The sequence below is a fragment of the Pongo abelii genome, chromosome 4, assembly GCF_028885655.2.
Source record: "Pongo abelii isolate AG06213 chromosome 4, NHGRI_mPonAbe1-v2.0_pri, whole genome shotgun sequence".
NCBI lineage: Eukaryota > Metazoa > Chordata > Mammalia > Primates > Hominidae > Pongo > Pongo abelii.
In genome coordinates, this window is record NC_071989.2 from 28258409 (window position 1) to 28402587 (window position 144179).

General features: G+C 34.3%; 1 pseudogene; it reads left to right on the forward strand.

The window, feature by feature from the left end:
- Positions 1 to 13688: 13688 nt before the first annotated feature.
- LOC129059655 (uncharacterized) lies at positions 13689 to 101697 on the forward strand (annotated as a pseudogene).
- Positions 101698 to 144179: the final 42482 nt, after the last annotated feature.

The window sequence follows — 144179 nt, forward strand, 5'->3', positions numbered from 1 at the left end:
TAAGACCCAATCATAGAATTATAGAAGGCTTCTTTCTGCCAACACCTTCCCATCACATCCATAGTGTTCCTTATAATTACGAGTTATTACATTTAAAACATCTACAAGCCTCAGAATCTATTTAACGAGTCTCTAGGAAGACCCAAAAACAACAGGGGAGACAACAACAAGCATACTAGAGGAAATTTTAGCCTCGACGCTAAAGCTACAGCAGAATGCAAACAAAGCTGAACTCTTAGCCACATAAATATAAAATTAAAGGCCAACATACCTCACTGCCTTTCACCCAATACATCGTATCCAACCTTCATCAGAAGAAGGTAAGCCATTCTCTTTTGTGTAGTTAAAATAAGGTGATCAAAGTATGACTTCACCAATCAAATGTTTTATTTCCATACAAAGATATTTCTAGAATTATTTTTCACAATACTTAAAGACAAGGAGAAAATGATAAAACGATAACAAATCTCAGGGAATACACTTGACAGACAGGGTACATTAAACACATAGTGAATGAGTTCCAATTTTGCTTACAGTCCAGTATTAAAGACTAGTTTCTAAATTACAATGGAAGCAGACCTCTGTGCACATGTAGTATAATAGAAGTTTGAGGCATACCAGGGTCTCGTTCTGTTGCTCAGGCTGGAGTGCAGTGGTGCAATCACAGCTCGCTGCAGCCTTGACCTCCTGGGCTCAAGTGATCTTCCCATCTCAGCTTCCTTAGTGTCTGGGACCACAGGCACATGCCACCACACTCAGCTATTTTTTTTGTATGTTTTGTAGAGACAGGGTTTCCCCATGTTTCCCAGGCTGGTCTCAAACTCCTGGGCTCAAGTGATTCTCCCACCTTGGTCTTTCAAAGTGCTGGACTTATTGGTGTGAGTCACCACACCCAGCCAAGACACACCTTTCTATGTGATGGGTTAACCATCACAGTGGAGATTCACAACAAAGCCCAAGGTCCCTAATGCTAGGGAGCAGCGCCATGGGACATGGGCAAGGCTTTGGAGAAAAGCTTACAGGCAGGCAGAGTAGTCCTGCCACAGTCTACATTGTCAAATTGTATGTCAAAATATTGGTTTTATATGTGTTTGAAAGTTCAGTAGTTGAAGCCAATGGCTCACACACGTGCTCTGATAAGGTGTGATGTAACATTTTCGTGGGGAGAGAGATTACAACTATTTTTTTTATCACACAAGGTCATGTGGTCTCTCATTTAGCAAACTCTGTAACTGTTTGGAATCACTTCAGTGTTACATGACACATGCTAAAAGGCATGTAATCTAAATTTGGTAATGAAATACATTATTAAACAATGAAATGTTATTAGCAAATTCCAAGAAGATCTAAAAATCTGAAATCATTAGTCTAAGGCATACTGAGAGGAATGGCTGAAGTTGAAACTAAAGATAGAGGATTAATCTAGGTTGTCAAAGAACCTACCCTATTGAGTATGAATTTTATTCTATAGTTAAGGGTATGTGTTTTTTAAAAAATATATTTTTAAGTATGCATTTTACATGCTAACACTGTAGTGTCAGAAAGAGCAATTATTACTCTCAGTTGGCACATATCTATTATATATTTCTTTTAACATGCTGAATTTATATTTTTCTATAGATATAAAATCTTCCAATTCTTTTTCTCTGTAATCTATGAGATGTGAGAATAAAAGGAACTAGCATTGGTAAGCTCACAAATAAGCTTCTAAGGATATTTGCAATACGCTTTGCATATTTCTCACTTTAAAGCAATATTCTAGTTAAGAATTAAGAGGAATATGATTTATTCCCTGCAAAATAACCTACATATTCTGTAATATAAAATATAAAGATAAATGTGTTTCTTCTATCTAAAGTTTTTGTAAATATGACATTGACAAAGAATAGTAAGCTGTAAAGTGCTAATATAAATTCAAACACATGCACACACATTACCACTTCCTACATACCTTGTGATCTGAGATATGTGGTCTTCAAATTTTAACTTTATTATTGTTATTTTTATTTTATTAACAATGAAATTATATTAATAGCAATCTTATTAATCATAACATTAGAAATTATATGGTTTGAACATAAACAAAATAATTTCAATAATTTCATGGATTCTTACAAATAGATCAGTGAGATGCAGACACCACTGACAAAGAAGGATTAGTACATTATTTTATTGGCAGTCAGACAAGCACCAACTAACTTTCCTTTTTCATCTGCAAATGTAAGGCTACTAGGAGTTTGTGGCAGAAAGAATAATTATACAGTTTCCTGTATGGAAGCGGCAGACAGAAAGAGAATGAAAGCTCTCTTTTCTGTTGGTTCACTTCTTGGAAACAACCAATATAATAAAAAACTAGAGTGGGTCATTTTTTTTCCTCTTTTAAAGAATTACACATGTACACGTTAAGTCCTACAAGCAAGAGCTTGCATTGTACAAGAACAGTGACCATTAGAATTTTTTTTTTAGGTTTTAATTTATATTTTACTGACGGGGAGAAAAGAGCTCCAAATGCTTTCTATAACTCTTTTGCGTACTGATAGAATTTTCTATTCTATTTTCAACGATGACAGAGAAATGTTTTCTTTCAAATATTTCTCATTTATTTTGTTCTTACTAAAAATGCTCAGTCTATTTAGCAGTATGTCTATTTTGTTTATGAGAATGCGATGTGACTTGTTCAAAGTTATCATTATAGTCAAGGTTGGAATAAGATTTTGTAATGCCAAAGTTTGCAACATATAATGCCTTCACGTTAACATCTTATTTCATACTGTTGTCAATGTAAATAATACTTTATCCATTTAGAATTAATTCTGCTTTTCATAGTCTTTCAATGCTGAAAAAAGAAAAACAACTCATTATTTTTACTACATTAAAATTTGACTCTGGAAACATTTATGTTCCCAAAAAATATTTTCTTTAAATATATCTCTTTTTTGTTTCATAATGTAAGGGTATAGTTCATGATGATAAAGAAAATGAAGACAATTTAAAACATAACTGTAGAATCCAAATGAATAGTAACCTCTGTGGGTCAAGTTTTCAATAGAATAGATGGATGAATAAGTAGATATAGATAGAATTTGATTAAGTAGGGATTTGGTGTTTTTTGTTTGTATGAGGGAATGTTGGAAAACATGGGAGATTGGCAGAAATGAAAGTACAAGAATCTGTCCAAGAATTTTATGGAATTCCACGTAAGATATTACAGTGGCTTGCCTAGAAAAGTGGTTCTGGAGGTAAAAATAATTATAGAGGTCTTTAATTTGTATATTAAAGAGTGAAATGACAGGACTTACTGATTGATTAGGTGTGCTTCACAGAGTGAGAGAAAGAGGAGATATCAAGGAGTATTCAAAAAATTTAACATAAGCCACACAATAAATGAGTGGAGGATAAGTGACATGGAGAGCATAAGTAGATTAGTTTGTTTTTTGAGAGATGTATTTATTTTTGAGCATTTTGTGCCTTCATGACAAAAGTTGGAATGTCTTGTGTGTAAATATATATACCTATATGTTTGATTGTTTTATAGATAATTCTAGAGTAGGAAAAAAGGACAGAGTTAGAAATTTAACTTGAAACCACTGGAGTGCATGAGTTTACTGAGGGAAAGTGTGTTGAATAAGAATTTGGGAAAAACAGACAAAAAACAACTATGAAAACTTAGGGATCAGGTATAGCAAGAAGAATCTGCACAGTTAATTGAGAGACAGAGTTTTAAAATAAGTAGAGCATGGAAACATAAAACCTAAATAAAGTGTGTGCTCTAAAATAAAGGAGAAATTAACAGTGTTAAATGATTCTTAAAATATATGCAAGGTAAGGATTAAAAATGCTATATTTTATTGAGAGACTTTTGAGACCTTGCCATGGAAAGATTTATTGGAGTGCTGGCTTAAATTTCAGTTCTTAATGTGCAAAGAAATGAATGGGAAATGATGTAATGTGAATGAATAAAGATACTTATTTTTAAATGAGACATAAAAGCAGCTGGAGTGTGATATTTCATTAACTCATGCATGCGCTTGTGTTTGTGTGTGTGTGTTTGTGTGTGTGTGTGTATGCTTCATGCTTGTTTGCTTTACAGTATGGGGCATATTAACAGTGATAAGATCTAAGAAACAAAAGACTGAGAAAGCACAAATAATCAATGAAATAAGATTCCCGAGAAAGTCAGATGAAATACAAATCAGGTCCATGTCAGCCAAGATATTTTCCTCCTCAGATTTCCACACTGCAGAAAATTTTAGTCTTTAATATTTTAATGTGCATTTTGAAACACCAAGAAGAGAAAGCACTGAGGTCATATCTGAGTCAGAACTTCCTTTCCAAAAGCTGTTTCCCTCTTACCCAACAGTATTATTAAACCAACATAGAATAAGAAATGGAAGGCTATTTATTTTGCCAAATAGCAAAAGTACATTGCCTGTGTTTTACTAAGAAAAATTACAGTATGTTTTCACTTCCAGGTTTATACTTAGCTTGGAAATATACGTCTTCTATAAAGGAAATTGATAATTGAATAAAAAGTCTACATTAACATTCCCATCTCATAACCATACAATGTGCTCATTGAGTCAAATGGCAGCATGACCTACTTAATTTACATGGGTTTCTCTCTTTTTCATAGTAAATATAATAAGAAAAATTTGAATAAGAATAATACCATATGATTCTACTGTACTGTAGTATAATATGCAACATTCTCCAAATTACTTATTTAGTACGTAACACATTTTACATATTATAGAACTGCATTTTACCTAAGGCAGGGCATACACATTCTCATTCAAAATGGAACAAAGTACACAATATATTCTCTTGAACACTGTACAGAATGTGAAGGACATTCTAGAATTAGGGCTACCTTAGTCACTGCAGAAACTGTTAGAAACAAGTGAGTGATTTGTTTTTCTCACTCTTACAGACAGCAAAAGTAAATAGAGCCAGGCACAGTGGCTCATGCCTGTAATCCCAGCACTTTGGGAGGACGAGGTGGGCCGATAACCTTAGGTCAGGAGTTCAAGGCCAGCCTGGCTAAGATGGCGAAACCTTGTCTCTACTAAAAATAAAAAAATTAGCCAAGCATGGTGGCGGGCACCTGTAATCCCAGCTATTCGGGAGGCTGAGATAGGAGAATCACTTGAACCATGAGGCAGATGTGGCAGTGAGCCTAGATCGTGCCACTGCACTCCAGCATGAGTGACAAAGTGAGAATCCATCTAAATAAATAAATAAATAAATAAATAAAGTAGCAATGCCATTTTCAACACAGGTACTGAAAAACTGTTAGAAAGCATTGGACATACAAAACATAGGTATCTAAAAACATAATTTTCATATTGAGTGCTCTGATTTTGCTTCTGTTAATCTCTGCCAGTGATGATTGGAAGTGATTCACCAGGGTGAATCTTTTTTTCCACTAATGCACATAAGTCTAGTATGATACTATCAGCATGGATAACAAGCCTACATACAATGGATGTGTCTGTGAGAGCTGATTCCCATTGAGATAAGCACTTTGAAGTTAGCTCAATATGAGTTTTCTTTGTTCTCTTTGATAGAATTATAAACTAAAGGATCACATAAGATTATCATTCCTAACGATCTATATTCTAAGACGCAAATTGAATAGTGTATTCAAGAATTCTAACCACACACAAAATGCCAAAAAAAGGAGATACTAGAATAAATGTGAAACCATTATTTTAGGAGAATAAACTATTCATCACTATTCTTTATAATAAGCTCACCGAATTTTGTGCCTTTGAAATAGCTATAGTAAATTTTTTTGTGAACATAAGTATTTTTTTAATAATAAAAGCATACTCCATAGCAGTAATAGCCAAAAGGACAGCATAGATTAGAAAGCAGACATCATTCTTACTCCTGTAGAGCAATTCTACAAAATTACACACTATGCAAGTTGGTAAAATGCATAAGGGAACTCAAGAGAAATACAGTAATAATTTAACTTGCGTTATGAATCTCTGGATGCAGATTTCCCATGAAAGCATTGGTTACATCTAGAGTTTTAAAAAATATAAGGGCTTCCATAATGCTTCCCTTAGTCTGGCATAGCATGTAGGCTTTGTGTGGCATGGAAAGGTTCTTATACTGAGTGCCTGTGCACCATGTAAGACAAATCACGTTTAGAACAGAGATAATGCCTTTCTTTTTTGTAAAGGTACATATCCGTCTACTGGTTCAAAGGTAAGTATTAAAATAATGTCTAAAATAGGAAATGGTAATAGAAAATGTGGATAAAGAACAAAACAGATACTTAACAACAATTCACATGGTAAATAAAGCTAATGTCTTCAGCATCTTCAAGGAGTAGACGTCTTAGAAATCAACTTGATGAAGAAAAAAGTTATTTATCTCAGAATAGAACTTTATGCAACCAAAATGTCACAATGGTGAGTAGGCATAAGCTACTTCTGATTGTCAAAGTAACTATAGTTTTTGTTTCTCTACTAAGCAAGCTTTCTCCATTATCTTTAGTTGCACCATGGGTGTGATCCAGAGTGCCTTGTTCTCCTGCAAAGAGTTTCAGGATGCTTTTCCCACGAGGACTTAATCAATATAAAAAATTCCCCATGAAGATAAACCAGACAAAAACAACGTGAACTAATTTTCCTTTCATCTATCCAGTAAATCTACTGTGATAACAAGAACTGACCCATGTGTTTGTGGGTTATAAGTAATTACAACTGACCTAATCAAGATTAAGAATATCTAATGAAGAATATATGCCAAATCAGGAAGAAATTAATAATTTATTATGGAACTTTAGCTGAATTTTTATTTGTTATAGATGAATAAGGATTTTGAGGGTGAGGGGGACTCTTGATATACACTACTTCTTTGCAGAGCTCTGGCACAGGTTAGAATTGTATTAGAACACCAAGGCAATGGTAATATAAATTTAGCAGGCTCTATCAATATTTACAAGTCTAATAATTTATCTAACATCTTTAATTATGCTATGGCAATGTCTTATACTCTTTCTCTTTTGATATCCTTAAATAATAACCCAAATTATTTTGAGATTCTACTATATTCTAGACACTTTACTATGTGAATAAATCTCAATACTTCTTTAGTAGTCGGAGAAGTATAAAGTAAAAAGATTATTATCACGTACAAACACTTACAAATAACAAAAACACATGGAATGAAGCATGAACACTAGAGTATTCGGTATTTGAAATTTATCTTCAAAGGGGGATTTCTAATTTAACCCATATTACAGAGTGAACATATGAATGAATAAGATAGTTAAAACAGCACAGCATTTATATAGAGTAAATAACAGTTTTTCTTTATATTTTTCCTGTTTATATTTTAGTGATTCATGTAAAAGTAAGTTGAATGGAAGCTGGGTTCTTCCAGTATACTGTTTTTTAGGAAGTGACTCTGGATTGAGACTTTTTAAAGGTTATAGACTGTGGATAACTTAGGCATCTGTTGAGGGCTGTTATTAATGTGAGTGAAGATGGGAATAAGTATAATTTAATTAAGCAGAATGACAAAAAAAGCATAATGGACATTAAAGGAGAATGTATTAATTCATCAATGATTTTGTGGCATAATAAATAGACATACGGAGATACAAAGGATCACACAGTGTTTTTCCAAATCAGATTTAAACTTCCAGTAAAAAATGAAGCTGCCTTTCTAGTTTGTAGTGATTTGTAGTTTCTATATGGAATTCAAATTATTTATTTTGAATTTATAAATTTGTGTCTCCATACATAAGGTGCAAGAAGAATACAAAACCATTACTTAGAAGATAGTGTGGATAAATAAAGTTAAAACACTTTCATGAACATTTAAATAAGTAAATGACATTTTCTTCATCAAAGTTCACAAGAATGTGTAACATAATTCTATGTCAAGTCCTTAGATTATTTGAAGGAATTAGAAATAATGTAGGTGCTAAAATATAAAGTGTTATACAAGCCAATGATTTTGCAAAGGGGAAAGCGGGACTGCTGAGGCACAGACACACGTGGGAAGATATCTTCCCAGAGGCAGGCTAAGGGCAGGAGAAAACATTGTCCCTATTAATAGAAATTCATAGTTGTCACTCAAGGAGCAATTATATGTACATGGAAATGTTCCTCTAGGTGAGAGAATGGTGCTGTCAGAAACAATTTTTCTATGATCATGCAGCATATTTGCATTATTGACTCATCCATGTGAAATTCAAATGAAAGACTGCATTAAAGGATGTGAATTCATAAATGTGCTTCTCATTTAAGTTTAAATATTTCAGAGAGTGTGTTTACTTGCATATTTGGGCATTGTATTTCTTGCAGATGACATGAAATAATTTGTCTAAAACAAGAAATTAGTAAAAATAAGGATTGGATATAAGAACATCCTTAGAGAGAATTGTTGGAGCTGGAAATATCACAGATATTTATCTTAAGATTTGTATAACCTCCTCTTACTTAGAAATAATGTTTCAATTTAAAAGAAGAACAAAGGTAATATAGGGTTTTCTTATATCCTTTACCTAGCTTTCATTACTGTCAAAATCTATGCTTTGGAATATATTTCTTTGGATTTGTTCTATTCGAGGTTTACTTAGCTTCTTAATTTTGTAGGTTTATATGTTTTGCCAATTATCAAAACTTAGTAATTATGTTTTGTGCAATTACAAACTCTATTTAGATTTTCCCGATTTTCCCACTAATGTCCTTTCTTCTCTCTGGGATACAATGCAGGATATTGCATTGCATTTAGATAACATGTTTCCTTAGCTTCCTTTACTCTATGACAGTTTGTTTATTGTTTTTTCTCCATGACATTTTGAAGAGTACTGGACAGGTAATTTACAGAACATTGTTCTACTTAAATATGTGTGAATACCACAAAGTGGAATGCCTTCTTATCCCATTATATCAGGAGGTACTAGATATCATGTGCAAATCACTAATTTCAGCTACACTCCAGAGGGGAAAAAAAATTATGCCTCATTTCTGAACATGTGTTAAAAATACCATAGCAATACAATATTTTGAGGTAAATACTTTAGAGCTCTGAAACTTCTGATTCTCTTTAAAGTTTTTGAATATGAATTTTAACATTGATCAGCCTGCAATACTGTAGTGCTTTCATGATGATTTTCTTTTTAACTTTTTTTTTTTTTTATGAATCAGAATTATCTTATAAGGAAGGTTTTTACCTTCTCTTCAATTTATTTATGAAATTCTCTATTATATCAGTTTGAAATCTTTGATGTTTATTTTTGTGTAACTCACATGGCCACAAATTATCTTAGTTTACATTCTTTTGAGGTTGTCTTCAATTCTCCTTTATTCGTGAAGGTGTGTTTTTTTGTTTTGTTTTGTTTTTGTTTTTTGGTTTTTTTTTTTGCCTGATGTAAAATTCTGAATTGGCAGTGTTATTCCTTTAGGATTTGAATAGTACTGTGTCCTTTAATTCTTATCTCCCTGGTTTTTAATAATATATCTAAGATCATTTCTATCGTTTCTCTCTTGTAGGTATTGTGCCTTTTTTGTCTCTCTGGTTTCAAGATTTTTTTCTGTGTTTTCATTTTTCAGCAGTTTGTTACTGGTGGATCTTTGTTCTTAGAGCTCCCAAGATGGTGGCAGGCCTCTCCCAAGATGGCAGTAAGCCTTTTGTTCTATGAACAGGGGTTCTTGGCCTCACAGATTCTGAGGAGTGGAACCTTGGGCCACGCGATGAGTGTTATAGCTCTATTAGAAGCCGAGGGTCACGGAAGAGAATCATGGAACCCAGCAACTAGTGTTCAGCTCGATTAAGATGAACCCAGGCACTTAGCTATGCAGGAACAATGGCAAGCTTTTAGCCTGATTGGGAGTGGCAATGCGCGCCACCTCGCTGGATCAGAAATGCAGTGGACACCCTGCTGGATCCAGAGGGGTGGAAGTCAATGGCTGGTCTGGGATGGTGGCAAACAGCAGTGGCGGACAGCGAGTGAAAGCTCAGCTCAAGCCATAACAAACACGGACCAGAAAAGTGTGCAGTTGCAAGATTTAATAGAGTGAAACCAGAGCTCCCATATAAGGGTTGCCCCTCCCTGCTCAAATGCCTGGGTTTATATCCCAATCATTTTCAACACCCCCCCACTTCCCCCTCCGAACCCCCATGCTCTCAGGTGATATATGATTTGACTATTTCTTTACCTCCTGCTTTTAGCCTAATTTGTATTTTAGCGAGCCCTCTTTACTACCCGATTGGTTGGGTGTGAGCTGAGTTACCAGGCCTGTGTTTAAGGGTGGGTGCCTTCACCTTCCCCAGCTAGGCTTAGGAATTCTTAGTATTCCTAAGGAATACTAGGAAATCCAGCTAGTCCTGTCTCTCCGTTTGATTATAATGTCTCTTGTCCTATACTTCTTTGGACTTATCCAGTTTGAGATTTACTCAACTTGATTTTTTTATTATGCAGGTTTGTGTATTTTTGTAAGTTTTTAGATATTTTCAGCCATTATGTATTTATACACTTTTTCAGCCTCATTCTCCTCCTTTTCTTCTAGGATTTCAGTGACAAAAATGTTTTATTTTTTGCTATATTCCCACAGGCCCCTGAGGCTTTTAGACTGTTTTTATTCTATTTTCTCTTTGTTGTTTAGATTGGTTGATTTCTAAAATTCTATCTCTGTATTTACAGATTCATTCTTCTATCTTACCCATTCATCCCATACAGTGATTGTTTCTGCCACCTCTATATCTACCCTCAGGGTAGATTTTTTTCTTTTTTTCTATTTCTTTCCACCTACTTTCTCTGCAGTGAGTTTCCACCAATGCCTGAAGAATACATTTGTTATTGTTGTTATTCCAGTATATTAAGACTTTCGTTCCATATGGGAAAGATGGGAGATAGATGTGGAAGGATTTCTGCAGTGCTGGTGCCTCCTACCTGAGACTACACCACACGGGAATGGTTTCTAAGGATTCTCCCTGATCTTCCATGTGAGCACCTGGCGGGGTTCCAGGAGGAACAGCCTGAAAGTGCAAGCCTAAGAAATTCCTTTTGGTCTCTGGTCAGCTGGAGCTTCACACTCTCATGCTAGCTCATACTTAGCATTTTGCAACTTATTTATACTTTCCAGTTGAATCTACTAACTAGGTGTTATGACACTGAAAGGTGTCTATCCAAGATAAGAAAAGGTCTAGATTCTATCTCCCTCCTCAAGGACATACATTTTCTCAGATTTTAGGTTAAGTTGCTTGACCTTCAGTTCTCTGATGGTTTCAAGAAAAGTCATTAATTTGTAGTTGTATAGCTTTTTTATCTTGCTCTAAGGGTGGGAGCAACACTCCAGCTCTTTCCAAATCTGGTTGGAAAGCTGAAAAGTGGTTCTGTTAGAGGCATTTAAACCAGAGCAACTCCATCTTAAACAGGAGCTGGGTAAAATGAGGCTGAAACCTACTGGGCTGCATTCCCAGATGGTTAAGGCATTCTAAGTCACAGGATGAGATCACAGGATGAGGTCAGCACAAAATACAGGGCACAAAGACCTTGCTGATAAAACAGATTGCAGTAAAGGAGCCTGTCAAAACCCAACAAAACCAAAATGGCCATGAGAGTGACCTCTGGTCATCCTCATTGCTACACTCCCCGCAGCACCATGACAGTTTACAAATGCCATGGCAATGCCAGGAAGTTACTCTAGATGGTCTAAAAAGGGGAAGCATGAATAATCCACCCCTTGTTTAGCATATCATCAAAAAATAACCATAAACATGGGCAACCAGCAGCCCTCAGGGCTGCTCGGTCTACAGAGTAGCCATTCTTTTTTTCCTTTACTTTCTAAATAAACTTGCTTTCACTTTGCACTGCAGACTTGCCCTGAATTCTTTCTTGCGCGAAATCCAAGAACCCTCTCTTGGGGTCGGGATAGGGACCCCTTTCTGGTAACAGTTCCACTTTCAGATCAGCATTTTAAAAGGCTATAATGATGGATGTTCTTATCCTTAGAAAAAGATTTTTAAAAAGCTATAGGAACTATACAAAGGATTATAAAGCAAAAATATAAAAACATGTAATCTGTCTGCTATCTCTTCCCAAAGACATCTCCTTAATACTTTGCAAGTTAAATAAAATAATCAGAAGAGTTATTCTTTTTGTTTTACATAAAATTCTAAAATTTAAATGACCAACTTGAAGAAAATGTTATGGGAAATTCTATTAAATTGGTTTAAGCAGAATAATAGTGCATTGGATTCAATTATTTTCCACCTAGAGCAAGCATTTTTTGACAGATTGATCAAAACAGTAGGATAGAAATTGATAGTGCTTTTTTCACGAATTGAAAAAAGTAAAATGCACATTAAGGTGACTGGGTAATTTCTATATGAATAATACTATTATTATATACATACAAAATTGAACAGGATCATTCAATTGGATGAATCAGAATTAATTATACCATGTCTTATTTAATTATAATTTAGCATTTCAGCATGCTTTATAACATAATGTTCCTTAGATCTGATGAAATATAAACCAGTAGATGAAACATTGATTTAGTTAACTTAACCAATGTTATCTCCCTAAGCAACTGCAGAGTTGTTTTCACTCTTTATCAAACACATTTTTCCTCAAATACAATATTGCAATTACAGGCCACGCATGAAAATGTCTGTGCATTGTACTAGTGCCAATGAGTAATCTCCTGTTTGGGGCTATAAACATTTCAGTTCAGCTGTTCAATGCATGTTTACATAAGCTCACATCTTCCCACTCAACAAAATTTCTAAAAGAGCACAGCTCAGTGAAAAATTGAAGAGAGAATGATGAGTGGAAAACAAGTCTATTCTTAACAAGCTATAATCAAATCATTACATGAAGTTCTATTCTTTATTCTGCATTTGGTATGATAGTCCTTCAAGTGAAAGAAAAAGAATAGGGAAAAAAGTTGAAATATAATGTTACAATTCAAATTTAAATTCTATGTATCTTAAAAAATAGATGCTGAGTCACAAAAAGGAAAGTTATTAACAACATTTTCAAATGGCTCTGTAAGATGTTTTGTTTCCAGATACGAGTTACACAGGGATTATTGCCAGCAAACATTTGTTAGGTGCCATACCTTGAAAATCACGATAATTTATTTAGTAGGTATCATGTTACATAGATTTCTAAATCCAATATTAAGAACACAAATGTTAAGCTGGATATTAAAAACAAACACTGTCAAGAAAAGTATAGACAGCTTCCACCAAATCACTTATTTTGATGAATTAAATTTGAGCTCTTTTGGTCACCAAATTCTGTTTTTGTGTATTTATTAGAAATTAGTGGATGTTGAGAAGGATTATGGGGCAGAATGTGGGACAGGAAGGAGAGAGGCTTTTGATCAATGATTAGAAACTGCCACACTAAAGGATAGGAGGTGACAGGAGTTGTCTTATATACTTAAAGATGACCACATATTCTGTTGGCAACAAACTTAGATTATACCTGTTGTCTTAAATTCCCATTCCGATTTTTTCAGGTTTTTTTTTTTTTAATAACAAGATACTCTTTCTTTTCTTCCTTAACACTTTCCATATGCAAAAGAGTGTACACTTCCTTTCCATGAACAAATTGTGCATTTAATGAAAACTTAAGTATTATATTTAAATTTCTCAAGATATAAGATGAATAGATAACATGAATAAAATGTTTGTCTACATTCACAACCATGACGGAAGCTGTAGGAATGGCCTTGACCACAGGAAAACCAGATGACATAAATCTGTTGAGGAAACGGTAATAGTTATTTTAAGAAGATTATCTCCAAGGAAGAGAAATTATCACAGTGCTTGTCAAAGAATTCTTTGCATATCACTTTTTGAAGTCTGTCCTCCCTTTTAGATGAAATGACTACTATTTTAAAGGGATTTTACTCATATATGAAGTTTTCTTCTGTACATATGCAGAGTGGAAAATGGGTATCAGCGTGTTATCTCCATAAGCTAAAATTTAGATTTGTTTTTAAATCTTGGTTTCAACTGTAATTGTTTTTTCTCCTTTTACTGCCAGTTATTGATCAGATTTAGAAGTGTTTGACTGCTGGATTTTGGTTGTATTTGGTACAATGCCAATTGAAAATATTTAGTAAAATATTCTATTATTAAAACAGCAACAACAGCTTTTGAAGCTTTTTGTAAATTGCAGTTATTGAAAACAAATATTTCAAAAGGAAGCTACTTACAATTTTTCTTCCAGAAGCAAAAAAGAACCTGAAAACATTAAATGAAGTGAACTGAAATATTGTGCATGGTTTAATTTTGAAGTTTGAATATATTTTATTTTATTTTTTGTCACCCAGGTTGGAGTGCAGTGGCATCGTCTCTGCTCAGTGCAACTGCTGCTTCCCAGGTTCAAGCAATTCTCCTGCCTCAGCCTCCCAAGTAGCTGGGATTACAGGCACCTGCCACCATGCCTGGCTAATTTTTGTATATTTTAGTAGAGACAAGAGTTTTGCCATGTTGGCCAGGCTCGTCTTGAACTCCTGACCTCAGGTGATCCACTCACCTTGGCCTCTCAAAGTGTTGGGATTACAGGCATGAGCCACCGTGCCTGGCCTGAAGTTTGAATATCTTAAATTGTTGGAAGCATACTTTTATAGAACACACATTTTTAAATTGGGTCAATGAATATTCTTGAAACTAAATGGAGTAAATCTGAAAAGGCCTTTCACTTTTAAGTCTACAAACTCTGGAAAAAGTATTGTTAATAATCATAAGTAAAGGGAGCTTATAAAACAAGTTGAGTTTCATAAAATGTTTATCAAAAAAGATACTGTAAATGAAAGAAAAAATGCACCATCTGTGAAAATGCTAGAGCTTAAGTATTTACACATTAAAATGCAAAAAGAAAGCTTTAAGAAAATACTTCATTAGTAGAATTTGTTTTCAGTTCAACATTTTAAGATAAATTACTTTTTCAATAAAAAACATAGATTAAATAAAAGACTATCTCAGTTTCAAATTTTGCAATAATAAAATACAATTTTGAAGAGGTTACTGGCACTTTTATAAAAAATAAACTAATACAATCATATTGAAAATAAATGTATAAAAATGTAATTATTAGAAACAATTAGAAGTTAAGAAACTAATCCGTGTGATAATATGTAGATTACTTTCTCTGTTCATTTTATTTGTAATTTGTTGCTCACAAAATAAAAATAAAAATTTAAAAAAATCTTGTTTTACTATACTGATAAGGTTATATTTGTTTTAGAAACAATTTTATTTTTGAAAATATAGTAATATAAATTCTACACCCTCCAAAGTAATAATAATGGTAAAAACGAAATGTTTCAACATTAGATCATTTTATTTACTTTTGTTTTCCCTCTCACTCTCAAAAGTGTCTCTGTTTAGATGATGAGCTATGTAATCAATCACATATCAGTTAACCTTCCTTTAGACTTTTTCTTTCACCATCAGGATGGGAACGGAAAGAGAAATTGCAGGAGTTCACCACGTTTCTATTTTAATTGCCTGAGTCATCTGGGATGCTCCTGTGCATTCTGAATGCTTTGTGGAAAGTACACTTGAGTAACAGAAGTTAAGGGTCATGAGTGAGAATCAACACGATATAGATGGAAAATGCTGTGATGAAGCTACTCCATCACACCATGGCTGCTTTAGTACCGCATTGGCTGTAGCCTAAGTCAAACATTTAAAGGTTCATTTGTTGTTGGAGGAGTAACTCATTTCAAAGTAAGAAGACAGTGGACTTTTCTGCAAGTTAAGGACCAAAATATGTTCCGATGGTACTATGTAAAGATGTGTGAATTGAAAAACAAGAGTAACTGCAGGTCAGGTGGAGAGAAATAATCAAAAAATGTCCTTCTTTTTATGATAAAATTGAGCACCCATTGTGTGCCAGGTAGCAGATAAAAGTTGTGAAGTAATTACAGTCTCTATTACATTGAGTATATTTTAGAGACAGATATTGAAATGATAGTAAGATATTTATAAGTAAACAAGAATTTATGATACATCATAAATGACAAATAAGTGGAAATAAAACTATTTATGAACACCGTAATCTTATTACAGTGGGATTTACTTAAAAACAAAAGAAAATAAAAACTTATCATAGAAAAATATAAGTAAGAAACTGGATTCTCAATAACCCAGGTTTTGAGTTATAGTGATACATTTTCTGCTAAAGTTGGCTACAGATCTGAGATTTTCATGGGAGCCTGAAAGACTTTATAAGAGTCTTCAATCAGAACAGCATGCGCCTATGTTCCCAAGGACCTGATAATCATCAGCAATATTTCAGGGCTTAGATCTATCACACTAGCATTAAAGAATTTACATACTTACCTCTCAGATTCCATCTCTGAGAGGAATATCTAAGCTTTGGTATTCCTGGCTAAGTCCAGACATACAAATCAAGAAGGAGATTCTTGATAAATTGGTAATAGAGCAGAGTATGATCTCCATGCATAAGTGTCTTTCAGATCTTACAAATGGAAGTAGATTTATAGACTTGCAAATATGTGGGAGGCACAATAGAAAAATATGCTCACAGATAACAAGAAATCAAATACATTGTTCATAAGCTGCTTGGAAGAACAGAGTTTTTCTTTGCAAAATCCTGAAAAGAGCTGAATCAGAGATAATAACATGTTCATCTGAGAATACGGCTTAGAGAGCTTCATGTCCCTGTAATGAGACATATCCTGTAAGGAAGCAGAAAATCAGCAAGGGACGACAGCAACTGCTGAGAGGTAATGAAATGTACAGAGGATAGGGGCAAGAAGATTTCCAGCTAAAGCCCTCTTTCTCTGAAACTTGAGCTGGAAGTTCTGACTCCTTACCAAATCAGGGAACGATCAAACAGAAGAGAGCACATGGACCCTATTGCATCCGGTTTAGGGTATCAGTGAGAGAACAACCCAATTCTGCAAAGGTAAATTAATGAGCAAAGAATTCTAAGGCATGAACAAAGTTTAAACAAAGAGAATTTGCAGAAGAACCAGATTAATTCCAAAGAATGAAAGGCAGATACTCATTTTGTTACACAAAGTAGGTCTCAAGAGAGCCAATCAGACAAATTTCCTTCCTGAAAGAAATCCTCAAATAATATGTGTTCATCACAGTTTTTCGTTTGAACATCATGGAGTTAGCTGGCCACTCTGCTGGTTAAAATTAGGAGCCTGTGGAACTGAGTATGTGAGAGAAGTTATTTTCAAAATTTTCAGGTTGATATGTAACAGGGAATAGACACACAAAGAAGAGAAATATTTTAAATGCAATTCCTGGTCAAGGGGCTTCATGCAGCACTCAGTTTTTAATGCATGATCTACAGGGAAAAAACATTCATATGTCCTATCTACTTAAACAATTCACTCATGAATTTCACTGCAAGGCTGCAAGAAGATCCATCCAAAAAACAATCACACATTTGAAAATACTTAGGAAAAATGCTTGACCATAAGATAAATCTTATATTTCCCAGATAATGCCTGGGTACTAAACAATTATCTTTCAAAAATGTAAAAATGTAAACACAATTGAGTAATTACAACTTCCATTCATTGCAAAGAAGGGGAAGGTCACAGTGCATGAAATAATAAAAGAATGTAAGTGTGGATGATAAAATGTTCTAGGTTGATAGCTCAAGAAAGTTCTCTCTAAGATAGAAGCATTTAAGCAGAAATCCGAGCAATAAGTAGAACTTAATTTTAAGAAGTATAGTAGAAGCGTGATTCTTCTGCCTAACAGAATAAAGGAAGAGATTGGGTTAAGAAATTACCTAATCTAATCTAAGAAATGATCAAGGCCAACATGGCAGTTACCTAGACTCCAAGGAATAAAGCCCTGTCAGAAGCTAGAGACCTGGTAGGTTCTAAGATTCAGTCATACAGGCCTTTCAGGCGATGTGGTTAGTTAACTATTTGTTTTTTTGTTTGTAATATAGTTAAAGTTTTTATTTTTTTTATTTTTTATTTTTATTTTTATTTTTTGCCACTCAGAATTTGAGCTAATCTTTATTGAATACTTACTCTGTGGGAAGGCACAGTTCTAAACTCTTTACATGTATCAGCAACCTTAATTCAACAACTTTATAGGGTAGATATTATTATTAGCATTATTTTATAAATAATAAAGTGGAGACATGCAAGGTTATGTAATTGTCCTTGGCAGTAGACTTTGAATCAAATTGACAAATTTTTTTGGGGGGGGTTTTCTTTTTTATTTTATTTTATTATACTTTAAGTTTTCGGGTACATATGCACAATGTGCAGGTTAGTTACATATGTATACATGTTTTTTAAAAGACATAGTGTCTTACAGTTTTACTACAGTGTGTCTAGATGTGTGGATTTATTTGAGTTAAGTGCCTTTGGCTTTCACTGGACTTTTAAAATGAAAGAGAGATGCTAATCTTAAAGCCAGGACAATTCTCAGCAATTACCCTCAATAATAGCTTCTCTGCCATTGTCTCTATGCTCTTTCTCAAAAACACCTATTGATTGTTTGACGGAGTTTCTCAATCGCCCATCCAGGGATTTATACTTAGCTTTTATTCTATTCTTTTATTGTTTCTCTTTGCTAACTTAGAGTGAATTCTTGAGTATAACTAATTGATCAATTTTCTTTGACAATGACTAGATCAGAGCATATCTAATTTAGGAAGTCTGAGTTTTCACTTTTGTTTTCTTTCCTGTGGCAATCATAGTATCTTCCTTTACAAGGAATTTAATTTATGAAAACAATAATTTTCTCAATTGACATTATTACTCAGTCATTTAGACTTTTCAAGACAATGAAGATATTGAAAATGTCCAAAATTAAAGAGAAATAAGAGGAGCCTGAAAAAACTGGCATACACACTTTTCAGGAAAACATCCTGCAAGCATAATCTAGATCTCACTGCCACGTTCATGGTTATTTAACGAGTGTCACTACATATAAAAAGCACTGGAATAGTACAGCACAATAAACATCTCACAGGTCATCAGAGTAACCTTAATAAATTTACCAAAGAAAGTAGCTTTTCAATGAAGAGTTTTTAAGACATTTAAAAATTCCTAGCTGAAAAATCAATATTACTTTTTATGATTGTTCTGTGAGGTGGTTAAAATTATAATTATTCTGGACATGCAATACTAACTACAAACTATCTAAATGCCATGTCACCTCTGTGAAAAAAATTTTTGAATTATATTTCATTTAGAGATAGAAATATTTACTCAAATATTTTAAAGTCTACAGCTATCTCAAAATTTACAAAATTGTAAGTTAATTTGTAATTGACTCTCCTCCTGTTCCCCTCTCCATTTCACCTTGCATTTCGACATCTTTTTCAATACGGTCATTTTCGTTGGGACAAAGAGACAGAAATTTATACTCTCTTTACGGTAACAACTTTGCTTGTTACTCTGACCTCCTACCTTCTTGTTGGCATTTGCCAAGGCTTAACACAGAGATTTTCTATTTGCACATCTGCCCTTCACAGAACATAAACCATGTGTGGCAATCTCAGATCAAAAGCCTACTGCTGGTAGTGGAAAACTTTGCTGATTGTAATTGAACTCCCTTCTTCCCAGGAACTGTACAACCCTCCCCCCACAACCAAGCTCAGGAGGAACTTTAAATTTCAAAGTTAAGGGAGAAGTTTCTGTGTGTACATGGCTATGCTGAATATATCTGAAATTCTTGCTATCTTGTCAAGTTATGTTCCTGTAGTTCTTTTTTTTATTTGAATGATAATTTATAATTTCTGTAATGGCATATCATTTATTCTTTTCTGACAAATGGGCTTTATTCTTAATAATTACTGTACATTTCATAATTCTTTTATTTTTCTCCTACTCATTTTTTCCCCTTTTAAAACTGCACTTAAATTTACAGGTGTTACGTTTAAAAGAAAGATAAGTTATTTATTCCTTTTTTATAGAGAACTAGTTTTTTATAGTTTATAGAGAACTAGTTCTCTATAATTATTTCACTTCATTCACATTTATTTACATGTGATGTATTTTTATTTCCACTAATTAAAATGCAGGAAATTACAAAGATTAATATCAGAGCGTGAATGCACCACTGGAATTGACCAATAATTTTGTGATGTTTATTACAGCTATATTTTAAAAATAAACATAGGATTGCAAATACAGATCAAGTGCTCTAGAAATCTGTCCGGAGAGAGACAATAAATATTACAAGTTGTTTACATTAGGCAATAATTTTCTACATATTGTGATAAGTAGAATAATGTTCCCACCCCAAAATGTCAGACCCAAACCCGTAGAATCTATGGATAGATCCTGTTACATGGTAAAAGTGAATTAAAGATGTAGATGGAAATAAGTTTTCTAATTAGATGATCAGCTTAAAATAGGAAGATTATCTTTGGGTTATCCTAGTGGGCCCACTGCAACCACACATGTCCTTTAAAGTAAGAGTGAGGCAGAAGAGGAGTTAGACAGAGATTTTTTTGAAGATGCTATGCTGCAGGCTTTAAAGATGGAGGAAAAGACCATAAGCCAAGAATATTGGCAGCCTTTAGAAGTTTGAAAAGGCAAGGAACTGAATTCTCTCTTAGGGCTTCCAGCAAGGAATGCAGCTTTGCCAACACTGATTTAAGGACAATGAGATTTCTAACCTATAGAACTATTATAGTGTATTTGTGTTGTTTTAATCCACTAAGTTTGTGCTAATGTTTTATAGCAGCACCACTAGGAAGCTAAAACAAATACACATCCACTATAAATGTATGTTTTCAAAAACCATTAATTGTATTTTTATATAATTAGATTTTACAGTTTATCTATTTCCTTTACCTACAAATCATACCACCTGATTATATTCACAAGTCTTGTCTTTAGCTGCTTTCATGAGACTGAGTATGACCAATATGATGTGAGTAAAAGCAACCTACACCACCTAAGATGAAGCCTATTGAAAAGATCACAGAAAATCCTCTAAACTCTCTATCCAACATTTACTGACTGAATACAGAGGAGTAGGAGATCCTAAAAGCTGGAGAACCCCATGATCAAAGGAGGCTTGATACCTGAATGACTGTATGGAACACAGCCCCTACTCTTTTTTTTTTTTTACTGCCCACATGTAACAGTCAGCTGTGACATGACCAAAATTCTATAAGTTGCTGACATTTCACATTGTTTAATCCTTGTTACTCTTTCTCCTACCTTCTCAAAGGCAGTTCCCTAGTCAGCATGACTTGAAAAGTACAATATCTAATTCTAACTAAACTTTTGAGATTTTTCTTTCCACACAATACCATATTTGGTACTTATTGATGAGGTTATATAAAAATTTAATTACTTATTTCAATTACTAGCAAGACATCATTGTAATAATAAACTATGATGTAATATATTTATCCATTTTAGTAGTAGTTTTGGGAAGATATACACACAAACACACATATATGATATATAGATATATAGTAACTGTAGTTTGGAAATACATATACACACACAAAAAAGAGAGATAGACATGTATGAAATAGTTTGGGATTATATATATATACATATATATGTATATATATAGAACAACTTTGCAAATTCTGAAACAACCACACTATAACCAACAATATATCCCAGAACTAATAATATGGATAAATAATTTTTAAAAGTTGGTAAGAATACAGCTTTTTGGAGATTTTGCAAAATTGCTCTCTGGTTTTTTCTTAAATACTATCAAAACTGAAATCACTACCAACAATGTAAAGGAGCTCAAGTTGTACCTATCCTTGTAATTATAAGGTACTGTCAAAAAAAATAACATACATATAAAATATAAAGTTTCATCCCCAGTTTGTTTTTAATTGCCATGACTATTAGATTAGCAGGATGGGGTTATTTTGGCATTGTATTGCCTTTGTAGATCTCATTGCTCTCGATTGCCTGTTAGAATTTTGTGAAAACATATTTAAAATCTCAGTTTAATTGTTACTCATTGTTCTGAACTTAGTCATATGGCTACACTTGATTCAAAGTGGGAAATTGGCATTTAACTTGTATTTTTCTCCCCCAAATAAAAACTAAGCTATATTACAGTGAGAAAAGGATAAGGGGAGATTGGATGAATAGTAGTGGTCTCTATCTTCACCCATTTTTATAATTTTAAGTTGTCTATAAGCTTTAAAAGTAGATGCAGATATATGGGAGAGTTGCCTCCAAATTTATGTTTTAGCTCATTAAAAAAAACTGCTTTATTCTATCCTATTTTAAGATACTTGCTCTAACATTTTTATAAATGTATTGTATTTTTTTAATTTAAAAGTAACATTTATTCTTCTGATTCAGAAATTTACTCTACTTGGGGTTTTTGTTCATGATGGATATGAAGGAAAAATCTATCTTTTAAAATATGGACAGCATGTTGTTTAATCACCATTTATTAGTTCTTTCCTTCTCAGTTTTATTTTTTAAAATTTATCTAACAAATACTGTATTAATTTGCATTTGATTTAAAAAATAATGATTTTATATAACCTATTAGGGTTTACATGAGTGTTAGAAGACTTGGGGAGTGAAGTTTGGGGAGACTCAAAGAAGTCAGGGAAGCTATATCTGGCAAGTTAAAGGAACAGATACTACACATTTTTATTAAAAGATTCTCAGTTGTAGTTCTCCTAATGCCAGTAGGAACCTGCAAGCAATTCTTAGGATTCTTTGTTTCCATCAACTATCTCAAGCTACAGCTTAAAAGTTATTTGCAAATCACTGTCAAGAAGCTACTATGAATCACAAGTCTGCACATTCCAGATATCTCTAGCCTCATCTGCTTGGTATGGAATCTGAATCTCATCCCAGAATAGCAGAAGGAAGGGAATTCTAGGAAATACTTCTAGGAAATACGGTATCAGCTTTTTCTCTTTTCTGCAGTTCAGAAGGAGGACAATAGAAGTAAGAAGAGGGTTGTTTAAAGCCGAAAATTCAACATAGATGCCATGTTTCCACTTCTGATATATACAGATGTTGTGAATCTTTATATATTATATATTTGTATATATATAATATGTAATTGTATATATAATTATATATTTGTATATATATAATATGTAATTATATATATAATTATATATTTGTATATATGTAATTATATATAATTATATATTTGTATATATGTAATTATATATAATTATATATTTGTATATATGTAATTATATATAATTATATATTTGTATATATGTAATTATATATAATTATATATTTGTATATATGTAATTATATATAATTGTATATTTGTATATATGTAATTATATGTATAATTGTATATTTGTATATATAATATGTAATTATATATAATTATATATTTGTGTATATAATATGTAATTATATATAATTATATATTTGTATATATAATATGTAATTATATATATATTTGTATATATAATATGTAATTATATATATATTTGTATATATAATATGTAATTATATATATATTTGTATATATAATATGTAATTATATATATAATTATATATTTGTATATATAATATGTAATTATATATAAAATTATATTATATAAATAAATATATAAATAAATATATATATACTTATATATAATTACATATTATATATATTTATATATATAAAATATGTAATTATACATATAATATTATATATATAATATTAACCTTTAGACTTTGACTTGGGCAAGGCTTCTTGAACTATGAAATCTTTCTAGTTACCTCTGGAGAACAGCCCCAGGTTGTGGGGCTCAGAGTTGAGGGAAGACAGCTACATGTAAAAAAATGTGAATATTTTCTTGATGGTATTGAGATAGAGTTGTGAATCCAGAAGAACTGTCATAGAAAAGGCTACATTTAAATGTTGCTGGTTTTAAAGACGGAGGGAGTGGGCAATGGGTCAAGGTATGTGGGAGAAAATGTTCAAGAAATAGAAAAGAATAAAAAAATGGATTTTCCCATAGAGATCCAGAAAGAAACATGGTGATTTTGACACTTTCCTTTTTGGCCAAAGATACCGTTGCTGTTTTTATAACCCATAGAATTGTAAGATAATAAATTTGTATTGTTAAAGCCACGAAGTTTATGGTAATCAATTACAGAAGCAATGAAGATGATTTAATATTTTTATGACTCCATTTTTGAAAAATGGATAATTTATATGGTTATTCATATATTTTATATTTCTGGCATCAGTACTTTTTTTTTCTACAAAAAGAGTTTAGCTCATCTTTTGAAAATATTTATTCTCAGATAATTTTTTTTTTTTTTTGAGACAGAGTTTTGCTCTTGTTGCCCAGGCTGGAATGCAATGGCCCGATCTCAGCTCACCACAACCTCCGCCTCCTGGGTTCAAGCGATTCTCCTGCCTCAGCCTCCCAAGTAGCTGCGATTGCAGGCATGTGCAATCATGCCTGGCTAATTTTGTATTTTTAGTAGGGACAGGGTTTCTCCATGTTGGTCAGGCTGGTCTCAAACTCCCGACCTTAGGTGATCTGCCCGCCTCGGCCTCCCAAAGTTCTGGGATTACAGGCATGACCCACCGCGTCCAACCTATTCTCAGATAATTTAATATTTTGTTACTACTCCTGACTTGCTATTGGTGACAGATATACAGACTATTGCATTTAAATGCACATTATTTTTTTATTCAGACACATTGCTGAGCTTCCATAATGGTTCTAACAGTGAATAAATTATGAAAGACACTTTGTCTAGACCAATAGTTCCTCACCTACTTACAATATTTTGTTTTTTAAATTTCAGACTCTGTATAGACAAAAAAGATTCTCTAGAATTCCTGATGAAATAAAAATGGGACCACTAACTAGTGTATATTAATAGTACAAGCCTTCATTGGAAGATCCTTATGTGGTTAAAGATTCTTCCTTAAATTCTTAGTTTGTATATATATATATATATATATACACATATATATCCTTAAGTTTTGTTAATTTTAGTTAAATTATTACTTATATTAGTTCACAAAATAATATTTTGTGATTTTCTTTCTTAAACTTTCAGTGTAGTGAGTAACATATAGAATTTTTATACTTGAAGTCTTGGTGAAAAAAATAATAGTTATTGTTTATTATTTTGCACCTGTTTCTTAATTTAAGCTACTTATATTTATGTGAGAAGTTTGCATACTTGTGCATGAGATAGATGTATGCATTATACTTTTGTGTACCAGAACATATGGATATGATAAATTTTGAGTTTTGTAAAACAACTGTTACAAGCATATTGCTGACATTTAATGAAACTATTTTTAAAAATTTTAATGTTGTTTAGAACAAAATGTATAAAGCTAAAAAAAACAGTTATTTAGTTTTATTTTCCTCCTCTTCTGCTCTTCTTGCATGTACTCTCATACCCATTCAGTATGAATTGAATGGAGCTAGATTATCACATAGCATGCACTTACTGAGGATTCGCAGTCTTCCTTTCCTTGCAAAGAGTCATGCAAAACAGATACACAATCAGTGTACCTGTATTTCTTCAATATTTCAGAAAACCTTGAACTCAAAATGTTAACAGTGACAAATCTTAGAGAGTTGCTTATATTCACATCTCACTATTATACATAAAGAAAGCTAGCTCTCCAAGGAACATACTTGTTTGAATTCTGTAATGTAAGATCTGACAACACAGATTTGCTGCTTGGCTTATAGATGCTATTAAACACTCCAATCTGGCAAATGTATACTCAGAAAGATTATTTTCAGAGCAGTGCAGATAGTGTCATAATGGCTATTTTTTAAGACAAATCCAACAGCCTAGATAGAGGGAAATGTGTAAAAATATTTTCAACATCAATCTCAATTCAAAACTCACTTCAAAACTTAGTGAACGGAAGTTCAATGGAAATTACATTAATGGGATGACAAACAGAACTTTTTTTTGTGTTATCTTTTTGCCTAATTTATCACATCTTTTGACTTGACATATATAATGCTTTCAATGCTACCACATTGAAATAGCTGCACAGAGGATCATCAGAGCATATTAGTATCAATTTTATTATTTGAAATTAGTGTCGATGAAGAGTCAAACACTGTAAAATATTTTAAGAGATTTACTCTAAGCCAAATGTGAGTGACCATGGCTCATCACACAGCCCTCAGGAGGTCCTGAGAACATGTGCCCAAGGTGGTTGGGGTGCAGCTTGGTTTTATAGATTTTTAAGGAGGCATGTGACAATGAAACATCAATCAAATACATTTAAGGAATACATTGGTTTGTTTCAGAAAGGCAGGACAACTTGAAAGTGGGTAGGCTCCCAGGCTATAGGTAAATTTACACAGTTTGTGGTTGAAAACTGGTTGGGTTTTTGTCTGAGAACCTGGGATCAATAGAAAGAAAATGTTCAGGTTAAGATAAAAATTGTGGAGACCAAGGCTCTTTTGAAGTCTCATAATGACTGCCCTTAGAAACAAGAGATCACAAATGTTTCCTATTCAGACCCTGTCAAAGGTGCTAGACTCTCAGTTAATCTATTCAGAACTGGAGGGGCCTGGAAGGAAAAGATCTGGCTACGTTAGTAGGGATTCTTTACAGATGTGAATTTTCCCCCACAAAGGATGGCTTGCAGGACCATTTCAAAATATGACCAAAAAAACACATGTTTTGGGGGTGAAATATTTTCACTTTATTCCTCATCTTGTAATGTTATGCCAGAGTCAGGTTGGGAAATAAGTCACGATATATAGGGTTAAATAAAACCTATCTGATGAAAATTTATGGTTTGTAGGGCATGACGCCCAAGACCTCTTGGACGGGAATTTGGGCGAGATAAAAAAAAAAAAATCGGAGTTTAGGCTTCATTAGGAATAGAAAGAATGGATTACCTTGACTACTTAGTATATCTAACTTTTTTTTTTGTAACCTGGACTATGGATCACATAGCAATTTTCGATTTAATATAAAGTCAATTAAAATCAAGACAATCTTCCATTTGATTGAAGTAATTTGGCAGCAGATTCAAAGTTAGAGTAGCCATTTTCTATGTTGCTTTGCATACCAAGTAAGAAATATTAATTGTTACCAATGGTATTTTATTTCTTTTGAATATTTCTGATGGCTGATACCAATCCATATTTTGCAAATATATGTATCTACAAGACCTTAATAATGAAATTTAAGCTATTCAATTTTTTCTTCTCTTTTGTTTTGTGTAAATAATTATCATTATCTGTTCCATTGAGTCAGAAAATAAATCCGAAAGGTCACGTGGTATTGCATACGGGACAAGTAAGCAAGCAGAAAAACAGACTAATACGTAAAATGGAAAGGTCAGGTGCTTAATTGCCTCAAGTGGCTTCTTTTTCTATTTATTTCAAATAAATGTACGAGAAAGTGTGTGTCTGTGTTTGCAAAGAAATATGTTATAAATGGATATTTAAATTTTAATTTCTAAATTTAAATTAACAGAGCAAAGGAAATTGTTCATGTTTATTCTAACCTTAATCATGTTATTCTTTTCTTGCTCTAGGTCTGTTTAAAATTATTCATTTAACAACATTTTTTAAGTGACAAGTACTAGCCCAGCACTTGGGAGAGATACATCAGTGAACAAAACAGACAAGATCCATGTCTGCAGAGAGATTTTATTATATAATAGTATGTGGGGCCGGGCACGGTGGCTCACGCCTGTAATCCCAGCACTTTGGGAGGCTGAGGCGGGCAGTTCACTTGAGGTCAGGAGTTTGAGACCAGCCTGGCCAACATGGTGAAACCCCGTCTCTACTAAAAATACAAAAATTAGCCGCGCCTAGTGGCGCATGCCTGTAGTCCCAGTTACTCCGGAGGCTGAGGCAGAAGAATCGCTTGAACCCAGGAGGCGGAAGTTGCAGTGAGCCGCGATGGCGCCACTGCACTCCAGCCTGGGCAACAGAGTGAATCTCTGTCTCAAAAAAAAAAAAAAAAAAAGTATGTGGGAAAAATAAAGACAAGCAAACATGGTAAGTAATTAAGTTATGTATACATTATAAAATAAACATTTTTAAAAACGCAAAAGGGGCTGCAGGAAATTGGGAGGGGAGGGATTGGTTTGTTGTGTTAGCTGGGTTGTTCACGATAACATTAAGAAGTTGACAAAGATTCAAAAGGATGAAGGTATTAATCAAGGAGATGTTTCAAAAAACATTCCAGGCAGATGGAATATCTTGTGCAAAATCACTGAGAGAAACATACCTGGCCACTTCACAGAACAGCAAGTGGGCCAAGGTCGTTGGTGAAGGTGGGCAAAATCAAGATGGCTCATGCCTGTAATCCTGGCACTTTGGGAGGATCACCTGAGGTCAGGAGTTCCAGACCAGCCTGACCAACATGGCGAAACCTCATCTCTACTAATAATACAAAATTAGCCAAGTGTGGTAGCACATACCTGTAATCCCAGCTACCTGGGAGCCTGAGGCAGGAGAATTGCTTGAACCTGGGAGGAGGAGGTTGCAGTGAGCCAAGATCGCCCCATTGCACTCCAGCCTGGGTAACAAAAGCGAAACAAATAAAAAAAAGAGAAGAAAATGAGGTTAACTGGTAAACAGAGCGCAGAATATGGGGTCTTTACAGATAAGTGTAAGAACTTTAAGTTTTATGAAATTAAATGGGAAGTCTTCGCAAGGTACTAAGCAGAGAATATCATTAACAGAATGCTGCACTAATCTAGGGGAAATGTGATGAGGTGTAGCATTGGGGAGAATGAGAATTCTTCAGTATCTGGATAAATTTTGAAGAAAATATTTCTGGGGATTGAAGTGTGAAGTGGCAGAGAAGAAGAAGAGTAAAGAATTATTTCAAATTTTTGTCCTGAGCAACTGGGAAGACGGATTTGCCAGAAATTTAATGGGGAATAAATAGATGGTAATTGAGATCATGAGACCACAGCCCTGAGGACATGAGATGACACAGGAGTGACTGTAGAAGAGAAAAGTAGATTAACGCTTCATCTTGGATCTTTCCAACATTGTAGAAGAGAAAAGTAGATTAACGCTTCATCTTGGATCTTTCCAACATTAAAAACATTAAAGAGAAGCAAAGACACCTGCAAAGGAGACAAAAAAGGACAAGGCAGTGACATAAGAGGAAAGCCAAAATATGTTGCTGTCCTAAAAGCCAATGAAAGTGTTTTAGGAAGGAGGGAGTGATCGCTTGTGCTCAAATCAGCAAATAGGTTACCTAAGACGAGACTGAGAAATCAGTGAATTCAGCAGTTGGAGGTTATTAGTGATGCAGTGAGGGAAAAACATCTGTTGGATATAAAAGAAATAAGTAGAGTGAACAAATACGACCTTTTCTTTTTGGCAGTTTGGTACAAAGAAATAGGAGAGTAGCTAGAAAAGAAAAGTTGATCAAAATTATATATATATAGGCCAGGCGCAGTGGCTCACACTTGTAATCCCAGCACTTTGGGAGGCCGAGGCAGGCGGATCACGAGGTCAAGAGATCGAGATCAACCTGGCCAACATGGTGAAAACCTGTCTCTACTAAAAATACAAAAAAATTAGCCAGACGTGGTGGCGGCCACCTGTAGTCCCAGTGCGGCTGGGGAGGCTGAGGCAGGAGAATGGCGTGAACCTGGGAGGCAGAGCTTGCAGTGAGCCGAGATCGCGCCACTACACTCCAGCCTGGGTGACAGAGCAAGACTCCGTCTCAAAAAAAAAAAAAAAAAAAAAAGAAGATTTTATATATATATAAAAAATATGGGACAAATAAAAGCATGTTTTTATGCTAACAAGCTTGATTTCGTACAGAGCAAAATATTGATAGTTAATCTGTGGGTATATTTGGTAACTGAATTTTTGTTCTAACTCAGGCAGTTTCGTAGGTGAAGTAGCAAATGCCATTCGTTAAGAAAAGGAAGAGGAGGTTCAGGGGATTGATAAGGGAGAAGTTGTGAAATAGACATCCGGGAGCATCAGGGAGTATTTGTGTTGAAGCAAGTCAGTAGGATTGACTGGTAGCCTTAAGGGCCCACTTGAGGTTTGTGGTCCTCTGTTTAATGTGGGACCAGCCATAAATGCAAAGTAGATTGTGTCTGTATTCAGCCTTACCTGCTGCATAGATATGGGCACGGAGTAGGCAGATAATTGTATTTAACTAGGGTTGAAGTTTTGCACAGTAGAAATAAGGAAGTAAACAGGGGTTGAGTGAACAAGTGTGCAGTCAGGACAGTAATTATACTGACTGACAATGACATTTAATCTGGGAAAGAAGAGGAATGAGGATATCAGTGAAGCTGGAAATGCAGAAAGGAGGTAGGAAGGATGAAGAACAGAAAGGGTCAGCAAGCTATGGCTTGCAGATACATTCAGCCTATCATCCAATTTAGTAAATAATGCATAATTGACACAGTCATGCTCTTTTGTTTAAGCATTGTGTGTAATTATTCTTACTCTGCAATGGCAAAGGCCATATTACCCAAAGATACTGAAATGTTTGCTACCTGGACCCAGGTCCCACATTATGATTTTTGTGAACCCCAGGACTTTTAAATTTCTTAGCCCTTCTCTCCCTCTCTCTCCCTAATGATTTATAGATATACAGATATAGCTATATATCTACAGGTATATATAGAGATAGATATCGGTCTATATAGATAGATGATTTTTAGCTCTCTCTGCTCTCTGTTTCCATAGAATAGCTCTCTGTCTCAGTAAAATACATTATTTATGAGTATGTATTTATAATATCTATCTATCTATCATCTATCTATCTATCTACCTATCTATGTTTCTGAGAGCCTTTGCTTACTGGGCCTCATGGATAAGTCTAGTCATTTATAGAAAACGTTTGCCAACCCAAAACCCTAGAAGAGATGTTCAATTATATACATATATATGTGTTAAATATACACATATATATATATTTAACACATATATATGTGCATATTTAACACATATATATGTATATAATTGGAACCAGGGTTCTAGAGAAAATAGGCAGGAAACATAGAAATTGATAGAGGAGCATGAATGAAATAAAAATTTTTAAGGTTTAAAAGAATGATTTTCTACCTATAGCACTATTTGCTTGAACTATATCAAAACGGAATTATGCATTTTACTACAACTGGCTTTGACCCACTGTGATGCTAAAGAGCTATGAACTTCCATCACATCTGCTCCGTTCTGTTTGCCAAAATGGGTCACAAATCCAGCCGTGATTCAAGACCTAGAGAAGCAGACTCCATGTCTTTAGGGAGAAGAACTGAAGAATCGCATTGCTCAGAATGCAGAGAGCTGTGACTATTGAGGGATTTTGTTTTGCCCCATATTTCTTCTCCAGCTTGACTTTCAAGCAAGGTTGCTCTAGGAATTCTGGTAATTATCCCAAAATTATTATTTCTTGAGAATTCCTTAGGGAAAACAACCAAGCCAGATAATTCTGCAGTTAGGATCACTATTGACAATTCTCAACTGCATATGATATGGCCAACCAATTTTTAACACCCTATTTTAAATATGAACACATAGCTAAGAATTGCCAGACATCTAAATCTAAGAAATGTCCACAGAAAAATAACAACAACAAAAAAAACAGAAACAAGCAATTTTGATAAAAATTATTATGCAGGGAAAAGAAACCTTTAAAAATGCCAACAACTTTATATATATTACTAATGAAGTATGCATATTTATATATAATCACATATATTTAATATCCATAATATACCATTGTGTACACATATACACATAAAATAGTGTCACAGTAAATGCAATTCTTAGAATATATCTGTTTCAAAATTAACCCTAATTACCTCCTCAGAACTTCAGTATCATGATTTTTAAGTTGAATTCCCCACAAATGCTTTGTTAGGCATTGAGGGGGTGATCTTAGTCTTTTTAGCTTGATATACTGTGCTTCCCACACTTATCCTTCCCCTTGATAAATTATGAGAAATTTACATTAAATTCAATGGAACTATTAATATTTTAGGGGAAAGAATTCATGGCCTAGACCTAATCACATAGTGAGTGCGGTTGAGAAAACTAACAGATCTTAGAAAGTTTCTCCCTGTGGAATCCAACATGAGTCTACTCACCCAGTAACTGGAGTAGAAGAAAAATATTAAACATGTGCTGAATTTTCGAGAGGACAAAATAAATGAAACATACGAAAACTGCAGATTTGAAACTTGGAGTACACAAATATAATTCACTGTTTTCTCAAAACCATAATAGGCAAAACTATGGTTGCCCAAAGCACTGCTGGCCAGAAATTCTTATGCATGTAAATTAGAATTGATTGTTCTTTCCGATAAGTGAGTGGAAGGCTTGTGGGCCTGGGTTAATGAGGGATGTTCTCTGAATAAGTAAAATTTCGGCTGAGTGCTTACAGAAGACAGGAATGTGGAATGGAAAAGATGCACAGATTATTTTCTTCCAAATGTCAAGGACAATTTAAGTAAAGGAATGGAGGTGGGAGAAGGCACAATATGTGAAATGAATGAAAACTAGATTTGTCTAGGTATAATATAAGGTGTAGGCAGGAAAGTTTTAGAATCCAGCTTATAGTGGTTAGATGAGTGAGCAGAAAATAATGCTGCAAAGATTTGTTCTTGACGTTCATGAAGGCATATGGCAGCTACCTGCATATATTTTAGGAAATAATGAACTGATATTCACGACTATAATGATATTTTATATTGTACAGTGCTTCTAAATATATGTGAAAATATGGACCTTTAGTTGACTATGACCCTTATAGCAATCCCGTAGTATACAAAAGTCAGATGTTTTTAAATTCACTTGCATACTCATTTAATTAGTTCTCCTAACATTTACTAAGCATCTTGTATGTACCATGCCCCATTTTATGCTCTGGAAAAAAGAGCATGAATGAGACACCTCTCTTATTTAAAAGAACAGTAGATTGAAAAGAAAAACAATCTCTGGTGAGAGGCAAACATACAAACAATTTTCTGTGTTCTAGGAGCCCAACATATTTTGATGAATGCATGGGTAAGCATATAAGCTAAAATTTTAATTTTCACCATTTTAAACTGACATTCTATAATTCAAAGCACACTATATACATAATATCCAAAAATCTCCACGTTATCCCAGTAAATGATGGGAAGATTACAACATAGATAGCACAACCTATCTGAAGGAATAATTTCTTATTTTAACTGTGTATATAGTCATAGCCTTCCTCTCAATTATCTTATAAGATGCTTAAAAGAGGGGCTTAATGTTTGAGTATTATTAATTATTACTTCTGGAGGGGATGATAATATCTTGCAGAAGACAAGACTTAATAAACTTAAAATGTCATTGAATTTAGCAGATGGCTTTGCTAGTGATATATTAAAAGTTACTGTTTAAATGACAATATTTAACATTTTATTTGTATTCAAGATTTAAAAAATAAGGCAATACACACATAGAAAATTAACCAGACAAAAATAAACTAATTTGAATCAGATAATTGTTCATTTGAAAATGGAAAAGTAGAGAATATTCAAGCTGCAACATATAAACTATACAGACAGGTTTATATTTAGACTGCCATGTTTAGAAATGCTGTTAATTTTATTTATACTTTTATTCGATTTCAGAATTTGTAAAAGAGGTTTTCACATTACATTTAGTTCTCAAATGTATTGTCTCTGTAGAGCAGGGGAGTAAATTAGGAACAGGATTCACTGAATTAAAAATGAGTAGAGTTCTGTAGATTTGGAGATTTACTATAATGTAAAATGTTAGATATGGACACTCTGAGCAACAAAAGTCTTCTTGACTTCAAAGGTAAGTACTTACAAAATCTTAATCATTTTGTTCTTATTGGCTCTGTACGTACTGAAACATGGAGATTTTGGCACAGTACTAAGTAACTCAGACGTTTCAGTGTTAGGATACCTTCTCTGAAGATAAAGACCTGACCATGAGAACAGTTCTCTATGATACACTTCACTGAATTAACTTTAACAAATGCAAGTTTCCAGATCATTCCTAGAATCAATCTCCAAGTAGTGCATGCATATGCCAGGGAAATCATTGTGTAGTTCTAGATCTTCGTCTGGGCTGTGGATATGGTGAATTAATCAAAGCTATTCCAATAATGCTTAGATTTATCTTCCTTAATCCTGGAAAGCCTACGAAGCCTGTGCCGTGCTCATGTACCCAGGCATTCTTCTATTGTTTTCTGAATGCCGTGTAACTAACAAAATGAGGAGGATGTCTCCAGGCCCTACCCTCTCGTAAAATGAATGAAAGAAGGGTATCACAAAACAGTCTGAAAACAGCATAGTACTGTCAGAGGCGTTTGAACCAGAGCAATTCCATGTTGAATGAGGGCTGGGTGAAATAAGGCTGAGACCTACTGGGCTGCATTCCCAGGTTAGGCATTCTTAGTGACAGGATGAGACGGGAGGTCGGTACAGGTCATAGAGACCTTGATGATAAAACAAATTGCAATAAAGAAGCCGGTGAAAAACCACCAAAACCAAGATGGCGACGAGAGTGTCCTCCTCACTGACCCCAAGAGTGGGTCGTCCTCACTGCTTATTATGCGCTAATTATAATGCGTTCGCATTAGAAGACACTCCCACAAGCACCATGACAGGTTACAGATCCCATTGCAATGTCCAGAAGTTACCCTATATGGTCTAAACTGGGAAGGAATCCTCATTCGGGGAATTGCCTACCTCTTTCCTAGAAAACTGGTGAATAATCCACCCCTTGTTTAGCATATAATCAAGAAATAGCTGTAAGTATCACGCAGCCAGCAGCTCAAGCCACTGCTCTGTCTATGAAGTAGTCATTTTTTTAGCCTTCTACTTTCTTATAAACTTGTTTTCACTCTACTGTATGAATTAACCCCAAGTTCTTTCTTGCTCAAGATCCAAGGACCCTCTCTTCGGGTCTGGATCAAGACCTCTTTCCAGTAACAATACTAGAAACAACTCAAATCCCCGAGAACACAAACACATTGAAAATCCTTATTATATGCCTGTCGTGTTATATTTTTTACATACATCTTATCATTTTATGCTCACAACTCTGTATAAACAGGCCTTCTTATTATCTCACTTTTAAAGATGAGAAAACCCAAGTTTACAAAGCTCAAGTACAGTCCAAAATCACACTTAGAGTAAATGACAAAGAATTAAACACAGACTTGCTGAAGTTCAAAATACACTGTAATAGGGAAAATAGAACACAATATCCATTTTACGTATACTCAAAGAAAACTACATAATAAATTATTATCTAACAGTTATACTTTGCGCTTTTTGAAAGCTGCGCCTTATCACTTTTGTTCACCTGGTGCTTTTGATAAATATCAGAATTTCTCCATCCTGGATATAGTGACATTAGGGATTATATTTATTTTTAAGCGTTAAGAAATACTTCATAAACATTTTAGAAAGGGTCAAAAATTGCCTTGTGAAAATTATAAGAAACTTATAAAATATGTAAACAGAATTCTTCCCTAAAACACATATATTTCTATATGCATAAAACCTTGAAAATATATATGTATATATATAGAGAGAGAGAGGGAGAGAGAGAGACTCCTATATTTCAGTGTGTATGTGTGTGTGTGTATATATATATCAATATCACAAATTTATGACAAATTCTTGAATCCTATATATATGTGTATGTAGGTAGATACAATGAAACGTTGAATCATATATATATAAAATATGTATTGAATCATATATATATATGATTTTTAGGAACAACAGCTTACAGGGAGCCATGGCATGCAATTTTTTAAAAATTACTTTTTTTTTAGAAAAATTACTTTTGCTTTTTAGATCCCCTATGTAAGCCATATAAGAAATAAATAGCAGATAATTGTTTTTTCATCTTTTTAATAAAAATTATGTTCTCATTGTTTATTGCCAATATGTCATTACATGTGTTTTTACTATATAGTCTATATGCAAAGACCACTAATTAAGTATATTAACAATGCATTAAAAAGTAAAAATGCAAAACAAGATTATAAGATTGATAACATTTTGAACATAGGTCTCAGAACTGTGTCTTCAATGGTGTTCTAGTAAACATTTTAATCAGTAACTTGGATGAGCATATAGAGAACAAGCTCCTATGTTCATTAGATTTGTGGGTCACTGGATTCTTGAAGGGTTGGTGAATGCATTGCAGAATAATTATAATACAGAAATGATCTTTATAACCTGTAATGATGGGCTGAATTGAACAAATTAAATGTAGTAGAGAGGCACACATGGAAGATACCATACTTGGATCCAAATTGCAAATGATGTAGGTACTGAATTAGCATCAGCATGTGACAAAAATGTTTAAGTGATTTACAGGACAGTAAATTCAATGTGAGCTAGCCTGTGATGTGGCTTTCAAGAACACTAATCAGGCAAGCTCAAAATAAAAGAAAGCGGGACTCAACTGAGTGTGTATTATTTCTGTTCAGATATTTCTGTTCAGATAATATGTGAGTATTGTTAATTCTGACTACTACATTTTCAACATGATAATAAGAAATTCTGGGGTATTCTATTTAGGACAGTCTTCACTAAATAATTGAAATATCTTACAAAGAACATTTAAAGGAGTGTTATATTCTCAAAGGATATAACCTTTGAGGAAGAATAATTTTCTTTGAGAAGAGAATGGAAAGCATGAATGTGTTAATTAGACAGGCAGCTTAAGGTAGGGAGATGATGTTTACCAAACTTTAAAAAAAATCATTTAGAAAAGAAAATGCATTTGATATTCAGAGTTTGAATTGTTTGAATGAGAACCAGTGGGTGAAAATGACCAAGGAACCTATTGGGCACATATTTGTTTGCTTAACACCTGCAATGCCTTATATAACACAACTATTCTTCCAGGGCCTGAGTGTACATATGAAGACATTACCCTGGCCAGGAGATATCACATAGTTTAGGGTCTCAAAATAAGAATTTTGTTTTTAAAATACCACTTAAGTATTCCTTCTAATTTTGACATTTTATGACTCTTTTACTTATGATTTCATCTTATCTTAGCAATAATAATTATTTTTACAATCCTAATGACACATTTAAACACCAACAAATACTTCTTGATGAGTACAGATCCTCATCTGATGACTTGTATTGTAAGCAAACAAAAATAAATTTCCTAACTGACCTACAGAGCAACTGAAGACGCTGCTATAGTTGAGATACCAGGCATATTTCTTTGAGAACCCAGCTATTTCCTTCTGTGGCAGAGGTTCTACAAAACATATTCAGGCTTCAGTGAAAAGATTTGAGCACGTGGTTTGACTCAGCTAGAATGTGAACACATAGATGCTACTCAGCAGAAAGAGAAAACCTCACCTTTCAACGTGTTTGATAGAAGTCTTTCCAACCAAGAGACTAACTTTCACATATACCCCCATGATCTGATTCTTGTTAAAGAAAAATATCACACTGGACCATAAATCCACACAAGTTGTTTTTGTTGCCAGCAATAGGGAAGAGGGCACAGACAAAGTATGGGTACCCCGCTTCATGGAGACAAAAGGCTGGAGAGTTGTTAAGAGCTGGGAGGGGAGCAGGAAGAGATCATAGGCTTCTTTCTTTGCTGGTTCACCTTAGCCAAAGGAAAGTGGAAAATAACCTTTCTTCTATCTTTATGACAGAGCCAGTTTTACAACTTGGAGCAATATGCCCACAGAAGTTCAACTCCTACCCTTCCACAAAGACTGAGAGATAGGGACAGTTCTGTCTTCCTTGACAATGACATTTCAAAGGGATGCTCCCTAAGTGCTTGAGAAAGATATTACTGTGGTATAAAACTGTTAAAAAGCCTTTTAAAAAATCTGAATCTCACAGGGGCAGATAAACTTTGTGATGACAAATTTCTAAAGTAAATGCTCTAAGAAAAGGCAAGTCAGGGGACTTCATGCAGGGAGAAGCCTGTCTAAAGTTTAGTCAAGCAGGGGAGCATTTTAAGGCTGTCTTGGTCACCCTGTAAGTCCAGAGAGCTTTCCTATCCTAAGTGGACTGACTCAGTAAGTGTTAGACTCTCTCTGGAAAATAAGGCCTCAGAAAGGCCAAGATCTTTCTCAAAATGAAAGTTTACTTAGTTTTCCTTGTGGATTTGAATATTTTGTTACTGGTGATTCTTATGCTCCTGAGACAAAGTATACCCAATAAAGTGGATATAGCCATTTTTCAAGAGAGGTTAGAACAGAACATAGGGAGAATATTCACTTTTCAATTTCTGGAGAAAGCTTGTTAAGATTAATTTTAAAGAAAAATAGTGTGAAAGCCAAAATTTTCATTGAACAAAGTGGGAGATACTTTTTGCTTTGTTTTGGTTTTGTTTGTTTGTTAGATAAAAAAGCAAAGGGTTTAGATAACTCACAGCAATTTTTACTGTACGTGGTGGAATAATAGGTGGGGTAAGACATGAATGGAGTCTGTCACACGAGCAATGAAAATGTCATTCTAAACCTTGGAAAGGAGAGAAACCTGGAGAATTAAGCAGAGAATAGACAAAATTTGTAATTATGGTAAATATCCTACTTAGAACCCTAAAAGGAGATGTAATTCTCCCCAAACCCTCAGCTAACCACGTGGAAGATAGAGGTGAGATATCCGTAATACCAGATGGGTTCAAGAAGAATAATAAATAAAACATGTCGACTATCCTATTTAGAATTCTGGCTGGATTCTACATCAAAGCATACCTTGGGAGCTTGGGTAGCTATACTTATGTATAAATGGTGGCATGACATGGTGAAGCCATGAAAGTCCCCAAGATATAACTCCTATCTCTGCCTGCAAGTGACAAAATGAACATGCAGATGTCCCCATGCATTTCAACTGTATAATTGCCTAAGTGTTAAAAGGTGCTAGAAGGGAAGAGTCCTGGGGTCAAAATGAGTAGGGTACAGAGTGTGTGGAACTTCAATGAGGGAACTTATCAAAGACTGTGGTTATCACCAGTAGTTGTCAGAACAAGACCAAAGGCCAGTTAGGGCCAGTTTCTGCCTGGATAGCAGTAGATACAGAGAGCCACGCCGGAAGTTGGATTTCCTGGAAAACTGTTGCTGAGATTCAGAGTTCCTTGTCGGAGGTTCATTAAGGAATACTCTGAGGAGCGTCATCAATGATGACAGTAGCACTGGGCAGAAAGAGACACTGAGCTGAATGCTGAAACTTAGGGAGTCCTTCAGAAATGCATTCACTGAACCAGCACATCAATCAGTTTTCGTATGCAGGCTGCTTCATGACTTGATAGGTGGCAGCTTTTTTCCACCCAGGGAAATACCTATATTAGGGTTTGATATGGTTTGGACTTTTCCCCAACCAAATCTCATCTTGAATTCCCACATGTTGTGTGAAGGAGCCCACTGGAAGTAAATGAATCATGGGGGCAGGTCTTTCCTGTGCTGTTCTTGCGATAATGAATAAATCTCACCAGATCTGATGGTAATTATAAGGGGGAGTTTTCCTGCACAAGCTTTCTTCTCTGGTCGGCCACCATGTCAGACATGCCTCTCACCTTCCACCGTGATTGTGAGGCTTGCCCAGCCACCTGAAACTATGAGTTCTCCATTAAACCTCTTTCCTTTGTAATTTGCCCCGTCTCGGGTATGTCTTTATCAGCACCATGAAAATGGATTAACACAGGGTTCATTGTTCAACCTTCAGCATGCACCATCCTTGGAAGCTGGAGGAATAAGTGCCTTGGTTCTGAGGAGAGATTCATAGAATCTCCAAGGCCGTATCAGGTGGAACAACTCAGCAGAGGCCTTCTAGTTGATAGGCTATTATACAAGATTTCTCCAGGAAGCAGAAACCTCTAATAAAGCAAGACAGAGGGGAATTAGGAGATTCATCTTCATTTCTACCAAGTACCTGGTAGCCACTACCAGTCTAGGACCACTTTAAAAGAACTTATTTGAGTTATTTTGAGCTACGCAGATAATGAGGACTAGAAGTACAAGGCTGCAAAAGGTCCGGCTGTAGTTGCATTTTCATGCAGTCCTTTTATTATTACACACCCACGTAGTGTGTGTGTGTGTGTGTGTAGTTTACTTTTTGTTCATCCTTAACTTCAGTTTGCAACACTATGAGTGTCTCAGTCTAATGGCAGGGGTGGGGGTGCTCTCGTCTTAGTCTCCTAATTTTAGGCAGGTTTAGGATCCTTAGCTCTTTCTCTCATGCCACAGAAAGTCTTGAAATCTCAGCACACATTCCATAGAACAGCAAAGGCTCTCAGGGGAATGCTCTTCTTTTTTCTCAATTTGACTTTTTAAAAGTTATTATTTTAGAATCAGTGGGTACATGGGTAGTTTGGTTACATAGGTATATTGCTTAATGCTAGGGTTTGGGCTTCTGTGGAACCAATTACCAGAACGGTAACATAGTACACATTGGGTTGTTTTTCCACTTTTCTCTTTTCCCGTCTGCCCCCATTTTGGAGTCCCTGGTGTCTATAGTTTGCGTCTTTATGTCTTTGTGCTCCCATTGTTTAGCTCCCACTTGTTAATGAGAACACGCAGTTTTTGACTTTCTGTTTTGCAGGCACTTCACTTAGGATAGTGGCCTTAAGTCCTATTCATGTTGCTGAAAATCACGTGATTTTTTAATCCTTTTGTGTCTGAGTAGTATTCCATGGTGTATATATAAGAGTGTGTGTGTGTGTGTATATGTGTGTGTATCTATCTATCTACCTATCTATCTATCTATCTATCTATATATCTCCATTGCTGGAAACTCAGGTTGCTCTCACGACTTTTCCATTGTGAATAGTGCTGTGATAAACATACAAGTGTAGGTGCCTTTTGAGAAAACAGTTTATTTTGGGGAGGTGGATACTCAGTAGTAGGATTGTTGGATCAAATGGTAGCTCCGTTTTTATTTCTTGAGAAATCTCCATGGTGTTTTCCACAGGGGTTGAACTAATTTACATTCCCATCAATAATGTATAAGTGTTCCCCTTTCTCCCAATCCTTGCCAACATGTTATTTTTTGACTGAATAGTACCCATACTGACTGGTGTGAGATGGTATCCCATTGTGGTTTTAATTTGCATTTTTCTGATGATTAGTGATATTGAGCATTTTTTTGTTCATGTTTGTTGTCCACTTGTATGTCTTCTTTTGAGAAATATCTGTTCATATCCTTGGCTCACTTTTTAATGGCTTTGTTTTTTCTTGTTGATTTGTTTAAGTTCCTTATAGATTCTGGATATTATTTCTTTATTGGGTACGTAGTATGCAGCTATTTTCTTTCATTCTGTAAGTTGTCTGTTTGCTCGGTTGATTGTGTCTATGCTTTGCAGAAGTTTTTTAGTTTTCAGTTTTATTAATTCCCATTTGTTGATTTTTGTTTCTGTTGCATTTATCTCTGAGGTCTTAATCATACATTTTTGCCTAGGCCAATATACAAAAAAGTTTTTCCTAGGTTTTCTTCTAGAATTTTTATAACTTAAAGTCTTCCATTTCAATCTTTAATCCATCTTGAGTTAATTTTTAAATGTGATGAGACACTGTGGTTCCAGTTTTATTCTTCTACATATGACTAGCCAGTTTTCCCAACATCATTTATTGAATAGTTTTCTTTCCCCATTGTTTATTTTGTTCACTTTGTCAAAGATCAGTTGGTTGTAGGTGTGTGCCTTTATTTCTGGGTTCTCTATTCTGTCCCATTGATCTATGTGTCTGTATTTGTACCCGTACCATGGTGTTTCGGTTACTATAACTTTGTAGTATAAAGTTAGGTAATATGATGCCAACAGATTTTTTTTTTTTTTTTTTTTTTTTGCCTAGTATTGCTTTGGCTACTTGGACTCTTCTTTTTTTTTTTTTTTGGCTCTTTATGAATTGTAGAATTGGTTTTTCTAATTATGTGAAAAATAATTTGGTAATTCGATAGGAATTACGTTGAATCTTTAGGTTGCTTTAGGCAATATGTTCATTGAAACATACTGATTTTTCTGATCCATGAGCATGGAATGTTTTTGCATTTGTTTGTGCTGTTTATAATTTCTTTCAGCAGTGTTTTGTAGTTATCTTTGTAGAAATCTTTCACCCCCTGGGTTAAGCATATTCCTAGCTTTTTTTTCTTTTTTCTTTTGTTTTTGCTATTGCAGTCTTCATTGCCTCTCAGTCTGAATGCTGTTGATGTACAGAAATGCTACTGATTTTTGTAGATTGATTTTATATCCTGCAGCTTTGCTGAAGACATTTATTATTTCTAGGAGTCTTTGGGATGAATCTTTAGGGTTTTCTAGATATAGATAGAATCATATTGTCAGTGGAAAAAGATAAATTGACTTCCTCTTATCCTGTTTGGATACATTTTATTTCTTTCTCTTGCCTGATTTATCTGGCTAGGCCTTCCAGTATTAGGTTGAGTAGCAGTGGTGAGAGTGGACATCCTTATCTTGTTTTAGTTGTTAGAGGGAATGCTACCAGCTCTTTCCCTTTCAGTATGATGTTGGCTGTGGGTTTGTTACAAATAGCTCTATTATTTTGAAGTGTGTTTCTTTGATGCCTAGTTTGTTCAGGGTTTTAAATCATGAATGGATGCTGGATTTTTTTGAATAATTTTTCTGCATGTATTGAAGTGATTATATGGTTTTTGTTTTTACTTTTGCTTGTGTGGTGAATGCATTTATTGATTTTTGTATGTTGAACCATTTTTACATTGCAGGCCAATATTTCTGATGAACATAGGTGAAGAAACTCTCGATCTAACTTTTTTTTTAATTTATAGGTTCTTACTATATTTTCAGTTCTCCAAGACATTAAAGAATATTTTTCAAAATATCTTCCAGCCTTTTTGTCTTCAGTAAGAGAGCTGATCCAGATTCCTTATAAATGTTGTAAACATAAAGTCAACATTTTAATGAAATTACATTAAGAAAAAACTAAGCTATTAAAATTACAACATTTTGGAAAAACTCTAATTTTTTAACAAAATGTAAAACATTACTTTGAAATACTCTATGTACTAAAACTATATATCTGTGTGTGCATATATGGAAAACAAACATTTGAAAAAAATCAATGACTTATTTACCTCATTTTATTTACACTCTACCTAGTGTTTACACAGAGCTAACATCAAATTACAGGTATAGTATAACTTTTATAAATATTACCTTTAAAAATAAAAACAGGACAGAACACAGTTGCTAACATCCATAATTCTAGCACTTTGAGAGGCCCAGGCATGTCAATCTCTTGAGTCCAGGAGTTCAAGATCAGCCTGGGAAACATGTGAGACCACATCTCCAGAAAAAAATACAAAAATTACCATATATGGTGGCACTTTCCTGTATCCCCAGCTACTCCAAAGGGTAAGGTGGGAAAATCATCTGGGCCTAGGAGATCGAGAGTACAGTGAGCCATGATCTTGCTACTGCACTCTAGCCTGGGTAACAGAGTGAGACCTTGTCTCAAAAAAATAAAGAAATAAAATAAAAACAGTTTCTTATGCTAACTCTAGTGCTTTTATAATATTAAGGACAGCTATGTACTGCACATGGCTCTCTTAAGCCTCCTTGTAAATCATCTTACAGTTTTATGCTTAAGTCAATTAAAATTTATTGAGGGTTTTTTTTGGTGATGATTCAGTGAACTAATTTTAAATCAAAATATTTTTAGAACCCCTTTTCACAAACAATAAATTTTATCTCTAGTAAAATAAAACAAAAAAACAAAAACAAAAACACTTTCTTATTAAGTGTACCAATTTTACTTTCTTGCTTAATCATGTTGATAGGAGAGAAAATTATAAATAATGATTAGAGGAACTCATCTTTCTTGAGAAGTGGTCCCGGCAAGTCTCAGAACTTTCCTTTTGTAAATGTATTGACTTCTCACATCAGGACTTTGAAACAGGCACTAGAACACTGAGCAGTAGACAAGAGCATTTGTTTTGAATCCAGAGATTTTAATTCAAATGTTCCTCAATGTCCTTCTGCCTGTGTAAATTCAGGTGAGTTAATTAAGTCATTGGCAACTATCAAATATAAGCAGTAATATATAAATCTCATGTGGTTGTACTTAGGGTCACATGAATTGATTTCTAACTCTTTCAGTGCCTGAATGGTGTCTGACACATAGTAAGCTCTTAAGAGATACTAAAGGTGATGAAATTGAGGCACTGAAGCTTAACTAGCTTTCTTATGTCACAAAGATATTAAGCCCTACAGAAAGAAGATGTTGTACTCTAAACAGGAAATATGAAGAGAATTTCATTAAATAAAAGCAAGCCATGTAAGTATAGGCAGAGTTTAAGAAAACCATGCAAAAATAAACAATATCTTGTAGCATATAACAGAATCTGACCCATAGGCATGGAGGATAAATAGTGGAAACGCAGTACTGCTGTCTCACTCTTACTCTATGATTACTTATTCTCGAGGAAGCCAACTCAGTTTTTACATTATTGCTTTGTTGAGGCTTCTTGTCTTCTCTTTCAAATATACTCTCCCTATATGTGCTACTATAATTTTAATGTAGCATGCATTTTACAAGTTTTTGTTATTGGTAGTAGAAAATTTGTCTTGTGTTTATCGCTACATCCCCAGAGATTAGCGCAGATTCAAACACAAAATATAAACTAAATAATTTGTAGGAACAAATAATCAGTGATTAACCTAGGTTTCTCCACTGTAGTTTTTCATGTGGATAGACTAACTTATATAAGAGTATGCTGAAATAATTGAGATAGGAAAAGTTAACATGATACAATACAAACACTGACCATTATATGTTAATGGCTAATATACCAAATAAGATGTTTATTTTCACTATTCAGAATTCTAAAAAAGCAAGCAATTAAATTTAATAGTTAATTGCATCATTTAATAAACAGCTATATTGCAAGTGAAATTGCCGTATTATTTATTTATACTACAATATTTCATATCCAAGTTTTGTGAAGCAGGCAGTTTTCTAGGCCCTTTAAAGAAATACATTTATACTGGATAAATAGAGCCTTTGGAAAAGAAGATATTACTCAGCTGAAACAACTCTGCCTTAATAAATTTAGTGGTGCCTGATTCTTTCAGAATTGTTTGTTTTTCTTTTTGTTGGCAAGTGCTAATCTTATTTGAACAGGTGGAAGAATGAAAGACAAAGTGAATGTGTCTCATGGAAAATATTTTGAACACATTATCTAAATTTTACCAGGATTGTTAGTGCTAATTCATAGCATCTGTATGTAAAGAATGTCTGCCTTAAATTTTCTTTGTAAAATAAACTGTCAGAGTTTTTCTTCTTGGTAGTTTACCAAATTTTGAAAAAAATGTGGTGTTTTTATTACTTTCTTTACTTCCCTTAATGACTAGCACCATAGTGTTTTAAATTAGATGTAATATAAGCAATATTCCCATCATTGAATTTTAAGAGTAAGGGACATTGAGGACTGTTTTAGTTGTCCAGCAGACTGATAGTTTCCCTCTGTCTGCAGTTTTCAGAAAAAGACTGTAATGGTGACTAACTTGAAGAATAAGTGATAAGAAAAGTATATGTGTATAAGCAGACGTAGCACTGGAACACTAGATTTTCCAGTAAATGCCACTGAATATTAGTCAGAATAGAAATAGATATGTGTGTGATATGGTTTTTCTGTGTCCCCACCCAAATCTCATCTTGAATTGTAGCTCCCACAATTCCCACTTGTCGTGGGAGGCACCCAGTGGAAGATAACTGAATCATGGGGGCAGTTTCCCCCATACTGTCCTCATGGTAGTGAATAAGTCTCATCAGATCTGATGGTTTTGTAAAAGGGTATTTCCCTGCACAAGCTTCCTCTTGCCTGCTGCCATGTAAGATGTGACTTTGCTCCTCCTTTGCCTTCTGCCTTGATTGTGAGGCCCCCTCAGCCACGTGGAACTGTGAGTTCATCAAACCTCTTTTTCTTTATAAATTACCCAGTCTCAGGTATGTCTTTAATGTCAGTGTAAGAGCAGGCTAATGCAGTGTGTATCTATATGTGTTTGTATGTGTGTGTATATATCTCTGTCTATCTACTCAGCATAAATATGTTGATTTAACATTTTGTGTATATAAGTAAAGTAGTACCTATTAGTGAAAATAATGCAAGTTAACTGAGAATGAAAATTATTTCATGGGGTTTCTATAGTTCAAGGAGATTAATAGATGTGTTATAAAATTTAGAATTTCCTACTTCAAGTCCAATACAATTTTATTAAACCTTGCCACTTTCTCTAATGTTTATTCCACAGAAAGATGGGTTAAATTAAACATATGTGGCATTAATCATTTACGCAGTTCCAATTGACACATTTGAAAACCTGCCTCAAGAGATCTGGTTTGTTTTCTAGCCTTGCCACCTGAAGATGGCTTGCAAACATCCAAATAGAGTGAACATAATAAAACAAGAGCCTGGCTACTGAATGTGGAAATCCATCATTATCTTTGTGTGAGTCAAGCTAAGTGCAGTGAGCTTCTTAGGAGCCACAAGTCTTTTGTCCAAAAAGTCCCCAGTGTCCTTGACAAACTTAGAGAGCCCTAATGCTTTCATCCAAACTTCTTTCTTCCTCTCCTTCACTGGGTTAGAATTGTATCATGCTCCGAAGACTCACCCAACCTTTTCCTCCAACCTCTTCATTTGCTCTCATAGGTGTTTCTTCTGATAAATTTTTGCAGATTTTTGAAATTCTTCCTCAGCAATTGCTTCTTGCAGGATCTGAAGTATCCCATTGTGGGACAATGTTTTTCCTATTTAAGGAGAGATGGACTTGATTAGCCATGAACAGGTAAGATATTACCAGAAAGTTTGGTGTTTTCAATTCTAATATTTAATTCAACAAACTTAAAACATGGCAAGAGATCAAAAGTCTGAGATTTTTTATGCAATCTTTTTAACTTGCTTATACCACCGAAACATTTAGATGCCTGATATGTGTGGTGGTTAACACTGAGTGTCAACTTGATTGGACTGAAGGATGCAAAGTATTGTTCCTGGATGTGTCTGTGTGGGTGTTGCCAAAGGAGATTAACATTTGAGTCAGTGGACTGGAAGAGACAGACCCACCCTCTATCCACGTGGGCACCATCTAATCAACTGCGAGAGCAACTAGAATAAAACGGCAGAAGAAGCTGGAAGAACCAGACTTGCTGAGTCTTCCGGCCTTCATCTTTCTCACATGCTGGATGCTTCCTGCCCTTGAACATCGGACTCCAATTTCTTCAGCTTTTGGGCTCCTGGATTTGTACCAGTGGTTTGCCTTTGTCCATAGACTGAAGGCTGCACTATTGGTTTCCCTACTTTTGAGGTTTTGGGACTCAGACTGGCTTCCTCCTCCTGAGCTTACAGACGCTCTGTTGTGAGACTTCAAATTGTGATTGTATGAGTCAATACTCCTTAATAAACTCTCTTTCATAGATACTTCTGTTCTATTAGTCCTGTCCCTCTAGAGAACCCTGACTAATACAATATGTTTTTATATTTCTAATAGAAAATAGAAAAGTATAGCTTAGGAAATCCCAAGTTTGGGGACATCATAACTGGCAATAATTTTCTGTAAAGAAAATAAAACTCATAATCCGGGTTGCTGGGAGAATAGTGACCCGGTATAATCCTGAATATTGACCATGAATACACTTTATGTATTTGTTTCTTATTGCTGCTGTAACAAATTACCACTTAGTGGCTAAAAAAACAGGCCAGACGTAGTGGCTCATGCTTGAAATCCCAGCACTTTGGGAGGCTAAGGCAGGAGAATCACTTGATTCTGTGAGTTTTAGACCAGCCTTAGGAAACATAGTGAGACCCTGACTCTAGTAAATACTAAAAATAAGCCAGCTGCAGCAGGCAGTTGATGTCAGGGTATCATTTGAATGCAGGCATTTGAGGCTGCAGCGAGCTGTGATTGTGCTACTATGCTCCAGCCTGGACAGCAGAGTGAGACTCTATCTCAAGGAAAAAAAAAATCCACATATTTATTACCTTACTGTTATTGAGCTAAGTAATGATGTACAACATTAGTCTTGTTGGGCTATAATCAAGATGTGTTCAGGGTTGGTTCTTTCTGGAATCTCTGCAGGGGAATCTGTTTCCTTGCCTTTTACACCTTCTGGAAGCAGCTTGCATTCCTGGGCTAGAGACCCCTTCCTCTCTTCACTCAACTCAGATTATCCAGGATATTCACCGTCCCAAGATCCTCAATTTAATCACATAGGCAAAGTCCTATTCTATGTAAAGTAATATATTAAGTAGTTCTGGGATTAGGATGTGGAAACCCTTTCTTTTCAACCCTCCTAAAAACAGAGAGAGAAACATTGGATAATAGAAACCATTGCCCAGACATAAGAAGCAGTTTATAAGTAACTTTGTTGTTCTGACTCAGAAATCTGGAACTCTCCCATAAAATCCATTAATTAGTCTGAGACCATACAAGAAAAAGGGAGTTGCCCTTGATCTTTGAAAAAGAATTTTTTATGAAATGAAAGGGCAAGTAAAAGCTGAGGGAAAAAAAGTTAGCAAGCTCAAAATTAATCTAGACATAATATATTTATATTAATACTATCCTCAATTTGTTCTACCAACTGTGTTATAAAATCTTTCTGTTTGTTTTTTCTTTCAAATAAGAGGAAAAAAATTTGATAGCAATCATGCCTTCTTTTATACTCAAAAGTGAGAGTCCCTGAAGAATTTGCTTTTTCCAAATTATATATGACAAGCATGAATCCATAATGTTTTTCTCATCTATTTTGTTTAATAAATAATATCTCAGTGTGATGTTCAAGGAAAGACTGCAAATCTTATATAAAGATATTTCTTTTTAACTTATACAAACAAAATAAATTTAGATAAATGAATTTCCTTGAAAATTGTGATAATGAATAAAACAGAACCTATGCCTAAAGAAAAGGAGACAGGAATTGTTCAGGTTGACTTTTTGTTGTTGTTGCTGTTATGTTTAGATTGTTATATTTCCCAAGTAAACTTTTTACAAGGGAGAAAAATTCTGAATAGAGCCTAAGTTTGTGTTATAATTGACAGTAAAATAATGAGTAAAAATTACCTTTAGTGTATTAAATAAATGCTCTTCATTTTGAGAAAAATATGTGATATCCGTTGAGGGTTAATTTAAAATGCTGTAGTTTAGTCTGGGAATGTGTTCAGAATACTTTAATTTTTAATTCCAATTTTCTACAAAAAATATATATTGTAAATGCGTACATTATTCTTCAACCATAAAATCAAGGCTATGATTATGTTAGATAGTTTCACACCAATCACTGATAATTATAGTGCATGATAAATTTGCAAAAAGCAAGAAAGTATTTTGCATATATTGCCATTATTGGAAAAATTGGTATATTAGAGTTGCAACAGCTTTTAGATCTCAAATTATAAATAATACTTATTTAAATTAAATTAAATTAATGTTACATTTACACACACATACACATATATATATTTAACTACAGAATTCCAATACTTACTTACAACACTTTCTCATTAAACCAAGTAAACTGGCCTGGACTAAAGCATTAAAACCATTTTCATATACGTATTTATACTTTTTTCGCCTACTTGTTGTGAATATTTAAAATCGAAGTTGATAGAATAGAAAAAAAAAAGAGGTATTTATCCATTCAACTGTTAAATATAAATTTATCCTGATTCTATTCTCGATACCAGCTTAGTCATATGGGGCAGATATAAAACCAAATAATCTTGATCTTAAATAAGGTTGTAACTGTGAATAAGGTTGTAACTGTGATAAAATCAAAATTATTAACAGTAGTTTATTATGTGGCATAGATAGAAAGATACATTTACAAAGTATAGCGGTAGAGAATAATGAACTCTCTATTGTGACGTGAATTAAGTAGAAAACATCTTTCTAAGAAGTTAGCACTTTACGTAGCTTCAAAGATGAAGATGAGTTTTCAAAGAAAGTAGAGGTGGAGATTGAGGGGGGGTATTAATGAGAATAAAATTATTATAGGCAAAGAAGAGAATATGATGCAGTAAGAAGTTTTGAAATTACATGGTATGTCCAAGAAAGCCCAGAAGTTCTGTGATGTTTGTGAAAAAGTGTGAGGCAATCTATGGATATAACTGAGAATAGAGAAGAATATGAGATGCAATAAAAAAAACTTCGCATGTTGTATTAGAATCTATATACTTTAGTTTGTATGAAATGGGGATAAATTAAAAGGCAGGAGAGAAAAATGAAACTCTTTTTAATCATGTTAGCATTCAATTGGGAAGAAGTTTGAGAGGGCCTGGCCTAGAGTAATGGTAGACTAGTAAGAATGGTATTATTTTGAGTGATAATAGAAATAAAAGGCAAAGAGCAAGGCAGACTAAATACTAAAATGTAGAAGTGGTGAGACTTGACAACTATCTATGGAAGGACAGGAAAAATTTTCATATAATTCTGACTTGGACAATTCTGTAAGGTGGGCTCCTAAGTTGACACTGACAAATGTATTAACAAATACAATTTCATGGGGGATGCAAGAATATCCCTTTCAGACTTTCTAGGTTTGAGGTGATTGTGTTAGCTTAAGTAGAGTTTATCAGGAAGGAGTTGGATGTGGCTGATTAGAATTTCATCTAGGCGCATGTTGTAGAATTGAGAGTTTCTACAGCAGAAAGATGATTAAAAATTTTACTATATAGTCTTGGGAGAAGAAAAGGAACACTAGTCTTGAATAGCGAGGTGAAACACATTAGAATAGAAAGTGTACAGAGAATGTTCCTATGGTTTGCCAAAACAACATTTAATGAATTGATGCTGGGGCAAAATTAAATTACAGCCTGTTAAAAACTAAATTGCAGATGAGAAACTGGAGACACGTGAAGTATAAAAAGTCTTCTAAAAATGAAAACCCAAGGGACAAAGAAGTATTTTAGTGGATGTTGTGCTAGAAAGGGTGAATTTTTGCATGGGGTACAGATATGAACATTTTGAGTAAACTCAAAGAAAAACAGTATAATAAAGGCTGTTAAGATATGAGAAACATGAAGGAAGACTGATGGAGCAATTGCCCAGATTAGATAAATGAGGACTTGCTTTCTACTGAGATAAGGAGAAATAGGGCAAAGTTGTATAGAAAGAAGTGAACTTAAGCATGATGGAGAGCTGCTGGTGATTGGAGGGCTTTGTAGGAAAGTGAAATTTCATCTGTTGGTATTTGAGAATGGTAAGCTATTTGAGGATTTTTAAGATAGTATTGCATCTCTTTTGAAGGGAATGGAATAAGGAGCTGAAAACATTTGTGAACTCCAAAAATCTGAGACAGGTCTCAGTTAATTCAGAAAGTTTATTTTTCCAAGGCTGAGGATACATGCCTGTGAAACAGCCTCAGGAGTTTCTGAAGACATGTGCCCAAGGTTTTCAGAGCACGGTTTGATTTTATATATTTTAGAGAGACATGAGACATCAATCAACATATGTAAGATGAACATTAGTTGGGTCTGGAAAGGTGGGACAACTCAAAGCAGAGGTAAGAAGACTTGAAGGGAAAGGGGTCTTCCAGGACATAGGTAGATAGGAAACAAGTGGTTACATTTTCTTGAGTTTCTGATTAGTTTCTCCAAAAGAGGCAATCAGATATGCATTTATCTCAGTGGGCAGAGGGGTGATTTTGAATAGAATGGGATGCAGGTTGGCCCTAAACAGTTAGCAGCTTGACTGTTCCCTTTAGCTTAGTGATTTGGGGGCCATGATATTTATTTTTCTTTCACATTTCCCCCCTTTTCAGTTTAAAAAATATTTTGGAGAAAGCATTTTAGAAGAAAACGAGTCTCTGGTCTCAGGTTTTGTCTGATCTTTCATGTCTAGGATGGTTTATTCCTAGATGGGTAGGTCCCCCGTTATTAACAAAGCTCATTTTTAGCAGGTTGTGCATTCTCATGTCCTATGAAGAGAAAATAGAGGGAGGAAAGGAGAAAAACAACAATAAACAAAAGAACAATCCTGGAAAATGCATATAGACCACATAACTCTGAAGTTCATACATTAGTAGGCAGGTATGAAAGTGGCTTATGTATATAAATAGGTTGCTGTTATTTTCTTCTGAAATTTAAATTGTTTAGCTTCAGTTCACAGGGCTTTGTGAAAACACACCTTAGTTTTTGGTGACTCCAAATTAGAAAAAATGAAAAAAAATCGATAACATCATTTTGCAGACTTGTAGCTTAGAAAAATTAGAATTTTGTCCAAACTGTAGAAAATAATACAAATGGAGAAACATTAGGCAAGACTAGAATCTAGCAACAGATATACTACAGTTTTTGAAACATTTTTTTTCCTCTTCAGTTTCCCATTTTTACTAAAGATAAATCATGGTAGGGCTGATTTGCTTTATTATACTTGGACTAATTATTTGTATACTACAGTGCAGCAAGAATAATTATTTTTACATAAGCTTTCAAATTGGCTTTGATAGAACTTTGTTCCATACTAGGAATCTCACATAAGGCTTTTTCTTTTCTTTTTTTGAGATAGAATCTCGCTCTGTCCCCCAGGTTGGAGTACAGTGGCGTGATCTTGGCTGACTGCAAGCTCCACCTCCCGGATTCATGCCATTCTCCTGCCTCAGCCTCCCGAGTAGCTAGGACTACAGGCACCTGCCACCATGCCTGGCTAAATTTTTGGTTTTTTTTTTTTTTAGTAGAGATGGGGTTTCACCGTGTTAGTGAGTATGTCTTCTGACCTCGTGATCTGCCCTTCTTGGCCTCCCAAAGTACTGGGATTACAGGCGTGAGCCACCGTGCCTGGCCCAGTTAAGGCTTTTTTAAAGCTGAGCTAACCTATGGATTTGTGCCATCAAATAGCTACATATTGGGTGAATTTCCTCTACTCTTGAGGTACCGAGATAAACCTGGGGCTTCTGAGCCTTTCAGAAAGTGACATTCTTTACTTAACACAGGTCAGAAATCTGGTACAGGGACTGTGTACGCAGGATATGAGGCCAGTTTTTACAAGGGTTTTATTGGCACCATAAGGAAAGAACACCATTCCAGTCAAAACCTTGGTAAAATGACCAGTTTCTCCAATTGTGTCCTGTTACAAATGCAAACAAATTCTTATTGCACTCATGCAAATAACTATTTGCCATAAGTTAAGAATACTCACAAATAGCTTCCAAATTCTGGAGAAATTAATTAGAGAGAAAAAAATATGCTACAAATTTTGTTCAGAGGAGTATAGTAAATTACTAAAAGCTGTTAATAGCTCAAAAGAAAAGTTTTCTTGCCTCTGAACATAACAAAACAAAGTATCAGCAATGTTTTAAGCAAAAAGTCAAAAAGATTACTTTATTCTTCTATTAGTTCAGTTGATGCAGTCAATTCCTGTTCTGCTTGATACTCATGAACATTTTAGCTCTCCATGAGAGCTAAATTAAAATACTAGGATGAGTGCTATTATTTTATTTTGTAAACTCTACATTTATGATATCTTGATTAATCAGATACTTAAAAAATGCCATTTCTACATATTTTTTCAAGGTTTTACTATAATTTCTATACGTATCCTACTTTTTTTAATCTGTTCAAATACTATTTATCTTATCCTTATCTTTAATGTTGCCTCTATATTTATTATCTCCACAATAAGGTACATACAAACATTTATGTGCTTTTAGATTCTTGGGGAAGTTATTTTGTAACAGGTTTAATGTTCATCAATTCCCATGTATCACATATGCCTATGCAATTGCTATAATCATATTTTGCCTCATATTTTCCCGAAGAGGACATTCACTTCCCTCATTGCCATTTTGTAGATTAGCAAATTTAAAGAATAATATAACTTCAGGTATTAAGTACTTGGAAAATAATGTATTATGTAGAGTACTGGCAATAAGGACAATTTGTTCCCTGCAGCAGGGTCATGTAATTACATTGTAATTACATGCCTGCCTTATGTGTTACAACCAAATATCTAATTTCTTCTATTTTTCACAGCTTCTATTTTTTATCCAATATTTTGATAACAATCTGATTCTCAAAATTACCTCATAACATTGTGACAAAGTTTATAAAAATGCTGAAAAATAATATATATTTAAACATAGGTCTAGGTCTATTTGCTAAACAATTGTGCCAATTAAATTGATTATTTTATCACTTTCCATTGGAAAAAAATATTCCCAGTTACTTCTTCCCCCTTCCCTTCATGCACACACACTGACAAAATATTACAACCAATTTGACATTCACTTTGAGAGGTTTTTGTCTACAAGCCCACTCCTAGTTCCAATTACATTAGACTTTCCATATCCTTGGGTTCTGCATCAGTGGGTTCACCAACCAACTTCAAATAAAAATATTAAAAATATAATAATTTCACAAAATTCCAAAAAGCAAAACTTGAATTTGTCTTGTGCTGAGTACAAGGCAAGGTTGAATCCACATAAATAAAGTGATGTATAGATATTGTATTAGGTATGATAAGTAATCTAGAGGTGATTTTATATAAAATCATTTTATATAAAAAGTTTGAGCATCCATGGATTTTGGTATCTGGAGTGTTTCTGGAATTACTCCCCCATGAACATGAAAAACTATATTCCTATCATTAGGCATGTATTTGTTGGGGAGTGAGAGAAAAAGAAAAGAAACGTGTCTAAGTCAGTTTAATACATGTGTACAGTTCAATTATGTTATGATCTAGAATTGCAGGAGAAAATCTTAGTGTCTGTGGCAGGTTATAAACTAACTTCTTCATATTTCTCTTATGGCATAGGTGGTCTTTCCCTCAAAATTACTAGAAATTTTTTTCCACAAAGAGACAAATACTGCTCATTAGAATAGCAGATGGAGATAGTTAATGGCACTAACATTTAGTTACAAGGCCAAAGCTGGGCAGGGTCCTCCTTTATAACTCATCTGATAAGCTACTGAGTAGCCCATGTTGCCTCCCCATGTGTGATCTTTCCTAGTATGATTATAAAACCATTTTTTTCCTTATCCTCACATCACCATGGAGAGCATTTTTATAAAGCACTTTGAGAATAACTAGTGCATTTAGGACATTGACAATAAATATAAACATTTTTAAAAGGGTATTCAGTTTTTATTTACAAATTAAAGGTATTTATTTGGAATATAACAAATCAGAAGCTAATTCAAAGCCAAAAATGCAGTCAGCAAGATGAAAAGAAACAGGATAAGAAGAAAAAATCAATAAGAGGTGAGGATGTGCTTAAATTGCAGATGGACATAATGGACAAATTTTTCAGATAAACAAGGAAGACAGTGACGAGATTAATAGCCATTTTAATGTGAAAAAAATTTACATCAGTATGAAGTAACTTCAAGAGACCACACACACACACACACACACACACATACAAGAACAAAAACAAAAATAAGATAAAAAGAAAAGAGCAATGGTAGCTATATCCACCACATAGTATATGTTTCTTTGATCTAGACCCCAGCAGATCAAACAAAGAAGAGTTCCCTGAATGGTTGCATTGCAAAGGATGGGTCTTGGTACTCATAATAAGAAGTCTTCACTGTTGGACCAAGACACCTGATGGCCTGTCTGTGCAATAGAGACAGAAACAGTGCTATTCACTAAGTTTCTTATGCCATCCTCTCTCCACTCCTGCCACAGAGCAAAGTGAATGCACAGGGAAGTCTCAGGCACTCAGAACCTCTAGCTTTTATCTGTAGGCTTCTATCAACAAAATAAATTGTAAATATCTGCTGGACTCTATGTCAATTCTTTCCAGACAGCCCTTTGGACTCTTGTGTCCTTGTACTTCAGTTCACTAGGTATATGCCTAAGGTCTTCATTCACTCAAGGAACTTCTCATTTTATTAGGCAGGCACCAGCCTCCTGCCCTGGTAACTGCATGCAGCATGTCTTCAGCTACTAGCTACTAAATGGCACTGCAGAGCCACAGCTACAGTTACCAACCTTGAAGAGCAGGTAACTCTCCCAGCCTCTGGTCAACATCTCTTAGAAGCAGCAGTGCCTGCAATACAGCAAAACCTGTCTGCATGAAGGTGAAGATATATCTCAGATATTGCTGATTTCAATACAGACCACCACAATAAAGTGAATGTCCAATAAAGTGAATACTCCAGTACAGCAAGTCATACTTTTTTTGTTTCATCATATAAAACTATCTTTATATTATACTCTGGTTTATTAAATGTGCAATAAGATTATATCTAAAAAGACACACATGCTATAATTTAAAAATACTTTATTGATAAAATGTTAAGAATCATCTGAACTTCAGGGAGTAGTAATCTTTCTTGCTGGTAGAAAAGTCTTGCCTGGAAGTTGATGGCTACTCACTAATCAGGTAGTGAATGGCGAAGGGTGGGGTGGCTGTGATGGCTGTGGCAATTTCTTAAAATAAGACAACACAGAAGTTTGCCATAACTGACTTTCCCTTTCACAAAAGATGTCTCTGCAACATACTATGCTGTTTGATAATATTTGGCTCAGCAGAATTTCTTTCCAAATTGGAGTCAATTCTCTCAAACTCTGCCACTGCTTTATTAACTGAATTTATATAATATTATAAGTACTTTGTTGTCATTTCAACAATGTTCACAGTATTTTCTCCAGGAGTAGTTTTCATCTCAAGAAACCACTGTCTTTGCTCATTCATGAGAAGCAAGTTCTCACCTGTTAAGTGTTATCATGAGATTACAGCAATAAGTCACTATTTCAGGACCCAGATCTAATTCTAGTTTTCTTGAGGTTTTCACCATATCTGCAGTAACTTCCTCCTGTGGAGTCTTGAACCCTTCAAAGTAATTAATGAAAGTTGCCCTCAACTTTTTCCAAACACTTGTTAGTGTTGATATTTTTACCTCCACCCAAGAATCATAAATATTCCTAATGGCACTTGGAATGGTAAATATTTTATAGAAGATAATCAATTATTTTACCCAGATCCATCAGAGAAATTGTAATAAATAGCAGTGATAGAATTACAAAAGGTCTTTCTTAAATAATAAGACTTTTAAGTCAAAATGACTTTTTGGCAGAAAACTAGACAAAACTGTGGACATAAATTCAACACTTGGGCAAAAGGACCTAATAGGTATCTGCAGAACATTCCACACATGAACTACATAGTATACATTCTTCTCACCTGCACATGGAACATATTCTGAGCTAAATCACATGCTCAGCCATAAAGCAAGACTCAATAAATTCTAAAAACAATCAAAATTATACCAACCATACTCTCAGACCACAGTGACATGAAAACAGAAATCAATACTAAGAAGATCTCTCAAGACCACACAATTTCATAGAAAATAAACAGCATGGTTTTGAATAACTTTTGGGTAAGCAATAAAAGTAAGGTGGAAATCAAAAAATTCTTTGAAATAAATAAAAGCAGAAACACAACATACCCAAATCTCTGGGAGGCAGAAAGAGTAGTGTTAAGAGGCAAATTTATAGTGCTCAAAGCCTGTCTGGAAAAAAAAAAGAAAAATCTTAAATTAATTATCTAATATCACAGCTATAGGAACTAGAAAAATAAGAACAAACTAACTCCAAGGCTAGCAGATGAAAATAAATAACTGAAATCAGAGAACAACTGACAAAAAAAAATGAGACTTCAAAATTCAAGAAATCAACAAAACCAAAAGTTTGTTATTTAAAAAATCAACAAGATCAATAATAGACCACTGGCTAGGTTAATAAAAAAAAAAAAAGAGAGAGAGAGAAATTCAAATAAGCACAATCAGAGACAACAAAGGTAACATTGCAACTGATTCCACAGAAATACAAAAGATCCACAGAGCCCATAATAAACATCTTTATGTATACAAACTAGAAAATCTAGAGGAAATTCTTGGAAACACATAACTTGTCAAGATCGAATCAGGAGGAAATTAAAACCCTGAAAAGAACAATGTTGAGTTCCAAAATTGAATCAGTAATAAGAAAAAAAAACTAAAAAAATATACAGACCACGTGGATTAAGAATTGAATTCTACAGACATACAAAGAAAAGCTGGTACCAAGTCTACTGAAACTATTTCAAAATATTGAGAAGGAAAGACTTCTCACTAACTCATTCGATGAATACAATCTCATTCTGATACCAAAACATTCAAATATGCAATGAAAAAATACCACAATAAGCCGATATCTCTGATAAACAAAAATCATTAACAAAATACTAGCAAGCCAAGTCCTGCAGCATATTAAAAAGTTCATTCATCATGACCAAGTAGGCTTCATACCTATGATGCAAGGTGTCAATAAATGTGATTAACTACATAAATGTATTAACAAAAATCAATAAATGTGATTAACTACATAAATATAATTAAAAGAAAAAATATCATCTTAATTGATATAAAAAAAAGCTTTTCATAAAACCCAGCATTCCTTTATGATAAAAACCCTCAGCAAACTAGGCATCAAAGGAGCATACCTCAAAATAATAAGATCCATGTATAGCAAACACACAGGCAACATCATACTGAATGGATAAAAGCTGAAAGCTTTTCCCCTGAGAGCTGGAACAAGACTAGGATAACCTTTCTCACCAGTCCTATTCAGCATAGTACTAGAAGCTCTAGCCAGGGCAATCAGACGAAAGAAAAGACATCTAAGTTGGAAAACAAAGGAAAAACTGTCTCTCTTCACTGATGATATGATTCTGTACCCAGAGAACCCTAAAGAGTCTGTGAAAAAACTACTGGAACCGATAACTTCAGTAATGTTTCAAAATACAAAATCATTGTACAAAAATCAGTAGCATCTTTATAGAACGATAATGTCCAAGCTGAAACCCAAATCAATAATGCAATCCTATTTACTATAGCCACAAAAAGATAAAATAGTTAGGAATACATTTAAGCAAAGAGATAAAAGGTCTCCTCAAGGAGAACTATAAAACACTCTGAAAGAAATCATAAATGACACAAACAAATGGAAAAATATTCCATGCTCATGAATTAAAGAATCAATATAATTAAAATGCACATATTGCCCAAAGCAATCTACAGATTCAATGCTATTCCTACCAAACTACCATTATAATTAGAAAAAAATTCTAAAATTAATATGGAACCCACAAAAGAGCCTGAATAATGAAAGCAATCCTATGCAAAAAGAACAAAGCTGGGGGCACCACACTACCCGACTTCAAATCATACCACAAGGTTACAGTAACCAAAACAGCCTGGTATTGGTGCAGAAATAGATCATTGGAACAGATCAGAGAATCCAGAAATAAAGCTGCACACCCATAGCCATCTGATTTTCAACAAAGTTGACCAAAAAAAAAAGCAATATGGAAAGAACTCCTTATTCAATAAATGATTCTGTGATAGCTAGAAGGCCATATATGGAAGAATAAAACTAGACTTGTTTCTTTCAACACATAGAAATATTAACTCAAGATGGATTCAATACTTAAATGAAAAACCTTAATCTATAAAAAATTCTAGAAGAAAACCTAGGAAGCACCATTCTACACATCATCATTGGGAAATAATTTATGACTAAGTCTTCAAAGCAATTGCCACAAAAACAAAAATTGGCAAGTGAAAACTGACTAAACTTAAGAGCTTCTGTACAGCAAAAAAAACTATCAGTGAAGAAAGGCAACCTACAGAATAAGAGAAAATATTCACAAGCTATGCATCTGACAAACTCTAATATCCAGAATCTTTAAGAAACTTAAATAATTCAACAACAACAACAAAAAAGCATCTCATTAAAAAGTGAGCAAAGGACATGAACAGACATTTCTCAAAATAAAACATACAAGTGACCAACAAACATACGAAAATATGCTCCACATCACAAATTATCAAATAAATGTGAATCAAACCACAGTGAGATGCCTTCTCACACCAGACACAATGGTTATTATTAAAAAGTCACAAACAACAGATACTGGTGAGGCTGAAGAAAAAAGCAAATGCTTGTACGCTGTTTGTGGGAATGTAAATTAGTTCAGTCACTTTGGAATGTGGTTTGAAAATTTCTCAAAGTACTCTAAAGCAGAAATTTATTTGATATATACTCAGCAACCCCATTATTGGGTATGTATCCAACAGAAAATAAATTATTTTACCAAAACAATATATACAATCTTATGTTCATCACAGCACTATTGACAGTACAAAAGACATGGAATCAATCTAGGTGCCCATCAATGGTGAACTGGATATAAAAAGTATTGCATATATAATCAAGAAAAACTATATAGCCATAAAAATTACAATTATGTCCTTTTCAGCAACATGGAGGCAGCTAGAGGACATTATCCTAAGCAAATTAATGCAGCAACAGAAAACCAAATAACGCATGTTCTAATTTATAACTGGGTGCTAAACATTGTGTACACATGGACATAGAGATGAAAAGAATAGACAGTGGAGAATACTAGAAAGGGGAAGGAGGGAAGTGGGTAATGGCTGAAAAACTAACAATTGGGTACTATGCTCACCACCTGGGTGATGGGATCAATCATACTCCAAACCTGTACTGTGCAACTTAGCTATGTTACAAATCTGCACATATACCCCCTGAATCTAAAATAAACGTTAAAATTATAAAATTAAAAAATAATTTAATTAAAAAATTTTAAAAACACACAAAAAACCAAAGTGACTCCTTCATGAATAGGCTGAAGAATAAATTCAGTGTTAGCAGGCATAAAAACATTGATCTCCTGTGCATTTCCATCAAAGCTCTTGGGTGACCAGGTGAATCATCAGTGAACAGTGGTCTTACAATAGTTAGGAAACTATTCTGTAGGCAGAGGTACTGTCATTAAGGCTTTGTTATGCCATTTATAGAGCCCAGGCTGAGTAGATATAGCATAATCCTTAGTTTCACAGATCACCATAGCAGATATAATTATAATGAAAAAGTTTATTATCAAAATGTGACAGAGACATGAAGAGAACACATTCTGTTGGAAAATAGCAATGATAGACATCCTCAGCACAGGGTTATCACAAACATTAAGCTTGTAAAAACATGCTGTATCTGCAAAACACATAAGGCAAACCACAATAAAACAAAGTATGCATCGGACACTGTTTATAATGAAAGGATCCATTTATTTTTATTATCTCTTAATTATTTCCCTTATCAGTTAATAATTCTGTTTTTTTACTTATTTGTTTAAAAGGAAAACATTTTGTTCATATTCCTGAGTGAATTCATTCTTTTATAAAGGATAAGTTGTAGGTAAATTCATTATTTATAAAGGATAAGTTGTAGGTAAAGTTGTAGGTAAATAAGTTGTAGGTAAATAGATGAAAGGAAATTCTACGTTCCTCTCATCTATCTCTCTACTCTCTATATCTATTCCTTCTATCTATCTATCTATCTATCTATCTATCTATCTATATATCTATCTATCATCTAATCTAACTATATCTATCACATATTGCTGTTTGAATGCTATGTTTTAATGTTGGACCCCTCCAAAGCACATGTTGAACTTTAATTAGATGTGAAGCCTTTAAGAGGTTATAGAGTAAGGAAGGATCTGACCTTATGAATAGATTAATCTATTCAAGGCTTAATGGATGAAAGGGTTAAAGGATTAATGAGTTATTATGAAAAAGAGACTGGTTCATTTATGAGAAGAGAGACCTGATTTAGCATGGTCCCCTGGCAATGTGTTGCCTTGAGCCACACCTGGGTACTCTTCAGAGTGTTTCCACCAGCAAGAAGGCCCTCACCAGATGTGGTCCTTCAAAGTTGTACTTCTCAGCTTCCAAAGCTAAAAGAAATGAATTCATTTACCTAAAATTACCCAGTTTTAGATATTTTATTATTAGAAATGGAAAACAAATTTAAATATATATGTATCTTTGTTAATAATACATTGTTATGAGCAAGGAACCCTGGAGTCATAATTCCTAAATGTGAACCCATGTACAATACATTTTGTTTTTATGTGTTTAACAGTTTATTCAATATCTTGGTTTCCTCATTTTGAAATGGAGATAATAGCATACCTACCTCATAAATATTTGGGGAGTATTAAATGAGTGAAAATACATATATATAGAGAGAGAATAGCAAACTGTCTCACCCATATCTAATCACAGACTTGTTCTTTTTTTCAAAAATCTAGATATTGAGAGAATACTTTTTTCTTATTTTGTTTACTACTGTATTCTCAGTGTCTAGAAGAGTACCTGGCACAAAAAAGGTGCTCAAAATATTTTCTACATAAAATAAAATAAGAATAATGAAAGATAATCAAAACATATATAAAGATGAAAACAAAGCAGATAGATTGATGATGTATATATTAAAAAATATTTCTGTGCTGAACTTAAAAATCAAATGTTCCAGCAAGACTATTTGTCACAAGCTTTAACAGTAATCTTATAATAGCCTTTATTTTTATCAATTTTATCTTATATTTCTCACTGCTGTCATGTAACATATTTTAGAGTAAAATAATTTGGTGTCTATAATTTTACATCACTTATTAAAGTTGCATAGTGAAAAAATGGTCAATAAAGTATATTTTAGTCATTTTATTCTGTATGAATCAATATTGGTGTGCTTTTTCAGACTCAATCAATACATTCTGCTTTTTCCAGAGACCCGTGACATCAACTTTATAAAAATTTATCTATCTAACTATCTGCCTATCTATGTACAGCCATGTGCTGCAAAACGAACTTTCAGTCAACAAGAGACCACATATATGATGGTGGACCCATAAGACTATGGTGTAGCTGCAAAATTCCTATTGTCTATTAATGAGTATATTTTTAATTATTATTATAGAATGTACTCCTATGTAAAAAAGAAGTTTACTGTAAAATAGCCTCAGGCATGTCTTTCAGGAGGTGTTCCAAAAGAAAGCATTGTTACCACAAGAAATGACAGCTCCCAGTGTGTTAATGCCCCTGAAGATGTTTCTGTGGGACAAGATGTGGAGGTGAAATACAATGATATTGATGATCCTGATCCTGTGTAGGTATAGGTTAATGTTGTGTTTGTGTCTTAGGTTTTAACAAAAATATTTAAAAAGTAAAACGGAGATATACCTAATGTTAAATGATGAGTTAATGGGTGCAGCACACCAACATGGCACATGTATACATATGTAACTAACCTGCACGTTGTGCACATGTACCCTAAAACTTAAAGTATAATAAAAAAACATATAGAACAAGGTTAAAAAGAAAAACGATAATTTTGTACAGCTTACAATGTGTTTGTGTTTTAAGCTAAGTATTATTACAAAAGAGTCAAGAGATAAATAACTAAAAAGTTGATAAAGTAAATAAGCTACAGTAAGCCTAGGTTAATTTATTATTAAAGAATAAGAAATACAGCTAAGATGGCTGACTAGAAGGAGTGGCGGTCAGAGGCTCCCACTGAGAAAATCAAACAGCATGCAAATCCTACGCCTGCAACCAAGGTGTCCAGGTTCTATCATCAGGTGGTTTGCCGTGACCCATGGAGAGCAAGGAAAAGCAGGATGGTGTGTCTGCCCACCTGACAGCCATATGGGGCAAGGGGAGCCTCCACCTCCATCCAAGAGAGGCAGTGAGTGAACATGCTACCAAGCCTGGGAATCTGTGCTTTTTCCACCGATCTGTGCAACCCACAGATCAGAAGATCCCACTTGTGACAGATCATTGTGACAGAAAATTAACAAGGATATCCAGGACTTGAATTCAGCTCTGAATCAAGTGGACCTAATAGGCATCTACAGAACTCTGTATCCCCCAAAAATAGAATATACATTCTTCTCAATTACCCTAAAACCGACCACATAATTGGAAGTAAAACACTCCTCAGCAAATGCAAAATAACTGAAATTATAACAGTCTCTCAGACCATGGTGCAATCAAATTAAAACTCAAGATTAAGAAACTCACTAAAAACCACACAAGTATGTGGAAATTGACCAACCTGCTCCTGAATGACTCCTGGGTACATAATGAAATTAAAGCAGAAATCAAGAAGTTATTTGAAAAGAGCAAAGAGCAAAGAGACAGTATGCTAGAATCTCTGGGACACAGCTAAAGCAGTGTTAAGAGGGAGATTTATAGCTCTAAATGCCCACCTCAGATAGTTAGAAAGATCTCAAATCAATACTGTAACATCACAACTAAAAGAATCACAGATATAAGAGCAAAAGAATCAAAAAGCTAGCAGAAGACAAGAAATAACTAAGATCGTGGAACTGAAGGAGATAGAAACACAAAAAAATCCTTCAAAAAATCAATAAATCCAGGAGCTGTTTTTTTGAAAACATTAGTAAAATAGACCACTAGCTAGACTTATAAGGAAGAAAAGAGAGAAGAATCAACTAGACACAATAAAAAATGATAAAGGGGATATCACCACTTACCTCAAAGAAATACAAGCAACCATCAGAGAATACTACAAACACCTCTATGCAAGTAAACTAGAAAATCTAGAAACACTTCTATGCAAGTAAACTAGAAAATAGGTAAATTCCTGAACACAAACACCCTCCCAGGAATAAACTGGAAAGAATTTGAATCTTTGAATAGTCCAATAATAAATTCTAAAATCGAGGCAGTAATAAATAGCCTACCAAACAAAAAAAAAAAAAGCACAGAACCTGATGGATTTACAGCCACATTTTTCTAGAGGTACAAAGAGGAGCTGGCACCATTCCTTCTGAAACTATTCCAAACAATGGAAAAGGCAGGACTTCTCCCTAACTTATTTTGTGGGGCCAGCATTATTCTGATAGCAAAACCTTGCAGAGATACAACCAAAAAAGAAAACATCAGGCCAATTTCCTTGATGAACATCAATGTGAAAATCCTCAATAAAATACTTGCAAACTGAATCCAGAAGCACATCCCTTATGAACAAGTTGGCTTCATCCCTGGGATGCAAGGCTGGTTCAACATATGCAAATCAATAAATGTAATTCATCACAAAAACAGAACTAATGGCAAAACTCATATGATTATCTTAATAGATGCAGAAAATATCTTTGGTAAAATTCAACATCCCTTCATGTTAAAAACTCTCAATAAATTAGGTATTGATGGAACATATCTCAAAATAATAATCATTTATGACAATCCCACAGCCAATATCATACTGAATGGGCAAATGCTGGAAGCATTCCCTTTGAAAACTGGCACAAGACAAGTATGCCCTCTCTCACTACTTCTACTCAACATAGTATTGGAAGTTCTGTCCAGAGCAATCTGGCAAGAGAAAGAAATATAAAGTATTCGAATAGGAAGAGTGGAAGTAAATTGCCTCTGTTTGCAGATGACATGATTTCATATCTAGAAAAGCCCATCATTGCAGCCCCAAAGCTCCTTAAGCTGATAATCAACTTCAGCAAAGTCTCAGGATACAAAATCAATGTGTGAAAATCACAAGCATTCCTATACATTAACAATAGACAAGCAGAGACCAAATCATAAATGAACTCCCATTCAAAATTTTTGAAGAACAAAATACCTACAAATACAGCTAACAAGGGATGTGAATAACCTCTTCAAGGAGAACTACAAACCACTGCTCAAGAAAATAAGAGTAGACACAAATGAATGGAAACACATTCCATCCTCGTGAATAGGATGATTCAATATTGTAAAAATGGTCACATGGCCAAAAGTAATTTATAGATTCAATGCTATTCCCACCAAAATACCATTGGCATTCTTCACAGAATTAGAAGAAACTACTTTAAAATTTATATGAAACAAAAAAGAGCTTGTGCAGTCAAGGCAATCCTAAGAAAAAAGAACAAAGCTGAAGGCACCTTGCTACTGGACTTTAAACTATACTACAAGGCTACTGTAACCAAAACAGCATGGTACTTGTACAAAAACAGACAAATAGACCAGTGTACCAGAATAGAGATATCAGAAATAACACTGCACATCGACAACCATCTGATCTTTGACAAACCTGAAAAAAAAACAAGCAGGCCGGGTGTGATGGTTCACGCCTGTAATCCCAGCAGTTTGGGAGGCAGAGGCAGGTGGATCACGAGGTCAGTAGATCAAGATCATCCTGGCTAACATGGTGAAACCCCATCTCTACTGAAAATACAAAAAATTAGCTGGGCGTGGTGGCAGGTGCCTGTAGTCCCAGCCACTCAGGAGGCTGAGGCAGGAGAATGGCATGAACCCAGGAGGTGGAGCTTGCAGTGAGCCGAGATCATGCCACTGCACTCCAACCTGGGTGACAGAGTGAGACTCCATCTCAAAGAAAATAAAAATATAAAAATAAGCAATAGGGAAATAATTCCTTATTTAATAAATGGTACTGGGAAAACTGCCTAGCCATATACAGAAACTGAAATTGGGCCCCTTCCTTCCACCTTATACAAAAATTAACTCAAGATAGATTAAAGACTTACACATAAAACCCAAAGCCATATAAACCCTAGAAGAAAATCCAGGCAATAGCATTCAGGACATAGGGATAGGCAAAAATTTTATGATGAAATCGCCAAAAGCAATTGCAATGAAGTCAAAAATCAACAAATTGGATCTAATTAAACTAAAGAGCTTCTGTTTTAAAAAAGAAAGTATCATCAGAGCAAACAAGTAACCTACAGAATGGGAGAAAAATTTTGCAATCTACCCATCCTACAAAGGTCAATATCCAGAATTTACAAGGAACTTAAACAAATTTACAAGAAAAAAAAACCCATTGAAAAGTGGGCAAAAGACATGAACAGACATTTCTCAAAAGAAGACATTTATCCAGCCAGTAAACATATTAAGAAAAGCTAGGCATCACTGATTATTAGAGAAATGCAAATCAAAACCACGATGAGATACCATCTCACACCAGTCAGAATGGTGACTTTTAAAAAGTCAAGAAACAGCAGATGCTGATGAAGCTGTTGAGAAATAGGAACACTTTTACACTGTTGGTGGGAATGTAAATTAGTTCAACCATTGTGGAAGACGATGTGGTGATTCTTCAAAAATCTAAAACTGGAAATACCATTTGACCCAGTTATCCCATTACTGGGCATCTACCCCAAAGGAATATTAATCATTCTATTATAAGGATACATGCACACATGTTCATTGCAGCACTATTCACAATAGAAAGACATAGAATCAACCCAAGCACTTATCAATGATAGACTGGATAAAGAAAATGTGGTACATATACACCATGGAATATTATGCAGCCATTAAAAGGAATAATATTATGTCTTTTTTAGGAACATGGATGAAGCTGAAAGCCATCATCCTCAGCAAACTAACACAGAACAGAAACCCAAACACCACATGTTCTCACTCAAAATTGGAAGCTGAACAATGAGAATACATTAATATAGGGAGGGGAACAACACACACCAAGGCCTGCTGGAGGGGTCATGGTGATGGAGAGTATGAGGATAAATAGCTAATGCATGCAGGACTTAATACCTAGGTGATGGGTTTATAGGTGCAGCAAACCACCAAGGCACATGTATACCTATGTAACAAACCTGCATGTTCTGCACATGTATCCTGGAAATTAAAATGCAATAAAATGTAAATAAAAAATACATACATTTAGTGCAGCCTGTGTACAGTGTTTAGAAAGTCTGCAGTAGTGTACAATAATGTCCTAGACCTTCTCGTTCACTCGCCTCTCTCACTCATTGACTCACCTAGGGCAACTTCCAGTCCTCCAAGCTCCATTTATTGTAAGTGTCCCGTACAGGTGCACCACATTTTATCTTTTACATAGTATTTTGACTGTACCTTGTCTATGTTTGAATATTTTTAGTTACAGAAATACTTAACTATTGTGTTACAATTGCCAAAGTATTTAGTAAGTAACATGCTGTATGGTTTGTAGCCTAGAAACAATAGGCTATTCCATATAGCATAGGTGGGTAGTAGGCTATGTCATCTAGATTTGTGTAAGTACTCTCTACAATGTTTATACAATGACAGACTTGCCTCATGACACATTTCTCAGAATGTATCCTGTAATTAACTAATGCATGACAGTCTATATAATTTACAAATATTTTATTCTTATTTTAGACACATCGTTTCTTTCCCATATTTTAGCCAAATATATATATTATGTAAATATAATTAAATATAGTCCATATGTTTGGCATAATTGCAGTTTTATAGAGTTGCAAAAATATTGAGTAACAAATTCAGATCTTCGCCCATTAAACACAACCTTGTTTCCTACTCAATATTCAATTATTCTTTGTAAATTGCCCAGTCACAGAATCATTCTATCTCTAATATAAGTACCTTGAGAGTTAGAAAATTATAGCTAACATATTTACAGATTCTCATAAAAGATTTATATATTGGAGAGCCTGGGGATGCATAAATAATATAAATGGAAATTGTTATTTGAAGCCAATCATTTATTTACAGGACATTCATCTAATTTTTGAGTCTAGACTGAAGCACAGATTATTCTTCTCATGTTGGTTTTCAAAAAAACTGTCAAATATCAAAGCAAGTATAATAATTTGTGTATTACTGACATTTGATTTATGATAATATGCTAATATTTTAAATATTTCAAGCAATAAAATAATACATGAAACTATATTTTTATATTTGTTTATATTATAAATATGTATGATACAATAGGAATTACTTATGAATATTTTAAAATAGATTACATGTTAGAAAATATTTTAGGTTAAATTTCCCACTTGGCAGTAAAGACCACTGGCAACATTATTATCAAAAACATGACAGAATAAAGAAAGAATTACAGGATGTGGTTTCTTCTTTTCTTAAGTGCAGTTTTATGTTCACAGCAAAATTAAGAAGGTACAGAGATTGCTCATATCCTTGCCCACACATGCACAGTCTTTAGCATTATCAGCATCCCCTACCAGAGTGTACATTTGTTACAACTAATGAACCCAACTAACACATCATTATTACTCAAAGTTCACCATTTACGTTAGGGTTCACTTTTGGTGCTGTACGTGCTATGTGTTTGCACAGATGCATAATGACGTGTATCCACCATTATAGTATCATACAGAGTAGTTTCACTGTCCTAAGAATCCTCTGTGTTCCACTTAGTCATCTATCCTTCCCTATCACCCCTGGGAACCACTAATTTATTTTGGTCTCCTTAGTTTTGCCTTTTGAAGGATGTCATAGAATTGAATCCCACACTGTATGCCATTTTAAATTGGCTTCTTTCACTCACTATTATGCTTCTTTTTTCTTTATCTCTTTCCATGGTTTGATGGTTAATTTCTTTTTTAGTGCTATACAATATGCTATTGTTTGGATGTACCACCTTTTACTGAAAGGTATCTCAATGCTTCCAAGTTTTATAAATTATTAATAAAGTTGCTATAAACATCCATGTGAAGGTTTTTGTGTGGGAATAAGTTTTCAACTCATTTGCGTAAATGCCAGGAAGAATGATTGCTAGGTTATATTGTAAGAGGCTATTTAATTTTGTAAATAAACACCAAACAGTCTTCTATCATTTTACATGCTCACCACAAATTTTTGAGAGTTTTGTTGTTCTACATCCTCGTGAGCATTAGGTATTGTCAGTGTTCTGGATTGTAGCAATTAGTGTTATCTCATTGTTTTACTTGGCATTTTCCTGATGATCTATGATTGTGAGCATCTTTTTATATGCTTATTTACCATCTGAATATCTTCTAAGGTGAGGATATCTGTTACATCTTTGGCCCATTTTAAAAATCTTATTATGTTCTCATTGAAGAGTTGTAAGAGTTATTTGTACATTTTGGGTGTCAGTCCTTTAAAAGATATGTATGTTTCTGGCAAATATTCCCTCCAAGTCGGTAGATTATATTTTCATTCTCTTGACAACGTATTTTACAAAGCAGAAATTTCTAATTTTAATGAATTTTAGTTTATCAATTATTTCATTCACAGGTTGCATTTTTGGCATTGCATCTAAAAAGTCATCACTCAACCCAAGAGCATGTAGATTTTCTCCTATATTATCATGGAAGGGTTTTATAGTTTTATATTTTACGGTTAGGTCTGTGATACATTTTGAGTGAATGTTCATGAAGGGTATAAGGTATAGGTTCTTTTTCTTTCATGTGAATGCCCAGTTTTTTCAACATCATTTTTTGAAAAAATATCTTTTCTCCATTGCATTGTTTTTGCTTGTTAGTCAAAATCATTGGACCATATGTATGTGGATTTATTTCTCTATAGTCCATTCCATCAGTTCATTTGCTTCTTTTTTAACCCATACCACACTGTCTTGATTGCTGTAGTTTTAAATACATCTTGAAGTTGAGTGGTGTCAGTCCTTCAGCTTTGTTCTTCTCCTTCAATATTGTGTTGTCTATTCTGGATCTTTTGCATCTCTGTATAAACTTTAGAATAAGTCGATCTTAACTACAAAATAACTTTCTGGGATTGTGATTGGTATTGCAATAAATCTATAGATCAAGTTGAGAAGAACTGACATGTTGATAATATTGAGTCTTGCTTTCCATGAACATAGAATATCTTTCCACTTATTTATTTTTTGATAACTTTTATGAGAGTTTGGAATTTTTCTTTATTATGTCTTATACACATTTTGTAACATGTTTAAGTATTTTTATTTTGGAGAATGCTAATAGATGATAATGTCATCTGTGAACAAAGATAGCTTTATTCTTTTATCCCAAACTGCATATATTTTATTTATTTATTTTTACCTTATTGCATTACTAAGACTTCCAGTATGATGTTGAAAATCAGTGGTGAGAGAGGACATCCTTGCCATATTCTTGATCTTAGGAAGAAAGACTCAAGTTCCTCACTACTAAATATAATGTTAACTGTAGGTTTCTTGTAGTTTTTATTTTTTATCAAGTTGAGGATATTTCCTTGTATTTCCTAGTTTTTGAGAGTTTTTACATAAATGGGAATTGTATTTTGTCAGATGCTTTTTTTTTCCATCTATTGATATGATCATGTGATTTTTCATATTTTGCCTACTGATGTGATGGATTACATTAACCGATTTTTGAGTGTGGAACCAACCATGCATTCCGAGATAAATCCCACTGGTTGTGGTGGATAGATCTTTTTATATATTTTTGTGTTTCATTTGCTAATATTTCCTTTTCAAAAATAGAATAGATTTTTAGTCCTCTGCAGATTTTTACTTTATACAGTTGAGATTATCTTATATATGACTTTAACAATGGATGACACGGCACTCTTTACAAGTTTTATAAGTAAGTTGTTTTGTCCACTATCTTTTCTTTTTTTTTATTTTATTATTATTATTTGTATACTTTAGGTTTTATGGTACATGTGCTCAATGTGCAGGTAAGTTACATATGTATACATGTGCCATGCTCGTGCGCTGCACCCACTAACTCGTCATCTAGCATTAGGTATATCTCCCAGTGCTATGCCTCCCCCCTCCCCCCACCCCACAACAGTCCCCGAAGTGTGATGTTCCCCTTCCTGTGTCCATGTGTTCTCATTGTTCAATTCCCACCTATGAGTGAGAATATGCGGTGTTTGGTTTTTTGTTCTTGCGAGAGTTTACTGAGAATGATGATTTCCAATTTCATCCATGTCCCTACAAAGGACATGAACTCATCATTTTTTATGGCTGCATAGTATTCCATGGTGTATATGTGCCACATTTTCTTAATCCAGTCTATCATTGTTGGACATTTGGGTTGGTTCCAAGTCTTTGCTATTGTGAATAATGCCGCAATAAACATATGTGTGCATGTGTCTTTATAGCAGCAAGATTTATAGTCCTTTGGGTATATACCCAGTAAGGGGATGGCTGGGTCGAATGGAATTTCTAGTTCTAGATCCCTGAGGAATCGCCACACTGACTTCCCCAAGGGTTAAACTAGTTTACAGTCCCACTAACAGTGTAAAAGTGTTCCTATTTCTCCACATCCTCTCCAGCACCTGTTGTTTCCTGACTTTTTAATGATTGCCATTCTAACTGGTGTGAGATGGTATCTCATTGTGGTTTTGATTTGCATTTCTCTGATGGCCAGTGATGGTGAGCATTTTTTCATGTGTTTTTTGGCTGCATAAATGTCTTCTTTTGAGAAGTGCCTGTTCATGTCCTTCACCCACTTTTTGATGCGGTTCTTTGTTTTTTTCTTGTAAATTTGTTGGAGTTCATTGTAGATTCTGAATATTAGCCCTTTGTCAGATGAGTAGGTTGCGAAAATTTTCTCCCATTTTTTAGGTTGCCTGTTCACTGTGATGGTAGTTTCTTTTGCTGTGCAGAAGCTCTTGAGTTTAACTAGATCCCATTTGTCAATTTTGGCTTTTGTTGCCATTGCTTTTGGTGTTTTAGACATGAAGTCCTTGCCCATGCCTATGTCCTGAATGGTAATGCCTAGGTTTTCTTCTACGGTTTTTATGGTTTTAGGTTTAACATTTAAGTCTTTAATCCATCTTGAATTGATTTTTGTATAAGGTGTAAGGAAGGGATCCAGTTTCAGCTTTCTCCATATGGCTAGCCAGTTTTCCCAGCACCATTTATTAAATAGGGAATCCTTTCCCCATTGCTTGTTTTTCTCAGGTTTGTCAAAGATCAGATAGTTGTATATATGTGGCATTATTTCTGAGGGTTCGGTTCTGTTCCATTGATCTATATCTCTGTTTTGGTACCAGTACCATGCTGTTTTGGTTACTGTAGCCTTGTAATATAGTTTGAAGTCAGGTAGTGTGATGCCTCCAGCTTTGTTCTTTTGGCTTAGGATTGACTTGGCGATGTGGGCTCTTTTTTGGTTCCATATGAACTTTAAAGTAGTTTTTTCCAATTCTGTGAAGAAAGTCATTGGTAGCTTGATGGGGATGGCATTGAATCTGTAAATTACCTTTGGAAGGATGGCCATTTTCACGATATTGATTCTTCCTACCCATGAGCATGGAATGTTCTTCCATTTGTTTGTATCCTCTTTTATTTCCTTGAGCAGTGGTTTGTAGTTCTCCTTGAAGAGGTCCTTCACGTCCCTTGTAAGTTGGATTCCTAGGTATTTTATTCTCTTTGAAGCAATTGTGAATGGGAGTTCACTCATGATTTGGCTCTCTGTTTGTCTGTTATTGATGTATAAGAATGCTTGTGATTTTTGTACTTTGATTTTGTATCCTGAGACTTTGCTGAAGTTCCTTATCAGCTTAAGGAGATTTTGGGCTGAGACAGTGGGGTTTTCTAGATATACAATCATGTCATCTGCAAACAGGGACAATTTGACTTCCTGTTTTCCTAATTGAATACCCTTGATTTCCTTCTCCTGCCTAATTGCCCTGGCCAGAACTTCCAACACTATGTTGAATAGAAGTGGTGAGAGAGGGCATCCCTGTCTTGTGCCAGTTTTCAAAGGGAATGCTTCCAGTTTTTGCCCATTCAGTATGACATTGGCTGTGGGTTTGTCATAGATAGCTCCTATTGTTTTGAGATATGTCCCATCAATACCTAATTTATTGAGAGTTTTTAGCATGAAGCGTTGTTGAATTTTGTCAAAGGCCTTTTCTGCATCTGTTGAGATAATCATGTGGTTTTTGTCTTTGGTTCTGTTTATATGCTGGATTACATTTATTGATTTGCGTATATTGAACCAGCCTTGCATCCCAGGGATGAAGCCCACTTGATCATGGTGGATAAGCTTTTTGATGTGCTGCTGGATTCTGTTTGCCAGTATTTTATTGAGGATTTTTGCATCAATGTTCATCAAGGATATTGGTCTAAAATTCTCTTTTTTTGTTGTGTCTCTGCCAGGCTTTGGTATCAGGATGATGCTGGCCTCATAAAATGAGTTAGGGAGGATTCCCTCTTTTTCTATTGATTGGAATAGTTTCAGAAGGAATGGTACCAGTTCCTCCTTGTACCTCTGGTAGAATTCAGCTGTGAACCCATCTGGTCCTGGACTTTTTTTGGTTGGTAAGCTATTGATTATTGCCACAATTTCAGCTCCTGTTATTGGTCTATTCAGAGATTCAACTTCTTCCTGGTTTAGTCTTGGGAGGGTGTATGTGTTGAGGAATTTATCCATTTCTTCTGGATTTTCTAGTTTATTTGCGTAGAGGTGTTTGTAGTATTCTCTGATGGTAGTTTGTATTTCTGTGGGATCGGTGGTAATATCCCCTTTATCATTTTTTATTGCATCTATTTGATTCTTCTCTCTTTTTTTCTTTATTAATCTTGCTAGCAGTCTAGCAATTTTGTTGATCCTTTCAAAAAACCAGCTCCTGGATTCATTAATTTTTTGAAGGGTTTTTTGTGTCTCTATTTCCTTCAGTTCTGCTCTGATTTTAGTTATTTCTTGCCTTCTGCTAGCTTTTGAATGTGTTTGCTCTTGCTTTTCTAGTTCTTTTAATTGTGATGTTAGGGTGTCAATTTTGGATCTTTCCTGCTTTCTCTTGTGGGCATTTAGTGCTACAAATTTCCCTCTACACACTGCTTTGAATGCATCCCAGAGATTCTGGTATGTTGTGTCTTGGTTCTCGTTGGTTTCAAATAACATCTTTATTTCTGCCTTCATTTCGTTATGTACCCAGTAGTCATTCAGGAGCAGGTTGTTCAGTTTCCATGTAGTTGAGCGGTTATGAGTGAGATTCTTAATCCTGAGTTCTAGCTTGATTGCAGTGTGATCTGAGAGATAGTTTGTTATAATTTATATTCTTTTACATTTATTGAGGAGAGCTTTACTTCCAAGTATGTGGTCAATTTTGGAATAGGTGTGGTGTGGTGCTGAAAATTATGTATATTCTGTTGATTTGGGGTGGAGAGTTCTGTAGATGTCTATTAGGTCCGCTTGGTGCAGAGCTGAGTTCAATTCCTGGGTATCCTTGTTGACTTTCTGTCTCATTGATCTGTCTAATATTGACAGTGGGGTGTTAAAGTCTCCCATTATTAATGTGTGGGAGTCTAAGTCTCTTTGTAGGTCACTCAGGACTTGCTTTATGAATCTGGGTGCTCCTGTATTGGGTGCATACATATTTAGGATAGTTAGCTCTTCTTGTTGAATTAATCCCTTTACCATTATGTAATGGCCTTCTTTGTCTCTTTTGATCTTTGTTGGTTTAAAGTCTGCTTTATCAGAGACTAGGATTGCAACCCCTGCCTTTTTTGTTTTCCATTTGCTTGGTAGATCTTCCTCCATCCTTTTATTTTGAGCCTATGTGTGTCTCTGCACGTGAGATGGATTTCCTGAATACAGCACACTGATGGGTCTTGAGTCTTTATCCATTTTGCCAGTCTGTGTCTTTTAAGTGGAGCATTTAGTCCATTTACATTTAAAGTTAATATTGTTATGTGTGAATTTGATCCTTTCATTATGATGTTAGCTGGTTATTTTGCTCGTTAGTTGATGCAGTCTCTTCCTAGTCTCGATGGTCTTTACATTTTGGCATGATTTTTCAGTGGCTGGTACAGGTTGTGCCTTTCCATGTTTAGTGCTTCCTTCAGGAGCTCTTTTAGGGCAGGCCTGGTGGTGACAAAATCTCTCAGCATTTGCTTGTCTGTAAAGTATTTTATTTCTCCTTCACTTATGAAGCTTAGTTTGGCTGGATATGAAATTCTGGGTTGAAAATTCTTTTCTTTAAGAATGTTGAATATTGGCCCCCACTCTCTTCTGGCTTGTAGGGTTTCTGTGGAGAGATCCGCTGTTAGTCTGATGGGCTTCCCTTTGATGGTAAACCGAATGGTAACTCTCTGGCTGCCCTTAACATTTTTTCCTTCATTTCCACTTTGGTGAATCTGACAATTATGTGTCTTGGAGTTGCTCTTCTCGAGGGGTATCTTTGTGGCATTCTCTGTATTTCCTGAATCTGAATGTTGTCCTGCCTTGCTAGATTGGGGAAGTTCTCCTGGATAATATCCTGCAGAGTGTTTTCCAACTTGTTTCCCTTCTCCCTGTCACTTTCAGGTACACCAATCAGACGTAGATTTGGTCTTTTCACATAGTCCCACATTTCTTGGAGGCTTTGCTCGTTTCTTTTTATTCTTTTTTCTCTAAACTTCCCTTCTCGCTCCATTTCATTCATTTCATCTTCCAGGGCTGATACCCTTTCTTCCATTTGATCGCATCAGCTCCTGAGGCTTCTGCATTCTTCACGTAGTTCTTGAGCCTTGGTTTTCAGCTCCATCAGCTCCTTTAAGCACTTCTTTGTATTGGTTATTCTAGTTATACATTCTACTAAATTTTTTTCAATGTTTTGAACTTCTTTGCCTTTGGTTTGAATATCCTCCCTTAGCTCGGAGTAATTTGATCGTCTGAAGCCTTCTTCTCTCAGCTCGTCAAAGTCATTCTCCGTCCAGCTTTGTTCCGTTGCTGGTGAGGAACTGCGTTCCTTTGGAGGAGGAGAGGTACTCTGCTTTTTAGAGTTTCCAGTTTTTCTGCTCTGTTTTTTCCCCATCTTTGTGGTTTTATCTACTTTTGGTCTTTGATGATGGTGATGTACAGATGGGTTTTTGGTGTGGATGTCCTTTCTGTTAGTTTTCCTTCTAACAGACAGGACCCTCAGCTGCAGGTCTGTTGGAGTACCTGGCCGGCCGTGTGAGGTGTCAGTCTGCCCCTGCTGGGGGGTGCCTCCCAGTTAGGCTGCTCGGGGTTCAGGGGTCAGGGACCCACTTGAGGAGGCAGTCTGCCTGTTCTCAGATCTCCAGCTGCGTGCTGGGAGAACCACTGCTCTCCTCAAAGCTGTCAGACAGGGACATTTAAGTCTGCAGAGGTTACTGCTGTCTTTTTGTTTGTCTGTGCCCTGCCCCCAGAGGTGGAGCCTGCAGAGGCAGGCAGGCCTCCTTGAGCTATGGTGGGCTCCACCCAGTTCAAGCTTTCTGGCTGCTTTGTTTACCTAAGGGAGCCTGGTCAATAGCGGGCGCCCCTCCCCCAGCCTGGCTGCCAACTTGCTGTTTGATCTCAGACTGCTGTGCTAGCAATCAATGAGACTCCGTGGGCGTAGGACCCTCTGAGCCAGGTGCGGGCTATAATCTCCTGGGGCACCGTTTCCTAAACCCGTCGGAAAAGCACAGTATTCGGGTGGGAGTGGCCCGATTTTCCAGGTGCCATCTGTCACCCCTGGAAAGGGAACTCCCTGACCCCTTGCACTTCCTGAGTGAGGCAATGCCTCGCCCCTGCTTTGGCTGGCGCAGGGTGCACTCACCCACTGACCTGCGCCCACTGTCTGGCACTCCCTAGTGAGATGAACAGGGTACCTCAGATGGAAATGCAGAAATCACCCGTCTTCTGCGTCGGTCACGCTGGGAGGTGTAGACGGGAGCTGTTCCTATTCGGCCATCTTGGCTCCTCCTCCACTATCTTTTCTTTAAGGCTTTTTGCATCTATGTTCATGAGAGATATTGGTCAATAGTTTTTTTTTTCTTTTTTTTTTTAATGGCTTTTCTGGGTTTGGTATCAGGGTAATGCTGCCTTCACTGAATGAATTAGAAAGTATTCCTTATACTTTTCTCTTCTGAGAGAGATTGAAGAGAATTGGTATTGTTTCTTTCTTAAATGTTTGGTAGAATTCACCAGTGAACTCATCTAGTTCTGATGTTCCTTTTTCAGGTTATGAAATATTGATTTAATTTGTTTAATAGACAGAGGCCTGTTTGGATTATCCATTTATTTTTATGTGTTTTGACATGCCTTTTATGAAATTGGTCAGTTTTGGCCGGGCGTGGTGGCTCATGCCTGTAATCTCAGCACTTTGGGAGGCTGAGACGGGTGGAGAGCATCCTGGCCAACATGGTGAAAACCCGTCTCTTCTAAAATTACAAAAATTAGCTGGGCATGGTGGCAAGCACCTGTAATCCCAGCTACTTGGGAGGCTGAGGTAGGAGAATCACTTGAACCCTGGAGGTTGCGATTGCAGTGAGCGGAGATTGTGCCATTGCACTCCAGCCTGGGCAACAACAGCGAAACTCCGTCTCAAAAAAAAAAAAAAAAAATTGGTCTGTTTCAAATAGTTTATCAGCTTTGTGGGTATGTAATTGTTCATAGCATTTCTTTGTAACTTTTTAATTTTTATAGATTTAGAGGTGCAGAGGTACAAATTCAGTTGTGTTACATGAATATATTGCATAGTGGTGAAGTCTAGGCTTTTAATATAGCCATTATTCAAAGAGTATACATTCTACCCATTAGTTAGTATTTCATTTCTTCCTTTCCTTCCACCCATCCACACTTTAGGGTCTCCAGTGTCTATTAGTCCATATGTCTATTAGTCCAATGTCTGTATATCCATGTGTACCTATCGTTTAGCTCTTACTTTCAGGTGAGAAAGAGAAGTTATTGATTTTCTGCTTCTGAGGCATTTCACTTAGGAAAATGGTCTCCAGTGCCATCCATGTTGCTGCAAAAGACATAATGTTATTCTTTCTTATGGGTAAATAGTATTATATTGTTTGTGTGTGTGTATGTGTATGTATCTATCACATTTTTTCTTGTCCAATCATCTGTTGATAGACACTTAGGTTGATTCCATGATTTTGCTATTGTGAATAGTGATGAGATAAAAATGTAAGTACAGAAGTCGTTTGACATAATGATTTATTTTCCTGAAGGTAGACACCCAGTAGCAGAATTGCTGAATCAAATGGTAGTTCTATTTTACTTATTTGATAAATATCTATACTTTTTTTCACAGAGGTTATACTAATTTACATTCCCACAAATATGTAAAAGTGTTTCCTTTTCTCTGTTTTTTCACAAATATCTATTGTTTCTTGACTTCTCAATAATGGCTATTCTGAGTAGTGTAAGATGATTTCTCATTGTGGTTTTAATTTGCATTTCTCTGATTAGTGATGTTGGGCATTTTTTCACGTTTGTTGACTGTTCTATGTCTTCTTTTGAGACACGTCTGTTCACATTCTTTGCCTTTTTAATAAGGTTATTTGTTTTATTTCTTGTTGAGTTATTGAGTTCTTTATCAAATGCATTATTGGAAAATAATTTCTCCCACATATCATCATTTTAATGACTATACAATTAAAAATGGCCCTTTTTCATTTTTGATATTAGGAATTTGTTTTTCTCTCTTTTCTTCTTAGTGAGCTTGACTTTACAGGCTCAGTGATTTTATGGATCTTTCCTAAGAACCAGCTTTTGGTTTTCTTGGTTTTCTGTATGATTTTCTGTTTTCAATTTAGTTGATTTCTGCTTTAATTCTTATCATTTGTTATCTTCTACTCACTTTGAGTTTAACTTGCTCTTCTTTTTCTAATTTCCTAAAGTGGAAGCATAGGTAATTGGTTTTATATATTTTTTTCTTTTGTAACATGTGAATTCAATGCTATATATTTCCCTCTAAGCACTGCTTTTACTGCATTCCTCTAATTTTAAGTCATGTTTTGTTGTTATTTAGTTCACCTTTTAAGTGTGGTGCTGAGTGAAAGGCGGCTTACAACTGTTTATATTCAATCAGAACAACTAGAAGGGAGGAAGAGTGAGAATTTTGAAAAAATCTTAAGTTAGAAAATAAAATTTAGTTTTAATTTATGTAAATAATAGTACTCTCATTAACCATCACCACTTTGTCTCCTCCCTTGCTACCTTTCCCAGCCACTGGTAACCATCATTCCAACATTGTACTATCTCTGATAGAGTTTGGATATTTGTCTCCATTCAAATCTCATGTTTAATTGTAATCTCCAATGTTGGAGGTGGTTCCTGGTGGGAGGTGTTTGGGTCATGGGAGCCGATCACTTATAGCTTGGTACTGTCTTCATGATAGTTAGTGAGTTCTCAAGAGATCTGATTGTTTAAGTATGTGGCATCTCCCCCCACCCACTCTTCCTCTCGTTCTTGCTTTTGCCAGGTGAAGTGCTTGCTCCTCCTTCACCTCCCACCATAAATAAAAACTTCCTGAGATCTTCCCATGGGCAGAGGCTGCCACTGTGCTTCCTGTAAAACCTACAGAAATGTGAGCCAATTAAATTTATTTTATTATTAATTACCTAGTCACAGATATTTCTTTATAACAATGCAAGAACCGCCTAATAGAATCTCCATGAGTTCAATTTTTTTCACTTTTATCTCCCACAGATGAGTGAGAACATGAGTGTTTTTTTTTTGTATGCTTGACTTATATTTCACTTAATATAATTTCCTCCTGTTTCTTTCATGTTGTTGCAAATGACAGGATTTCATTAATTTTACAGTTGAATAATACTTCATTGTATAATGTACCATATTTTCTTCATCCTTCCATCCAGCGATGAGCACTTAGGTGAATTCCAAGTCTTAGCTATTATGAATAGTGCTGCAATAAGAGAGCTGCACTGTTATGAATAGTGCAGATAGCTCTTTGACATACTGATTTCTTTATTTAGGATATATACCTAGCAGTGAGATTGCTAGGTATATATGGTAGTTCTATTTTTAGTTTTTTGAGGAACCTCCATAATGTTCTCCTTAGTGACTGTATGACCATTTTAACACGATGAGATGACATCTCCTTGTAGTTTTTATTTGCATTTCTTTGATCATTAATGACGTTCAACATTTTCTTTTCATAGAGCTATTGTCCATTTGCATATCTTCTTTTGAAAAATTTCTATTCAGATCTTTTGCCCATTTAAAAAATCGATTAGATAGAATGAATATAGTATTTGATAACACAACAGGGTGACTATAATCAATAATACTTTATTGTCTATTTTAAAATAACCATAACAGTACAATTGGCACTAACACAAAGAAGTGATAAATTCTTGAGGTGTTAGCTATCCTAATTACCCTAATTTTATTGTTATACATTATATGCTGGTATCAAAATATCACATGTATCCCATAAATACATACACCTATTCTGTGCTCACAATAGTTTGAAATAATAAAAAAATGATATTTCTCTCTGGACACCCTGCTTGTCAGATTTTAATTAAAAAAATGATATTTCTCTCTGACACCATGCTTGTCAGATTTTTTTTTTCATTTTGTTAAAACCATAAAATGTTTTGCAAAGAAGCTTAAAGAACTACTGAGAAACTCTTGAAAACACTTTAAATCATTTCTAAACCCAAGGAGGACTCTAATAATTGAATTAACTGAGCAGAAATAAAAATGAGCAGAAAAATGAATCTTAACAAGTAAACATACTTCTTTATACTCTAAATAAAATTCTAGAATACTGTGATATAGTATCAAGCACAAAGAGTACATCTGGGAATTTCAAATAAATATTTTCTAAAGGTGGTAAAAATTATTTCCTTATTGTACAACTGGCCACATGCGTGATATTGAATGAAAAACTTCAACTTTTTGGCTTATGGATTTTAATTAAATAATTCAAAGGACTGAACAAATTTGTTATTTAATTCTAAAGCTATCTCTGACCATTCATATTGGTTTCTTGGAGGTATTCTAAGGGCTCTGAGAGGCACTGGGAAATTACAGAATAGACAAATTTACTTTAGGCTTCACCTTCCACAATGTTTCAGCTAGAACAGAACTTTTTGAACTTTGAATTGCTTTTCAGTATATTGAGATTTTGTGTTAGATGTCACTTTCATGAAATTTTCCAGGCTTTAAAGACAAATGGTTCAGAAAATGTTGGACTGACTGTTCTCTAAAATTCAGTGATTTTCTTGATAAGAAGCTAATGCTTATTTTTACATGTTTAAAATATTTTATAAACAGATATTTTAATAAACTATTAGTATAACTCTTAGTGATATTTGGAAATAAATAATCTGATGTCTTAAGAATTGTATATATTTAAATTAAATATATTTTTATTTTAAAATTTAAATTTATATACAAATATATAAATGTCTATATATGTAAAATTAATATTTACATGGCGTCAATATTTAAGTTAATATACATATAAATGTAAAGCCATAAATTGATTAATATGTATTAAATTTACACAATAATATTTTTATGTATATTAGTATTTAAATTAATACACATAAATTCACATGTATATTTATACTTATATATAAATATATGTGTACATACATATATTTATATAGATTTACATATATACACCTATACATATATTTATATGTAAATATATAAATGTAAATATACATGTAAAAGTATAAGTAAAAATATTAATATAAATATATACATATATTTATGTGCATATATATTTATATATAATATAGTACATTTATACATAAATATAATGTATTTATATTTATATGTATATAAATGTATATACATATATACATAAATATAAATATACAGGTAAATTTATATATAAATACGTGTATGTATATAAATATATGCATATGTATTTGCATTTATATATTTAAATATATATATAATTGGGTAAGAGATCATTATACATACATATGTATAAATTTATGTAGAAATTTATTCACTTCTGCTAAAAACATTTTGTTTTCACATCAATAAGACACTAAAGTCATGCAAAAAACACAAAGCTTCTTGCAACAACTATATTTTTCTCCAACTAGAAAAATATCTCTGCAATGTAAAGAATACAATTCCAGTAATTAATTAAAAATGACTCCCCAGCACAAATATGAGTTTTTCTTTTCTTTTTTTTTAAATTGTACTTTAAGTTCTAGGGTACATGTGCACAACGTGCAGGTTTCTTACAAATGTATACATGTGCCGTGTTGCTTTGCTGCACCCATTAACTTGTCATTTACATTAGGTATTTCTCCTAATGCTCTCTCTCTCCCTGCCCCCACCCCATGACAGGCCCCAATGTGTGATGTTCCCTGCCCTGCGTCCATGTGTTCTCATTGTTCAATTCCCAGCTATGAGTGAGAATATGCAGTGTTTGGTTTTATGTCCTTGTGATAGTTTGCTCAGAATGATGGTTTCCAGCTTCAACTACATTGCTACAAAGGACATGAACTCATCCTTTTTTATGGCTACATAGTATTCCATAGTGTATACGTGCCAAATTTTCTTAATCCAGTCTATCATTGATGGACATTTGGGTTGGTTCCAAGTCTTTGCTATTGTGAAGAGTGCTGCAATAAACATATGTGTGCATGTGTCTTTATAGTAGCATGATTTATAATCCTTTGGGTATATACCCAGTAATGGGATCACTGGGTCAAATGGTATTTCTAGTTCTAGATCCTTGAGGAATCACCACACTGTCTTCCACAATGGCTGAACTAGTTTACACTCCCACCAACAATGTAAAAGCTTTCCTACTTCCCCACATCCTCTCCAGCACCTGTTGTTTCCTGACTTTTTAATGATTGTCATTCTAACTGATGTGAGATGATATCTCATTGTGGTTTTGATTTGTATTTCTCTGATTACCAGTGATGATAAGCATTTTTTTCATGTGTTTGTTGGCTGCATAAATGTCTTCTTTTGAAAAGTGTCTGTTCATATCCTTTGCCCACTTTTTGATGGGGTTGTTTGATTTTTTATTGTAAATTTGTTTCAGTTCTTTGTAGATTCTGGATATTAGCCCTTTATCAGATGGGTAGATTGCAAAAATTTTTTCCCATTCTGTAGGCTGCCTGTTCACTCAATGGTAGTTTCTTTTGCTGTGCAGAAGCTCTTTAATTTAATTAGATCCCATTTGTCTATTTTGGCTTTTGTTGCCACTGCTTTTGGTGTTTTAGTCATGAAGTCCTTGCCCATGCCTATGTCCTGCATGGTATTTCCTAGATTTTGTTCTAGAGTTTTTATGGTTTTAGGTCTAACATTTAAGTCTTTAATCCATCTTGAATTAATTTTTTATAAGGTGTAAGGAAGGGATCCAGTTTCAGCTTTCTACATATGGCCAGCCAGTTTTCCCAGCACCATTTATTAAATAGGGAATCCTTTCCCCATTTCTTGTTTTTGTCAGGTTTGTCAAAGATCAGATGGTTGTAAATGTGTGGTGTCATTTCTGAGGGCTCTGTTCTGTTCCATTCATCTATATCTCTGTTTTGGCACCAGTACCATGCTGTTTTGGTTACTGTAGCCGTGTAGTATAGTTTAAAGTCAGGTAGCATGATGCCTCCAGTTTTGTTCTTTTTGCTTAGGATTGTCTTGGCAATGTGGGCTCTTTTTTGGTTCCATATGAACTTTAAGTAGTTTTTTTGAATTCTGTGAAGAAAGTCATTAGTAGCTTGATGGGGATGGCATTGAATCTATAAATTCTCTTGGGCAGTATGACCATTTTCATGATATTGATTCTTCCTGTCCACGAGCATGGAATGTTCTTCCATTTGTTTGTGTCCTGTTTTATTTTGTTGAGCAGTGGTTTGTAGTTCTTGAAGAGGTCCTTCACATCCCTTGAAGTCAGTTTCCTAGCTATTTTATTCTCTTTGTAGAAATTCTGAATGGGAGTTCAATCATTATTTGGCTCTCTGTTTGTCTGTTATTGGTGTATAGGAATGCTTGTGATTTTTGCACATTGATTTTGTATCCTGAGACTTTGCTGAAGTTGCTTATCAGCTTAAGGAGATTTAGGGCTGAGACAATGGGGTTTTCTAAATATGCAATCATGCCATCTGCAAATAGGAACAATTTCACTTCCTCTTTTCTGAATTGAATACCCTTTATTTCATTCTCTTGCCTGATTGCCCTGGCCACAACTTCCAACACTATGTTGAATGGGCATGGTGAGACAGGGCATCCCTGTCTTGTGCCAGTTTTCAAAGGGAATGCTTCCAGTTTTTGCCCATTCAGTGTGATACTGGCTGTGGGTTTGTCATAAACAGCTCTTATTATTTTGAGATGTGTTCCATCAATAGGTAGCTTATTGAGAGTTTTAGCATTAAGGGCTTTTGAATTTTGTCAAAGGCCTTTTCTCCATCTATTGAGATAATCATGTGGTTTTTGTCTTCGGTACTGTTTATGTGATGGATTATGTTTATTGATTTGCATATGTTGAACCAGCCTTGCATCCCAAGGATGAAGCCAACTTGATCTTGGTGGATAAGCTTTTTGATGTGCTGCTGGATTTTGTTTGCCAGTATTTTATTGAGGAGTTTCACATCGGTATTCATGAGGGATATTGATCTGAAATTCTCTTTTTTTATTATGTCTCTGCCAGGCTTTGCTATCAGAATCATGCTGGCTACATCAATGAGTTAGGGAGGATTCCCTCTTTTTTTATTGATTGGAGTAGTTTCAGAAGGAATGGTACCAGCTACTATTTGTACCTCTGGTAAAATTTGGCTGTGAATCTGTCTGGTCCTGGACTTTTTTTGATTGGTAGGCTATTAGTTATTGCCTCACTTTCAGAGCCTGTTATTGGTCTATTCAGAGATTTAACTTCTTCCTGATTTAGTCCAGGAATTTATCCATTTCTTCTAGATTTTCTAGTTTATTTGCATAGAGGTGTTTATTGTATTCTCTGATGGTAGTCTGTATTTCCGTGGGATCTTTGGTGATATCCCCTTTATCATTTTTAATTCATCATTTGATTCTTCTCTCTTTACTTCTTTATTAGTCTTGCTATCAGTCTATCAATTTTGCTGTTCTTTTCAAAAAAACAGCTCCTGGATTCATTGATTTTTTTGAAGAGTTTTTTTGTATCTCTATCCCCTTCTGCTCTGCTCTCATCTTAGTTATTTTTTGCCTTCTGCTAGTTTTTGAATGTATTTGCTCTTGCTTCTGTAGTTCTTTTAATTGTGATGTTAAGGTGTCAATTTTAGATTTTTCCTGCTTTCTCCTGTGGGCATTTAGTGCTATAAATTTCCCTCTACACACTGCTTTAAATGTGTCCCAGAGACTCTGGTATGTTGTGTCTTTGTTCTCATTGGTTTCAAAGAACATCTTTATTTCTGCCTTCATTTTGTTATTTACCCAGTAGTCATTCAGGAGCAGGTTGTTTTGTTTCCATGTAGTTGTGTAGTTTTGAGTGAGTTTCTTAATCCTGAGTTCTAATTTGATTGCACTGTGGTCTGAGAGACATTTTGTTGTGATTTCTGTTCTTTTACTTTTTCTGAGGAGTGCTTTACTTCCAACTATGTGGTCAGTTTTGGAATAAGTGCAATGTGGTGTTGAGAAGAATGTATATTCTGTTGATTTGGGGTGGAGAGTTCTGTAGACGTCTATTAGGTCTGCTTGGTGCAGACCTGAGTTCTAGTCCTGGATATCCTTGTTAACCATCTGTCTTGTTGATCTGTCTAATGCTGACAGTGGGATGTTAAAGTCTCCCATTATTATTGTGTGGGAGTCTAAGTCTCTTTTTAGGTCTCTCAGGACTTGCTTTATGAATCTGGGTGCTCCTGTATTGGGTGCATATAAATTTAGGATAGTTAGCTCTTCTTGTTGAACTGATCCATTTACCATTATGTAATGGCCTTGTCTCTTTTGATCTTTGTTGGTTTAAGTCTGTTTTATCAGAGACTAGGATTGCAATCCCTGCTTTTTTTTTTTGCTTTCCATTCACTTGGTAGATCTTCCTCCATCCCTTTATTTTGAGCCTATGTGTGTCTCTGCATGTGAGATGGGTCTTCTGAATACAGCACACTGATGGATCTTGACTCTTTATCCAATTTGCCAGTCTGTGTCTTTTAATTGGGGCATTTAGCCCATTTACATTTAAGGTTAATATTGTTATGTGTGAATTTGATCCTGTCATTATGATATTAGCTTATTATTTTCCCCGCTAGTTGTTGAAGTTTCTTCCTAGCATTGATGGCCTTCACAATTTGTTATGTTTTTGCAGTGGCTGGTACTGGTTGTTCCTTTCCATGTTTAGTGCTTCCTTCAGGAGCTCTTGTAAGTCAAGCCTAGTGGTGACAAAATCTCTCAGCATTTGCTTGTCTGTAAAGTATTTTATTTCTCCTTCACTTATGAAGCTTAGTTTTAGCTGGATATGAAATTCTGGGTTGAAAATTCTTTTCTTTAAGACTGTTGAATATTGGCCCCCACTCTATTCTGGCTTGTAGGGTTTCTGCTGGGAGATCTGCTGTTAGTCTGATGGGCTTCCTTTTGTGGGTAACCTGACCTTTCTCTCTGGCTGCCCTTAACATTTTTTCCTTTATTTCAACCTTGGTGAATCTGACAATTATGTGTCTTGGGGTTGCTCTTCTCGAGGAGTATCTTTGTGGTGTTCCCTGTATTTCTTGAATTTGAATGTTGGCCTGCCTTGCTAGGTTGGAGAAGTTCTCTTGGATAATATCCTGAAGAGTGTTTTCCAGCTTGGTTCCATTCTCCCCGTCACTTTCAGGTTCACCAATCAAATGAAAATTTGGTCTTTTCACATAGTCCCATATTTCTTGTAGGCTTTGTCAGTTTCTTTTTATTCTTTTTTCTCTCAACTTCTCCTCTCGCTTCATTTCATTCATTTGATCTTCAATCACTGATACCCTTTCTTCCGCTTGATCGAATTGGCTACTGAAGTTTGTGCATGCGTCACGTAGTTCTTGTGCCATGGTTTTCAGCTCCATCAGGCCATTTAAGGTCTTCTTGACACTGTTTATTCTAGTTAGCCATTCATCTAATCTTTTTTCAAGGTTTTCAGCTTCCTTGCGATGGGTTCGAACATCATCCTTTAGCTCAGAGAAGTTTGTTATTACCGACTTTCTGAAGCCTCCTTCTGTCAACTCGTCAAAGTCATTCTCCATTCTGCTTTGTTCTGTTGCTTGTGAGGAGCTGTGATCCTTTGGAGGAGAAGGGACACTATGGTTTTTAGAATTTTCAGCTTTTCTGTTCTGGTTTCTCCCAATCTTTGTGGTTTTATCTACCTTTGGTCTTTGATGATGGTGACCTACAGATGGGGTTTTGTTGTGGATGTCGTTTTTGTTGATGTTGATGCTATTCCTTTCTGTTTGTTAGTTTTCCTTCTAACAGTCAGGTCCCTCAGCTGCAGATCTGTTGGAGTTTGCTGGAGGTCCACTCCAGACCCTGTTTGCCTGGGTATCACCAGCGGAGGCCGCAGAACAGCAAATATTGCAAAACAGCAAATATTATTGCCTGATCCTTCCTCTCGAAGCTTCTTCTCAGAGGGGCACCCGGCTGTATGAGGTGTCATTCGGCCCCTACTGGGAGGTGTCTCCAAGTTAGGCTACATGGGAGTCAGGGACCCACTTGAGGTCGTCTATCCATTCTCAGAGCTCAAACACCAGGTTGGGAGAATCACTACTCTCTTCAGAGCTGTCAGACAGGGACGTTTAAGTCTGCAGAAGTTTCTGCTGCCTTTTGTTCAGCTATGCCCTGCCCCCAGAGGTGGAGTCTACAGAGGCAGGTGGGCCTCCCTGAACTGCAGTAGCCTCCACCCAGTTTGAGCTTCCCAACTGCTTTGTTTACCTACTCAAGCCTCAGCAAAGATGGACACGCCTCCCCCAGCCAGGCTTGCTGCCTCGCAGTTCTATCTCAGACTAGCAGTGAGCAAGGGTCCGTGGACATGGGACCCAGTGAGCCGGGCACGGGATATAATCTCCTGCTGTGCTGTTTGCTAAGACCATTGGAGAAGTGCAGTGTTTAGGTGACAGTGTCCCAATTTTCCTGGTACAATCTGTCACAGCTTCCCTTGGCTAGGAAAGGGAAATCCCCTGACACCTTGCACTTCCTGGTTGAGGCGATGCCCCGCCCTGCTTCGGCTTGCCCTCCGTGGGCTGCACCCACTTTCCGACCAGTCCCAGTGAGATGAACCATGCACCTCAGTTGGAAATGCAGAAATCATCCATCTTCTGCGTCGATCACGTTGGGAGCTGCAGACTGGAGCTGTTCCTATTCTGCCATCTTGGAACAGAACTTGAGTTCCAAAACTATGAGTTTTTCAATGTAACATATTATATGAAAATCCAGAATTACACCCACAATTTAACCTGTAGTAATTCACATCATAAAATTGACTTAACAAATGGTTTATGTCCTCTTTAAAACAGAATACATTTTATATAGAGTTAAACTTGTTGATTTTCATTTATATAGCTATATATTGAAAATAAAAAATATATTTCTTAAATTTTGTAATAATTATAGAAATCAATACTGCTAAAAGAAAAATTGAATTAGGCAATTTTTTTATTATTTTGTTTTTGTCAAATTTCTTTAATTTTTCTAATTTTTTAAAAAATAATTCTTATTATTGAACATGAATAGTTTGTGAATTATGACAAAATGATTCTACCAATTTAACCAGTACCCAGATTAAGGAATACATTTTAACCATATTTTAAAAACTTCTCTTTATGCCCTTTCTCAATCATCAATATCTCCTTATTCCACAAAAAGAAAAGCCATTATTTCTAACACCATAGATGAGGTTGCCTGAAATTTATATAAATGGAAAAATACAGTATTCACTCTTTTGTGTCTGGTTTCTCTCTGTCAACTTTGTTTGTGAAATTCATCTGTGCTGTATATAGCTGATATAGTTTGACTCTGTGCCTCACCCAAATTTCATGTTGAATTGTCATCCCCAGTATTGGGGGATGGGCCTGGTGGGAGGTGATTTGACCATGGTGGCAGACTTCCCTTTCGCCATTCTTGTGATTTTGAGTTCTCTCCAGCTCTGGTTGTTTAAAGGCATGTGGCACTTCCCCCTTCCTTCTCTCTCTCCTGCTCTGATATGTGAAGACATGCTTGCTTTCCCTTTACCTTCCACCATGATTGTGAGTTTCCTGAGGCCTCCCAGCCATGCTTCCTGTACAGCCTGTGGAAGTGTGAGTCAATTAAACCTCTTTTCTTCATAAATTACTCAGTTTTAGGAAGTTATTTTTAGCAGTGCGAGAATGGACTAATACATAGCACATGTTAATTCAGTTTCTTTCCTATCTGACTTCGAACAATGGAACTTACTGTAATAATGGCTATGTTCTATGTCTGGCAACTGACGTGTTGGGCAGCACCACTGTAGTAAATATGATTATTGAAATATTTTTATTCAATCAACTGTTGTAGAACGTTAGGGTTTTTTTTTAAATGGGGCTATTATAAACAGTGGTGCTATAATACATTTGTCCACATCTAATGGTGCACATATGTACTCATTTTGTTATACCTATATCTACCTTAGAGAATGTGTATGTTCCTATTAAATAGATAGTAATAGAGATTGTTTTCAAACTATTCGTACTCATTTAGTTACACTGGGAACCATGAGAATTCTTATTGCTCATTGAGCATTTCAACCCTCAGCATTATTGTTTTGTTTTGTTTTGTTTTTCTCAGTTTCACTTATCTAGAGGAGATGCAGTGGCATCATATCATGATTTATTTTACATTTTCTTGATTATTATTGAGGTTGAAAAACCATTATATTCTTATTGACCATCTGGATATCTAATTCTGTGAAATGCTTTTTAAATTACATTTCCAATTTTTTCAGTATGTTGTTAACTTGTAGAAGTTAGATACATTCTGGCTCAGACCCTTTGTTGGGTTTATGTCTGGCATATATCTGCTACTATTCTGTTGTTTTCTTTGTACTTTTACAAAAGGTCATAGCATGACCAAATTTATTTAATTTTAATACAGTTTGATTTATAAATGTTTTTCCTTAAGATTAGTACCTTTCATGTTACACAGTCATCTCTTGGTCTCTGGAGGGTATTGGCTCCAGGAACTCTTAAGTTTACCAAAATCCATGAGTGCTCAAGTCAGTAATATAAAATAGCATAGCATTTGCATATTACCTGCACCTATCCTCCATATATTTTAAATCACCTCTAGATTACTTATAACACCCAATACAATATAAATATTATGTAAATTATTATACTATATCCCTGTCTTTTGTATTATTTGTTATTGTTGTACTCTTTTTTCTTTTAAATGTTTGAATATGTCTGATCCATGATTAGTTGAATCCATAGATGCAAAAGTTGCATGTACAAGGGGGTCAAATACATAAGAAAAAAATTTTGAAATTTAAAGCCTTGTAACTGCTCTTCTATGTTTTATTCTAGAAGCTTTATAGTTTGATCTTCCACTTTCAGATATGCAATTTCATTGGGATTAATTTTTAAGAATATAATGAAGTAGAAGTTAAATTATTTTTCATAAGCCCAGGCAGTTGACTTAGAATAATTTACTGAAAAGATTCAACTCCCTTTTCCTATCAAGTGTCCGGATATGTTTGAATGTTTTATTTTTTTCTTTGCACTCACTATTCTGCTCAGTTTATTTATTTGTTATCCTTGCACCTTGCTCTTATTGGTGAGATTTTTCTCTATCTTAGTTTGACCTATTGATGACCTATAAGAAATACAGATATTATTTTAATATTTATTTTATGCAGCCACATTATTGGACACCCTAACGAGGGAATTTTCAGGAAGGCTGTGCTGCCGTTTGCAATGGTGATATTGTTTTCTAATCCTTTACAGTATTCGTGACCGTGCATGTGTGTGTGTACATGTGTTATTATTTTGGCTAGAAAATTCAGATCAATGTTGCCACAAGTGGTGTTGGCACACAAGCATAAACAATTTATTATCTTGAATGTAAATACAGCTATTGTAATGATTGTGTATGATATTGAATTTATCAAGAAAAGATAATAGTATTTCTAGGAAATAATATTTTTAAAGAAAGTAGTAGTGAATATAATTAAGAACAATACTAAAAAGAGGATTACAAAGTAATCTTAAGAGTGCTTATTTTTGTGAACATTATTATACTTCCTGCTCCTCTTGAAATTATACAACAATAGATTGACGCGTGGTTCACTTCTTCATGGGTACATGATGTACTTTATTTATAACATACTGGATGCTTAAATGTTATTTGATATGCATGTTTGTTTCTGCTTATATTTAAATATTTTATATATTATCTTGGATTAGTGGCTGTGACTAAATTGGTAGAATATACTTAGAGTATATAGATAATTTTGCCCCTAAACATTTCTCTTTTTTTCATCCTAAATGCAATAAAATACATATACAAATTAAATGTACCAGCTTAACTGAGGGTATCATTTTAGGAAAACAGGCAATGGAAGATAAATTCCTGTTTTAAATATAACAACCTGTGGTAGCTGGAAAATTAGAACATGTCCTAATATTTTGGATAAGAGGGCCAGTGAATGGGGAGAGTATAAGTCTGAGTAACGTGTTAGGGCCACTGGGGTGAGTAGTTTTCTTCAGTTCAAATAATATAATGAAAATAGACTCACTGAATATCTCCAAACAAGAACTAATAAATAGAACTGTTTTCCTTTAAAAAATGTGTTGTACTGAGATAGCTGCAATATGCAGCCATACATGATAGTGTTAAAGAGACTGAAAGTAAAATGTCTTAAAACCCTCCATTGACTAAGTGTCTTACTTTGGAAAAGCCATTTAATCTCTATAAAAATTAAATTCCCTTATATGTGTAAGAGATAATATACTAGTAACATTACAGAATTTTGTAAAGATTAAATGATACAATCTTGGTAAAATTTACAGTGTATTGCCTGCTGCCTAGTATAAGCTTAATAAATGCTAGACATTATTTGTGTTTTTGTTATTTTGTTGTCCTTAAAGTTATAGCCATTCAAATCTGCAGCCACTGAAAAGGACATTAAAATCCCAAAATAGGTAGATTACTTTACAAAGAGTGTTTTATATACCTGCAAAAATATGAGTCAATTTTGAATTTCCTTACTTCTGGTTTGCTAACACTGTTTGTAGTTAACATAGTTCAATGCTAAATTATTGCATGGGAAGGAAAGCAAATAATATTTAAATTATTCAAATTTTTGACTAAGCTGGCAATAATAATTCATTCTAACTTTCTGATCAGTAACTGGAAAGGAAAGGGGAAGAAATGCATCACTCACTGAATATTTTACAATCCATTTACATAAATATTGGTGAAATGAATGATATTTTTAAAAAGCACACAACTCTACATCCAATAAAATATGCTACTCTCATTATTATCAACAAGACAGTTTCTAAAAATGTTAGCAGATCTACACATTTAGGTTAGTAATATTCAGTTATTCACTTTTATGCTTACATAAATATATCAAGCATAGAAATATATACTTGTGAATGTGCTGTAATCTATTTTTAAAGCATATATTGAGAAAAGGAATGGTTTCTTGCCCAAGGCAAAAAAACAACAGGGAAATTGTATGTTCACACGATTACATGCCTATATAATTTATTCTAAGTGCATGAATATTAGATTTAATTTTACTTCAAAATCCTAAAACCAATTGTCATAGTTATAGGTAGTGATAATATTACACTGACAAAGATGCACAAGGAACTGATTTTAGAATGTTTAGGACTACTGTATCCTATAAGACTAACCGAATCAGTGGCTGCAGGAAAAATCTGCTAAATTTACGGAGGCTATCATTAAGTTTATAAAGAAATTACTGAATAAAATTTGATTAAAAAATCAAACTCTACATCATTTGTCATTCTATTTAAATAGATAGTTTTGGTGTCCGGAAAGATTTGTAAGTTTTTTTGATAAATACTTGATAAGCCACTTCTGAGTTGAAGATGGATTAGAAAACTTAAGTTAAAAAAATAAAGAAGTTAAAGCAAATAAAAAGTAAATTAACAGAGAAGTTGCTGTAATTTATCATACCTTAATAGAAAAATTCTCTCTCCTACAGAATTTAGTAGTCCATCATCTTCAGTAATCACCTTTGTAGTTTTGAATGCTAGTAGCTTCTTCATTTCAGAACAGTCACATCAATCACCTCCTAAAGATTTCTAGTCAGTGGAGTTAATAAGAACTGTGCACATCACTTGATTTAGGAGAGGTGAAAAACCTGCGATAATACAGCAGTCAGAGACATTATGGGTGCATCACTGTTTGAGGAAAATTTCAGGAAAATGTCACAAAAATATTTTTTGATAAATTCGAACTGAGGTATTTGTTTCTGCAGTTTGATATAAAAGGTTTTGAGTCAGTTATGTGTGTTTCAGTTAAAGCAACTTCAAAAAAAGTAGAAATGTTTATGATTTGTGTAAGTTTGCAGAATTAATGGTATTTGGTCATTTGCAATTAGTTAATTTTTTTAATTATCTGCCTAATATCTATTTTATATATAGGGCTGTAAACAAGAACTTACAGAGTTTTTTGTACAATACAGACCAAAATAAGTGTTTCTCCAATTCAATGTGGTAAAATAATGAAACTGTATAACATATTCTTAAAGTTTATGTAAAATTCTAGTGCATGCCTGTGTTTACAGAGCTCCAGCTGTCAAAACTCAGGAAAAATATCATAAAGTGGAAGAGCTCTATAAAAATCAAAGAAAAGAAGTGATAATACACTTTAAAAATTGTTTACACACACAAATGATGACAATTATAAATAGTATCACGTTTTATCTAATAAAAGTTGAAGTGTTTTAAAATATGTGTAAACTTAAAAAATCCTAAGGCCATTAAAATGACATTCAAACATTAAATATATAGAAAGAATGTTTAGTTTAAATAAAATGTAAATGCTAGTGTATAAAGATACCATGCATTAAATAAAACAGTGGCACCACCACCACAAAGTAGCTTAGTTTATAAATAATAAATCCAATGTAAGGTGCTGGCAAATGCTGTGAAAAAAAATGAAAAAGGTAAATTAAAAGATATATACCTTTATAAATATACATACTCTTGTATCTGTATGTCCATATATATATATACAGCTATATATGTATTTGCATGTATACACCTATGCTAAAAAGCTGATTGATTTCCAAATTAAAATTTATATTTTATAAACATACAGAAAATATAAACAAAATGTAAATGTAAAAATCATAATCCCACCAAATACAAACAGCATTTTTGTTTTGTGTGAACAGTATAAGAGTATAAGGAGTACAGTATAAGAGATCATACAGCTACAGTATTTACAATAATACGTTTTCAATGACTTGATGATACATTATCTTCTCTAAGGTCCATAATGGATTTAATCAACTTTGAGTTTGTCACCCTACTATCCCCAAAACATTTAACATACCATTATTTTTATATTTACACCTTATGCAAATCCTGTGACATTTCTGTCAGTTCTTAATGTTAGGTTTATGACAAATACAAATATATATGATTCAAATATATTGAAATACCTTTACCTCATTAAATGCTCTTGGAAAGTGCATTACTTAAAGTAAAAGTATCATAGAAAATATCTTTCTCTCAAATGTTAAAGCTTCTACCAATAAAGTTGGTCATAAAACCATTTTAGGCAGATATAAAGTCCCCCTTTTTTTAAAAAAAAAAAGTAATATCTCCTTTATTATACAGAAAGTTTTATATTATTTTACATACAAATCACTTTATATTTTTCCTTTCATGTGTTTTTATATATTACATTGAAGCTTAATACTGCAATAAAAAGTCTAAAAAATATAACTGCAGTACTTGAAGCCGCCTCTTCACTGCAACCCAAAGGAAACATACCTGTGTAATGACAACCCAGATCAAGATATAGCATGTTACTGGCACCCATAAACCTCACTAGTACTTACTAACAGTTCATTACTCCCCTGAAAATTAAACCAATATTCTCACTTGTATCACTTGTAGTAGGGGAGTAATGATTCCCAAAGATGTCGATGTCTTCTTCCCTGGTACTTGTGAATATGTTGCTCCATAGCAAATGAGGATTAATCATGAAGATTTACTTCAGGTTTGCTCTTCAGCTCACCTTAAAATAAGTAGAATATCCTGGATTATGCAGTTTGTCCCTGTGTAATCACAAGGGTGCTTACAAATGGAAGAGGGATGTAAAAGAGTCAGAGAAAGAGAAAGAGTTGTGGCAACAGAAGCAAAAATCCAAGCAATCATTAGCTTTTGAGATGGAGGAGTGGAGGCACAAACCCAGGAATGCAAGCATCCTCTACAAACCAGGAAAGGCAAAGAAATGGAATCCCCTTGGAGTCTCCAGAAAGAATGCAGCCTACTGGCACATTAATTTTTCCTCAGTGACACTCCTTTCAAACTCCCAGAGTCCAGAACTGTAAGAGAATATTTTTGTGTTGTTTACGCAAGTAAATTTATGGCGATTGGTTACAGTAGCAATAGGAAAGTAATACACACTTAGATTACTTCTTTTTGAATTCTATGTAAATTGAGAATACAATCTGTACTTTTTGTGTCCGATTTCCATCATATAGCATTATAATACTGATAGTGATGTGTAGGGCTACTTCATTCAATTCACTACTGTTTAGTATTCCATTATAATAAAACACCAGAATATACTGGAAAATTTGTGTCTCTTCTAGTATTGTTGATCTTTGTGGAGTGTGATGGTTAATACTGAGTGTCAGGGAAGCAAAGTGTTGACCCTGGGTGTGTCTGTGAGGAGATTAACATTTGATACAGTGGGCTGGGAAAGGCAGACCCACGCTTAATCTGGGTGGGCACAATCTAATCAGCTGCCAGTGTGGCTAGACTATAAGCAGGCAGAAAAATGTGAAAAGAGAGAATGGCCTAGCCTCCCAGCCTACGTCTTTCTCTTATGCTGGATTCTTTCTGTCCTCAAACATTGGATTTCAGGTTCTTCAGTTTTGGAAATCGGACTGATTCTCCTTACTCCTCAGTCTGCAGACGGCCTATTGTGGGACCTTGTGATCATCTGAATTAATACTTAATAACCTCATATATATATTCAATTTATATGTTAATTAATATATATAATTAACATATATAATTATATATAAATATTAATTATATATAATATATATTCCATTAATTCTGTTTCTCTAGAGAACCCTAATACAGATTTTGGTACCAGGAGTGGTTCCAGGAGAACAGACTATTAAGGATGAAGTTATTTCATTGGTTTTGGAGTTTCTGGGGTTGGCTGCTTAATATGATTAGACCCCAAAATGCTAAGGACTCTGCTTCTAATAGTATGGAGAATACTGATAGTCCTTGGCAGAAACAGTTTAGAGAGTTATGTAAAATAAATGCAATTGACACTCCTGATTCACTGCTAGTGAAAGGCAAGGAGTTTAGTGACTCCATACATAATACCTCTGACCATATGTGGAGAACAAAGGAACATAATGAAGCTGGTTGGTTGATCCTAAGTGAAAGAAAATGGTGAACTCAGGGATTCTATCTCCTAGCTTCAGAAGCTGATGCTCAAATCTGCTGAGATTGCCCTGAGTGAGAGTCTTATCTCCTGTACAGAAAGAGCTGAAATTGTGGAAAAATAGACACAAGCTCTGATGGTGCTAGTGGTTGACCTGCAAAAAAAGGAGCAGGCACAGCCTCGCCAGGTGTCTACTGTTAAAGGGAAGGCATTTATTGAAAAGAATGGGACCCTGCAACGTGGAATGGGAACAGGTGGGAGGACCCTGATGAAGCTGAGGATACTGAGTTTGTAAATACTGACAAACCATTTTTGCCAGAAGAAACAGCTTCCCCATCCCCAGTAGTGGCAACATCTCCCTGGCCCAGGCTACCATCAGCCTTTCCACCTTTGTCTGAGGAGATAAACCCTGTGTTGCCTGAGGCAACACTGATGGCCTCCCCTGAGGCAGTTGCCAGGCAAAATAATGTTGATTCTCCTCAGGCACCACCATCAATACCTCTGTTTGCTTCTAGACCTATAAGCCAACTAAAGTTCTGGTGGGCTCCTAGAGGTGAGGTTGAGAGTGTGACCTATGAGGAGGTGCACTACACTCAAAAAGAACTGCTTGAGTTTTCTAATTTATATAAACAGAAATCTGAAGAAAAGGCATGGGAATGAATATTATTAAGGATGTGAAATAATGACAGACAGAACATAGAGTTGAATCAGGCTGAATTTATTGATTTGGGCCCACCAAATAGGGACTCTGCATTTAATGTTGTAGTTTGGGGAGTTAAAAAAGTTTCTAAAAGTTTATTTGCTTGGTTAGCTAAAATATGGATTAAAAGGTGGCCCACAGTGAGTGAGCGGCAAATGCCTGATCTCCCTTGGTTTAATGTAGAGAAAGGAATCGAAAGGCTTAGGGAGATTGGGATGGTGGAGTGGATTAGTCACTTTAGACCTACTCATTCCAGCTGGGAGGGTCCAGAAGATATACCCTTGACCAATGCCCCACAAAATAGATTTGTGAAGGCAGCACCTGCATCTTTGAAGGGCCGTGTAATTGTTCTTCTCTGTATGTCAGATCTAATGGTAGGAACTGCTGTCACTCAACTACAAAATTTAAATACAATGGGAATAATTGGATCCTGAGGTGGCAGGGGCCAAGTGGCAGCATTCAACCACCAAAGGCAAGGTGGGCATAGCTACTGTAATGGACGGCAGAGGCAAAGCAGCAATCAGAACAGTCTAACTCATGTGGAGCTCTGGCATTGGCTAATTAATCATGGTGTTCCTAGAGGTGAAATTGATAGGAAGCCTACTGCATTCCTACTTAATTTATACAAGCAGAAAACTTTTAGGTTGAATGAATAAAATACTAATTTGAATTTAAAAAAAAGAGAGAGAATCATTGCCCCTCAATCAATCAATTTCCAGACTTGAGCCAGTTTAAAGACCCAGAACCCCTTGAGTGAAGGGGAGGCCCCATCCTTTTGATGTAGGACCCCACTACGTTACTGACAATTTATGCAGTGAATCTTTCTTCCATTCTTCCCCAAGGAGATTTCTGGCCTTTTACCAGGGTAACTGTGCATTGGGGAAAGGGAAATAATCAGACAACTCAGGGACTACTGGATGCTGGCTCTGAGCTGACATTGATTCAGGGGACCCAAAGTAGGGGTTTATGGAGGTAAGGTGATTAATGGAGTTTTGGCTCAAGTCTAACTTACAGTGGGTCTAGTGGTTCCCTGGACTCACCCTGTGGTCATTTCCCCAGTGCCAGAATGCATAATTGGCATAGACATATTAAGCAGCTGGCAGAACCCCCACATTGGCTCCCCGACTGGTAGGGTGAGGACTATTATGGTGGAGAAGGCCAAATGGAAGCCATTAGAGCTGCCTTGACCTAGAAAAATAGTAAATAAAAAAAAATACTGCATCCATGGAGGGACAGCAGAAATTACTGCTACCATCAGGGACTTGAAAGACACAAGGGTGGTGATTCCCACCACATCTACATTCAACTCTTCCATTCAGCCTGTGCAGAAGACAGATGGATCTTGGAGAAAGACAGCAGATTATTATAAGCCTAACTAACTGTTGACTCCAACTGCAGCTGTGGTACCAGATGTGGTTTCATTGCTTGAGCAAATTAACACATCTCCCGGTACCTGGTTTGCAGCCATTGTCTTGGCAAATGCCTTTTTCTCCACTCCTGTCCATAAGGCTCGCCAGAAGCAATTTGCCTTCAGCTGGCAAGGCCAACAATATACCTTTACTGTCCCACCTCGGGGGTGTATTAACTCTCCAGCTTAGTGTTATAATCTTATTCGGACAGACCTCGATCACTTTTTGCTTTTACAAGATATCACACTGGTCCATTACATCGAAGACACTAAGCTGATTGAATCCAGAGACCAAAAAGTAGCAAACACACTGGGCTTATTGATGAGACATTTGCATGCTAGAGGTTGGGAAATAAATCCGACTAAAATTCAGAGAGCGTCTACCTCAGCAAAATTTCTGGGGGTCCGGTGGTGTAGGGCCTGTGGAGATATTCCTTTTAAGGTGAAGGATAACTTGCTGCATTTGGCTCCTCCTACAAGCAAGAAAGAGGAACAATGCCTAGCAGGCATGTTTGGATTTTGGAGGCAACACATTCCTCTTTTAGGTGTGTTACTCTGGCTCATTTATTGAGTAACCTGAAAGGCTGCCAGTTTTGAATGGGGTCCAGAGCAGGAGAAGGTTCTGCAACAGGTCCGAGGTGCTGTGCAAGCTGCTCTGTCACTTGGGCCATATAACCCAGCAGATCCAATAGTGCTTGATGTGTCAGTGGCAGATAAGGATGCTGTTTAGAGCTTTTGGCTGGCCCCTATAGGTGAATCACAGCAGAGACTTCTAGGATTTTGGGGCAAAGCTCTGCCATCTTCTGCAGATAGCCACTCTCCTTTTAAGAGCCAGCTCTTGGCCTGTTACTGGGCTTTGATGGAAATTGAACATATGACTATGGGTCATCAAGTCACCATGTGACCTGAACTGCCTATCATAAACTGGATGCTTCTTGACCCATCTAGCCATTAAGTGGGTCGTGCACAGCAGCATTCCATCATCAATCAAGTGGTATATTCATGACCCGGTTTGAGCATGTCCTGAAGGCACAAGTAAGTTACGTGAGGAAGTAGCTCAAATGCCCAGGGTCTCCACTCCTGCCACCCCACCTTCTCTTCCCCAGCCTGCACTGATGGCCTCTTGGAAAGGTCCCTATTATCAGTTGATAGGGGAAGAGAAGACTAGGGCCTGGTTCACAGATGGTTCTAAATGCAGAATGGTATGCAAGCACCACCTGAAAGTGGACAGTGGCAGCAGTACAGCCCCTATCTAGGACACCCATGAAGGACAGCGGTGAAGGGAAACCTTCCCAGCGGGTGGAACTTTGAGCAGCACACCGGGTTGTGCACTTTTCAAGGAAGGAGAAATAGTCACATATGCAATTATATACTGTTTGATGGGTTGTAGCCATGGTTTGGGCAAATGGTCAGGGACTTGGAAGAAGCATGATTGGAAAATTGGTGACAAAGGAATTTGGGGAAGAGGTATGTGGATGGACTTCACTGAGTGGTCAAAAACCATGAAGATATTTGTATCCCATGTGAATGCTCACCAAGGAGTGACCTCAGCAGAGGAGAATTTTAATAATCAAGTGGATAGGATGACCTATTATGTGGACTCCACTCAGCCTCTTTCCCCAGCCACCCCTGTCATTGCTCAAGGGGACAATGAACAAAGTGGCCATGGCGGCAGGGATAGAGGTTACGCATGGGCTCAGCAAAATGGACTTCCACTTACCGACACTGACCTGGCTATGGCCACTGCTGAATGCCCAATTTGCCAGCAGCAGATATCAATATTGAGCCCTCAATATGTCACCATTCCTCAAGGTGAACTGACCACTACCTGGTGGCAGGTTGATTATATTGGACCTCTTTCATCATGGAAAGGGCAGAGGTTTGTCCTCACTGGAATAGACACTCCAGATATGGGTTTGCGTATTTTGCACGCAATGCTTCTGCCAAGACTACCATCCATGGACTCATGGAAATGCCTTATCCACCATCATGATATTCCATAAAGCATTGTATCTGACCAAAGTACTCATGTTACAGCTAAAGAAGTGCGTCAGTGGGCTCATGCTTATGGAATTCAGTGGTTTTACTATGCTCCCCATCATCCTGAAGCAGCTGGATTGATAAAATGGTGGAATGGCCTTTTGAAGTCACAATTACAATGCCAACTAGATGACAATACTTTGCAGGGCTGGGACACAGTTGTCAAGAAGTGTGTGATCTGAATCAGTGTCCAATATATGGTACTCTTTCTCCCATGACAAGGATTCATGGGTCTGGAAATCAAGGGGTGGAAGTGGAAGTGGCACCACTCACCATCTCCCATAGTGATCCACTAGCAAAATTTGTGCTTCCTTTTCCCAAGACATTATGTTCTGCTGGCCTAGAGGTCTTAGTTCCAGAGGGAGAAATGCTGACATCAGGAGACACAACAAAGATTCCATTAAACTGGAAATTGAGTGCTACCTGGACACTTTGGGCTCCTCCTACCTTTAAGTCAACAGGCTAAGAAGGGAGTTACAGTGTTGGCTGTGGTTATTGACCTGGCCTATCAAGATGAAATCAGTCTACTACTCCACAATGGAGGTAAGGAAGAGTATGCATGGAATGCAGGAGATGCATTAGGATGTCTCTTAGCATTATCATGCCCTGTGACTAATATCAATGGGACACTACAACAGCCCAATCCAGGCAGGACTACAAATGACCCAGACCCTTCAGGAACGAAGGTTTGGGTCACTCCACCAGGAAAAAAAGCACGACCTGCTGAGGTACTTGCTGAAGGTAACAGGAACACAGAATGGGTAGTAGAAGAAGGTAGTCATCAATACCAGCTACGACCACGTGACTAGCTGCAGAAATGAGGACTGTAATTCTCATGAGTATTTCTTCCTTCTTTTGTTAAAAACAGGTTTGTGCATGTATGCTCTTGTACTAAGAAAATATATTCATTTTATCTCCTTTTCCTTTATCACATGACATAATATTTATTGACTTTACATCAGCATTCAAGTATTGTTAACTTCCTGTAATAGTATTTGGTTTGGGGATTGGTGTATTTTGGTTGTATAAAGGGTAGTTGTATTATGTTAGGCATAATTCTGACTTTATTATTGTCTTCATTTGAAGATTATGTGTGATTTCAGGAGATGTGTACGGGTTCAAGTTGACAAGGGGTGGACTTGTGATGGTTAATACTGAGTGTCAACTTGATTGGATTGAAGGATACAAAGTATTGATTCTGGGTGTATCTGTGAAGGTGTTGCCAAAGGAGGTTAACATTTGAGTCAGTAGGCTAGGAAAGGCAGACCCTCCCTTAATCTGGGTGGGCACAACCTAATCAGCTGCCAGCATGGCTAGAATATAAGCAGGCAGAAAAATGTGAAAAAGAGAGACTGGCCTAGTCTCCCAGCCTACATCTTTCTCCTATGGTAGATGCTTCCTACACTTGAACATCAGACCCCAAGTTCTTCCCTGTCCTTGCTCCTCAGCTTGCAGATGGCCTATTATGGGACCTTGTGATCTTGTGAGTTAATACTTCATAAACTCCCCTTTATATATACATCTATTCCATTAATTCTGTCCCTTTAGAGAGCCCTGACTAATACATGGTGTTTGCAGTTTTGGAAAAATTATAAATAATGCTTCTTTGGACATTATTGCACATGCATATTAGAGAAAAATCAAAGGACAGATAGGTAGACAAAAATGCAGACACAAACACATATATATGTGAGATTGTTTATATATGATGTACATTTAGGGACATTTTCACAAGTTTTGCAAGTGATTGTACCTATTTACTCTTCCACAGTCAATGAACAAAAGGTGTTCCACATCTTCAAATATTTAATATTGTCACAGTCATTTACTTATTTATTTATTTATTTGCTTGTTTGTTTATTTCATTTTAGCCATTCCATTGTGAATGTGGTAGACTATCATTGTGGTTTCTATTTGCATTTCTCTGACCATTTTGTTTTGCATGAAACCACATATAGGAATGCAGTGGTATCTAGGTTACCTTGTTGCTTTTTTAAATTGTGTTTTGCTGATAAATAATGATGCTGAATATCTATCTCTGTGATTATTTGCTATCATATGTATTATTTGATGAAGCATCTTGTTTGATCTCTTGCCCATTGTTAATTTTTTTTTAATTATTAAATTTTAAGGGTTCTTTGTATATCTTCTGGATATAAGTCCTTTGTCAGATACGTGTGTTACAATTATTCACTCCAGAACTTGGCTCACATTTCTGCTGTTTTAAACATCTTCCACAGACAAAATTTTTAATTTTGATAAAGTCTAATTTGTCATTTTAAAAAATTATGAATCATGTAAATTTATTGCTAAGCCCAAGTTCATGCAAGTTTTCTTGTGTGTGTGTGTTTATTTTTTTCTTTCTAGAAATCTTATAGTTTGTTTTACATGGAGGTTTATGGTCTAATCTGAGTCAGTTTTTGGATAAGTTGTAATGTATGTGACAAAGATCTTTTTTTTTTTTTTTTTTTGCATTCAGACATCTTTTTATTCCAGCACAATTTGTTGAACAGTCTGTCAATTCTCCATTGAATTGCTTTTGCATCTTAATCAAAAGTAAATTGACCATGTCTCTATGGTTTTCTTTTTGAGCTCTTAATTATTTTCTCTCATAACAAATGACTTTGTTGAATTTTACACATTTATTAAATATTTGGATGCATTCGTCAACTGTCTGTCCAAGGTTTTGCCCATTGGTTTATTAGATGATATGCTTTTCAAATGTATTTTCTTTAATACTATGAATTTCTAGGAATTCTATTTTTAGATAATTCTTTACTCTTTTTATTAATATGTTAACATTTTTAGTTAATATATTCATATGCTGAATATATTATCTATTTTTAGTTTACTTTTTATTTTGTTTTACTTTATTTTTTACTTTCTTGATATAAATGCTATGTTGATTTATCTTTCATATTTTTACACTATTGACTTTTTTCTGAATATAGCTTATTTTACTATATTTCCACCAAATATGCTTTATCTTCACTAAGCTTTAGCAGGTTTAATCTGTACTCTCTACTATCTTCATTTGGTAGGTTTTATTTTAATTGTTACCATGCTTTTCCCAGCTTCCCTGAATTTTGGCATATTCTCAGAATTGTTTTTGTAACACTAATCCTTGAAGAATATTTTTCTGCTTCTGAAATTTTAGTTTCCTCAAATTGTACTTTATCCGAGTCTCTTTAAACACGTAGGCACTTTCAACTACGTATCAGTTGTTTCCCCTTGTCATTAAATATTTTGTCTCCAGGGAATTATGCATTTAAAAAATGTGCTAACACCAAAAGTCTGACATGAAATTTCCCTTTCTCTATATTTTCATAATGTAGTATATAGCAGTTGTTAATTAATATACCACATCTTATTAAAATTACAGGTGGATTTGTCTTCTTTCCTTCACTCGCTTGTAAAATTTTTAAGGACATAAACTAAGTTTTATCTTTTGATCCCTAGAACATAGTAGATATTTTGTCATAGAGTTTACTGTATAATTATCTACCTATCTATCTCAATATCTATTATCTATCTACAAAAAGAAACATTTTTAACACATTTTCTCTATGATTTTTTTAATTCCCTCAGGGAAAATCTCCCCTACTCATTTACAGCAGGTTATTTTCACAGACCTTGCAAATGCATATGAGTTACTCAGTAGAGAGTGAATTAAATACCAAGAAAAATCAATGAAGCTCTGAAATAACTTTTAAAGAAATGATACACCTTAAAGTTGATGCAAATGGCAAATATGGAATAGATGCTTTCATGTCATGCTAGCAGATATGGCATTGTAAAGGTTTTAAAGTCAAGTGGTCTATGGATTACATCTGGGTTTTTAATCACATTAGAACATAACTTTGAACATATTTCTGGATTCATTTAAATCAATTTGCTTGTCTTTAAAATGTATGATTTTACAGTAATTTTAAAGATGGTATTGCATGACAAGATAATATATGTAACAAGCTAAGATCAATATAGATTTTATGGCAAATAATAAATGGCATCTATAATTGTTGTATTGCTAACACTACTTTTATCATTTCTACTACCAAGATTATCTCATAGTTCTGACTTAAGGATATAGTTACTGTATTCATTATAAAGTCTACAGTAACATGTTTTATGTGGTTTAGGCATGTTTTGAAGAGCCTCACAGATTTCTAGATCTATGAGCAATCCTAAGCATTCCTCACCGTTGGCATGCATATTAAGGACAATAAATTGAATAGCCCACACTTAATTTCTGGTTGCTAGCACCTGGTAACTTTAAACTCCCTGTCCATGCCATCTCATTCATTGTCTTTAACGTATTCTTTTTGGAAGACAAATGTTTACTGAGTGTGTACTAAATACTAGGTGTGAATTAAATGGTGTTGAACAAAAAAAGGTATTTATAGTCGGAAAAGAGACAACAAACAAGTTAATAAATACCTCGTTGATAATGGTAACCATGAAGAATAAAAACGAAGTGTTATCATAAAAGAGGCAGCTTATGGGAAGGGGTTATATGAGTCATAACAATCAATAAAGTCATCTTAGATAAGAAGACAGTTGAACAAAGAGCTAAATAAAGTGAGACAACAATTACTCCCATATAGAGAGGGGGAGAACATTCCAGGACAAGAAATAGCAAGACCTAAAATGCACAATGGGTGTGTTTGAAAAGTCCAAGAAGTACAAAGAAGGCCGAGTTGGAAAAGGTGTGTGAGGTAGAAAGCGATGAGGTCAGAGATGATAACAAGAGTGTTTGGTAACTATGTCCTGTATATAGCATAATGAAGACTTCTAATGTTTTGTTGAGTGAAATGTAAACCATTGGGAGAATATGAGTAGAAAAGTCCAACAGTCTTACTTCAGTTTTAAAAGTATCACTTTGGCTGATGAGTAAAGACTATAATTTAAACAAGCAAAAGTAGAAGCAGTGAGACCAACTTGGAAGTTGGTACTATTTTCTGAGTGATGAGTAATGGTGACTCGAAATAGAATGACAGAATAAACATTTCAGAACTTAGTTGTATTTATTTCAAATACTAAGCCAAGAGAAATTGCTAGCAGATTGATCATGGAGAGATGTAAAAAAAAAAAAAAAAGACCAATGAATACAATTAAATTTTAATCTGTGGAATTGGCATAATTGAGTTACTATTCAGAGAAAGGGGTAAGTTTGGAAAAAGATACCACTTTTCTTCATATAGAAATAAAAAATTTAGTTTTGCACAAATTTAATTTGAAATGCCCTATCAGATTTATAATTGGTAAGCACCACTTTAAGTTAATCCATTAAAAAGAAAAAATTTATTTTTGTGGAGACTGTATCTTCTTACCCTGAAAAATAAACTTCGATACATTTTATTTCATTTATATTCAGTAAAATTATATTTCATGTTTCCTGAAAAAACATATGCAAGTGTTGATTTTAAAAGAAGTAATGACATAAAAGTATCCACCTCATATTTGTCTTTTTCATTATATTTGAAGTGTATTATTTATTTAAAAGTTAGCACTTCGTGAATTTCTGTTGGTATTTAATCCATTCTCTAGTGAAGAGATAAATGCGTATGCATTTCCATTGTTTACTTCTTTTATAGTTTCCTAGTCAAACACTACCAGATCCTCACATGTCAATAGCTTTGTGTGAGATTTGGGAAACTTATCATGATTTCTAAGAAATCTTTCATCTCTTGCAAATCTTACAATCTCATTTCAGAAGTAATCGCATGATTTCATTGCATTGTATTTTTTGCTATGGATACTTAGAAGGTGAGGCTAATAAATTTAGATGGTAGACTAGGATAAAGGCAAATGATAAATATAGGCTAATTTTATGGGACTAAATTCATTAGTAAATAATTTTATTTGGTGATATCTCTGATGTCACTGAGGTGCATAGCAAGGTTTCCCCATATAACATAAACAGGCGTTTGTTTTCATAGGCTGACCATGCTGTTAAGGAGAGTGATCCAAGTAAGCTTTACTCTGTAGATAACAACAATCACCCAGCATCCTTTGCAGCAGCACCACAGTAACTTACAGTGTTGGAAACCTTTTCTCAATTACATAGGAATGTCCTTTAGGCAGAGGATGACTCGTAACTTTCTATGGGTAGACGTGCTCGACATTAGGATTGCCAGAGATTGTCATGTTTCCCTGATTTACATGCATTTGAATAATTTTCCCTCGTTCAATCTAATTTATCAGTTCACAGCCCCACTTTTATCTCATACCTTCATATAATCTGGCCAAGTCCAAGCCCAGCATTTTATCTGCCTCTGTAATCGCCTACTCGTGGAAGAGTAGTTTTCTACTTTTGAAAAAATATATATTGGCTAGGCGCGGTGGCTCATGCCTGTAATCCCAGCACTTTGGGAGGCCGAGGCGGATGGATCACGAGGTCAGGAGATCGAGATCATCCTGGCTAACATGGTGAAACCCCGTCTCTACTAAAAATACAAAAAATTTGCCAGGCGTGGTGTCTGGCGCCTGTAGTCCCAGCTACATGGGAGGCTGAGGCAGGAGAATGGCGTGAACCCGGGAGGCGGAGCTTGCAGTGAGCTGAGATCGCGCCGCTGCACTTCAGGCTGGGCAACAGAGAGACTCCGTTAAAAAAAAAAAAAAAGAAAAAAAATTATCCATTTATTGGTTGATGGACACTTAGGCTGATTCCATATCTTGGTCATTGTGAGTAGTGCTACAATAAACACGGGGGTGCAAATATCTCTTTGATACACTGATTTGCTTTCTTTTGGATATATACTCATTAGCATTGCTGGATCATATAACAATTATATATATATATTTTTTGAGAAACTTTAGTCGCTGTTGTACTTATTTGCATTTCCACCAAGAGTATATAAATACTTCCCTTTCTTTTCACCCTCAGGAGCTAAAAAAATAATTGATGTCATGGAGGTAGTGAATACGATCATTGTAACCAGAGGCTAGGAAAGTTAATGGGAAGGGGGCATTAACAGGTGTAGTTAATGAATATGAAAATGCAATTATATGTAAGGAATAAGTACTAGTGTTCTGCAAAATAGGGCAATTACAGTTAATAATTATTGTATGTTTTACAATAGCTAGAAACTTTGGAATGCTTCCAACACAAACAAATGATAAATATTTGAGGTGACAAATACCCCACTTACCCAAATTTGATTATTAGATATCACATACTTGTATCAAAATATCTCATATACTCCATAAGTTTGTACAATCATTTATTACTAAAATTTTTAATGAAAATACATCATGAAGGTTTATTAAATTGAAAATTATTCAAATAGCATGTAAATATTAAACCAGAGACAAATTATTTAAAAATTAAAAGCTGCTTTATATGGCAGGCCTTCATGAAGGGGAGAGTCGTCATCCACAATAGTAAAATGTTTCATAATTCTTGTAAATCACATACAAAGAAACACAAACACATATACATACCCACAGTGATATGCTGGTAAATGTTTACCAACAGACTACACAGGAACAAAAGACATGATATGTAGCCTTTGCCAATTTCTATGATATGAAAACTTCTACCACTGCAATTTACAAGTTTCTTCTGTTAGTTTCCTAGAAGTGTGATATAGTTTCAATATCTCATATTGAGTTGTCAACCCCAGTGTTGGAGGTGGGGCCTGCTGGGAGGTGGTTGGATTACAGGAGTGGATTTCTCAGGAATGGTTTAGCACCATTCTCTTAGTGCAGTTTTTGTCATAGTGAGTAAGTTCTGATGAGATCTGTTTGTTTCAAAGTGTGCAGCACCTCCCCGCTTATTCTCTCGTGCTCCTGCTCCTGCCACGTGAGAAGATTTCTCCCCTTTTGCCTTCTCCCATGATTGGAAGCTTCCTGAGGCCTCTCTGGGAGCAGAAGCTACTGTGTTTCCTTTACAGCCTGCAGAACTGTGAGCTAGTTAAATCTCTTTTCTTTATAAGTTACTCAGTCTCAGATATGACATTATAGTAGTGCAAGAATGAACTAATATAGGATACCATAAGAAAGTACCACAAACTGGGTGGCTTGAAAAACAGAAATGTATTGTCTTACAGTTCTTGAGTCTTAAAAGTCTAAAATCAAGGTGTAGCCAGAGCTGATTCCTTCCAAGGATCCTGATGGAAAGATCTGTTTCTGGTCTTTCTCTTTGGGCTTGTAGGTGGTCATCTTCTCCTTTAGTTCTCTTCACATCATCTTCTCTCTATACATGTCTTTGTGTCCAGATGTTTCATTTTTATAAGGACACCAGTCCTACTGGATTAGGGTTCACCCTAATAACTTCATTGCAACTTGAATTATTCTTTAAAGACCCTACCACTAATAAGGTCACATTCTGAGGTACCAGTGTTAGGACTCAATGTGTACATTTGGAGGGAACACAAGTCAACCCATAACACTGTCTATGCAATGTATCTGAACATTGAATTGGGAAAAGATTAATAGTAATACGTAATTGTTAGTCTCTCTACCATTTTGATACAGTAGACAAAAAAAATTCAAGAATATAGATGAGTTAAATTTAGTAAAATAATTAGAAAACAATAGGTTGTATTTATTACCTTGGTTTTTGATACATTTTATTTCTTTATACATACATTAATTTTTAATAATGCCTGTGTTTAACAATCAACTTATAAAATTCTTAGAAATTTAAAAATAAGCTATTGAGAGCCAAGATCAGTCATTCCCAAGGAAAGTATGTGCAGTTTTTCAATTGTTTAATGTGAACATAAATTCTAAGCTTTTATGCCCACTTAATTCCTGCCTTCTCTCAGATCACTTCTTTACTAAACACTAAAAAAAACTTATGCATACAGATGTTTATTAATAGTTTGCTTGTCTATTGGTGGTAATTTTTAACTTATGTTTTTTTAAGTCAATGCCCTTGTATATAGGACATTGTACTTAATACAGATGAGTCATTTCAAGTAAAAGTACACACAATCACTCACTGTTTAATGCCAACATAAATTCTAGGCTTTTATGCCCACTTAATTTCTACCTTCTTTCAGATTACTTATGTAATAAACACTAAAACATTTTTATTATGTATGTATGTTTTTATGAATAGTTTGCCAGTGTATTGATGGTAATTTTTAAGTTATGCTTCATTTGAATCAAATGCTTTTCCATTTGCAACTACTGAGCTCATTTATACTCAGTGAAATTTGTATTTGTTAATATAACATAGACTAGAATAGACAAGATACGTGACAAAAACTTTTAAAATTCTAATATTAATTTTTTATATACTAAAATATGGTGATTCTTAACTCTCATAGGTGTTTAAAAGTATAAGAATGTTAAAAAATTACCTACATAAATATTAACATATTCATACATACTCAAACTTATACATACAATTTGAATGAATTTATAGATAATTCATAGCCAATTTCAAGGTGACAGTCATGAACACCTTTTAAAATATTGAATGTAACACATATAGAAAAGAATTGTCTTTCCAATAACATTTTCCTTGTATAATTACGCTTACAGATTAACCAGGTTGGCCAACATGGTGAAATCTAGTCTCTACTAAAAATACAAAAATCATCCAGGTGTGATGATTGGCGCCTGTAATCTCAACTATTCGGGAGGCAGAGGCAGGAGAATAGCTTAAGCTTGGGAGGCAGAGGTTGCAGTGAGCTGAGATCATGCCACCGCACTCCAGCCTGAGCGACAGAGCGAGACTCCGTCTCAAAAAAAAAAAAAAAAAGCTAAATGTTATCCTTATAAAAGATTAGCAGGATGTAAAGACAATTTACATGCTGCTTAAATAGCCATGTGCTACACAAATTATCAATTGGTTTATACATTTATATCAAGAGTACAATGATAGTTATTTCTTTAAAACTCCATAGAACTAAATCGTTTGGGTATTAAGAATATTTCTTGTTAACTATTTTATTAGTTTTAAGAAATTCAATGAATACTACAATGCAGATTTTATTTGTATGTCTATGCACACACACAAAAAAATGATTTAAACAACTTTTCTGTTAATACAGTGGCTAATTGTTAACCACTTTTAATTCATATATTTAGTTTGTATGCTATGATTACTAACCATTAGTTTTAAGAAATAAAAGGCATAATTAATAGTTCTATTTTTTAAAAATAAATAAGCCCTTATTTTCTTCTCAACATATGATCATGGAATTTTTAACCTTTTTCTTTTTAGTTTCCATGGAGCATTTCCAAGTGATGTCTTACTTTTTTTCTGTAATAACTATCAGCCCCCTAGGATTAACTCTATCACATCTACCACTTGGATTATTGAAGCAGTCTTTTAATAGAATTAATTATATCATGCATGTAATGCTCCAATGCAATATAAAAAGTCTTTCAAATTAATCTTACTAAATTTTATATCTGACTACATAACTGTTCTGCTCAAAAAGTCTTCAGTGGACTCCCAATTGCCTTTTTCTTCAATAAAATCTCTGAATGAGCTTTTGAAACTTCAATTCAAATATGACACAAAATTACATTTGCCGACATTTATTAAAAATGATTTACTGACAGCACATTTTATGATGCATTATGTCAAACATTTGAGATTACACAGATAAACTATACAATATCTTATTTTAAATGGAACATAATCTGATAATACACACAGCAAAGTCAATCTGATATGGAAAAATGTAGGTGTGCTAAAAGAGTATTTAGGAAAAAAAAAGAAAAAGCAACTACATTGAAGACTGAGAAAAACCCTCATGTGGAAACTACTATCTAGTAGAATGTATTTTCCCCAGTGTTTTGAGCCTAACCAGAATGCCTTCCAGAGCTGAGGTAGTGTCAACTGATTGTTTCAGCTAACATGACATATATTTTGTACTGACTTTCCTAATTGGATAATTTCTTTCATAGGGATAACTTTCCACATGGTGAATATAAATAGTGAAATATGTCTTTTGGAAACTCTGTTAAGAAACTAAATGTAGTGTAATTTCAGGGAGACCTCCCAAGTCCTCTGAGAGCAACATGATCTAATATTTTCTTAAATATTTCAGCAACTTATATGACCGTTCCTAATATAGCCATTATCTTTATAGAAGGGAAAGGATAAAGTTGGATATACAACTGAGGACATTTCCAGGCAAAGTTTTGAAGGAGTGGCTTTGTTTCTCTTTGCTGCTTATAGTAAATATGAAGGAAGGAGAAACATTGAGATAACAAACAAAAGGGAAATAGAACTTCGTAATTTTGAAAATTGTCAGCTTGCGCAGAATTCAAAAGATGATAAAATTAGGAGGTTCATTGTCAGGAAAGCATGCTTTGGAGAGAAAGCCCAGGTTGGGGCTGGACATTTGTTTAGTGTCTGGATAGGATCAAAAGGTCAGAGTTTTCTTTCACGAAGAGGTTTATTTGAAGAAGTTAACATGACTCAATAACTAAACATTGAAATATTTACATATATTAAATGGTCTTCAAATATTACATATATTAATATATATGTACAAATATTACACATATATACACACACAATGAAGCATTATATGAAGAAAAGATCAGTATCACTAATCATCAGAGAAATGCAAATTGAAACCAAAATGAGATATTATCTCACACTGGTTAGAATATCTATTATCAAAAAGACGGAGGATAAAAAGTGTCAGTGAGCACATGGATAAAAGGGAATCTTTGTATGCTGTTGGTAGAAATGCAAATTAGTACAGCCAGGGAAGTTCCTCAAAAAATTAAAAATAGAACTACCATATGATCCAAACATCTCACTACTGGGTACCCATGCAAAGGAAATGGGGCAGTATGTAGAAGAGATATCTGCACTCCAATGTTTATTGCAACATTATTCACAATAGCCAAGATATGAATGCAAACTAAGTGTCCATCAGTGGATGGGAGGACATCATGTTAAGTGAAATAAGGCAGGCATAGAAAGAAAAATATCACATAGTCTCACGTATATACATAATTTTAAAATGTTGAACTCATAGAAGCAGAGAGTAGAATGGTGATTACCGGGAGCTTGAGTTTGGGGATATGGGGTGACAAGTTAGAGGAGAGGTTGGTCAAAATATGCAAAATTTCAGTTAGGTGGGAGTAATAAATTTAAATGAGCTATTGTATAAGATGGTGACTATAGTTAATAACAATTATTGCGTTCTCAAACATTTCTGAGAGTAGATTTTAAGTTCTCTCACTACACATACACACAAACACACACACACCCCCCCCCACATACGTAACTTCAATGTAACCATTCCCCAATGTAAATACATTCCAAACTACATTTGTACACAGTAAATACATGCAACTTTTATTTATCAATTTTAAATGTATTTAAAAGAAGAATTTTGTATAAAAAGATAAAACTGATTTTTCTGGAAATAAATAACTACAATTAAATTGTCTTTTATGTACTCACAGATATGTACAGTTGTCATGATAGTTATTATTGGAATATTTTCATTATCTCAGAATAAACCCTCTACCTCTCTGTTACTACCCCATTCACTCTCTTGTTCCCATGCTTAAGCACCCACTAATATGTTTTATTTGTATATAGGTTACCCTATTCTGGACTTTCGTATCAGTGGACTCATATAATTTTTGAACTTTTGTGACTAGCGTTTTTTGTTTAGCATAATGTCTTAAAGGCTGATCCAAGTTGTAGCGTGTATCAGCCCTTCATTTCTTTGTGTGACTGAAAGGTATTACATTTTATGAATATATGATACTTTATCCCTTCATCTTTTGATGAATAGAAAATTGTTGCAACTCACTTTTATCAATATTTAACTTTCTTATTTCTACAGTTGTTATGATTCAAAGTAAAATTCCATTAAGCAATTTAATATAATCGAATATTTTATAAGATGTCTAGGTTGATATTTGTTGGTTGTTTTGTTTGCTTTTATATTTTACTTCATACTGGATCTGAATTCATTTTGCCATAGGCTGTCACAATTATCCTAATAGATATGATTTTTAATAGTTTTCTTTACTATTTGATTCTTTTATCTTTCCATTTTTCACATGAATGATTTTCATTTTACTATTTCAAATAACGTATATAGTATCATAAGATTATGTACTGCTATGTTTAGATAAACACATGGTATATTTTTAAGCATAAATTATTTTTGTCTTAAATATATTTTCATATGTGGTTAAATATATATTTCCCTCTTTTCTCTCTTTCAAAAGTATTGTTTTTTGTCTTGTATATAAAATTTAGAATTGCATTACCAACTTAAAAATCATCTTTAAATTTTGCTTTCCATTGTTTGACAACAGCAAAATTTGGAGAAGGTTTAGATCTTTTTCCCCACACCACTATTATTGTGTAGCTTTTGGTTAGTCAAAGCTCATTTTGAACATTACAGTTGTATAGTTTTATGACACTTAGGCTATAGAATTTCATTGCAAAGGGTATTTCAAGACTTTATTTTTTTCTATCATTAATTCAATATTTTTTGATATTTAGTTATTCTTGGATATGTAAGTTGCTATCATATATTTAGATTATAACTAACTCTTTCTTTACCAAACTCTTATTAATTATAATTTTCTTATTTTTTTAGTTTTTCTAGATGTTATGTTATTATTTTATATCTTAATGGTTTAATAACTAAATTGGTCTTCAAACATTACATACCTTAAATTTTTCCATTGAATATTTTATACGAATCAATTGAATAATATTGCATTTGTAAATTAATAAAGTATCTTCATAGGCTTCTGCTACCAAAGATAGCCTCTATACCTTTGCAATGTTCATCATCCTCCTGTGTTCTGAAATTTTCTGTTATAAAATGTCTCGGGGAATCTGGGAAAACAGCAGAGTGGGAAGTATGAGAAATCGGTCTTCCCACCTACACAATAACGTGGACAAAATCAGTCTGTCTGATATAACTATTTTGGAATTCTGGAATCTATTAAAGGCTTGCAACTTCCAAAGAAGGAACTGTGGTAATTTTGGACAATTTAAGCTCTTCGCACAGTATTAGTTCCCCAGCCCTGTGACAGGCAGCTGTGCACTTGTTCCTGGAGAAACCTGCACACAACTTACAGGAGCCAGGATGGACAAAAATAATTCTGGTTTCCTCCTGCAGTATTGAGGTACTGGGCACTGATCTTTGACTCGTGCTATTTTTTTTTTTTTAATCACAGAAGTACAGAGAGATAGGCAGCCATTGTTATTGCACCTTTCATCACTGTTACTGTTTGTCCGCCTCCAGCCTGAAGTGACTTCCTGAGGATTCAAAGAACCAGCATCATTTTTCTTTCCTTCATTTCTCTCTCTCTTTTAGGGGGTTGGGGAGGAGACAGACATTAAAGACTAGGACATTCAAAAGCAATGGAATGTACAAAGGAAATTAGAATGTGACTACATATGCTCAGGAAAAGGTATGAACCCAGAAAAAACTGAGAAGCATAAATTTACACCACAGGCTGATATTTGACATAGAGACCCTACAACAATCAAGAAACAAAAACGATAAAGATAATAACAGAAAACAACAATCTCTGGGGAAAGAGAAAGGCAAATTTCAGAATTACCACATTATTAGATTCAGATGTCAATTTTCAACAAAAAAAATTACAAGACATTAAAAATTACAAGAGAGAGCCAGGCATGCTGGCTCACACCTGTAATCCTAGCACTTCGGGAGGCTGAGGTGGGTAGATCACTTGAGTTCAAAACCAGCCTGGGCAAACATGGCAAAACCCCATCTCTACCAAAAATATAAAAATAAGCCAGTCTCATAACCCAGTCTCTAAATAAATAAATAAATAGATTAAAAATTAAAAATAAAATAAAATATAAAAAAGACAGAAAATTATGACCATTGAAATAAAAGCAATCAATTAAGCTAACAATTTCCGAAAATGAAATTTAAAAAAAAAATGACAAGAGGAATCTAAAGACAGATTCAAGCAGGCAGAGAAAAGAATCAGCAAAATCAAATATATTATAATAAAAATTATTGAGGTAGAAGAACAACAACAAAAAAGAGAATACTGAAGAAATGAAGAAAGCCTAAGGGACATGTGGGACATCATCAACAGGAATAAATATGCATTGAGGTAGTCCCAGAATGGGAAGAGAGAAAGAACAGGGCAGACAGACTATCTAGAGGAAATAATGGCTGAAAACTTTTCAAATTTTATGAAAGATGAATATAAACATCCCAGATACTCAACAAACTTTAAGTAAGATGAACTCAAAGAGACCCACACTATAACACGTTATAATACAGCATTTCAAAGACAAAGACAATGAGAGAACCTTGAAAGCAGTAAGAGAGAAACAACTTGTCACATACAAGAGATCGTCAATACGATTATCAGTAGATTTCTCATCAAAAACTTTGGAGGATAGAAGGCAGTGGGCCAACATATTCAAAAATACTAAAAAAAAAAAAACAAAAAAAAACCTGTCAGCCAAACTTTGATATCCAAAAAAAGTCTTACAAAAGTGAGAGAGAAATTATGACATTTTCAGTTAATTAAAGAAGGAATTTGTTACCGCTATAGCTGACCTGAAAAGTATACCCTGGGGAATTCTGCAGGGTAAAATGAAAAGAAACTAGACAGGAACGCAAATCCATATGAAGAAATACAAATCTCAGTAAAAATAAATATGGGGCAATTATAAATGTTAGCAATATTATCGCAAGGACTTGTAACTGTACATTTTTGTTTTCTACATGATTTAAGAAACTAATACATTTTAAGAAAACAATTATTAATCTAAAAGGTAGTGTTTTTTTATTTTCATTTTATAGAGACGGGGGTCTTGCTATGTTACCCAGGTTGGTCTTGAACTCCTGGACTCAAGTGGTTCTCCTACGTTAGCCTCCCGAAGTTCTGGGATTATAGGTCTGAGCCAAGATGCTTGGCCTTAAAATCTATTGTGATTTTTAACTCTGGTTAGTTACTCTAGATTTTGTTTTCTATATAATTTTAAAGACAATTCATTTAAGAGAATTACTAGTTTATGTTTTGGGGAATACAATGTATAAAGAAGTAATTTTGTGTCATCAAAAACCAAGAAAGGTAGGAATGGAGTTGTTGAAGGAGAAGAATTTTTGTGTTACTGAAGTTAATCTGATGTACCTTTAAGGCAGAGTGGTATAACTTTTAGGAGTGTAGAGTTTCAATTCTATAAGATGAAAAAAGTTTGGAGTTAGAAGGTGATCAGTAAAGTTGACCTAACACTATGAATGTATTTAATGACAGTGGACTGGACATTTAAAAATAGTTAAGGAGATAAATTTTATGTTATGTACATTTGACCACAATAAAAATGTTGGAAATATTAATAATTACCCAATTACAAAATGGGGCAGGATGTAAAGAGGTTTCTTTTAAAAAGTTATACAATTGGCGAAAAAAATATTAAAAAACCTCTCAATATCATTATACTTAAAATAATGGAAGTAATAATATCATTACCAAATAATATCATTATGGAACTTCAAAAGAACAATAAAAATCCACTGCACAGTCACTAGCATGGAAATAATTTAAAATATATATAATATGTATTAGGATGTAGAGAAATCAAAACCTTTATATATTGTTAGAAATATAAAATGATGCAGCCATTCGGAAAACAGTCTGGCACTTCTTAGAAAAGATGACCATAAAGTTGCCATGTAATACAGCATTCCCACTAGTAGGTATGCAACTAAGGGAAATGATAAAATGTAAAGCATATACATGAATGTTCATAGCAGTATTACTCGTAACAAAAGGTCAAAACGGCCTAAATGCTATCAACTGATGAACGCATAGATAAAATATGGTACTCCCATACAATGGAAAAGTATTCTACCTTAAGAGGAAACAAATAATTGATACATGCTACAATCATGGATAAACCTTGAAAACTTTATGCTAAATGAAAGAAGCTACACATAAATAACCACATATTGGATAATTCCATTTATATGTTCTTGAATAGGCAAACATTGTTCCATTTATATTGACTTAAATAGGCAAATCCTTAGAAAATAAAAGTAGGGTAGTGGTTGTGTAGAGCTAGGGGAAAGGACAATGGAAAATGTTCATGGATGCAGATTGTCTTTTAGGGTGATGAAAATGTTCTAAAACCATGGTGATGTTTGTACAACTCTGAATATACCAAAAATTATTGATTAAATAATGGGTGGTTGTATGGCATGTGGATTATATCTCAATCAAGATGTTTTTAAAATTTAAAATGAACATGTTTCAGTTTATACTTTATTCCACAGAACACAGTTCTTAAGGATATTAGTAATTAGGCAAGCCAATTAAAATATCTGAATTCGGCAAAGTCAAACAGCCTTTTTACGGTAGGGCTCATCAGAACTATTAAAATTCTAATGTGCACTATGATTCTTGTGGATTTTATGTGGGAAGTAAAGATAACTATTGACCTTGAAGTGTTTTATTCTGCTCTTCTACTGTTAACAACTAGTTGTACTTATTTCAGGGAAACAACCTTTGGAAAACAGTGTTCTATGACTGGTCTTTTCTTTCCTAGTCTAGTATATAATGTTGTGCACAACTTTTATTGTTCTTCTTTTAAGAGTCATTTTGTATTTGAAAAGATTATTAGATTATGTATTTTCACTGGTTCAACTTAAATAAGGCTTTAAATTATGTGCAAATTGATTACTTACTTATAAACTACTCTCTCATCTAAATGGGTGCATATTAATGAAAATCTATAGGCACAGATATAAGTAAAGTGATGCTGTTTAGCAAAACCAGAACAAGCTATTTGAAGAATGTGATATATAATATATTAAGTATATTGCCTCTGACCAACAATATGTTCTGAAGTTTAGCTGGCCTTTAAAATAGTTTCATATATTCATAATATACTTTTATACATATGAGTATTATATAAATTAAATTAATATTTAATGTTTTATATTCTTCAAGGAAGGGAATTATGCTTGGTGTGAAGATACCTTTAAAATGGAGTCAGATACAATTTATATATATCCAAAAACTATAATTGCATGTTTTAATGTGGTAAGAACACTTAACATGAGATTGCCCCTCTTAAATTTTTAAGAGCAAAATACAGTATTATTATCTATAGGTGCCATGTTGTACAGTAGATTTCTAGGATTTTTTCATCTTGCATAACTAGAATGTTACCCCCTTTAAATAGCATCTTACCAAATTCCCCTCATGCCAGTCCCTGGCGAGAACCAATGAATATTGGATAATTATTTTTATCAATGAAAGCAACATTAATGGCTAATCTTGTCACTTCCCGGATTGACTTGATCAATTTCACAGACAGTATTCTCATCTAGGTCTTGTATTTGACATCTATGCTCCCTAAGGATTCTTCTTCTAAATTCTTATTACTTATATCTCAGTAAGTTAAAAAAATGATTTGCCTGGCCTGACGTGGTGGCACCTGTAATCCCAGCACTTTGGGAGGCCGAGGTGGGCAGGTCACGAGGTCAGGAGTTCGAGACCAGCCTGGCCAATATGGTGAAACCCCCATCTCTACTAAAAATACAAAAATTAGCCAGGCGTGGTGGTGCGTGCCTGTAATCTCAGCTACTCGGGAGGCTGAGGCAGAAGAATCGCTTGAATCTGGGAGGCGGAGGTTGCAGTGAGCCGAGATTGTGCCACTATACTCCAGCCTGGGTGACAGAGCAAGACTCCATTTCAAAAAAAAATAAATATATATATATATATATATATAAGCCTTCCACTATGTATGTATCCATATACCAATTAAATTGTATTATAATGTGAAAATTTGCTTTAAAATATGCTCTAATCTTCTTTAAACTGTCTGTGATCTTAGGAATTTAATATTGACAATATTTGAATAATGCAAATAGTTAAGTCAGCTCCTATTTCTGTGACTGTTTCTGGTTCTCTTTATTGTAGAAAAAGAAAGAAAAAAATAACTTTCCTTAAAAATTTCTAACCACAAAGGGCATTCAGTTTTGTTGCCGTGGGAGCATCTGGCATCTGCTTTGCTTGGATAATCCTGGGAACTGAAACTTTCAGCAGCCAAATGAGTTCCTTAAAACTTCTTGGGCCTTGGTGGCTATAATTTTAATGATGATCAGCTGTCATTTTTATACACAAAATTTCATTACAAGATAGTGAAATTTTTTTATAATGAACTTTTTTAAAGCATTGATAAGGTAGATTTTGAAGTGATTATTATACAATGCCAAATCAGTAATTTAAAAACAATAAAAAAGTTTTTAGCATTACATTCCATTTTTATTGTAGTTAAAAAAATAAGTAAATGCGCTTGGTTGTTTAGATATATTCTGAGTGATTATGTATAAAGAAAAACTAAGTATTTAAGTTTCATTTGGCTCTCTCTTGTTTACCTCACATTATAGTATTTCAATCGTGGAGAAATACTTTTGTAGTGAGTTTTTCTATGTCTTTTTATAATTCAAAGTTCTAGTGTGGTATGTTCGGTTTTCTCACCGTTGTAGTTTAGAGAGGTCAACACATGCAAAATATGTGACCGTGCACATTGACACAGACTCTCACTGGTTTCTCTTAGTACGTGTTTAATTTCTGTTAGAATAATTCTGCCATATTTTAAGTTGGGGGATTTACAGCACTCATAGGCATTTCTACTTCTAGGAAGAACTTTTAGGCAGCGCTTTAGCTTATTGTGAAACTGGGATAATAATGCTTCTTCTGTGCTTTGTCTCTGTAGCCTCCATTGCATGCATTCGTATATCCCTTTTGAGTAAATGAATTAATGAATTGTCACTTTTACATGGAAACAATTGTAGTTTAGGCATAATGATTGATAAGAGGAAGGAAAGCTGAATTTTAGCCTTCCTTTCTCCCTTTGCTGAGGTTGTACGTATGGTGTACAAACTGCCCAGCTCTAGGCTGTTGTCCTGCATCCAGTCTTGCTGTCTGATTGCCTTAATATCTGATGTTTGCTCCTGGATATCCTTTATCACTGGTAGTGAATTTCCATCACACTTCTCAATGGCCAATGATCCCAAAGTTGTTCTTACGGCTTGCTATTATACAAGCCATAACATATATATGCTATTATACACACTTTACTAATTATATCTGGAATTGTATTGTATTTAAAAAGAAGAGTAAATGAAGCAAACTCATAGTCAGCTACCTAAACCTTTAGATTTCTTTCATTTATTTATTTTTTGCCTGGAGGATCACTTTTACTAAAAGATTTGTACCATTCTTTTTTTACTCATTCTTCTCTTATTCATCTACTATCAAAATGTGGTCTCACATTTATTCTAAATTCACTGGAAAACTTTAATTGGATTCAATAACATTTAAGAAGGTACTTATACTGGCCAATTACCCTCAAATTTTAGGTTGAAAAAACATAGTAGTATAGGACAAGGGAGAAAGAAACTTTGTTTCTTCAATTTTTTCAAAATGTGTTTCCTTTAAAAAGTTATTCAGGATGAATTTCCACTCTTTCATCTGATATGCTAATCTGAGTGTTCATTACAGAATATTGTTTATGTACTTTAAAAACTACTTGGGAAGCATTACATGACAGCTGTCTTCTTAATATCCTCACAGAAATTAGTTCTTCTATTTCAGGAAACTATCCCAGTGATCCCAATACGGCTCCCTAAATAAATATGTAAATCTATTTCAGAATCATCCACAGACTGTATATTATAGATGTCTGTGATTCAAAGTACTTGCTTGCTAAAATATATACCTTTACACAATGATAATATGCAAATGGATTTAACTTGATATGATTAAAGCAATTAAAACTAATGATGCAATAAAAGTAAGACAGGTAGATAGACACATATGCAAAACTTATTCACAGTAATAACCATACTGCAATTAAATTTTTCTCAATAAAGTTAACACTTTTCATTAAAGAACTCTTGCAATTTACTAATTTAAATATTTATGTTATAAAATAAACATCTGCTTGTAACAAAGTTCATTTTTACCATTTTAACATTAGTCATTGACTGAGAAAATTCTTGCCTGAAATGAATGAAAGCAAAATTGCGGAAAAAATTAACAATGTCACAATTACCATTTTTGAATAATGGTTGAAGATGTTATTATGTATAATCATTTGTGTAAATTATTACTATAATAAGCATAAATGCTTTGTTGTAGGTATAATTTTAAATTACTTAAATAAAAGAATATAACTTATGAAACAATACATGAAATCTTTCATTAATTAATAATTCCTATTTAGGTGGAGAAAGAATCCTTTTTTCCACCTAAATTATCCTCTAATTTGGTGCTTTTATGGCTTTTTGTTGCAAATGATCAGTATACATATTGCTAACAGTTCCTTTGTAGATTACATATTGTATATGTCAATAAAATGTGTAGAATACATATTGTATATGTCAAAATTTATATGTCACTTAGAAATGAATATGTCTGATTATACCTATGTATAAATTTCAGTTAAACGTTTGCCTCTTGGTCAGAGTAGTTCTACATAAAACTCCTCAATTTGCAAACTTGTAAGACCATTTAAAATCAACATTCTGACATATTATTTTAACATTGCTCTGTTTTCATTTTTAAATGACACTTTAACATAGCAAGAACAAAAAGAACACTGCTTAAATAAAATTATTTAAAGCTCTTTATTGTGGTCCATTTCCCATTTTTTATCTTAAAATACAATTTAGTGATGAGTGTTATAAAACTTTATGCATTTAAAAATAATGTAGAGTAAATTTAGGATATTAAATCAATAAATACTCTGTGTTTTAAATAAACAATATTATTATCAGTTATGTTCAAGAAATAAAATTCGTAAATAAAAATGTATTAGAAGAAAATCATGATTCACAATGTATGTAATTGCCATTTATAATAGCTAAATTCAGTTGTAATTAATGCATTACATTGTCAATGACTAGATTTGACAAAATATTTTAAAAGTACAAGTGGTGTAATAGTGCAGACATTTTGTGAAGCATTATATTACTTTTTAGGTAAATAAACTTGCAGTTTTTTATAGGCATGTTAGAAAATAATGTCCCTATATCAGTACTAGAAAGAAATAGTGCCCAAATTGTAGGTTTGAGAGGTTTTAAACCACTTAAAAATGGGAGACAGCATGTTGATATAATTTAGTGTAAGTTGAAGTATCCAATTAATCTTCCCAAACCCAATTATTTCATTGATTTTTAAAACTATAAAGAACAAATAGATATCTTTTTGTTTAATCAAATATGCTCCTATAAATATAAGTAATTTATGATATGATTGTTATTTCATATTATCAGTTACATAGCAATGTATTCAAATTTCCACTAAAATGTCTAATACAAGTAGAAAAAAAACTACATAAAAAAAGATAAAATAATTTTATATAAACATACTTACTGGAACATTATCTAAATGTTTCACCTTAAATAATACATCTATTTTCATAACAGAGCTCATGTAAAATGTGTTCCTTATGGATGTTTGAACCATTTTCCAGAATATCTTCTTAATTCTATTTGTCAATGTTAATTATTTTTTAATAGAAAGAAAGACATAATACATCACAAAATTAGCATATACTTATATTTTTATCTCATATTTATTAATTGAGGTTTCCAATATTAATATAGCTTTAAGATGATAAGATTTCATCAAGAACCAATGCAGCTATTATTATTTTAAAAGTATTTTTCTTATTAACAAGTACTATATGTATTTTATTTATTGAAAAGATTATCAAAAGTAGAGAGGTATAAATAAAATAATAGTAGTAGTCTCTTTCCTGAATAACCACTACTAATTTTCTCCATATTTTCTTTAATGCTTTATTTTCTTTGTGTATGTTTATTCTGTTAATTTATATCAAAATGCAATGTTAATACAATTTGCCCCCTCACAAAAAGGGATATATTCCATAATCATCAAATATTTTGATACTGATCTCTTAATGGTGTTATTAAATCTCTAGACTTTTATTTCAAGATGTATTTGTTTTTTTTTAAATAGTGCCTTTCTAACATAATTTGATGCAAAATATTTTAGTAAGAATAAAGTTCTGAGACTTTCAATACTATCCCCTATTTTTATATGATTTCTTGCTAAATTGCATACACATGAATTCTTAGATACTTGCTATATAGATAAAGATACAAAATTTGGCACGTACGTGAACTCTGACCTACTCCACTATTTCTTCGTCAATGGTAAATGCACAATACCTTAATATAGAGAAGAAAGAACAGGAGATTTCTTAGTATTCACTATAAAGAAGTAATTAATTCAGTGTCCTATCTTGATCAGGTTGCTTTTTCAGGAGCTATTAAAATATATTTTATAGGAAAATTGTATATTAGATGTATCATAAAAGCATAACCTCTTATTTACTTAGGCCCATGCAAATTTTAATGAAACTGCTTTGATAATGCAACATGTCCTATGTTTGACAGAATTTAGAATTTTGAATGGAACCTCAAATGATTTAATTTTGAGTTTCAAGTTCCAGATAAATAACATAATTTTTGTGATTCACATTGCAAAAAGAATCCTACTTTTTCCAGGTAAAATGGCATGCATTTTGAGGATAAAATGCTAAGATAGTTTTTGTTTGCATTTATTTCTCATTTGGTAACTTTTTCCTTCTGTCACTGCAAATGAAACTATAAAAAGCATCAGAACATCTTCATCTGTCAAACAACCTATATGTACTAGATGAGTACTTTTTAAGTGGTGATTTGCATACGAATCACCCAGGGATCTTTTTAAAAGGCATTATTTGTAGGTCTAGGGTGGGGACCTGTGATTCCACTTTTCCTGCAAGCTCTCAGGTGACACTGAAGCTGCCTGGACACAGAGAACTTTGAATATCAATTGTACTCAGGAAAGAATCCCTCAATGGCTAGTCCTGGTAAGTTTATATCCTTCATAACAGATGTGTCTATATAATCTGCGTATGTCTCTAAAGAAAATGAACTTAGAATCCAAAGGCAATTTAAGTAATTGTGTCTATAGATACAGTTATTTTACTGTCTGTAGATGGTATGGTATTTCCAGCCACCTCCACCAATTACAGCAGATTGGTCAATGCCATCTATTCTACAGAGTCATCTATTTCTCTCACTCTTCTGCCATGTCCTTCGGCTAAATGCAAAAAGAAAAATTGAGAGAAAGAAGACTTACAAATTTGAATTACCGTGTTTCCACTTTTCATCCTTATTTTACAGTAGATTAATGAGTCCATAAATGAACGTTTTGTTCTCCTCCATTTTAATTTAACTTTTGTTCTCCTCTGATGTAAACTTTAATTGTTTAAGTACTCTATCTAGTTTTATGACAATTATTGTTTTCAGTTTCACTTCAGTGAATGTCTTCACTCATACATTTTAGATTTATTCAGTGAGGAGTTTGTCCACAGTATATATTCCAAATAAGTATTACTTTAGAAACAGTATTTTATTTTAGGATGAGTTATAGCATACACTATTTGGGAGGATAGCTTATTTACTTATTTATTTATTCTCATAATTTGGTTTGTCAGTATAAAGAGTACTGCTTTCCTCATAATTAAAAGTAATTTTTAAAACATTATAGATATCATGTGCAGATTTATTTTAGTGAACCCACAACCATATTAGAAAGGCAGTCAACCTAAATTTACTCAATAATTTCTGAAAATACATTCCTCATTATTAATAGTTTCTTTCAGAGAAGCTATAATTTTACATAGATTTCTATTTTTATCTATGTCCAACTTAATTTCTACTGATTAAAAAATACTTGTTTCAAAGATTTATTTGCAGAAGAAATGCCAGTTTCTACTAAGCAATAATATTTGTAGCAAAGAATGCTCTTTTGAATACCTCTAAACACTTATTTATCACTTGGCACAGTGCCCACTCTAGAAGGACTCAATTAACAGTTCTTTAATAATTGAAAGAATAAAACTGATGAATAATGAGAATATAGATTCTATTGTTACTACCTATTTTGTCTTGCCTTATAAATGAGTTTAGGTTAAGCCTTCCAATTTATGTTATAATACACCAATTTACATGACAAAGAAAAAAGAGAACATGCAGGAACCTATATTGAAAGATTTTGGAACTGCAATATCGACTTAAATTTTTCAACGTGTGGATTCGTGCTATAATTTCAATTACACAGTATGTGTATGTGTGTGTTTATATATTATGATGCTTTATTTATACTACGTATTCATTTGTTAATTTATATAGTATTATGATGAAAATAAAAGGGGATAACTTATATGGAATGCAATAAAGTATTTTCGTGGACGCAAATGATTGTGTTGTCACGTAGCAGTTAGAGTGATTCTCAATGCCTGATATATCTTTATACCTTCCAATTCAGGCCCACTAAATAACTATCATCCTAATATTATCAAGTAAATTTATTAACTATAAAATTGTTAATCAGTTGATTATAATCATAACAGCAATCTTAACATGTTTTAATTAATTGACAATATATAGAAGGCATGGACCTAATCTATATGAATCTTGACTCTGAGTTAGGTACTAATCTTACCCTTCTTTTACGGATGAGAGACTAAGTCACTTGCCCGAGGTCAAGGAATTAGAAAGTGGCAGAGTTGAGACACAAAACCAGACAGTCTGGCTACAGTGTTTTCTTAATCACTGTGTCATCTTGCTTTTGACTGCTATCCTTCCATGTCCTAGGCACACTGACATCTATTTTAAATGCAGTATATTACTAAGGTTCTCTATTTTCCTACTGTTATCCTTGCATGTGGCAAAACTAACTTGCTTATTCCTGTGTAGCCAGTGAAAAATAGAGCCAAGGTTCAGTCACAAAACAGTCTGTGACTGAAGCCCATTTGTCTAATTATGTACTACCCTATCCATTCTCTGTGTTCAGTAGCTATACTTAATTTAGTTCCAAATGAATGTGATGGGTTATAAGTACTTAACTATAACAGAGGTGAAACTCAGCCTTCTGAAGATTTATGGGGTGCGAAGATAATTAAATGAAAGACAGATAGTAGATTAGATAGACAAATAGAGAGGAGAGAGAAAAAGAGAGAGAGATACGCAAATAGCTCAAGTGAAAATAAACCAAATGATGCTGGATTACTCACATTAACATTAAATAAAATCATCATATATATCATTCTTAGGGATGAAGATATAAATAGTTTGGGTAATCCTGATTATCATACTTGAAATTTGGAAGGTAATAGAGTCAGAAACAAATTTAAAACTAGGATGTTGAGTAGACTATTCTGTAGACAGCAGGCACACATGCTTAATTCAAAAGATCACAGACTTTGGAGCTAAAATAAACCAGAGATATCGTTTCTTTTTAAAGTGTTACACATTTATTTATAAATGTATGATGATTTGGTTTGGGGAAGATTAATTATGACTATGAATTGAAAAAAAATAAGCACAGTGCTAGGGATGTAGTCAGTAGAGTATTTCTTTGGATTTCCTTCATTACAGATTCTTGGTAGTGAGCACTATTTTTTGGCATACAATAATTTTCTTTTTCCTTATTCGTGAAGGGTATTTTTAACGGATGTAGATGATGATGTCCATAGGTGTATTCTTTTGATATATCAAATAGTTCATTCCGCTGTCATCGTTGTGGCAGTAGAAAACTCATAGATGACTTTTTTTTTTTTCAGACGGAGTCTAGCTCTGTCGCCCAGGCTGGAGTGCAGTGGTGGATCTCGGCTCACTGCAAGCTCCGCCTCCCGGCTTCACGCCATTCTCCTGCCTCAGCCTCCTGAGTAGCTGGGACTACAGGCGCCCACCAACACGCCCAGCTAATTTTTCATATTTTTAGTAGAGATGGAGTTTCACTGTGTTAGCCAGGATGGTCTTGATCTCCTGACCTCATGATCCGCCCTCCACGGCCTCCCAAAGTGCTGGGATTACAGGTGTGAGCCACCACGCCCGCCCCATAGATGACTTTTATTACTGCTCTCTGAATGTAATATTTTTTTCACTTTAGTTAGTCGTAAGATTTTCATTTTGAATGTGGTCCCTGTTACTTAGATCTGGTAAAATTTATATTCTTCTCGATTACATGGAGATGCCTATATTTATAAATTGAGTTCTTCACCACTTCTGAAAAATCCTGATCAATATTCTCTTCAAAGATTGCTCAGGTCTTATTTTCTGTCTCCAGTTTTCTGGACACCAATTAAACAATTGTTAGACCTTCTCTCTTTATCCTATGTCTCTGACCTTATTTTACATATCCTATTTTTTTTTCTCCAGATTATACTCTAGATGTCTTTGGACATATTTTCTGGTTCAACAGTTTTGTATTCTTCACAAAAACAGATTGAACATTACAATATACTGATATTTTGAAGACATTATTCAGCTTGTTTGCTTTCAGTTCCCGCTGCAATTCCTGTCAGTTACTACCTCCCTCACACGGCCATTCTACCTTTTGTGTTCCTTGTATCTTCCAGCAAAGACTAGATAATGCCTTCTTTCAGATTGTTTTTATGTAAATATATCTGTTCTGCAAGATATAGTTTTACAGAACTTAAGGTGTATATTCTCCTTAATTTTATGATAATCAGAGGACCTAGCAGAACACTTTATTTGAAAGTGGATTGCTTACCCTGGCCATTTGTTTTGTTTTGTTTTAACTTTGAGGATAAAAGTATTTTGAGTTGAGAAGAGTTTCAATATTTTTTGTTGGCATACATTTAAAATTTAATCATGGAAGTTTTGATAAAATGTAATTAAACGTTTACTTACAAATTTTACATTTTATAAAGTACAGAAAGTTGTGTTAAAACTTGGAAATAGCAAACAAATAAACTTGGAAATAGTAAATAAATAAATATCAGTTAAAAATTAGTGGTAAGGCACTAAAAGTAAAATGCATTTAAAAATGCATAGTCCATTCTCAACTTAACTTCAAAAGTGAGAATGAGATATTTTTAACTGATAAAAATTAATGGTAAGGTATGAAAAGTGAAATGCATTTAAAATTTTTTGACTGATAAAAATTCCTGTACAGTCAAAAGCAAGGATTTGGTTATATATATGATACCTCTATTTAAAAAAATACCAATAGTTTACAGTATCCTCCAATTTTATTTATTTATTTATTTCCTTCTTTGTAGTGCTCCAAACAATCTGCAGATGGGTACAGATAGGTTTGGGAAACAAGTTAAATGAGAATTTTTTTTGCATTATTTAGATTTCCTTTGCAGGTTTTATTTCATCGTAAGAGGCCGATATAATGTTTTCATATTTGCCTGCATTATTTTAATATGTATATTTTACTTTTTAATAAAAATATAGTATTTATTTATTAAATAACCCAGAAAATACTTATTAGACCCATATATTTACAGTACAAAAATGCATTTAATATATATTTTTCCAATTTATAGCAACATGTGATGCAATACTTATTTGAAAAAAAATTCAGACACAAAAACTCTGTCAGATATTGTGCAGAAATAGTCACAAATGAACATTATATAAACAGCAAATCATAATAATATTTTACGATGAAGTGTTTTTCAGCATTCTCTGATTCCTTTTCTTTCATACCAAACATTTAAATCACTCCAAGAATATTATAGAGACGTGAAGATATTTGGAAGGAATATTTTCATATTGTGATATTGGTGGAATGGTATTAAAATGATGGTAATAGCAATGGGCTGAGGAAGACTTGTAAATGAGAAAACTAGAAAATTTTAGATAATAAAATATATTTTAAAGTTTCTGAAATTTTAAATAGCCTATAGAGGTCAGCATTGCTTTCTCTTCTGGAATTAACAAGCCAAGACGGAGTAAAAGTTAATCTGTTGAAACATAAAATGCTACTCTTTCTACATCACATTGTAGGAAAGCCACATCCACATATGCAGCCAAACAAATGAGACCACATACTAGTAATGCAAGGATTTTAGCCCACATTTAATATCAGTATAACTCTCTTCTCCAATCATCTGTGCAAATGCCCACAACCACTGCACTCCTAAAAATAACAGTGAAAACATTAACTATTTATACTAACCACATGGTCAGTTCCAAACTACCACATGGTCAGTTCCAAACTATCTACAAGATTACGAACAGGGTCAGAAGAAAAGCTGTGAGAAACATTCCCGCAAGCATAATTTTGGGTAAATATTAGGTCTTTCAAATAGAAAACCAAGAAAGCCAACTCATATCAGCTACTACAGGAGTTGAAGAGATTTCTCATTGTCGGTAAAAGGAAATTAAAAATTTCTCTGGGATATTGCTACAATCTCTTTGTCAATGGCCCTGAAGCACTCATCAAATAGTTCATGCTTGCTATGAATTTTTTGCATGTATTATACGAACTGATGTCATCTTCAAAAGTTTCCTTCCAATTTATGGCCACTTTAAATACGATTCTGTATGTAGACCTCTAATTATCTCTTATTACATGCTTCTGTTAAACACTTTACCTATTGTGATGGCTTCAACTATCAACCGTTCTCAGATGAATCATAACTGATCTCTAGTCCTATCCCTTCTCTGATAAAGCAATTTTACATTGCAACGGGTTACTGAGCGTCTACTTCTATGCACAATAGACATTAAAGAACAAACACATTCCAAACAATATACATTATTTTTACTCTATTTTCTTGCTGTGTGCTTTATTTCAGCTAATAGTGTTACTATCTTTACTAAAACTCAAATCTTTAATAGCTTTTTTTTTTTTTTTTTTTTTGAGATGGAGTATTGCTCTGTCGTCCTGGCTGGAGTGCAGTGGCACAATCTCAGCTCACTGCAACCTCCGCCTCCCGCTTTCAAACGATTTTCCTGCCTCAGCCTCTTGAATAGCTGGGATTACAGGCACGCACCACCACGCCCAACTGATTTTTGTATTTTTAGTAGAGACGGGGTTTCACCATGTTGGTCAGGCTGGTCTGGAACTCTTGACTTCATGATCCACCTGCCTTGGCCTCCCAGAGTGCTGAAATTACAGGTGTGAGCCTATCTTTTTTATTAATCATATATATAGTGCCATACAGCAAAGCAATTTCTCATCACAATTTAAAAATAGCTCCTAGTTTTGTCCTCCATCTAGTTATCAATCTCCTTCAGATTATTTGTAAATTCCTGGCCCTGGCTTCCCATGGAGTTTGTAGAATTAGTGCCTTCACTGGTCTATCTGTCTCACATTTCTGTCGTCTCTGATCTCCTTAAAAGGTGCCACTTGATTTAACTTCTTAAAATAATATTATTAACACCTGCTATCAAAATTCTGCCTTTTTTAAAAATCAGAAACACATATATCTGGGGCCAAAGTCTAGACCAGTATAAATAATGTAATATTTTTCTAGATAAGTGCCATTTTTGCTTACATATTCTATACTTATTTGCAATAAACAATATTGCATAACCATATACTCTTTAAAATGAAACATGATCTTGTCATTTTCCTATATTAACGTTCCCTCACCCTTAACTTACAGCAGATATGATCAGAAAATACCTGAAAGAACATTATTTTGCAGTAATGTAAAGAATGTTATGAGGTTAAAAAAAAAAAAACAAAAAAACTGACTTTCTGAGAGGCACACTGACAGACCTAAGTTAAAATGATAGATAATGAAAATTTATTCCCTGGGTGATCACATTTTCTCCATCTGCTGCATTATATTAGAAACCTGCTTAATTTGCTTTTCAAATGCTAGCTAACAGCTGGTCTAAAGGTTTTCGTATTTCCTTTTCGTGGTCCAAAATTTGTATTTTGCCTTTTAAACTGAATTATCTGTTTGAAATAATAAAAATAAAATCACACAATGCTGAGCTATAGTAATAATTTTGTACATTATCTTGTAGATAGGTATTAATTTTATATGATTTATCTAGATTAATATAACAGAAAAAGTATATTGTTGTACCTTCATTCAGACTTTAAATAAACCAGACCAAAAAAATATAATTGCCATACCATATATATAGATATTTTAAATGTGCCATGATCAAAGTTGATATTATTAATATGTCAAACTTCATAAAGATTTGATAAAAACTTTGTATGAATTCAGATGTTTTTAAGAATTTTTTTCTTCAACAAGAAGATATGCAACAAAATAATTTAATGTGTTTTAAAATATGTCTGCCTTTTTTGAAACTCTGATCTTAGGCAAAAATGTTAAAAGTGTTTTTCAGATTATAAAATGTTCATGCATTATGAATTATAGACACTTGTTATAAATGCCTTTTTTAGAAATGCTTTTCCTAGGTTTTCTAACATATATAAAGTTAATAATAATTTCATAAAGTATGCTAGTGATTTATAAGCTGAGCAGATGTTATGATTCTGGGACCTTTCAAAGCTACTTCAGTGGAATATACAGTAGTTAAATATCTCCAATATTAATAATTGTTATAACAGACACTCATATTATGTACCAATAATTTTTATAGCATTTTATAGTAGTTATATTTTCTTAAAAATGGTAAGTTTGAATATGCATTTGTTAAATACAAAAACAGATGATATAAATTTAACTTCTTGGAAGTTCTGAAAACATCTGTGATATTGGAAGCCAAATTTGCTTGAATCTCGAGTTTTGAACAATTCACTTATTGAATCACTGGCCCTGAAAATGGACCTCTAGGCCCACACCGTGTGATGCCAGAAGCCATTGCCTCAGCCCTAGGGACTTTGTTTATCTAGATTTGAGAAAGAGGATCTGCGGTGAAGAGGCAATAAAAGTTCAATTGACATACACACTAAGGTGGGATATAGAAACCTCCTGTTGGGACATGCTTAGATAAGGTTAAACACAGTTTCTTTATTCGTTTCTCATATAGTACAGATGTCTCTTTTTCATCCTGCAGTTTCTGCTGCCCTGAATTGTTCTTGTTCACAAAGCTGAGTTAGGGTGGTCCCTCTCTTCTAGCAGTGCCATTATGATTAAATGAACAGTATTCTGTTTTTCAGTTGTTACTTCACATTACACAGATTCAACAATTTAAATAAAATTATTTTTCTCCAGTGCTTTCTGTGTAATGGCTTCTACCAGTTACTTATTAATTCAGGAATAGATTTTTCCATCTCCCTGGGTTACAATTTTAACCTGCATGTGGGGTTTTTTAATCAAATGTTTCTCTCTGCTCCCTTTTGCATTTCCCAGTTCTAGCATTTCAGAGAAGAGATTTAGCCTCGGTCAGTATGCTTTAAAAGCCAGTATCTGTAAGTCTTAGACTGACACAGGATCTTAGCTCAGCTTTCATAGAATTTTTTTCTACTCAGTTGTTATCACAGATAGGAAGGATAGCAACTGGAAGCCTTGCTAAGAAGCCAGGACCAGTATAGAGCTGCTATGTAGGTATTTAAAGCATCTAGATCATCTGTGTATCTGGGTTGCAAGGATAGGTCACAGAACTAGTGGCTTCCGGGGCAGAGAAAAAATAAAAATATAATAAGATCAGAAGCTGCATGCACACTAGGTGGAAGGAGTCATTTCTCAACATTGAGGTAAAAGTTTAGCATGTTACAAAATGAGACTGAAACCCTCCCAAAACACTAATGTTAGCTTGGACTTAGGTGAAGATAATTATGTCTACTCCAAATTTTACTTTTCCTCTTTAGGTAGTTAATAGTCTCAAGACCCGAGATTGTAGGTGTAGGGAAATATGTCACAAGTTAAGTCACACAAATCACACAGGAGTCAGCCCGAACATCGTATCTTTCAGAAAAAAATTCTCTTGTTCTAACACAGTAGGTTATGTTTCTTTATCATTTGCTTTCATATCACACTGTGTGTATTATTACTCTCATTTATCCCTTATTAATTTGGTACCTGACATTCAATAAAACACATCAGTAAATATGTATAATATGAAGGAGTAAATGAATATACTGTTATCTTAATGTCAAGGAAGGAATAGTTGAAAAAGTGAAAAGAATGGATAAAAGTGTTACATGTTGCAAAAAAAAACTTGTAGGTTTTGTTAATTAGGAGGCTTTAGCTAACCTTAGTGAAATAATTTTAATGAAGTGAAGAAAACATAACCTAAATTTAAATAGTAAAGAAAAGGCGATAAGCTGGAAAAATGAGCATAGACTACTCCTTCTAGAGACATAAATATAAAGAAAAGAAGAAAGTTATGTGATAATTAAGGAAGGATATTCGGTGGATCAAAGAACAAGTTCAGAGAAAGAGAAATGTTAATGAAATAAGCATACTAGGAAATTGATTAATTTCCTGTGTAATACAGCGGGGAATATGACACCAAATGCAGGTGGTAGTTGTAATTAGCTTTTATCTGAGGTCAGATTCTCTGGAAGCAAGAACCTAGGATAAGGATTTATGCACAAATGATTCATTAAGGAAATGTTCTTAGAGAAACAGTAAAGAGAGTAAAAAAAAAAAAAGCATGACAGAAGAAAAGTTCAATAAGACTGTGATTTCAAGTGAAGTTGCAGCCTCATCCTTATTCTGCAAAAAACTCAAAAATGAAAATTACACATCAGAATAGCTCTTACTTCTGGAAAGGTGGCTGGACTTTCACACTCCTGTGCCAGTGAGTCATTGGCTAGAGACTACCCTGAGAGGGCATAAAATCCCAGGGGAGAGCACTTTCAGTAGTCCATGGTTTCAGAGGTCCAGGTTAAGAGCAAAGCTTCTGTGGGACAAGAGCGCAGAAAGGGAAAGGGAATCTGAGAGGATCTTCTGTGCATAAAACTGACAGTAACAGCTACAGCTTTGGATAGAAGTGTTTTTTTTTCCTTTGATACAGAAGACAAAAATAGAGATCAACATATTAAGTTTTTTAGGAATGCAAGAACTTAACGCAGTTAGTTTCAGATGGCTTCTGTTTTCTCATGGAGGTAGGTTGTGACTTCATCTGCTATAGCAAATGTGGTTTAAATATTTTAAGAAGATCCCAGGAAAGGCTCAAACGATAGTAAAATATATAAGAAGAATAGCTCCTAATACATACATACATACATACACACACAGAGAGAGAGAGAGAGAGAGAAATTTACTAAAATTGTAAAATCCAGAGCTTGCAATAGACAATTCCGAAATAAGACTTTATCAACACAATAAGGCTTGATCCCCTACAGAGGGATAGCATACTGAATGCAACTAAAATAAAAATTAATATATATCTAGAGTTCTAATCTGTTAATTTTCAGTAAAAATATAACTCCTACATGGATAACACATCTCTTTGTCATAATGTCTATTGAAATTTTCTCTTGCTTGCATATGTTTTGAGGAGGCCAAGTTATAATCAGAAGGGCTTAACGTGGTCAGATGGTTTTGCAGATGGGCTTATAATACTTGAAGTATTTAGTTGGCTGTTGCTAATGATTATGGCTGAGATTTGCCGTTTGTTCTTCTTCCATGAGTAACCAACCCTTCCCGAACTTCGGAGTGTCACTCCTTACTGACATTTATTAATACATTCAATTAGGTTTCACTTAAGTTTAACCCAGCAGGTGACATTCAGCTCTTTCAGATGACTTTGAATAACTGTGTTTCCACTCGCTAATGTTGGTTTTTGAAGTTTAATTTTCATGGCAATAATTTCAAGAAGAGACTTGTAAAGGAAAACACTAGCAAAGTGAAAAATAATTGATATAATAAGTTTCTAGTTGCAAAAATTGGAGAAAAACACAAAATTCAATATCTCACCACCTATTTACATTTGTAAATTATTTCACAGAAACGATTAATAGCATTTTTACTATGAAATTTAAAGGCAATGTCATTTGATGAGTGTAGCAGAAATTAATTCAGGGTTGGAATTGTTTTGTGAGAAATGGAAACAACAGACTAAAAAAGTGTACACGGATAATACACTGAGTAAACTTAAGAACTTAGAAGTGTGCCTGGAAACATGATTGAGCAAGTTTTGGATGTAGGACAGGGCAAGAGAAATAAGAATGCCTGGAATACGAACCTAAAAAGGGAAAAACTACCTGAATAGGTAAATTCATGACTCCAGGAAAATAAAAAATTGACATTGAACATAATAATGTTCTATGTAACAAGAATCTGATGTATAGGTGAAGTTGTTATAAAAGAACAGGTGGGATGAGGTTGATGAACAGGGAATAATGATGAGATAGAAGGATAATAGAACTCAAGATTTCAGAGTTGTTAAAAGTGGGAACAGATCTGTGTGTTAAGGGTAATTGAATGAATGAATTAAAGAGGAAAATGATTGTTTCCTTAAAAGTTGATGTTAAACTATGTATATATGAATACCAGGAAATACTACTCAGCTATAAAAAGTAAAATATTTCTGATATATGCAACAACCTGGATGAATCTCTACAAAATTATACTGAGTAAAAAAGTCACTAACATAAGATTACGTACTGTATAGTTCCATTTATATGACTGTCTTGAAATGGCATAATTATAGAAACAGAAAAGAGAGCACTTGTTGCCAGGGATTAAAGACAAGAATAATGAATGGGGAGGCTTGAAAGGATGTGGACCTGGCTGAAGCATTATTGCTTGAAGATAATTAAATGTAGTTGAAAAAAAATGGTTTTCGACACCCACAGGTCAACTAGAAGCATACTAACCACTTTCTTGGTCTTATTATCTGATAAGAGAAACTATAGGTAAAGGAATATCCTTCACTCATGGATGCTTCAAAGAAATTCATATTATGCTAAGAGAGCAAAAGGACAGCAAAAAATAATAATAATAATAATTGACAATGCTCGGTGATGAAATGAAGGAATTGTTTTAATGTAAAGAGGGCCAGACATCAGAGAAGAGTTTGAGACATAAGTTGGTTATGGAAGTTTCATTTCATTATGGGGATTACATGTGGTGAAAGAGGAAAGATGTATGACACTGCCTGTGTAAAAGAGTCTTATGGCCATTTCATCAACATCTGATTACATCAGTCCTAGTCCCCATAGAAATTTCCATCTCTGTCAAACTTGCAATGATGAAGAAAACTGACTGATTGAGACAAGTGAGAATTACAGTAAAAACAGTGTTATAATTAGAGATTACTAAAGGGTTTCTTATGATGTAAAATGAGTCATCAAACTGCAAGGGAATTAGAGGATTGATATGTAGATTATGGGGCCATCTGCTGAAAAGTATAGATTTATTTTCTTTATCATGGATGCATATACTGTTTGAGATTTGGCATTGTAAGACCTCTGAAATTTTTATATGACTGCACACAAACACACATTTACAGATTATGAAAATGCCTTTGTACTTAAAGTATCTTCACCCTTAAAAACAAATGAGTCATCATCTTGGTCCCTTGTATTACAGTGCATTTGGGTCAGTTTCAATAATTAAGGTGATCAAAATGTAAATTTGATAAAACAGTTGTATCACATTAAAATAATAAACATTTTAAATAATTGGTATATTAAACTGAAATTCACATTATAAAAAGACATGCACATATGTGTAAGTTAATATGCATTATACATGGTCACATATACTACAGATTTGATCCATACATGGGTACACACACATAAAGTATTTTTTTTTCAATTTTCTTTAAACTAATCATTACTGTGCCAAAATAAAAGGTAAGCTTTACCCTTCAAGAAAATCAGGAAGACAAGCTTTTCTATCATAAATCTCTACAACTCCCCCCTCCATATGTGTGATATTTACACAAGGTGATTTTCTGGTTCCACAGGACTGGTCCTCTTTGTTTCCACCTGGTTGCTGGAGAGGGAACCCAAGTGTCGTCCCTTTGGACCTTCCAATCCCTCTACTGCTACTGTAAGTGACAGAATATATAATGCTACCTCTGGCCATGTTGAAAGTCCAGTGTAGATACAGAAACCACTGCTACTATAAATGACAGAATATAATGCTACCTCTGGCCATGTTGAAAGTCCAGTGTAGATACAGAAACCTAGGCAGTCTAAAGGTATCCCCTGCTTTCTGCGACAGTCACTTTTGGTGCTTGAAATTTCTGTTATTGATGAAAACAATTACTTATTCTGATGACAGCCATAGAATAAATTTCCTCTTGTCAAAATTAGTATTTGAGGTTACCACATTTTTCTATTTCACTTATGTTATTTCTGTGATGTTCAAGTAAATTGTGTCAATAAAGGCACAGCCTTTTTAAAAGGGTGAATGAAAAGCCATTTTCTGTGTTTTGAAGTAGTAAACAATATTTGCCACCAAATGTTGCTTTGTTGTTAAACAGGTTTTTCTCAAAAGTAGTTAAAGTTGTAAATATATTTATCCATGACAGACAAGCATATGGTTATCTTGCTCAAAGGAAATAAACAGCTGTTGTACCCTAAAGTTATAAATATGTTGGGAAGTACCACTATTTGGGGATTATATAGATAAGGAGTATTATAACTTCTAAATAACAGATATTGTTGTATTTAACTGAATACTTGTCATGATTGGATAAACCTCTAACAATCATAAAGATTTTAGTTGTTATAGTTTTTTCATAAAAATAAAATTAATTCTATTATTTTAATGCAATATATAATATCCACCTAAGGTATGGAAAGTTATAGGAATGGAGATTTGAAAATTGCAAGGAAAGCAACTTTTGAAACATATCATTTTGGTAGAGTATGTCTGTTTGTAGAAAGCAAAGTAGAAACCCAGATGTGTGTTTTCATGCCTGTCATTTCCAGTGCTTCCTGTACTTAAACTATAATTTATCACTTTTCACCATCTCTTTGCACTCAAACTCTGGAAAAGTGCATTGAGTATACAATAGCAATTATTTCTATTCTTTCTTCATACATCCAACTTTCCCTGACCCTGTTAATTTTTCAGCCTAATTAATCTTAAGTTTAGTTGGTAGATTAATAAAAAAAAATTTTTTAATGAATATTTTGATGACCTCATGGGCTTAAGGTTACAGGGTGACTTTCAATTATAAATGTAAAATTCAATTAATTTTTATATAAAAAGATTAACATATGACTTGTCTCATATTGACTTTAAAAATATCTATATTCAATTTATTGAAGTTTTCTCAACTCTAAAGTTTAATTTTCACATGGTAAAAATTAAATATAAAAACTAAATTATCAAGCCTGTAATCCCAGAACTTTGGGAGGCTGAGGCGGGTGGATCACGAGGTCAGGAGATCGAGACCATCCTGGCTAACACGATGAAACCCTGTCTCTACTAAAAATACAAAAAAAATTAGCCGGGCGTGGTTGGGGGGGCGCCTGTAGTCCCAGCTACTCGGGAGGCTGAGGCAGGAGAATGGCGTGAACCCGGGAGGTGGAGCTTGCAGTGAGCCAAGGTGGCGCCACTGCCCTCCAGCCCGGGCGACAGAGCGAGACTCCGTCTCAAAAAAAAAAAAGAAAAAAAACCTAAATTAATGTTACATAGTGCTTATAAGGACGATATAACATTCAAAGCTGTAGGTCAAAAGTTAAATTTACATACCTTAATTTTGGTACTATATCTTAGGATATTAAATATAATCATAAAAGACTTGAACTATACATACAAAATAACCAACAACAGATTATTTCTATTCTTTAAATTACTATGTACAATTTGCATTCTGTTGCACAAGCTACCTCTGGATTGGATTGAAATCCATCTAAAAAATATTTTACAATAGGTCATAGAATATGTAAGTTTTAAAATGTTTAATAAGAACACTAAGATCTATATTCAAATAGCCAATAATTATTTATTGTTATTTTCTCATGCTTTCATTTATTCCATTGTTTACTGACCTTTCAGGCACATAAAATAGGATTTAATTTCCTACTTGGTGCATAGTACTTAATATTAGATAATCAATTAGTTATAAATAGAAAACCTATGAAAATTAATTTGGCTTAAAACCATTGTTGATAATGTAACAAGAAATTCATAAAATAAAAGGTTAACTTTTGTTCGTGTCTTCTAATGAATCTGTGCTTCAATGCTGAATGTACAACATCAGCAATAGTATTCAGAGAAATCACACAACTTGCTTTAATTTTCTTTTATTTGTAAACTAAGGAAGAGCACTGTTGGGAAAGTCTTATTGCATATTTATATGAAGACCTTTCATAGTTGCTAATATATATTTTAAAAATAATTATAAATATTTTGCAAGTAACATATTTCTGTAATTATTCCATACATTGTGCATGAAATAGTAAACACTACTGCTACTTTAAAAATACCTAAATATGGATTTTGTTATATAGATAATATTATAATTTACTAGATATATATTATACTCATATTTCAAAGTAGTATCAATTGCTCAGTGGTTAGGAATATGAACCTGAATGATAAAATGGGTTCAAACTTATAACCATGAACAATTTACTTAATCTGTTGGCCTTGGTTTCTTGATCCATATAAAATTGGCATAGTAATTATATTTACAGTATTTTGTTCTCACAATTACCTTGAAGTAGTCAAGGTATAATTTAAGTATATAAAAATATGCATACTGTTAATATTTTATATATAGATATTTATGGAATGAATATACTAATTTGTATTGTATATGTTATTTCTCAAAATATGACTACTCTTGTTGATTCAAAAGAATCCTTCTCGGAGAAATTCAAAGTGAAAATATGGGTTAGTGCCTTTTTAAACTTGAAGTAACTGTCTTTGATCAGTATAAACCTTGAGAATAGATATTGAAACAGCAAATGGGTATACTGTTGTTTTCACTACAAATGGATCATAGAAGAGATTTTGCAGAATAACACTCAGCTGACGAGATCCTAGCAAGTACATATAAATTCCCTTCATTTCTGATGTCAGTGTGAAGTCCGCTTAAGTGCACAATTTCATGGTTGACTAGTCATTGTCCTTGGTTGAATTTATTTGAAGTGATGGTGAAAAGATCTTTGGTTTTCCAGTTGCTGCTCAGCAGCCATAAATCTATACGGAAAATACCAATTCCAGTGAGGTCTTAAACTTTAGATTACACATGTATCTTTAAGGCAAGAGTGCAACAATTCTAAATGCATCAATGTTGCATAATAGAACTTGCAAATTGGCTTTTCAGTCAGGAAAGACTGATTCTTTATTCAAATAATTGTTTTTAAAATAAATAAAATGTTTGTATCCATGCACCACAGAAATAAACATAAAACTAAAATTAACTTCTTCACATTGAGGACATAAAAATATCTAGGCCAAGTTTGTTCAAAATGAAAAGTTTTAAACTATTTATTTATTTATTTATTTATTTATTTGAGACGGAGTCTCCCTCAGCTGCCCAGGCTGGTGTGCAGTGGCGAGATCTCGGCTCACTACAACCACCGTCTCCCGGGTTCAAGCGATTCTGCCATCTCAGCCTCCTAAGAAGCTGGGATTACAGGCACTCGCCATCATGCCCGTCTAATTTTTCTATTTTAGTAGAGACTGAGTTTCACCATGTTGGCCAGGCTGAATCTATTTATTTCTATTGCTTTTCAGAGTTAGGGTTTGACAAAAGATACAGATATTCTTGGAGTTTTGTTACACATCTTGATCCTGATAGGTACTAAGAGTACAAAAACATTCAAGGACTATTGATATTAGAATACATGAAGATTAAAGAAATCAAAACACCCAAATCAATTTATATATTTGATGTGAAAATTAAGAAATTAGTTATTTGACCCCACCTCAAACTGTGCTTCTTCCTGATTTTTTGTGTAGTTAACTCCATGAAAGGAAGTTAATTCCTGCACATTTATATTAATAACTATATATTTTTATGTTTATCTCTGAAAAATATACAGACTAGTATTTTAAAGGGAATTTTTATCTCTCAGAAAATGAGTGTCAGTAATAATTATGACTATTTCTCAACATGTGCAAGATAAATGATTTGAAGTAAGGAAGAGATTATGTTAAAAATGCAATTCAAATATAATAAATATTTGATAATAGTATTTTCCAGAACACAGACTAGAGCAGCCTGTTCATTGTTCTTGTAGTGGTGTTTATAAGAACAAATTGAGGCTCATATCTGAATTAGTGTGTTAGTTACCTATTGCTGCATAACAAATTACTCCAAACTTACTGGAGTATCTCTTAGTTTATCAAACTATTATCTCATAGTTTCAGTAGATTAGAAATATGGAATGCACATTAGTTGAGTCGATCTTGCTCAAGTATTTAATGTGGTTGCAGTTAACATACTGGCAAAAGCTACTGTAGGTCTGAAGGTCTAAAGCTTTGAAAGATGCTTTGCCAAAGTGGCTCACTCAGGTGGCTCTGGGCAGGAGGCCACAGCTTTGGTCTATTGGCCTTTGGCAGCTTCAATTCTTTGTCATGCAGGTTTCTCCATAGGCTGCTAAAATGTCTTCATGTCATAATAGCTATCTTCCTTGACAGTAACTGCTAGGAAACAGACAGCAAAGAGAAAGCCACAGTGATGTTTATGACGTGGATGCCTAAGTTACAGATTATCACTTCTGCCTTATACTATTCATTAGAAGCAAGTAACTATGTTAAGCCCACAGTCGAGGAGGGGGGAGTTAGGTTTTACCTCTTGATATTTGAAGTATCAAACCATGTGTGGTCATGTAAAACCCAACCCAGTTCACCTTCTAGCCACAGACTATTTATATTTATCCCATATGCAAAATACATTCACTCCGTCACAAAGGCCCCACAGATTTTATCCTATTACAGAATCAGCTGGAACTTCAGGATATTGCCATCTAACTCAGTTCCATGTGTGGATGGAGCTCATCAGGTGTTGTTTCTTAAGTAAATCTTCATTGTACTTCCTCTTGATCTAAAGATTAGTGAATTCAAGATACATATTTTTTTTCACTTCATATAACCCACATGCAATGATGGACAGACCTACCATAATACACACAGATAACTCTTCAAAAAGAGAAAAACAGAAGATACACAGTAGTCACACTCTATATACCATATATCATATAGTCTATGCATATATACAGAATATAATATGCTTTATACACACACATAAGTATGTTTGTGTGTATCACGGATCGAAATAATAAGCCTGAAAGCATACATTTTTAGAATAAAGGATATAAAAAGTATTTGAAATCTTGATTAGGCAAAATTAAAAAAAACTGGCACCAAACACATGATCTATAAAGTAAAAATTTGATAAATTGACTATCAATATTAAAATATCTTGAAAGCCTTCAGTGAAGAGAAAATATTTGCAAATTACAAGTTTTATTAAAAAACTTGTATCTTCAATATACAAAAACCAATAACTAAACAGTTTAAAAAACAAGCAGTGGGTGGATCACATGAGGTCAGGAGTTCAAGACTAGCCTGGCCACATTGGTGAAACCCTGTTTCTACAAAAATACAAAAATTAGCCAGGCATGATGGTGGGTGCCTGTAATCCCAGCTACTTGGGAGACATGAGAATCGCTTGAGCCGGGGAGGTGGAGGTTGCAGTGAGCTGAAATGGCGCCATTGCACTCCAGGCCTGGGTGGCTCAGCGAGACTCCATCTCAAAAAAAAAAAAAAAAAAAAAAAAAGAGAGAGAGAGAGAGAAATAGTATGAATTTTAAGTAAACGTGAAAAACTGTTGGATATCATTATTCTTAATCATATATTTGATTCATAAATCATAAGCAAGGTGATATATCAGTAAACCTGTATTAAAATTGCTGTGTTTTAAAAAATGGTATAATTAAGTGCTTTCTTCATAATTGCCACAAACTGGAAAGAACCCAAAGTCTATTAACTGGTGAATGAAAGAATAGCCAGTTATACAATGGGGCATTGCTCAACAATAGAAATGAAGTAACTACTGGTACATGCAAAAGGGCGAGTCAAGCACAAATGCATTATACTAAGTGAAAAAAACTAGACAAAATATCATTTACTCTGTGATCAACTTTATATGACATTCCAGAAAACGGAGGACCAAAAAACTGGTCAGTTGCAAATGGCTGTGGTTAGGGGCATTGTTGTCTACAAAGTGTAGACAACACTCCTATGTAAATTGTTAAGATATTTTGGAGTAATAGAATTTTTCTAAATGTTTATATTGGTTTTAATTATATTAATGTAGGTTTTCTTCAAAATGCATATAACTGTATACTAATATTAATTTCAAAATGCATGAATTATTTCTCAACAGTTAAAATAAATAAATAATGAAGATGGAAAAATTGCTGAAAAACTGTTTCCAATTTCTAAACCAAATAAATCCTCTAGATCATACTTAATGGGGGAACAGCTTGTTTCCAGTGAATTAAAAACAAAAAAAAACTACAAATGTTAAAGCTGCACTCACCTAAGAAAGGGCCAGTAATATTTTGTGTGAATTACTCATGGAGACTATAATACTGCAGTATTATCAAGGATCTATTTTTATATGGAATTTCTTATTATGCCTGTCCACAAGCCTGAGTAGAGTCAAACAAATATTTATACATGACAATTACTCATGTTTTT